This window comes from Lonchura striata, chromosome 1 (genome assembly GCF_046129695.1).
Source record: "Lonchura striata isolate bLonStr1 chromosome 1, bLonStr1.mat, whole genome shotgun sequence".
NCBI lineage: Eukaryota > Metazoa > Chordata > Aves > Passeriformes > Estrildidae > Lonchura > Lonchura striata.
The window spans coordinates 99,763,368-99,907,546 of NC_134603.1; the positions used below are offsets into that span (position 1 = coordinate 99,763,368).

General features: G+C 34.7%; 1 protein-coding gene across 3 annotated transcripts; it reads left to right on the top strand.

Moving 5' to 3' along the window:
* Positions 1–6,630: 6,630 nt before the first annotated feature.
* On the top strand, positions 6,631–102,123 carry CDH9 (cadherin 9). Of its 3 annotated transcripts, XM_021552327.3 has the most exons (12): positions 6,631–6,961; positions 37,096–37,411; positions 56,853–57,147; positions 77,491–77,610; positions 79,754–79,921; positions 83,674–83,861; positions 85,170–85,423; positions 86,627–86,763; positions 88,137–88,258; positions 97,972–98,089; positions 98,176–98,427; positions 101,132–102,123. In XM_021552327.3, exons 2-12 carry the CDS (start codon positions 37,181–37,183, stop codon positions 101,617–101,619), a joined length of 2,373 nt encoding a protein of 790 aa, XP_021408002.1. In that variant the 5' UTR covers positions 6,631–6,961; positions 37,096–37,180; the 3' UTR covers positions 101,620–102,123. The 3 variants fall into 3 exon arrangements, with proteins under 3 accessions (XP_021408002.1, XP_021408003.1, XP_077642263.1); XM_077786137.1 differs by lacking the exon at positions 6,631–6,961 and having other exon boundaries at positions 37,362–37,411; positions 56,721–57,147; XM_021552328.3 differs by lacking the exons at positions 6,631–6,961; positions 56,853–57,147 and having other exon boundaries at positions 37,316–37,411.
* The last annotated feature ends 42,056 nt before the right edge of the window (positions 102,124–144,179 follow it).

A 144,179-nucleotide genomic window follows, 5' to 3' on the forward strand; every position in this document is an offset into this window, starting at 1 on the left:
TACACAGAGGGTGAAGAATTTAATCTAGATAACCTTAAGTAAAAAGAATATATATTTCCCAAACTGGGGAAGTACAATAACATGTGCTGAGAAGATTTAGCATTGTTTTGCAGCCATAAAAAGAGCAATGCAGAAGAAGTCTGGGAATACTCTGAACCAACAGACTAAGATCATAGTTAATAGATCCCAATTTAAAAAGAATGAAAGCCAATTCATTCTGGTTTGGTTTCATCCTTTACCTTCAAGTATCAAGTGCAAAACATCACCTCACAGAGCTTTGTTTCATTTAAAAAAAATGTACTGCTCCTGCTTTTTACTGTGTTTGAAACCAGCTTCTTCTTCAATGTTAGAAGAAAACAACTCTCCTCCCCCTATTTTCAGTAGCTCTTCACAACTGTCAAATGTCACACACTTTGAGCAAAGAACTTAGGCATCAAGCTTATGAAGAAATGACAGTTAAATAGCAGTTTGTCTCGATCAATTTTTGAATGCACATACAAAGCTCCTAAAGACTCTAGCTATGGAATTAAGAGTGGAAATTTCATGTGGAGCTAAAGTGCTTTCTAACTGTTACTGAGCAAGTCACAAATATTGCAGTATTTATTTTCAGAAGTATTCACAGTGACTATGATGAGCAGGTGACATTTACACTGCAGAACACTTTACTTGTGTCTCCTCTGAACCACAAGCATTTCTACTGTTGCCCTGAAACAGTTGGGTAGGTAGCTAATCATTCTGTGTGTGTATCTACACTTGCATGAGGCTGGGAGAAGTTTTGGATCAATGTGTCTGATCCAAGATGCAGGCTTTGCTGTGGCCCATTTGAGACATGCTTCTATAAGAAGAAAGGTAGAGAGGTTTATGTTTGCCCATGTAAATGACACAGTTTCTAAAAGGCTTTGTTTATATGCTTCTTTTCTGTAGAAGGTACCCAAACACTTATAGACTTGGTCTTCTCTTCTGTAAGCAGTGCACAGGGAGGATCTCTCTGTGCTGAAATGTCTGTTCCTTTGTACTGGCCAGGATAATTTCATATTTTTATCAATATTTAGCAGTAATGAGAATTTGTTGTTGTTGTTGTTGAAATTGGATTCAGGTTATCCTAATCAAATTATTGCCTTAACTTTATTTCTTGTATCAAAAAAATATATAACTTCTTTATTTCACTTCTGCAGGTTAAGTAAATTTGTTTCACAAGAACACTTTGAGAAAGTGTGTTGCTGTTGCAAGTGAATGAATAATTACTGTAGAAAGGCCAAGAAATTTTCCATTCAATGTGATTTTTCAAATTTCTTGGAAATAAGTCTTATCCCCATGCATAACAGTTTCCAAATATTCACAGAATAAGACACAAAGGATATCTAGATAAAGTCAATCAAAACAAATTAAATAATTTTGAAAGACTTAATTCCATGCAGGAATCATATGGTCACAGTTTTGTCCCCAAAGCAAGGATAAAGAAAATAAGCAAAAAAGCAACCAAGATTTGTCAATATTTTCTGCAAACTTGTATTTCCAAGAAAAAAAATCTGTATTAAAGGTCATGACCAGGAGTAGTTATCCATGTAAAAAGTCTTTATATAAGACTGAAAAATAATTTTGATTAATAAGTAAGTCAGTTTATAAAAGAATTGTGACCAGAAATTCAGCTTGACACTCATATTTCATGTACCTTGCTTTATTTTCACTTTCTCCTCATGTACCTTCCATCTAATATTTGTCAATTTTAGTTTCTTATACTGCCGTTTACTTTTTGTGCACATAATGAATTGTTCTTCTATGATAATTTTGGTACATTGATAGAGAATCTAAACAGTTCAATTTTTATAGATAGTTAGATTGGGTTTATGTACTTTCAAAATCTTCACCAGCTTTAAACTGATTAAATGCTTGGAAAACATGAAGGCTTTGCTGCTATAAAATCTGGCCTGATGTTTTACAACTTCAGTTCAGCAGAACCTAACCTAGATTTATCTGATTTAAATATTTCAAAACAGCATATCTGCAGACTGGGGGAAAAAAGCAAGACTGATCAATACCATTGATTTATGGATGACAAAAAAAAATGGAACTACTAGGGATTTCTAAGAATTTTTTTTATACATTTAACCCACAAAATCAAGTTAATTATGATATTAGTCTTGAATCTTGACTTACTGAGATAAACAAACTTTCTCATGAAAATAAATGGAGAAGAGGTGCATGTAGGTAAATATGCATCTGCATGGCAAATAAATCCAATCATTTTGTGCCAACTATCTAAACAAATTATTGGGTTTTTAAAAAGCTAGGGGAAAAAGAATCAAATTTGGGGATTTAATTTACCTTAAAATCCTGCAAAGAGAATATACTTATTAGGCTATACAACTGCTTATTGCACATGTTCTTAACTAAAGCTTTTAGTACTCTGTTTCTCAAATCAGAAGCACAAGTAACCCTGGAGATATCTTAGCCTAATCCAATGACCTGTGCGACACTGGATTGTTTTATACATATGTTTTAACTTCTTATTTTTTAAAAACAGCTCAGAGTTTATCAATGTGTAATTGTTCTTACCATGTTTTGGGCTGGCTATGGGTTCCTTCCCACATACATGCCTTCCCTCCTCTCATGTCTTTTTTGGGAACTTGAAGTCATACACAGAAATATAACTCCCCTTTAAATAAGACACCCTGTGTCTTATGGTTGTTCCTTGCATAATTTTATCAAAGAAAGAGTCTCAATTATTGTAAATTGAGAAAATTATTCTCTCTCTTATGTTCTATCCTTTGGCTATTATATACATAGGCTGGGGGAAGCCAAAATCTCATTCTTGTCAGGTCTGATTTAGCAATAGTTGGGAGGAAATTGTAAAAGCAGAAGAATGGTGAGGAGGATGGTAGTTTTGCTCAAGTGACCTTGCAAATGGGAATGCCAAAGCCTAGAGAATAACAGTGTGGGAAACTTCACATATTACGCCTACTGCTGTTTGTCCTCTGTCTGTTTTGAGAAGAATCTCTGTGTGGAGATGATGTAGGAGTTTTGAGAGACTCAAAGGCACTCTCACAGACATTCTTGAGTTCCTGTCTTGAGAGAGAGAAGATTAAAGCTGAGGAGACCTCAGCATGGTGGTAAACCACACATGCACAGGCCCTTGATAAATGTGTGCAAACAGGTTCACTGTTCATTAAGATGAACTGAGCATGATGGTGTCTGCGTTCCCACTTGGATGTCCCCATCCAGGTGATTCAGGATCATCTAGTTACTAAGCAAAGAAATAAATTTACTCTTTGTATTTCAGCTGTCATTCTGGTTGTTCCAGCTGCCTGTCTATGTTGACTCACACAGTAATGTTCCTACAATCTTTTTAAGTCATACACTGGATCGTTTTTTTTAACAAATGGATCATTTAAAGACTTTCATGGAAAAATAGCAGAAAGCTGGGAGAAAATCAGAAAAGGAAGCTAATAGCATTCTTCTGAATTGATTGACTAATTGAAAATAGAGATTTTTTAAGTTTAGCTTTTCAACTAGTGGTAATTATTCAATCCAGTTTCTTTATGTTTCATAGTCTTAAATTCTCTGGTGAAAATTAGCAGAGCTGAAGTTACAAAACTGTTGGTGTTATTCTTATGAATCTCTGGAAGCCTTTATTTGTCTATATGTTTCTTGATTGTTCTATTTTATTCAGCACTGTTCTTTTTTGACATCACATAGTCTCTTATTTGAGAAAGATTAAATACATATCTAAGATTTCTATCAATGGAAAAAACTCATATTGAAGTGGTATAATTAAGAGAAGTTTTTACTGCCAAACTGCAGGCCAGGTTTTCCTTACAGATCCTAGGACATGTGGGAACAGAGATTTGTGAAAACTTGTGTCTGCCTTGGCTTGTCAGAAGTATCAGAAGAGATGAAATAGCAGTCCCACCAGCAGACCTAGACATCATATTCTGACTACATATAGATGGAAAAACTTAGTGATAAAAATAGATCATTACTTTCCCCTTCTGACGTTTTATTTGCATTTAGTTCTTTTTAAACAAGTTAAGTGTAAATATGTCAGGAAAAGAAAAACTTATGGGGAAAAGTGATTGAACTCAGAATGATTTAACATGGCAACCAGCCCAACTCCGTGTGCACTTCTGAGTGATCTTAGCCTCTGTGAAACAAGGAAATGTTTAGAATTTCAATGAAGATTAGGTATGTAATCACTGCTTCCTACTTCCCATGGATGCTAGCAGACAAATCTTTGTGAAGGTAAAGAAGGAAAGACAAATAGGGGTGAAAAGAGACCTGACTCCAAGAGACTTCATAAAATATGAAACTGAAGTACAGCCTGTCTTGCAGTACAAGCATTCCTGCCTTTTCCTTTTGGTGCACTTTCTGCTTTTCCATCTTTTTCCACTGCCCACTCTTTTTCAGAAGGAGAAATTTGTATTCCTCCCCTATATGGAGTAGCCTTCTGCATGTTAGAGCACAGCCTTAGATTTCCACCCATCTCTCCCTATTTGCTGTCACACCTACACTTTTTTTTCCTTTTTGGCCTACTTTTGATACATATTCCACTTGCAGTGTATATTGCAAAACTTTTTATCCCCATCATGCAACACTATTTGCATTAGAAATGCTCCTTTTTTAATGTAAATGTATAGCATATAATTTCAATATTTCCTCCCTATAGTAGTTACTGTGCTGTATACAAAACAATGAGAAAGAGATATGAGAGAGCAGGATTTAGGTTGTCTAATATAAATAAAATTTTGTGTTTTACTACAAACTTGTAGATGACATCAACATCAAATGGAGTAATTTCCATTTATCTGAGAGTTCTATGACTAGTATTGAGCAGAGTTATGCCCACCTTTAAACAGGGGCCAGTTCCCCATATGCCACTGAATAAGCTCAAGAAAATATTATGAAAAGATACTTTGTTCATCTTTGCAGTTTCAGGAATTCCTTCATACCTGGATGGTCTCCTAATATTGATTAGAGTAGCCACAATGTTCCCGAACAGAAGCCAAAAGAGTGAAAAAAGTCAGCACAATGAAAAAAAAGTAGACCCATTACTCATGCCTTTTTATCATCCAGACATCTTCCTATTAAGAAAATAACTTTTAGGATCTGCAAGATTTAAATCTGCACTGGGACCTTAAGACATCAGAAATATATACTTGTCAAGAGCTTTTCTTTTTAGACTCCCATATTTACTGGGGCAAAAATGATGCTAAGTATTTTTTCCCAGTAGTTCCCTTGCTGAAGTGAACCCACTGTGGAATGAAAATACTAATTAGAACTTTGCTTTATGTGTTGTGTTTTACCTGAACTATAGTAATTGATTTTGTTCTGGATCTGGATTTAGCTTTCTGGTATTTCAATATTAGACCCAATTCTGCACTCTGTACCATGTATGCAAATGTTGCTTTCATGGATATGTAGCATTCGGAGAAGACCTAGTTTGTTCAGACCCCAATTTAATTGCCACTTAATTTGATGGAAAAGCTCTGACTGGTGTCTGTGAATTTCATCAATACCTTAATAATTTCAAATGGGACCTAATGGTAAATTAGTTCTCACTAGGTGCAGTGCGCTGTGAATGTGAGTCTGGTGAGCTCATCAATGATAGTACTAAAGCTAAAAAACCCCTCAGATTTCTCACCTGGCTATTTGATGTGAATCTTTTTGTTATAATACAGTTTCAGCACCAGATTAAACCTATATCTTTTTTCACCCCAACTACTGAAAGCACAGCCCTAATAAAATTTCATAACTACAAACTAGACTCACTATTCATCTTTCTAAGAAAGAAAGTATTGGTACTAAATTAATTATGCTACAAGACAACTACACCTTGCAGCATTTCCTGCTATTCTATTGGTGCTCACAATAGCTGTCATCAGGGTTTGTCAGTACAGAAAGTAATGGCGACCATTTTCTAGAAGTTCCATCACAAATGTTTAACTTATGTCATTGACTTAGCACCAGGAATCCAGAAAAAAAGCACAAATAGAAAAAAAAAAATAACTTAGCATAGTCAGTGTTCTTATTTTAGTAAACAATGTTGTGCTTTAATAGAAAATGATAGCTCAAGCAAACCACAATATTCTGCAATATTGAATATCTGGTGTCATAGTAGTGAGCAGTGATTACTTGTACTCAAACAGGCTGCCCCAGAAACCAGGAAATTCATTATTGTTGCTGGCAAAAGTATTTATTTCTGTGAATGACTTGAACATTATTAGTCACAATTCCCAAAACAACCCTTGCAACTTCATATTATGTTCACTTTCAGGTACAGTGACAAGCCCATCATTATCAATAGCTGTAAGTGACACTAGAGCTGTAAACCTATTGAGCACACACACCTTGCTTTCTTTCACCTTAAAATCATTTGTCACCGTAGTAGCATTAGAGGATAATTTTACATTCTCCAGTGTGTATTGCACACCAATGACACTGTGTTGCTAGTATAGATATTTAGAGTAATTTGGTTTTTTCCATATAATTCACATGTTAGGGTATACCTTTACCCCTGCTATTAAAACCGACCAAACTGAGCTGGTAACGTGAGTCTCTGTATTTAAACCTCAGTTAATAAGAGGGTCCTTAACAAAGCCCTCCTCTCTGAACCCTCCCACTGCATTCTGTTGCAAATCACTGTTTGGCTGGCAAAGCCGCCGTGCTGTCCCCCCCCCCCAGCCCCAAACCTTCTCACGCTGAGCACTGCGGCTCTATCAGCAGCAGCATCTCCTTGCAAGGGACGTTTCTTATTAATCAGGGGCGCTGAATGGAAACCAATCAGACTGAGAGTCCCTTTGGCTTCTGCTCGCTGCCTGCCTGACTTAAAAGTGATGCCGGGAGAGAGGGAGCCCTGGTGAGGCTCCAGCGTTCCGCGCTGGAGACGCGGTGCCGCGCAGAAGGCAGGAGGCAGGCGGAGAGGCAGCGCTGCACGGACAGAGCCGGGCTCGCACAGACAGCCTGGGTGAGTACATCAACTTTCTGTAGCATCAAAACTGCCGACAGCACAAGAGCAGACGCTTTCTTTAGGAGTGTCTAAAACGTTGGAGATGCCTTACAGATACTTTTTAGGGAAGGGGGAGTGGAGGGGCAGTGTCAGCAGGATACTTTGGGGATATTTTTCTTACAGGGTTCAAAAAAACCCCAACCCATTAAATTGCTGAAACCCAAACTTCTGATACTGTATATGTGATAAATACTTGTGTGCATTAAAATATTAATAATGCACATGCTCTCTGGCAATACTGTTAGATATTATTCAGTTTTTCCTGCCATATAGGAGTAACAATATAGCCTAACTTTCATGTAGGATGCTTTTTCACCTGTCCAGATAGACGCTACTCCTGTTCTCTTTTTTTTTTTTTTTTTTTCTACATATGTGTTTGTCAATAAATCTAATAAAAACAACTCTGGTTAAGAAGGATGAAAAAATAGGAGGTCTTTACTAAGAATGAAGTACTAATGCTTTTTTGATTTTCTTTACTGAAAGTAGCGAAATTGGTGGTATTTTTTTATATGTGTTACAGGGGGAAGTGCAGCTCTGGGTTCAGAAATATTGAGAGATGAGGGAGATGTCTCTTTGGATATCTGTAGCAGAAAGTCAAAGTCAACAGGCTTAAAGTACAATAATGCTTTCCAGAAGTCCTTCTAAACTACTTTGTCAGCTTAATATATATATTCAGAGAGTCCCACAGAAAGCAAGGCAGAAAGCATAAAAGGTCATACTGACCACTTGACTCTAAAATAACCAGCAGAAAACAATTGCCTGTTTACATGCAAGAAACATGCTGTCACATCCATTCAATTTCACTGTATGAGCTTCAAAGAAAGAATGATGTATATGAATTAGAAGGAAATTGATATCCCTTGCTGTTGTAAGGCAATAAGCATACAGCAGACCTTGTCACAAGACTTAAGTCATAGTTCAGAAAATAGAATAGTATTTTCTTAAAATACTTTCCATTTTCAGTAGAAAAATTTACAACCAATATATGAGTCTTGTTCTGATTAAAGGGATTAAAGTGATAAAACTTAATATTTTACTGAAACCACAGCAGGATTATAGTTCATTGCTCAGTACTACACTAGCTACTCATGCTAAAGATAAAAATGGATAAAAAGGCAAGTGTAATACTTGCACTAGTTTTGGAGATGAGATCAAAAGGTTTGTTTAATAATATTGGTAATAGTGATACGAATTGCTAATGACATATCTTTAAAAATAATTGTCTCCAAGTAATTCTCCATATCCAAAATGATAATTTTATTCCAAAAACTGAGTGAATAAATTAATTATTTGGAAGACTTGTGTTATAATTTGTCTATGACTATTAAGACATTTATTAGTGAATTATGTTAAATGCTAAAAAAGGCATATTGCTATCTATATGTCAATCTGACAGACAAAATATATTGTCCTGTCATTTGTATTTCACTGTGTAATAATGTAAATACAAGAGAAAATTAAATATGTTTACAGCTAGTGTGATTTTGTAATAACACAAATATAAAACATTATACAATCAAAGGTATGTGAAATAAATAATTCTTGGTTTAGGCTTTTCTAAGTTGGTAAACAATTTTAAATGGATAAATGTAACTGTATCAGTACTACTACTACTTGTACCTAAAAGAGTTGCCAAGTCTTTTTAAACTTGATTGAGTGGATTCTAGAATCAAAGTTCTTCATGTGTTTATTGTGTGAACTAAGTAGAATTTTTAATTTCAGACATTTACTTATAGCCATTATTGTAGAATGTTATGCTTTGTGTGTAACTGGTACATCTCACCTAAACACAAAAAGAAGTTTGGTGATGCAATTTGTAGAGAAAATGTGGGGGCAAACATCTTTGACGTATGTTTTGTACAGCTCCATGTTAAAATTGCTTGAAGCTTTCAGAATTTTCATGCTTTTCTGCAGAAGTTACCATTCTGAAAAGGTTGTCTTCCTCTCCAGACAGCAGCCCATGTACAGGGATTTTTGGTCTTCTCTCACCTGGCTGTTGCTCCACAAGGATGCTGATTTCAGCAGCAGTTGCATGGTACGGGCAGAGACTCCCTCTCATCATGAGATCAGCCAATAACGATGATTTCACTCCCTGATCTATCCACCAAACAAAATGTAATAACTGAAATCCACTAGTTTAAATGTCATCACCCACAACGCTGCTGAAAGGACCTTACAACTTAATTCTGACATTCACTTATCTCTGGCATCAGTCCATGGTTTCTGAATCTGCACAACATGGGTTGCAGGGAATCTACTGGCAGAAGCGTTTGAGAAGCAGAGCCAGAAAGTAACAGGACTTAAAATTTTCTCAGAGGATGAGTTTGTTCAGGAGATGTATATGAAAACTGGGGTGTGCAAGCTAGACTACAAGACAATAGTGATATATAAATGTATGTGTTTCTTTCATGCAGTCTGAGCTACTTAACTCCAGAAGGTAACTGGAGCAAAAACCTAGAGAAAAATGCATCTCCCACACATATCAGAATGCCTTCAGAATTTTTTAAGGCTTGCAGCAGGTGTTATATTCAAATGCTATCTGGAGAAGCACTATTTTAACATGAATAGAGATGCACAAGTAAAAGCTGCCTGCATTCTCTATGTGAATAAGAGAGTTTAAGAAAATAATTTATAGGAATAAATCCAAAATTTTGCTAAAGGTGGTAGGAGGAGAGGGAAAATAAAGCAAAAGGAAATGAACAAAATAAATTTTTGCAAAAGCAGTCAGAGTGATTTCGCTTCTTGCCTTTTAAACACATAAGATATTGTAAATGGTAAAAATGAAGCTATGGGAATGGTAAAAAGCAAGTTATTTTCCTGACTTGCAGTGACTGATCCTGATAAAAAATACCCCAGTGGCATTGAGGACTACTTGGTGAGCATGACTGAACAGGAGAGGCATACCTTGATCAAATCATACTGTGTCTGCAGCACAAAATCCTAGCAAAAATGAGACTTGGTTACTTCTGGGAAAACGTTACTAGCTTCATGAAAAGGGAAAAATACTGGATGCACACTGCAGCTCAGAAGAAGGCTCAAAATATTTTAGAAAAAATGATTTTTTAATACAGAGTATGTAATTTTATTATAGTAATGTCAGGAAGTAAAGTATATTGTTTATAATGTCTCTTCTGCAATCTTGGGAAGATTACAAAAGGACACGGGTGTCATTGTTGCCCCAATACGCACACAGTGTATCCCATACACACACAGTGCCACACAGAGACTTGACTTGGTCTCTGTTACAGAGTAGCTCCATGTCAGAGATAAAATGTGGCCTCCACTTTCACAGTAGTCTAATTGCTCTGTATGATTATATCAATGTTAAAAAAAAAAAAAAAAAAATTCTTGAATACTTAAATAACAGCATCAATAGCCACAAATGTTTCTCAGAAAAATGTATTTCTGCAACTACAAAATGGAATGCTTTAAGCGGTGTCCAGTGCATTCCTTTTCTAGTAAAATGCAAACTTCTACAATCAAGTTTCACACCTTTTAGCAGTATGTGTAATAGCAATATCAAGACAGCATCACTTTAGATTATCTTTCCCTATCTCAGAAAAACATAGTTTTCATATTATCTCCTGATAAGGAAATGTCAAGGTTTAGGCAAGCACAAATTTTATAGATGCTAGATGGTCTTCAGGTTGCATTGTCCTCAAAGGCTGTATTTGAGAGAAAGACCACCTTCATGGAAATTCTGATTGTAATGATATGGCAATTTTGGGCCATGCATGTTGGTTCTAAAGGATTCCACTTTCTAAAAAATACTGACATTTTGCCATTGTATATAAGAATGTTGAGAAAGATCTCCTAAAGCATTTGTTACACCCAAGAAGAGATTCTGTGCAATGGAAAAAAATTGTGGATAATGCATTTGTATTTGGGGATGGAAACAGTAGGCCCTCCCATAGTTTTAAACAAATTACACAACAGCTTTCAGAAAGAGAGTATCTGAATTTGCATATTTTAGTAGTTCAATTGAAGTCAATTAATGATGTATATAAGTCTTCTGGCAATATATACAGGCATAATTATATTTAACCATTACTTTCAAAAAAAAAATCTATTATATTGATAATCAGTGGTGCACAACCAATCAGTGGTTGACATTTATACTTCAACATGTTTTAAAAAAAATTCAATAAAACACCAAGTTGTATAAAAAGTGTTCAATAAAGGAAATTTAAAAATATAATGATCTAAAAAAACTCAGCTTAAGATCTTACTAAAATAATTGGATTTTATTTCCTTTGTACTCCATCATTCAATATTTGCTCCTAAGGAGATGAAGAGGCAAAGCAAAAATGGGCTGAGTTGGGCATAAGTGTGAAGTTAATCCCATTACTTCTGTTTTGAAAGAAAAATAGACACAGAACAAGTGAAATTTAGCATTTTAAAATCTAATAGTTATAAGTTCTTTATGATTTGAAGGTTTCAGTAATCTAATCAAATCTGATTTGAACAGATAAAAATAGCCCCAGTTTATGAACAGAACTCTTTTATATCTATACAAATACATACACCTTCATACACGTATACATACATCTAGAGACATAAACCCAAGCATAACTCATGCAAATGCTAGAGAAAAAAACCCACAATATTTGTAGAAAGCAATATATTACAATGGGTTTGCTTAAGTTTATAGTGCTGTATTATGGCTGAATTTTTCTTCTTACTTTGTTGTTTATTACAATACTTTCACATGGTTTGCATTTTTTTTGTCATTATATTCCATACTAGTGGATTTAAATATCAAGCTTTTTAGTGGCATGCTATTGGAAAAATTTTCTTTATTCTTAAGTCAGAAATGCTGGTTACGGGTAATCTCATGGAAATCATTTTGCCTGTGTAGCAAAAGTAAAAAAAAAAATAAGGAAAACATACTTATTTCAAAAGGAAATTCTTGTAGTTGTTTAAACTATTTGTCAGGAGAGCTGTTTGTGCTTGTGCTGCATTCCAGAACCTGTATTCAGACTGGGTAACATTTTGCAATAAGACTGGTCCCACTGAAACCAGTGAAATTACTTTTGTGCATTTCCCTTACCCCAAGTAAAAATGAGTGCTGAATCTGTGTTCTTATAATGATTCTATCTGATAAAAAAAAAAAAAAAAAAATTCTACTTTCCTCAGAGTAAACATAAAAATAAATTACAGAAAATATTTTCCCATTTCCTGGAAGATTTGCAGTAATCCTTACATTTGTTTTCCAGATATAAAAGGTAATTTCATCACTAATTAGAATTCAGACTCATAGGAAAAATGGATTTCAATGTAAAAAAAAAATGTAGTCTCTTTATTCCTTCCTGTTATCTGCAATCCATGGATTTCCTGCACTTGAGCTTGATCTTGCTCTTAATGGTTTCAAATTTGTGTTATATATGACTTCTTTCCTAGTCAAGACAGCTATCTGGTTGGATTTACATCTTTTCTAGAGTAAGATAATAAGTAAAATCCTTTGTGTTTTAAATGAAATTGATTTCTTCCAGTTCCTTCATAGAGATAGAACAAGGCTGAATGTAATTGCTCTTTGGTTAGTGGTAGTAATACTTGTAGTAGCATCAAGGCTGAAAACATATACATTGGCTGAAGTACTGATTTAGTGATATTTTTATTACATTTGTCACAAGCTTCTGGTACTGCCTGCTCTTCCAGTTATTGTCTTCTTCAAAAATCTACTCATGGTATCAAACCATCCCTGCAGTAAGGAAAACAACTTTCAAATAAAAAATGTGTTGTGTTTAATGTACCTATAATCTCTTTTAAAGGCAATTAAAGAAAAGGAACTCTCAAAATGTTCCTCAAGAAGTTTCATAACTGCTCTCAGCTATCACTGGCCAAAAAAATCTACTTGTTGAGAATCTTTCCCTGAAGATTTCATTCAGGAAAGGGAAAAAACCACCATTTAGCTCAAAAAGGGGGAGTGAATTAGGAAGTTGCTAGACTGCACCCCAGACTGAAGTTTTTGCCAAAAAAAAAAAAAATAAAAGATGCTTATCCATACTGAAAGGTTGACTCTGAGATAATGATTTAGGAACATGCCTAGTGTTGCACATTCAAAAACGTAAATGTGAGCAGTGGTAGAATGAAAGATTTAGCGCTTCTGACAATGATACTCTAATAATTTATTTGCCATTTGAATTTATGCTTAGGAAATTCACACTTACATTTCCAAACAAATTTTCCTAACACATCCCTACAACTGAGATCCACATCATTTAGAAAATACAGGATACAGAAAAAAAAATATTGATGCAAAGAATACACTTCTCAAACACACAAAGGCCCTCTATGGTTTTTCTACCTCAAATGTGTTGAGATTATTGTTCATAGCACTCCAAAACCAAAAGCCTACACACTGAATAGTTTTTTAATTACTTTATGTTTGCAAAGCAGTAATATGATTACATAGAGACCTGCACTGTTATATTGAGACGTAGGACCGTGGTTCCCTTGATTACTCAAGAGATATACTATGTAATGTCTAGCAATACTTAAATGCTGATTTCAAAGGAATATACAGCTGAAGATTTGCTAACAATTGCATACAAGAACAAATGGTTCCTGTGTAGTTCATGTACTGGTCTGTGTGCATGTGCTACTGGTGTGTGTATCATACTAGGAATAGAACATATTCATAGTTTGACTGTTGATTAGAACTAAAATTAGTCTTAATGATTAACTAGTACAGGATTCAAGTTCCTGGTCTCATGACTTAAAATTAATCTCAGCTTGTATTTAAAAAGTATTTACTATTTTTTAACTGGCATTATTATATAAACTCAAGATAAAGTGATATTTTTCTGCAAATGAAACAGTATGGGCAGTTTGAAACAGTAGCTTTGTCTTAGGCATCTGACTGAGAACTTTTCTAAGATTTACATGTGGGGGCCTCAAATAATAAAAATGCGGGGCAGAAACATGCATTGAGTAACCTAGGGTAATTGTTAAAAACATGTCTAGAGCTACTAGAAAAAACCTTGCCAACCTGGTTGAAAGCATCTCTAGTTCTCCGGAGAAGGAAGAAAAAGATGGGAGGGAGGAAGGAAGGAAGGAAGCAAGGAAGGAAGGAAGGAAGGAAGGAAGGAAGGAAGGAAGGAAGGAAGGCTTCCTCTCCTAGAAGAATGGATTCAAAAGCTGACACAGCATAAACATTTCTGGATTACTTATTTTGAGATAATTTAAAATGCAATACTGTGGGTAGCTACAATAAAAATAGGACCAAAATGATTGTTGTAGTTTATGTCATTTCTTCACAAATAGTATCAGAATCAATAATTTTTCAGACTGAAAATGAAAACTGAAAAAAATAGATACTTTAGAGGAACATAAATGAGGGGACATTGTGGTAGAATGGAAAAATAAATGAGTCACATTAATTTTCTGCTTTCTTCACCTCTAGTTAATTAGCACTAATTAAACTTCATGCTAGTCAACCTGTGGGTTTAGTAGAAAATTTTAAAAATCATGAAATTCCATTGCCTGTGGTGAAGACTTACATGTATTTGTGTATATATGAATCTATATCTGCATCTGTGTTGCTGTAGTTTTGTCATGAGAGACAGAGGTTAGATTAAAAGATCTAGGGATCTAGATATACTTATAAGTCTCTATATATCTACATATATACTTACAAATGTCTGTGTAAATATAGCTCTAATGTGTAGACTTTTAATTTTTAATTTTTTTTATGCACACAACATGTCTGCTATGAAAGTCATGCATATACTTGCATTGTAAGATTTCCAGAGCTATATTATCTAATTATTAACAGCTAAAGCAATATCCTTATGTGCTGAATTAAGAAGGTCTTTCAGGTCCAGTTTTTACTCTATAATACCACCCCTAGAGTGGTAAATATCAGAAAAACACAGAAAAACATCCACTTTGTCTATACCGTCATTCCAGAATTATAGAATGGTTTGGGTTAGAAAGGAACTTCAAATTTCAACCCTCCTGCCATGGGCAGGGGCACCTTCCTCCAGGTTGCTCAAAGACCAGGCCTTGAACTTTTCTAATGATGGAATATCCACATATTCTCTGGGTAACCTATTCAGTGTCTCGATACCTTTGCTGTAAAATATATTCCTCCTCATGTCCAACCAAATTTTTAATCTCCCAGTACTCTAAAGTCCTAGTCAGCAGAGCTGTTCTCAATATCTGAATCCCACAATCTGCTGAGGATTGCCTCAGTCCAGGTACAGCACCTTGGACTTGGCTTTGTTGAACTTCATGAGATTTGCATAAGCACGTTCCTTAAGTCTTTTAAAGTCCCTCTGGATGGTGTCACTTCACTTGGGTGTATCAACTGCACCACACAGCTTGGTGCCATCTGCAAATGTGCTAAGTGTGCAGTCTTTCTCACTGTCTGTGTAGTTTAAAAAGGCATTAAATACTATTGGCCCCAGTAGAGACCTTTGAGGTACATCGTTTATGGGCTTCCACTTGGACACAGCCATTGACTGTAAATCTTTGAATGAGGACAACCATCCAATTCTTTCTCAGTGTAACAGTCTAACCACCAAACCTGCATGCCTCCAATTGAGAAGCATGACTGTTGTGGGGGATCATATCAAAGGCTTTACAGAAGTCCAGGCACATGATATTGGGAGGTACCTTTTCCACTGATACAATCAAGTCTATCAATGAAGGCCATGAGGTCAGGCAGCGTTTGCCCTTGGTAAAGCCATGCTTGCTGTCCTTGCCTTCCATATGCTTTAATATATTTTGCAGGATGATCTGTTTCATAATCATACCAGGTACAGAGATGAAACTGATGGGCCAGTAGTTCTCAGGATCCTCCAGCAAATCAACCTCAATTTCTTCTTTCAAGATTTCCAAAAAATAATTCGACTTCAACAGATTTGTTTTGAGGCCAGAATTCCATGAAAGAGGAACTTTTGACTAAATCACATTAATAGAATTACATGGCATGACTAAATGGTAACTTTCAGTGACTCACTTTAATACCCATGCACTTTGTATCTCAGAAAAATATTGACAAAATTTGCACCTTCACAAAATTTAAGCAACTATTTTGACATAGAGTTGTAAGCTTCCACTCCTGTTTCTTGCCTCAATGAGCAAATGTTCAGGAAACCTGCAATCTTTTTGCTACAATGGAATTTTTTGAATTCTTCATCCTTACTCTATGGTCATCTAAACAATCAGCCCCAAGGTAAACAATACCTCTGTTAACTTTAATTTTAATGCCCTTCACAATGAAAATAAAAGTTGTCTTCTTATTTCTACTTTGCTTAATTGGTCCTGAAGTTTATTTTTATTGCGATAATTGAAAACTCAAATAATGTGAGCATGCTCCTTTTAAACAGAAATTTACATCCCAGTGACCACTATCAAGTATCTGAAGAAAAGGAAGGACAAGGAAAACATAGACATATTCCTTGGTTTTTTGCAGATAATCTGTAGTGATTAACTCTAAGGCATACTGAAGGAAGCATGAGGTTTCCAGCATTGCCACAGAGCATACAAAATGTCTTTTTCTATTTACAAAAAAGACAATGGAAGATGTTAAGATTTGAAGATAAAGTAGTCATATGACAAAGTCATCACCTCCATCTAAAAGCAATTATTTTCTGAGGTGTGGTTGCCAAACAGCAGCACCAATCCCACTTAGGAAATAAGAATTTTTATTTGCCCTGAAATATAATGGTGTTCATTATATTTCATCCTTGAAGGCAGCATGTTTTGTAACTTTTTTCCTCAAAAAATGGAATAATGTCATATGGTATGTTAGAAAGTTGAGACTAGAAATTAAATTATCTTAATGAATCTTAATACTTCACCAACCATATTCTTTAATGCCAGGAATGGATGTTAAAACTTCTTGGTTATCTCACTGAGAATTTAAAAAGTATTTGTCAATGTTCACTTATTTTACTGTCTACAGTCCTCTGAAATTACATGCAAAGGATATTTCAACACAGTCATTGTACAAAACCTCAATATTTAAAGGCAGAAACATCTATGTGCTCTCTTTAGATTATATGTATGTGTGTATATATATGTATGTACCTATAGGCATAAATAAAGTGTAATTAAGAATTTGAAGTTGTAGCTCTTATTTGTGAGAGTCATGTACATTATAATTTAATTGAGTTCATCTGGTAGTGATCAGGAGTACCACAAGATCCCAGCAGAAATTTAATATGTGTGAAGCCAGTTACAAATATTATTACCTGCCAGAATGGCAGCAGTATCATAACACTTCCAACATTTATCTCTTTTCATACCCTTCCCTAGGGTGTAGCTTTTCAGCCGTCTTGCACAACCAGCAACAGGTCTCTCTGTGTTTCTACTGTTGTTTGAGCTATTGAGTTTTTTGGGGTCAAACGTATTTGTTGATTTGAAGAGGAAATGGTTCAGAGGTATCTGGGTGATCCTCAACCGAAGTGAGGAAATAGAGAGTGGAGCCCTCCTCTAAAGGATGATCTTTCAGCAAAAAAAAAACCCCTATGTTCTGGAGAACAAACTGGTTTATCAGGTACAAGAAAATATGCTTCCCCCTCTTCCAAGTCTCCCTGGCTTGTCCAAAAGAATTAATGCCATCATCCTGTTTGTCTTAACAATTTATTGATATTGAAACAGGGGAAGAAGGGTAAGAGTAGTTACTATAGAAAAGGGTAAGAGTAATTACTGACATCTGTATTCCATCATTAGGAGAGCTCCAGAAAAGGAAGAGGACTGGGCTAAGCATAGGATCCCACCTGGCCTAAGTACATGCATCCATATCACTATGTCCATAGCTTGCCATGGTATTAGAGCAGTCATCAATAAGGCGAGTTATATACTCCTCTATCACATTTATTCCCAATGATAGTGACTATTTGGCAAAAATTATAACTAATAACTACTAGAAATATTGTCAATATTTTTGCATTCCCTCGACATGGAAAATACAGTCAATTATTATTTGTATATTAGACACTGAACCCAGCTCTAGTAGAACAACACAGCATTACCTAGATGTATAGGGATAAACTAATTTAAGTGGTTCTTACCCTGTGAGTCTGCAAACTTCTCAGGAGCCTGTTTCTAAGAGAACTACACAAAAAAAATGTAGTCCAATTATAAACAGCTTGAAATTTGTCATACAGAATTGCACTTTCCTGACAGTAAATATTTATAGTATCTGTAATCTGTAGGAATCAAAAAGGAACAATTTAGAACCATATGTGTCTACTGCATTTTCAACAGATTAGAGGTTTATAAAAAAAGAAATGTGGCCTAAGAAATCTTGTTTTTGTTAGACCATAGACTGCAAAAAAAAAAAAAAAAAAAAAAGGAAGAGATTATAAAAGAACAGGGAGAGGAGAATTTTTTTTATTCATATTTTTGCTGGGATTTTGATATCACTAAGAAATCCAAAGGACAAGAGAATAATGAGGAAAGCACAGACAGTGCACTTTTGAAAACAAGACATTTAAACCCTTCTAATTTTAATATGAAGCTATTAAAAAGTTCCAAACCTTGCATGGATATAATCTTGCATTGTTAAAATTTACATTTTGCCTTTGACTCCACCTTTGATAATAATAACCAAATGATTTTACTTTTGATGTCCTGTTAATTTACAGGTACAATGGAAGAGTGTAAACAATCATAGCTTATTGTTCAGAAAAAATATACACTGGCTTGAACAACACATTTTTTGATTGGGCTCAGCCAAAAATATTGCATTTAAATCCTGAATTAAGAAATACTAGAACATGAGAAAACTATACAAATAATATGAGGACATCACATGCTTTGTCTTTATAACAACATGGTTCTGTCTCATGGATCTGAAAGAATATAGCTGTTTTATTAGAGATCAGACAAATTAGTATTCCAGTGGTGACCCTCAGAAATTGCCAATTACAATTGTCAGTAATTACACCAAAGTATTTCAAAGTGTTCTATGACAGCAATCAAGTATAAGCTTCAGATAAACAACAGAAGTGCACATAGTTCTGATGGAAAGCTCATCATGGTCTTGTTGAATATTCCCATGGACATCAGTAACATTTAGATCCAATCTTGATAAAGGGAGGAAATGTTGTCACAGTCATTAAAAGGCCAAGCAAAGGACTTGAAAGCTGCAAAGAGACAGAAAGGGCAGAAGGCACTGCACAGATGAGCCCCAGCTTATTCAGAGCAGCTGAAGTTCCTGACCTCCACCAAGCTCCAAAACCTGGGCAATAGCAATAGGTGGGAAATGGTCAACGTGGTTGTGCAATCAGGACTAATGTTAAACTATTACAAATTTTCCTTTCCAGTCTCTTCACATCCTTCCCTCTGCATAGGGATTGGTATGTGCACAGAATCTTATGTCATGTTTGTGTGCATAAAATGTGAGTAGATAGATAACATTAAATTACAAAGCCAATTAGAAATATTATGTGAACAGAACTATTTGGATTTTTTTAAATGTATTCTCTTCTGCACAGAAGTCATCGGTATTCAAGCAAACAAGTGGAAAAAATCCATGTTGCTTTCAAGGTAAATGTCAGACAAAACAGTATTGCAAAATGCCAACAGATAGTGATTTCTGATACAGCGGAGGATAAAGTTAGATGGAAATACAGATATTATAAAGAGGCTTCTTTTTGCTTAGGCTGGCAGAGAAAGGGAACATATTTCTTGTTCAGTTACCAAAATGAGACTGAAATACAATTTTAATATAATTTAAATTAGATAAATATATTACAGTAAACATAATGTTTATAGAAGTACTACATTCTTTTATTAAAATAAAATAATAGATTGAAGAAAATTGTTATACATGAGTACTGCAGAACAAGAAAAATAGACAAATTATACACAGGGCTAAAAATCTTTGATTTAAAAATTAAAGCTCAAATGTATACATTAGTAATGTGTTGAAGAAGCCATGACTTTAGAAAGTATTAGAATGTGTATATTTCAAAGAAAATTTCATAAAAAGGTAGAGACAGAGGGAAAGTAGAAAAACCATAGAAATGCAACAGAAACCTAACTTAAGCCATTGTAGATACCAGAATGTTTTTACTGATTTAGACAGCTAGGAAGAAAGTTCTAAAATGTCCTTCAGACACTAAAAGAGAGAAAAATATGAGCAGTATTATGCACGTGTAGGCAGAACAAATGCAGTACATGTAGGTAAGAGAAAGAAAAAAACAAAACACCCCTACAAAGATTAATTGGTTATTGAAATAATGTCCTGTGTAAGTGATGAAGCAAAAAAGAATGGAAATAAAGAGCACCTTACCATGTTTAACCTTTAAATGCATACCAAAATAGAGATCTACTGAAATAAATATGTTAGAAAAATGCAGAATACTTTGGCTTTCAGAAAGAAAATGTAAAATTATAATTTTATACATCATAGAAAAATCACTAGAAATTGGGAATTCCAATTATGAAGTCACTACCTAAATTCTTATTAAGGCCACTTTTTAGTGTAGGTGTAGATAAAACCTGCATTAGAATCAGGTGATAATTAAGTAATCTTAGTTCACTGCATGACAGAGGACCTATATCATTAACACAAGACAATAGATTGAAAGTATTAATGTTATTGACTTGGTTATGGAGTATTCAAAGTAGGTCTGATGATACATAAAAGAACTTCATTGTCATAATCAAAGTAAACATGAACATATATTTAAATGCCAAGAAGGAAAACAAAAAGTGAAAATATGGCTAGAGTAAGAACTTTTAATTACATTCACAATGATCACATCCAAATGAGGAAAGTTTATACATAATATAATTTTCAATGTATTTTTTTTTATAATTTCAAGACATTCAAGTTTAACCTCAAGTTCATAATTTTCTTCATGAAGACTTAATGATTTATTTTATGGTATGAAATTATCTGCTTTACAAGATTACTCACTTTCATTATTGCAGAAGTGGGAGAGGAGTCCAATATGGAAATTAAGATGAAGTATTTAATTTTTGTATTAGATATAACTAAAGAGGTTTGGTTGTTTCATGTTTCATGTCACGATAGAAATGACAAAGCGGAAAGCTGTTTTCATATTATGAGGCAATACAATAAAAGCTCATAAAATATCAATAGTAAAATTGAAAACTTTTACCTAAATTTTAAAATATACCAACTAAAGAATTTTTCTTTCATGGGAAATTTGAAAAAAAATACTGGTAATAAGAGTAAATTATGGTGAATGCCTAATTTTGTTAAATTCTTAACAAATAATAACTTGATGAAGATTAATAACTTCTCATTTTTGTAAGTTTTGAGTTCAAGTATGTTGCTGGAGCAAATTACCTGGAGGCCAAGTCACAAGCTTTTACATCAAGGTGCATCAAAGGCTGGATTGGCTGCTTGTCACAAAAAGATAGGAGATAAGCAAAAAAGGTCTAATGAATTTCAGAGGGGAGAAAAAAAGGCCTAGATGCTTTTTTTAGCTAAGCTATTTTAAGGTGGAATATTTATTCCATCATGCTTTATCCGTTTGTTTTTCTCAAGAAAATCTGCAGTCCTACTTGTCTGCTTTGCAGTGAAGTCTCTTTTAAAGCTTGTCATAACCTCAATAACATAGCAGTTTTCCTAAAACTTGTCTATATATTTTATTGCAGTAGAAATTGTTTGGTGACATCAGATACCACTGTGGTAAATACCAATTTGTGTGAATGATGCTTATTCCCAGACAAATGTCATCTTTAAAGTTTCACAGAAAGTAACAGAGGGTCTTAAAATACATGGAGAAAGTAGTTCTATTACAAATATTTCCAGTAAGAAAACTCTTGAAACAAATGAAACAATAGATCCAGTGTAACAGAGACTTTTGTCAGAACTGCTTACCATCTATAAAACTTAGCTTAATTCATGGACTTTTTTGGATATTTTGCAGCTCTGAAAAAGTCAGACCCACCTTTCTTGAGGTGGGTAACTGGAAAGTGTTTCTAACAGACAGTCATGCTTCATCTAAGAAATAGATGCCATGAATGGTATGTTTAACTTTATACTCTTCTCTGAAGAACACTTCTTCTCTTTTTCTGCGCCTTTGTTGTTCTCAAGTGTTTGTATCTTCTATTCCTTTTTCCTCACCTTCTTGGTGCTTTCCTCATCTTCTCACTTGTTCTTTCCCTTCCCAATGCTTGCCTTCCTCTGTGGGAACTCAAAATGTCTCTCAGACATTTTTAGAGGTTCCAGGCCGTGGTCAGACGCAGTCTGGACCCCAGCAGGCAGCTGGATTTAGCTGTGATTTCGAGTTTGAACCATGGAATGAATTACCAACTTTGAAGGGGGAACAAGCAGTCACAAAGTGCTAGATAGTATAGAATATGCAGTCACAAAGTAGAGGGAAAAATTTTTTGGTAGTGTACAGGGGGGTTGTAGTGCATGTACAGGGGGGTTTTTACTTTGTACATGGGGGTCAGAAGTTCTAAGATGGAGGAAAGTGGGCTGAACCCATCCTTCTTCTTTCTTCTTCCTTACCTCCATGTTCTTGGTGATGTTGGCACTCACAGATTGGTTTAGAATAGAAAAACACTTGGTAACGTAGGTAATAGGTATTGGGGAATAATTGTAAACATGTTATACGTAATATATCTTATAAAAGACAGCAGCAGCCCTGGGCGGGGGGAGAGGAGAAGAAGACACCAGACAGTCAGGGTGTGTGTGTTCCTCTCTGCCTGGGCCGCTGACCAAAGGGCCGCAGCCCGGGAACTTAATCTGTTAGATAACTAGCAATAAAACATCATGAGACCGAACAAGAAGAGGCTGCGGAGCTTTTCTTTGGGAACACGGGTTGGAGGAGAAGCTTTACCACCACACGAGAACCCAAACCAAACCCGGGGTTCTTACATTCCTCTTATTTATTCAGCATTCATCTAACAAAGACAAATCCCAATAAACAAACAAAGAAGAAACTAAAGGACAGAGCGGTTTAAATTGCATAACATATTATTCTACAGAGCTTAAGTGAGGAATAAGAAGAAAGATACTAGAAGAAATCACATTCCATATAAGGGGTAACATATTTTTGCATGTATGCTTTCATCCACAGAATATGTATTTGGACTTGCATCTCTGGAATTTTAACTTGGCATGTCTTTTCTCATTGACCAAATAGGTCTGTAAAATCAGTGTTTACTTTCAGCAAATACATTGCTACAAAATACTGAGATATAGGCACAAAGAGAGCTTCCCCTTTGTAAATCAACAGGAAAACCAAATTTAGACTTTAGTTAAAAAATATTAGAAAGGGATTAAACGACTATCAATACTCCTCTGATGCTGAGAATACCATAAATTCTTCCTCACAAAGGGTTACAAGGCTGTGCTGGAATCCCAATGTGGCACATGAAACTCATGAAAAGAGAATGCCATAAAGAAATTGTGACAGTAAAGCAAATGTTATTGATCACTCTGTGCTTTTCCATTCTGCTCTTTCATATATATTCTTGTACACTGACCTTTCAGATATAAAGGCAATCTAGACCATTTTTTCCAAAATATGGGCAATGCCTTTACAAGTGCTATGTTCCTCTAAGCAAATGCTTAATAAATGCAAGTCTCATCAGTTATTAAAAGTGGTATTTTATGTCAATCTCAGTTTTTATAAAGACATGTAATCAAAGTATATTTAGAAAATATCTTAGGCAATTTCATTTGAGATTTATGTATATATATTCCATTTTAAAATATGTGAATTTCATAAAAAGACACTACACACTTTTCTCAAAATTGGTGAAAGTGAATGTGGGTGAAATCAAGAGCAAGAAAACTTATTCCAACTATTTTTTTTTCACTATAGGATGTTTGCTAAAGCATATTTTTCTTTAGTGTAAACATTTCACTCAGATGACAATGCTATAAAATTATTAGCATGTATTATCTAGTTCTGGGTTACACTTATTAGAAAACAAACAAACAAAAGAGACCTCAGAGCAAGCATCATCTTTAAGAAAAAAGAATAAAAGAATTTATGCAGCTTCACTGTCTCAAAAAGTGCTAAAGTATAGTATAATGTTATGGCTCCCTCTTTTGGATAGCAGATATCTAGTATGCAATAATAAAAAAAAACATCACATCCTTACCACCAAAAAAATCTCCACAGGGTACTATCTTTCCCCAGGATTTGAAATTATTAATGAAATCAATAAAAACGTGCTTTTTTAAGTTAATTGCAAAATGAAAATATAGGTGTCAATTTATAAAATAGGCATGCATTTCCTAGATAGCACTGTAGTTAGAATATTTTTGAAATATGTTAAACATGAGTCTATCAAGTACCTATAAAAACTGGAACATGAAACTTTGATGGATTGCTCCTTATTTTAGCAGTGTTGCTAATACAAAATAGAGAACAGTAAGGAGATGATTGTTGAAAGCACTTAATTGAACTTAGCTTCTGAAAAAGTGACCAGAAAGGAACAAATTTTATTCTTACACTATTATTACTTCATTTGTAACTGTGAGTGAAAAATGAAATTAATGGTCATTTGGGTTCTTCTTTTGGAATTTCCAATTTAAATGCAACCTAGTTAAAAATCCACAGATTTATATGCTTTTGTTTTGGCAAATTTTTGAAGAATTGAAGAATTGAAGAAGAAAAAGAAATGTAACATGTTTAGAGTTTAAAAAAAATCCTGTAAAATAAAATGTTTTTCTTAAGTGTGAAGGGCAAGGAAAGAGTAAAACTGTTGAAATGCATCAGTCAATATAAAATAGTGACTCCTGACAGACGTTAAACTTCTACGGTTTAAGATCTTTTAATAATGTAAGATTAGCAATTGATGTTGACTTTATAAATATAGTTGTATTTAATTATGAATTTGGATTTTGTTTTCCCTAGTATTGGAAGCATACCACTGTTCTCCTACAGTAATATCTAGTCATACTTCCATAATTCCAGGTTCAATTGTCTCATGTATCCCTGTTGCTGTGAGACAAATGGAAATATTTTTTTTTTAATGCCTTTGCAAAATTCAGGAGTACTATTCAATTACTTCAGAAGCATCAGCTATAAGGCAGAGTTTTTGCACTCAAAACCCCTTCCTATTGCTTTCTTATTGCCTTTATAAAAAACATTGATGTTAGCTGGGCACATATAAATGAATAGATTCCCAAATTTTGTTTAGCACTTTCTATTACTTAAAATAGCCATTCCTTAACATTCATTAAGATGCTGAGCCATACAATTATAAAATTAGCTGGATTTATATCAATTAACTTAAAATAATTTTGTCATGATGCTCAATTTGGTTATACCATTGCAATGTGTTTTCTTTTCTCAGCACCAGAACGGCAATAGGACAATTGCATTTGATGTACTGGGTCATTATTATTCATTCTATTGATTAGTAACAGTTACTATAAAATGTTCATTTTATAATCAACACTGCAGTAATGAGATTTAGATGAAGGTATATCCTTCCCATTAAAAACTGCCTGTGGATAGTGCATGCAATGGCAATGTTTCAGAGTTAGGAAAAAAAGGCAATTTAGCAAGCGTTATTGAATACAGAAATTAGGCTGTTTCACCAAGTGATGCTGCATACTCCCAGCCATACCACTAAAATAAGATAGCAAAATTTGGCTGTAATAAAGATCGCAGAATCCAAAAGATAAGAAGAGGAAATAAATTCACTTGTATAAGGCATAAGTTTGTTTCACTTGCAATATCTATTCCTATTTAAATCAAGAAAATATTAAAAGATTAAAAACCAGTCCCTGATACATGCTTATGAATAGATTAACTATGCACCTTTTTTTTTCCTGTTATATGCTTGAGTTAATTTGTTTTCTATGAAGTCACATATTTATGACTTGCCTTAGCTGTATGAAGCCCAAAAAAAGATATGTCTCCTCATATATCTTTTTCCCTTGATTTTTTAGGAATGCAAGAAGGAAGTGAAACAATCAGAGACATTTGAGTTTATGCAAAAAAGTTTTAAAGCCAAATGTCCTTTACCATTTTAGGCAAAGCTAGACCAAAAGTACTAGACCAGAAACCATAAAACAAATGCTTTGCTATATCAATATTTAAAAATCATATTTCTTCTTTTTCTTTACTCTGAAATTGGAATCTTATCTATGGTTTCATGCAGCTATAATTTTTTTTTACTGTCTTTTAACCAAAAGGACAAGGAAAATATAGGAGGCTATTTTGAAATGCTGTCTGAATAGCACTCTGTGTGTTTTGAATTAATCCAAATAAATCACATGAAAACCTAAATGTTCTGGAAATTCATGCTGAGATATAGATTATTAAACTCTCAATTCTGGTTCAGGAATTACTAAAGAAAATATGTCACATGCCATTTTACAGCTGACTTGTATTTTAAGGGAAATAAGCCAGTTATTTCCTTCTCTGGTAGCTATAAACAAAGGAACAAAGTAGCAAAACAGATCCCAAAATAGTTGGTATAAGCAATAACCACTACATTGTCATCAGAGCACAATTAAATTATTAAAGACATATGCAGATGACATATTTTTTCTACCTTTAGATGCAGCTCCAGGTGGGTCTGAAGTATTTTGAAATTTCTGCCATGGGAGCAACAAATAAATATGTTTAGAGGCATATGAAGTCTTCACTAAAGTACAAATTTGAGGAGGGCAAATTCAGGAAATACCACAGGAGATCTCAAAACCTCATGGGAAAACTATAATCAAATTTTCATTATGAATTTGAGCATTAAAACCAAACTCTGAGCTACTGCTCATTGTTCTTGGTGAGCTTCTCTGCAGGACTTTCAAATACCAGAGGGCCACATACAAGCTATTTGCCCTTGGGAGAGAATATAAGTATAAACTCTTTGGGAGCAAATGGCAGAACATGCCTCCACTAAAAAAGCATGTGTACCTAATATAATATACCTAATATCCAGAGCTATGTATCAGTGTGATACCCTTTCTGCCATTTTATCAGGGAATGGGGAAACAATTTAACAAACTGATATGATTAAAAACTTCTTTGAGAAGTTCTATGAAACACTTTACCATCAGTGCTGTGCTTGTGTCTACCCAGTATTCTGAGGTTCATTTGTCACAGTTTTCAGGAAAAAAAGAAAATTAGTTATAAACCCTAAAGGAATAAATGCTACATCAGGTTGTTTATTTGTTTATTTATTTATTTGACCACAGCCTCAGCAGAAGATTTCATTTCAGTACAGTGGATTTCAAGTTGGCAGCCACTTCACATATACTACCAGCAATCCTAAAAATTGTTGAAACTGATGAAATATTCATTATTTTCTCTAACTTTTTACTTGAATTTCCTTGTTACTTGAGTCTTTCAAGGTATCAAAAACAATACTAAGTTTTAAAAATCTGTTCCTGAAACTTGTTCTGGGTAGAACTGAAACTACATCTGCACCCCAAATGAGTGAAACTGTTAACAATACTTATAAAGAACACGATAGTTAGACACATAGGGTACTGCGGAAAGATCAGTGTAGCTCTTCAATAGGAAAGTCCTGCCTCACAGACCTATTCAAGCTCTCCAAGGCGTCATCAAGCATATGAGTATCTTTGATCTCTTTGATATGATAGAGTTCTTCTTCCAGAAGGCTTTTGACAGGATAACCCACCAAATGATTTTAAGCACCCATGAGCTAGAAGTGAAGGTCCCTGCATATATCAGTAATTGATTATATAACAGTCATTTTAATTAAAGTTATTTAAATTCAATTAATAAATAATTAAAAAAATTAAATAATCCATTTGATTGATTAAATGACAGAAACCAGCAGGGAGAAGTAAATAATGAGTTTTGACATTCAAGTGTCTATTTCAGTGTTACACAAGGATCTTTACTAAAGCCAGTACTGCACATACCCATAAAGAAACTGAATGCAGATTTGAATATCAAGGTGAAAAATGTTGCAAGTGACATTCAACATATGCTGGGATAAAGTTAATTTTCTTCACAGTGGCTAGTATGGAGCTGTGTTTTGGATTTGTGGTGGAAACAGTGTTGGCAATGCGGAAACATTTTGATTACTGCTGAACAGGGCTTACACAGGGTTAAGGCCTTTTCTGCTCTTCACAGCACCCCACCAGTGACCAACAGGCTGGAGGTGCACGAGAAGCTGGGAGGAGTCACAGCCAGAACAGTTGACCTCAACTGACCCAAGGATTATTCCAGATCATATGGCATCATGCTCAGGATACAAACCTGGGCAGAGAAAAAGAAAAAAAAAAAAAAGGATTTTCAGCATAAAGTAGTTTGTCTTCCCAAGTTGTCTTCCCAACCATTTAATGTGGTGAGATGGAGATGACTCTCCTGGCGATGGCTGAACACCTGCCTGCCCATGGGAAGCAGTGAATGAAATCCTTATTTTTCTTTGTTTTTGTAGGTAGCTTTTGTTTTACCTAGCAAATTGTGCTTATCTCAACCCATGGGTTTTCTCACTTTTGCCCTTCTGGATCTCTCCCGTTTTACCATATGGTGAGTGAGTGGCTGTGTGAGGCTTAGCTTCCAACTGGGGATAAGCCACCATGATACAGCATAATAACGCCAAGGCGGTATGCAAAGGAATCTTATGACTGTGGTTATACTAACATACTTCAACTCTGAAACTTTGTAAAGTACTTTGTCCATAACTTTTCAATGCAATTACAGACTATAACATTATTTGAGCTTGTGCTGTCTCCCAGCAAACTCCCATCATGAAATCACATAGATGGTATGGACATGGTAGACCTGGCTTGGCCTGAGGCAGGGGAGAGAAGAAGGAAGTTTAGCCTTAGGAATTTGAGCCTTGCTATGCAACCAATCTCTACCTTACAATGGTCTAATAGCTACAGAGTTTGACATACCTACATTTGAAATCTATGCAATACAGTGAGTGGACACCCAAATGATACATAATCATACAAATTCTTATGAAAATACATGAAATCAAGCACAAGGTAAAACCCAGACTATACATTTAAAATAATAAATTCTTACTACTGCCTTTGGGGTATAACACCATAATGTGACAAGAGATAATACAAGAAAACTTTAGCTCAGGGCTGTGCGGTCAATAACAAAGCAAGCTATGCCATATATCATGATGAAATTAAGTAGAGAAGGCAATTAAGCTGCTGTTTATAAATGCATGAAGCAAAAAATTATGATTGCTGATCTCAAGAGGCATACCAAAAACAAAAAACAAAAATAGAAGTGATTCAGAGAAGGGGTACAGGTGCAATCAAAAGTCTGGCACAGCTTCTATACAAGCAATGATTAAGCAGGCAGTCCCAGAGTTTTCCATCTTGGAAAAACGACAGCTGAGGGAGAAATTGATTTAAGTCTGTACATTCATCAGCGGCAAAGAGAGTGGAGAGGGAATAGCAGTTTTCCGTGACTTCCAATGGCTGTACTCATCGTCTAATGAAGATGTCACTCACAATGTTCAAAAACAAACAAAAAAGTGTTTGTTTTTTTCACAGGATTGGTAAATATGAGTTTCCTTGCAGAATACTGTTTCTCTGAGACAATTATATGCTTTCAAGGAAAACTTTGAGAAAGTCATGGCAAAGAGAATATATGGGGGACTACTACCTATATTTGGAGAATAAGAAAACATACAGAAGAAAAATTATTATATGCTTCTCCACACTTAGGTGTTATCATGAGTGTCGGCTTGTTGAAGATATCCTTATTTGTACTGTCAGGTTACTAACAAAATAATAACTACTTTATTACATTTATTTTGAATTTATTCATGTTTCATGTTTTTTTTTTTTTTTAATTAAAATGTCATCTGAGTGAAAGATTATTTTTTTTTTTTTTAGGGGAATGTTTTTAATTTTTAAGAAGAGATTCAGACCTAAAAATAAGAAAAAAAGGGAAAGTGATCAAAATGTATATTTTCTGAGATTTATTTTATTTTTGCAAGTGAGAGAATTACTATTTTTAGGTATTTGTAGGAACTATAGGATAAACCTCAGCTTTCAGACTACCTGAGATAAACCAATAGCAAAAAAGTACATTAAGGTTATGCATTACTTCTGTGTACAAATTCCTATGCTTGCAGGAGTCCTGCTCAGCTTTGAGAATGAGACTTTAGATTTTGTGATCTCATTGGAGACAGCAGAAGGACATAAAGGAGATTGAGCTCTAATAAATGACAGCATTCCACAGCTGCTCAATTCCCCAAGGAAGGAAACAGCAACAATGGGCTACAATTGCATTCTGAATTTGCTAACCACCTTTAATTGGTCAGCAACTCAATTTTTCCAGTCCAGAGAAATGAATTCATAGTCTCTTGCAGGCGGCAATTAAGTCCTTCTCTATAGGAACAAGATTTCTTATGACTCAGATGTACATGAGCAAACAACAACAACAAAAAAATAATGTCAGAGATTGAAGTTTTTAAAAAGACTTTGAGATGCTAGCTTGAAGATATCTTTATTCTGAGAAATTCTGGCTTGTAACAACCTCTTGGGCCATTATACAAGCTCAGGAAGCTTAGCAAGCTCTCATTGTGGTACATGCCATGCTCAGGAGATATGCAAGATAGGAGGCACCAGATGTGGAATCTCAGTACGCTTCGTTAGGGGCTTGATGTGTGATCAGAGCAGAGTGATACATAATGAAGCAGCAAGAAAAGGAAATTTAGAGAAAATCTGTAGTCCAGTTATCAGGAGAACTGGTAAATCCTGTCATTAACAGTGCTGCCATAGATTAATCTCATCTGTTTCACGCAGAGAGAATAATGGAATCAATATGTCTGGAAAATAGGGGCCTATACCTCCAAATATGATTTGGGTTTGTATATGACAGATAGAAAGCTATGATGCTTATGAAAAAAAAAACCAAACAAACAAGAAAACAAGAAAACCCTAACCCCTGAAAACCCCAACCCTCAAAAACCCAGCAAAAATAAATGCCTTAATTTTGACACTTGCAGGGTATCAATGTCAAAATACAGACAACCAGGTTATGAGTGACAAAACTTGAAACAACCTTAAAGGGAAGGAAAAGAAAAAAAATTTATTTGATGATAGCATTTATTTTTCCTCCTGTTTCTAAAGGCTATTCTTTAAAACCATGAATGTGATGAATGTGTTGCATTTGTAAATAAGGTGTGGCATAAAAACTTATAATGCAGCTTCATTATATGATAAGAGTGAAATATGTTCCCTGTGCAGAAAAATCAATACTAAAGATCAAAGGAATATCTTCAAATCCTTGCTTTAAGGGTTTACAAGTGCTATATTTCCCTGTTCCCCTCATGGTGATGAAAAGGAGATCCTGTAAAAATGCTCATTATTGGAGAAAAAACTATTTTTTTTTTTCAAATGAGAAAATGCACATTTCACATGTGTAATCCAGTGGCCTGCTGCCTTGGAAGCAGATATTTTAAAAGTCTCTTTTATTTTCATTTAATACCATTGCTAAGAATTGAGAGACCCTTTTACACGGTGAGCTGGGAGTACTGCAGGCTTCATTCACAAGCTGAAGGAAGTATGGCTGGTCAACAAGCAGTCTAGAAACAGTTTTATCGCTCCTCAGAAGATACATGCTCCAGAGAAGGGCAGATGGTATCTGCACTGCCCTGGGAGAGTTGCTTTAAACCACAGCTTTCCCTCTGCACAGTTCTGCCCATGGGGCTTGTCCAAATATGACTCAACATGTTCTCTTGCCAGATTCACTACCTAGGGGATTTGGGTTGCTCATTATGAGTACTATTGAGAGGGTGACTTAGGCCATCATGAGGTGAATTTGGACCTGTATCTCCAATGTAGATACCCAAGAGTCTGGAAAAACTCTAAAATAAATGCTAACTCTCTCTTGTCACAGCAAGAGAAATATTTTTCCTAATGCACCTACAAACTATAGATTCATTTGCCTAAAGACATTAATTCAACAGGTATTCCAATACAAATTGCTATTAGTTCAAATTCCCTATTATTTTTATTAGTATGACTCCTGGAGACATGTAGCTAAGGGAACCTGCAGTAGTGTCCCAGAAATAAAGAATTGCCTTCAGCTGTTTTCTGGCAAAATTTTCAAATGAGCTTCACTGTATGCAGTGCTGAACAGATAAGCAGTTCAATAGGCAAAAAAAGTTCTGAAAATCTATTCTGAAAGGTTTGCAGTGGGACCTGCTGAGTGGGAAAGTGTTTCTTTAGTGTGGCCCATGTTTCTGTGCCTGAATAGGAACTGAGTACTTGTACTGAAATAATGGGTGTCCATCAATTAAAACCTGTCCCTTAAGCTTTGGGGATCCCTCACAACCTACTTCAGCTCTCCTAGAAATAATTTATTGATTACCTCAAATGTAGACCATATGCACATTGGTTGTTTACTTTTAATCTTTTCATCCTTAGCCCACATCCTATCTTTATCCATGAATAGAAAAGAGCGAAGGAAAAAAAAAGGTTTTTGGGCAGAAGAATGCTAAACAAGAATGCTGTTTTTAGAAAGTCATACATCCAGATTCTTATATTCATGTTTGCAGTATGACTTCACTCAGAGAATATTTGAGTGCTGCATCCAGAGGGAAGCATGTGTATGCATCCTGGGATATCTTTAATTAGTTGGGGAAGTGATAAAAGTGAACCTACAGCAGCACAGATCCAGCCTCCTCCTAAATCTTGGTATTATCGGTGGCAGTGTGCTGTTTATAGCACATCCTTTTGTTGCTGCAGCTTCACCATTCTTAGTGTTCAGTCTAGGTAGATTAAAGTTGCATTCAGATATTTTGTTTTCAAAAAAAGGCTGACAAAGCCAATGAGACTATCTCCATGCATGCAGGCTACACAAGATTTATATTTACTATATCCTGTTAAAATACATATTTAGTTTTATAGACTGTTTGGATCATCCTGAACATTAGTTACGTCTTTCTTATTTAGAGATCAGAGTGCAATATGAAGCACTGCTGCTGCAGTTAACTCTGCTATTTTTAGCTATTTTAGCAGTAGATCTTTTAGAACACAAATTTTGCTTCACTGTTAACAAATGAAACAGACTAATGTGGGATGCATTATCAAGTTGCTGAAGGTTAGCTTTTCTTCGTGTCATGCTTAAGAGTGACTGCTCTGCACTAATTAAAAACATTACCATGGCAATTGCTATAGAAACATTTAAATTGGCATCATCAGTAACAAATCCGTGCTATTGATCCCAGCAAGGCTTATTTCACACTACACCTGAAGAATCTAAATAGAATATTTTGCATTCAAAAGGACTTCAAGAGATAAATTTTTTCCAGTTGTTACTGTGCTCAGGAGAATAATGTTTTTTATATAGAGATTATTCATTTACCTGGAGCTGTTGTAGGATTCTGTACCAAAGTCCTTACTGCAAGGAGAGACTGCAATGGTTCTATTCTACCACTGCATATCCCTCAAACTATACAAATGAAAGAATACTTATTACCTCCACTCAGATCCACTGTTTTGCAAAATGGGAAAGAAAAGCAGGTTCTCAAAAATGCTTGGCATCAACATGTTTAATACATGAATGCCCCATCTTAAGAGAAATTTCCAAGATAACTAGAAAGAAAACCATTTTCTATTATTTGACAAGAACAAGAAGTTGATATTTTGCTGATTAAATGATGGGAGCACAAATGAAGTGAAAATAGATTGCATATAGAATATTAATCTGTTGCTTGGAAAAAAATAAGTTATCCTCTAAAGATCTTTGCTCCTCTTAGAAGAAAAGTCAAATTAGATGTTTATCATAACGTTCATCAGACTCACTGATCCAGATTGATAAGTCTTTCTTTACACCTATAAGGTCCAGTTATCACAAAAATAAAAAGCAGGAAAACATGGGCTGTAGCTTCATTTTTTGTGTTTGTTCTTGCTTCATTCTTCTTGACATTAAGGATGCTATATTTCGACTAGGTAGTAAAGTCCTACTTATCAAGAAAATCAGTAGAGGGCAGCGCTACACAGAAAACCACATGTTTAAAGCAATCTCAGTTTAACTTCTACCCTGGCTGGGACATAATATGGGAAAATAGATTCCTTTGAGAAAAAGACCGCCGTGAAAAATTGGTGTTTGCAGAGAGATAATTTCTTCTAGCAGGGTCTGAACATCTGTGCATGATGCACAGAGCTCCTTTAAAATGGAAAAGTGGTCTTACTTTTCCAAACCACACCAGAAATTTTTGTTTCAGTACTAAACCCAATTTATGAGTCTACAGAGCATAATTCCTGACCTGCTTGAACAACTGACTATGAGACAAGATGCATAAGCCAATGACCACCATGAAGTATTTCTCTGAGTACAAATAAAAGAGTGATATAAACCTCTTGTGCATTTAAATTAGTTGGGCAAATAGTGTTTGGACAGAAGGGAATGAGGGCAATTTCAGGAAATTAAAAATGGGCAGTTTTGAAATAGTAGAAATGAAGCAATTGAAATCTTATTTACATTTTAAATTATCACCAAACTGAACATGCAATCATACATATCTAAAAGGCCAAATGAAATTACATTGATGTCACCTACCCTTCTCAGTTTCAAAAAAAAAAAAAAAAAAGTAGTAAAATCAAAGAAGAATAAATCATTTGAGTGTTAGATTTGTCTATGTTTTGAAATAAGGACATTTTGAAGTGAAAATTTTAACACTTTGGCATTTTTTAATCACTTCTTTTTCACAGAAGTCTTTCAAGAGTTACAGGTTTACGAAGAATATATTTAGTATTTCTTAATAGTTTTATAGATTAAACTATGCTTTAAAACTTCACCAAATATGCATGTTAGTTTTGGGAATTTTTGCTTGGTTTATGTTTTGTTATGTCTTACTGCAGAAAAAATGGTAGGGTACAAGAAATAAGAGAAATAAATCAGTCATGACATTAAATGGATTAAAACACAATCATTATCAGAATAGTTACATTACAACACATAATTAATATCAAGTCAAAAGTAATCAAATACAAAATTTGATTAATATGAACATCTGAATATTATAATTCAGAAAGTACACAAGAGGATTCTTGAACTACAGTCCAATTGCAGCTATGAAAGAGCACTATTTGAGGACACAAGCACAAATATCTCCAGAAGAGAAAAGAGACTTATCTTGATAAAAGTCTCTGGACAAAGATGATTGTCTGACTTCTAAATACAGTATTTCCAAAGGTTCCTGTTGCTGCCTACTTTCATTATGCAATATCTTAAGCAGGATCTAATATAGAAAGCATGAAGAATCCCTTCAATTTGTCTCAGATGATGCAGTGGAAAGGACTTGAAGTACAAACAATGATGTCTTATGCTCTACATTAATAAATACCTCTATTCAGTGATAAAACATGCTTTAGTCTAGTATTATACAAGGAATTCAAATCATCAAACTTAAACATGGATGAAAGATTGGCTGACTTTAGTTGTTTTTTTTTTTTCCTTTTGATCTGTATTCAGTAAATTTCAATCACAAGACATGATCATCATGTACTAAACATGTTCTCCAGTTAATATCAAAATTTGCTGGTATTAAATTAACCACAGGAGATGTGCACTTTGCCCCTCTGCCAGCAGCAGTAATATACTGAGCATTACAACAGAGAAAACCAGAACTGAAAGAAGACACACTCATGAATGTATGCTAAGATCTATGTACCTTCATGATTTTATGCAAATTATTTTGCTTAGTGCTTTGATTCCTCAATTAAAATAAAAAGCAAAAGAAAACAACTTTTCCTTCATGATACACATAATCTTCTGCATAAATATGACACCTATTAAGTTGTTTTCTTTTTGTTTTCTAACATGATCTTAGAAAGTGATAAATATTCCAAGCCTTCACTTATTGCTCAGCTAAAACTCTTTTTGAAGTTTCTAAAATGCTTAGACTTTGATCCTCCTTCAGGATTGCTAGTAAAGACACTGAGTCCATACAGAATATCATCATTTAAAGACAATTTCACACAAGGGCACAATTCCAGTAATTTAATCATTAAGGCCTTTAGAGTACAATTCACTAAATGTTTTCCATTAAATAGTCTTGGTTCTCAACTGACTAATAAATTTCACAAAAAGCATCTTATTTCCAAAATGAACTTTTGTACCGAAAAGACTACATTCCCATCTTCTATAAAAATCCCAAACAAATAAACACCAGAGTGAAAATAGCTGTTGGTAATATCGGGTTGCAGAAGAAAGGGCGATAATTTCTTGTGAGTTTTTTCAATTTCAAAATATCTGATTGTTGTGGCCTCACACTACTATCACTGTTAATGGACTAGGGCTCTCAAAGAAAATGTACTTTTGCTTCTGAATTGTTTTCCTATGATTTCTGTAGTATACAATGACAGCTCAGCTAAAGATATCCTAAAGCAAAAAGAGACTTAATGTGAAAAAGTTCATGAAAAACACTAGGAGATAAGGCACTTCAATTGTACTGCCAGATAAAGAGTATGAGATTGATTTTGTTTGAATAAATATTGCTTATAAACTCCCACACAAAACATCAGAATAATTTTCAGTAAAATACTAATTACCGTAAGGTTCTAGATCATGAAAATTCCCATTCATTCAGACACTATTCACGGAAAAATTAAATATATTCCAAATGAAGAATTCTTTTCCAAATACAGAGCTTTGTTAACCCCAGCAGGATTCCTACGAACCCACAGTTGTCTAACCAGTACTTTTTGTTCTTTTTAAAAGCATCTGTGGAAGGCATCAATAATACTTTACAAATTTCATTTTATGACTTCCTTTCTGCAGAAATAGAAGAAGATTCTCTGGACAACTGGGGGCTAGCAAAGGGGAAGAATGGGATGTATTAAGCACAAAGTAACAGAGAATTCAGATTTGCAGATAGTTCTGTACAGATACTAAGGGAAGATTGCATCAGGCTGAGCTGGAAGAGATTAGGTTGGAAGATTTCTTATTTGAAGTCTTTCCTTGTGTCAGGATGCTGCTGGTAGCTAAAGCTTTCAGAGAAAGTATTTTCCTCAGCTTGTGTTTTAAATTAATGTCTATAGACATTGTGAATGAACTAGTATAAGATGAAAAAAGACATTAAAGTACTTGACTTAAAACTCTCTGAGTAATTTTCAGTTATTTGTCATTCCCATGGGTTATTGTTGTGATCGCTAGACTGTTTTCCTGATTCCTTAGGGAAAAGAGTTATTGCAACTTACACAAACACTTTTCTCTGTCCCCTAGGTTTTTCTTACAAAAGGAATATTACATTTGAAAAATTTGTTCTGGTGAATTATTAGAGGAGTGGAGGCTAACAGCGTCTCTGGAAATGATGAGGACTCACTTCTTTCTGACAGTTTTGCTTTGGAGCTCTGTGCTTTATGTGGTTCATATGATGCCATCCCAAAAAAGGACTAACAAGCACTCACACAGTGAAAGGATAACAGGATTGTCAGAGAATGATGGAAAAACATTGCACCGCACCAAGCGTGGTTGGATGTGGAATCAATTTTTCTTGCTGGAGGAGTACACAGGTCCAGACACTCAATATGTGGGCAAGGTAAGCCTTGTGTTTAAAGGACTCTTTAAAGGTAATGCATCTAACAGTCTTGGTACATTCACTTCTTCTCCACAGCTGTTTTGCTTTTTGTACAGCAGTGGTCCCAATTTCTCGTTATGTCAAAGCACACCACAGACTACCTGAGGTTCCATGATTGTTCAAAGGTGTGAAAGAAATGAAGAAATTCAGTGAAAAAGAAAGGAAACTGTTCAGCCTAAAACGTTCCAATTTCTTATTATATATACCCATGCAACTTTTATCACTTTTTCAACTGTTAAACATAAATATTAGATAAGAGAATATAAAAGTTATTATTTCATTCATCTACCTTGTGGCTTTTACCAGAGTACTGGGCTGTATACTTTCTCAAGTGAAATATACAATTCTGTTAACAATAAAATTACTGTCTCTCTATGAGTAAAAGTAGGGGTGTAGTGTTTGAGGGGAAAAAATTTGGGTTTTGTGATTTCTGAAATAAATTGAAAATTTTACTTAATGAATTGAAGGACTTTACAGTCTTTGAGATCTATCTACGTCAGATGTTGTCAACAATGGCACCTCTGAATTCCAGTTGTCTATAATCCTATCTTTTCTGATAACATGACACTCAAAAATTTGTAGATATTTCAAAGGGCTCTCTGCTGTCTCATCATCCACAGATCTGACTTATGGTCTAGTATAACCAAGTTATCTCTATCAAGATCTGGAATATAAGAGATCTAGAATACACCCAGATTTACAATTAAGGAAATGTTTATCTTAATGGCTTAAATTAATAAATGACCAATTCAGTTTCTGTCATTCCTTCACAATGCTGTCACTAGTTCTTTTTGTCAGGTGACTTTTACTTTCAGGTGCCTAGCTACTTAACTAATTTGGACATTTGTAGATAAAAGCTCCAAAATATTTTTGAACATTAGGTAATACCTCTGGTTGTGGAAGACATGATCATCTGGAAAACATGAAAATCATCTCCCTCTATTAAGAAACAAATGTCAAGGCAGTTCTTGTAACTAAGAACTCGATTCTTACCTTGTTCATATCAACAAGTTTTCCATGAAATAAATTCTGTCCTGAAGTAGCAGAAATGAGACAAATGCAAATAATCCAATTGGTAGATCTGTTTATCAGTAAAATAGAAAGGTTTGTTGTAAGCAAAAAGGTCTTCAATAAAGGATGAACTAATTGCATAGAGATGCTTCTAAAAACAATGTGTTTGCAAGTATTATTTCATATGGAGTAGTATAAAACATACAAAAAGGTGCACAATACTGCAAACTCCATAGCTGTAAATCTACCCAGACTGACAGTAATAGACTGATTTTTTTAGTAGATATCTGTCATAGAGGAGAAGTAAATGTCAAACATTAGAGCTGCTTCCATTTTCAGTTCCACTGAATATAGATGAATGACTTCAAACCACTTTAACAGTCAAATAAATTAAGCTTACATCAAGACCATCACCACCATCCCTGTTTCACAAAAGGAATGCTTACATGTTATATTGCAACAGATGCAAACTCACCAGAGTAAGGTAAGATTGCATCTTACTTGTTCCAAACTAACAAAAACTATTAGACCTTATTACCATAGATTTAAGTCCAGGAAGAAAAAACAAATGGCTGTAGAGCAGATGGATATGAGATGTTTTGCTTCTTTTAACTCAAATTACATGTTGATAATTTTTACACTTCATTGCAAAATACTATAGAAAGACTCCTGAGAGATGTCAGCATCACAGATTCTCTAAACAGGTGAAAATCACCCCAAATATTGTCCTGTGTTCCAAAGAGGATTTGCATTGAACTGATGAACTCCATGTGTTTTCATTGATTTTATAACAGTTTATACCATGAAAAAATGATCCCAATTCTGTGCTCAGTGGTAAAAAACCACAGTAAATCCATTCTGAGTTAGTTCAAATTATCATAGGTACATGTGACATAAAGCACCAAGAGGGAGCTACAACAAGTCAAAGGAGGATTTTTTTTTTTTTAAAGAAAGAAAAAACACCCCAACAATTTCATTGAACAACATTATTCTGAGAAAGGCTTAAATCTCAGGTTTAGTATTCTCCTCTTCAAAGGGATGGTAATTAGAAAACCATCATGTGTGAAGTAAGAGCACTTTCATTCCAACCCATGGGGACTAGTTCATAGCAAGCATTCTTATCTATCTCCTCTTTAATATGGATATGCACAGGAATATGGGTTACTGGGGTAGAATAACAAATGTAGTACTAAAATTTAAATAAAATTAATTAAGAAAATTTATTAGAAAATAAACTTCTAGGGAATCATAGATATAATATTTAAAAAATAGTTTTTTTTATAGTTGGAGTGTTGGCAGCCACCTTTCGGAGATGGGGGATATATGCAGAACAATTGCCTTGTGAATGTGATGGGAGTCAAGTTAAATCCAGACAATTTACTGTATGTCCACCTCAAATCTTTCCTTCCTTCTGCAAACTCAGAGGGTTCATGTCTCAAATGCAGATGAATGCATAAAATACATTGTTTCTAAAACACATAGGGAGATAAACATTACTTTAGAGTTTACATATGAAATATTCAGTCAGACATATGTAAGGTAAACAGTACCAGAGTCCCATTCAAAAAATTGGTCAAGAATGGAAAATAAATTCTAAAATTATAAAAATGGCTATGTTCTTTCCAAATGCCTGTTGCCTAGTGAGATGCCTATCTCAGTCAGATTATTAATGGGAGGGATTTTCATAGGATATAGCAAGAGTAAAACCTGCTTTTGCCTACTAATAATTCAAAGAAAAAGTGGATTACAATATCACATTAATAGTTAAATTTCTGAAATTAATTTATTTTTAAGGGAAGAAAAACAACCTGATAAGTTTTTTTATAAAATAAGAAGGTGTTGAGAAAACAAGCATCTGACTCTATATCATATCTGGGAATCTCCTTTTCTTTTTCAAGGGAGGGGCCATAGGTCCAGCCTCTTAGCTGCTACTAACTTGAAGCCCCTTGCAGAACCTGAGTAATGAAAGTTAAAACACTGACCTTCCATGAGAAAAGTTTACCAAATCTACTCATTTCCTAACAAAATATCCAAAGATATAATTATCTTAAAAAATGGACAAGCAGTTCAGGAAGTATTAAAATGCTGATGAGGATGATGTTTATTAATCACAGAAAAAATTGCACAGAAGGCTCTAACCAAATATCCCTCAAGGAAAAATTATTTTTATTTTACAAAACTAGTATTGATTTTATATGTCTGAATTTCTAAATGACATAACTGTTACCCACTGAATGGACATCAGTTGTGCAAAATGCCAAATACCTTTAACTCCACTCCTTATGAAATAGTCCTAGACAAGGATAAATAGACATGATCAAAATCATGAGCCATTTTGGAAAACATGGACATTTATATTTTGCAGTAGTATATTGAAGAGATTTCAAGAGATGAGATTTTCCCTCCTTTAAGACACTCAATTACATTTTTTACATGAAAGCTCTCCTCTCCCTATTTCAAGCAGACACCTTGCTAATAAATGCTGCTAATCTTGATGGACAGATAATGGATAAAGTACCATGCAATATATGTCAGAACCAATCATAAACATTACAAGCAAACACCTGCTTATCCCAGAATTTTAAAACGAAGAAACAAACAAGAATAAAAACATTTTTTCACACCACCTGCAACTTTTCTTTCTCATGATAAGAGGGGAAAATACAAAATAAAAAAAAAATAAATGTCACTGCTCAAAATGAATATGCTCCTGTTTAACAACTTCCATAAAAACAAATTAACTAGGTTCTGCATTTCATAAGTAGCATTTAAATTGGATGAAAACTGAAGAAATATCTCTCTTCTATCACCAGTTAACCAAGGAATTTGTTTCATGATGTTTTTTGTGTGTCTTAACAAGATGTATAAAGTGAAAAGAAAAAAAGTAAAAAGGTAGTGTTTTAGTTTGTTGGTTTTTTTTTTTTTCTATGGGGGGAGGTGTTTGGTTTGGTTTTGTCTTTGGAAGGTCAGGTTACAACATATTTTTAAATGCAGCCATTTCATTCCTGTAATCTACATTTAAAAATATTCAGATATCTGCAAGTAAGGTTGTCTGCTACAGCAGTCTGTCTTAGAGAAACAAAACCAAAAGAACTTAATTAAACTTAATAAATAGTTATTAACTTAACAATTATTTAACTTAAAAACAATAAAAGAGGTATCACTGAATTGCCAGCCTCACCAGATTTGGTTATTTATAAAATATTTCACTGAAATGCCCCTTTGTACTGAACAGTTTTGAGGGTTTTTTTTTCTTATTATTTAATGGAATTGGATAGTATTTTCTTGAAAATATAGACTGTAAATATATTAATGGCTGAAAATATTGTTTCACATTACTTTCTTCTCTGCCTTTGGTACACCTACCAGTTCAGAGTAGGCTCTCTCTTAATAAGAAAATCAGCAGAGAAGTTGGAAACCAGAAAGCAGTAAAGCACTTTCTTTGTTAGTCTTATCCTCATTCATTCATGTCCTCTGAACTTGTTGCTGAGGCTTTGGCCATACTCAGTCTCTGCTCTGAGCAGCTGGGGAAGAAGCTTATGGCCCACAGGGGTGACCCAAAAAAGCTGGCTTTTTGCAACACTGCAGTGCCCAAACCAGAAGTAACCTTAGTTGCTCCATCCTGAAGCATAATGTTCTCTTCCACAGTAGTTTTTACTAATTACCTAATACTATTTTCTTTGTGTACTGAATTTTTATCTTAATCTTGCATTTGAAGCAAGAGACAGAACTTTCTTTTTCACTTGTGACCTAAATAAATGTATGCAATTTTTCCATAAGGATTTCTTTATAGCATTTGCTATTTTCCCTCTACAGACAGTTTAAGAGTGACCTGTAAGGATGAGAGAATATGTACGTGCACTATCCTTTCAGAGTTTCAAGTGTAACCTCTACTTTGTTATAGCTACATTCCATTTGTTGCCCCTGTAAAACATTTGCAATCAGAACAGCAACTAAATGTGGCTAGAAATAGAATAATTTTTGATATGTTTAAACTTAGCACTATGGTAAATAAAAACAAACAAACAAACAAACAAATCCAACAAAAACACCCACAGAATTATTAAAAATAATATGCTTCTACCATTTAAAGATGTAATTCAACTGGGGGAAGACTTCATAATATTCTTAATATGTTCCATCTAGTATGCACTGTATCCCAAAGCCATCTTATAAATCACAATTTTTGAAGAAGGTGTAATAAAATATTTTCATTAGGATCTTTGTTCCTAAAGTAAAACCAATATTTTCAGATTGAATAAAAGATGAGAAATTAGTAGGGTCTCCTTTTGTCTTTCTCAGATCTCAAATTTTTCCTTGTGTTTGAGCAAATACAAGGAAATAATGATGTATTAAAACTGAAAGGAAAAAAAATAAAGACAGTAAATACCAAAGAAATAAGAAAAACAGTCTGACCAATATTTAAAAAATATGAAAGAGAAAACTTCTTTGATTAGTATATTAATAAATCATCTCCACTTCCACTACATTCTTCAGTTAACACATTTTAAAATAAATATTTGATCTAGTTTCAAGCAGCCATATCCTAGGCAGATGAACCACCAAAATGAAGCTAAAATTGAAACAGACAAACAGAAGGGAAAAAAATTTTAAAAGTGCCACAAGAAGTCCATTTCTTAGACACATTCATAAAATTAATGTAAATTAATTGCAAACACCAAAAGGGAGCCATAGATTTACTTGTTTAAAAATAATTTATTTTCTGGAGGTTTTCAACATAAATCTTGAAAAATTACTGGAAGTAAAATTTATTTTTGTCAAAAAAATAATAAAAAACAAAGTCTTCAATAAATTTTGCTATTTTAAAAGGAAGGTTGGAGGGCCAGGGAAGAAAATGATGAAAGGCAAATATTACGTTTTCCAAACACAACGGGACTCTGTTTTTCTAGAAAGGACAGCAGTATTTCTGACAACCTAAACACATTTTCAATTGAAGTTTCAAAAATAGTGACAATGATCACTAATAGTGATTAGCGATCTAATCACATAATATATAACCCAAGTATAAACAGTTAAAGTAGGAAATATCTCGAATATTACATTGCAAGAATGGGCCTAAGCTAGAATTTTGCTGTCAGATTTGAACATCATATTTCATATAAAATAAAGAATTATTTTTGAAAACAACTGCAATGATCAGAGGCTTCAAAGACATGAATAACAAGAGTGAGTTGGCATTGTTTGGTACAGATAGAGCAGCTGTCATGAGATCTGACAGCTTCTGTTTCTTCAGCTACATAAAAGGCTGTTATAAAAACAATCTGAAGTTCTTGTCATGTTCAGGGTGAGAAGTTGGGTTCATATTCTCATAAAGTTGATTTACAGTTATTATCAGGAAAAAGTTTTTGATGGTAAATATAGTCAATACAGTTAAGTACTAGGTAAAGAACTCTCAGAGAGACAGGATTATATTGATCCTAGAGGTTTTCATGACAAGCCAAAAAAAAACCACATGCCAGAAAGGTGACAATGATCCTACCCAGAGGCTGAAGCCTGTGTTTCTGTTTAGGGTCTTGTCTGTTCTGTTCTCAAGGATTCTGTGTGTGGTTTTCAAGTTCAACTGCTAAATCAGATAAACTTGTTTGGAGTGGAAAAAGTTAAATAAAACAAACAAGAAATCCTGAACCAAAATAAACCCAGAAATATAAGAAATGGGGAAATCCTCAAAGCTTTCACTGCAAATTTCCCCTTTCTCCTTTCCCTTGTTTTTTCAATTTCCTTGTCCTTTCTTCCTTCTCCTCTTTGGGAACAGAACATCCAGACTGCAATGATTTTCAGTTTAAAAAGAATAAAATAGGAAATGCCAAAATATGTACCATTATAGATACTTAATGGATAAAGGGGTGTTTTCAATGTAATTTTTGACAATTTAGCAACACTGAAAAGTTCACCCATAGCAAAAATGCAGGCATCTAAAAAATTACTAAGCTACTTTTAAAGCTAAAGTCAATTCAAGACAATTCGACATAGGCAAAACCAGCAATATTTCTCTAATTCTTTTTCATTTTCCCTCTCTTCCTCCATGCTTCTCTCAGGTGTGGAAAAAGTTATGGTCACCCAATACCCAACCTAGCAGCAATGGCATGGAGTTTACTTTATAGTTCATCCTAATGCTTGCTCTTGGATTAGCCACAGCTACCCTTCCCTGGGGAGTGTGCTCAGAGCACCAAGGGGGTGGGACCAGACAACAGGAATGGGGGGACCTCCCCTGTGGAATTCATTGGAATTAAGCATGTTGACAAATTAATAAAAAAACAAGGCTTGAAGTAAAACCACCTGTTTTAAAGACATGGTGGGCATGGAGAATGGAGTCCTCTTCTGTCTGCAATAGTAAATTCCAGCTGCCAGTTAAAACATAATTTTCAATTTAATAAAAATGTTTTTTCTGAGCTTAAAAGTCTCTTGTTCTTGTCAAGCTCCATATGTGAAAAAGCCTAAGAAGGTCTGTCTTGAAGATCTGTCTGGCTCAGGAACTTGGCACCATAGGTAATTGTTATTCGTAGAATAGATCTATCTTATTAAAACTTCCTTGTCTAGTATTCCTAAACTTTGTAGCATTAAGCCTGAGAAAAAAAGATTTGACCAGGGGCAATCTGCAGACCTATCATTATCTATTATCAGGCAATCATTTATTGTGCATGAAGAGGTGGGAGCCTGATGAAAAATTATTTCATTATATACTTTCCATTATGTTGTTTATTTCTTCCCTTGATTACATTATGGGAATGATTCTGGAGAGAGCAAGTACTCTGACTATATTGTGGTGTTCTGGTATCTGCCAGCCCAGCGATGGAGTGCAAGAGCCATCAGAGCAAAAGAGTATATGACTACCTAAAAAGGTCGATTTGACAGCATCAGAGGATGGTATTGTGCAATGTCTTGTCTCTCAGGGAGAGGGTTATGAATAGTCATCTTGACAACAAATAGCCAAGCTGTCAACAAGCAACTGCCAAGAACAGCAAGTGTTTTCTTCCTATATGTGCCCGATACATCAAATATTGTGTATTGCAGGAATCATCACACATTTCAGTCTTCTGGAAACTGAAAAAAAAATGTTAGTCTAGTCCATGTAATTGACCAATTTAACACTATGCTGGGTATCAATCAAAAGACGAGTTGGTGTACTCTTTTCAGTTTCAGAAATACATAACCATGGTCTCATCATTGCTGTATGTATTGCTGTAGCAGCACAAACACTGGGAAAATTTCTACTCACTCTTACATAAACCTAGAGTCAAGAAACCCTGCTTAAATCCCTCTTTTCTGTTTTTACACAGAATGTAGTACAATTAATAAGAAAGCATAACAACCTCCATGAACATTTCAGATGTCACAAATTCCTCTCTGTCTTTCTTCACATTTAAGACACAAGTATGCCCATTTCAGATGAAAGCCACTATAGCAATTTTTTTCAAATTTTCAAAGCAAGGAAATGACAACCAGTGTGATCACATTAATAGAATCTTTTAACTGAAAATAAAATTTTGTTATGTATTCTCCATTTCTATAGGAGGAAACTAAGGAGAAATGACACCAATTCTCCCTTATTTTAGTTGTAAAACTCTTGCCAGAATCTCAAAGAACTTTTTAGAATGGTTGATTCAGGATATGGGCTAAAAATTCAGAAAGAATTTTTAGCCCATATCCTGCCATAGAAATAATTGGTAATGCTGGAAATAATTATTAATAAAATTTGACTAAATTTTTGTTTTATATAAATTTTACTTTATTTTTTCCATCTGTAAATTGAAATTGCCAACATTTCTGTAATGAAACTTTCCCTCAGAACATGTCTGTGTGTGAGTTGTTCCCACACAAAAAAAAGCTCTGGAATAGAATGACAATAGCCATGAAGTATGGGGCTGCATAGTATATCAGGGTACACTATGAAAATGAGAAAGATACAGAACCAAATATAGGTATTTGGGGAACAGTGCTTCAATGCTTAAATTTGTGATATAATCAATTGCTTTAACTTTTCCTAATGAATAACAATGACCAAGACTAAATGGGATATTGTTGTACTTCTATTCAGGTATTCATAAAATTAATCTACACAACTTAAAATTTGTATTTGTTGTCACCGTCTGTAGCCATTTTTGACCTTTGAACTTCTAGCTGTTACTGCATATTTCTGATTAAGAGCTGAATTTAACTAAATTTCCAAATATTGAGAATAAATTTGGTTATTATAAAAAAGTTCTGGTTTACAACTTCTATGCAGTTAAAGTGGAATTAAACACAAATATATCACACTGATAAAATTTTGCAAGTACTGATATAACCTTTAAAAATGGTTCTCTTCTGATAGTTCAGTCTTACAAGGATTGTGGAAGTAAACATATTTTTCTTTTTAATAAGCATTTCTGATGAATGAATCCTGTCAAATACCAGGAGGTAACAGAGCATTAAATGTTCATATATAACAGGTAGCTAACTGATAAGAACACATTAACAAATGAAAAATAAAATATTAAATGTATTTGCTTTCCCTTTCTCTCTACCATTACATTGCTTGCATTTAAAATTGTGAGATTACAAACCCTGTAAAGAAATAATGTTTTTTTTTTTAAAAAGAGGGGGAAAAGACTGTATGTGCTGTGTAAAACAAGTAAAAGAAATAAACATTTGCCTTTAGTTTTAAACCTATATTAGTCAAAAATAAACAATTGGTGTGGACAATAAAATAAATTTAAAGAAGAATTGTCCTAAAAATTATGAAAATGTATGTGTGTGTGTGTTTGTATCCATGTAAATCACTGGTTTATCTTCAGGATAAAGAAAGGATTTACACTGATATCTTTGATGCGAATAAAAGAGAAAAGGATATATCAAATGTTAAAATCATGACTCTAGGATAATAATTTCCACATCCATAAGTACAATTCAATGAAATTTATCAAAGTATTTTACATTAAATGAACATCACCTATGGTAAGACAGGCACTGACAAAACATTTCTTCTTCTGAGGAGAAAACTGCAACAAATTTTCTGAAACAGTGATTTGAGGTCACAAAACAAGCCAACGACAACATTTTGATGTTGAATGGAATACCGGCTGGGTAGGGACAAATTCACAAGGTTTATCTATTTGAAGAGGTCAAGACAGAAAAGAGGGTACTCATCAAGAGTGAAAACCATTTGAAATAATGCACTTCTGTTCCCTTATTTTAAATAGTACCAAATTCTCAAATTCCATCTTAAAACTTATTTTCAAATTATTAACAAGATCATAGTTAACATTTTACTCCAGTTGAAGTTGTAGGATAATTAGCAGAACAACCAGTTTTATTATGTGTGCTGTGTCCTTCTCCAGAGGAAAGAGAACTTTCTTAGACAAAAATGGATTTCAGAAAAGAATGGAGACAGTCATCATTGAATTCTCCAGTTCTCCCCCCACCAATTTATTTTACAAAGTTATTAGAAAATTAGCATCAGTGCGTTCAGAATTTTATCTCCCTTAACCACATACAAATGCTTTGACAATCCTTGCTGTTGAACTAATAATATACCTATTCCCTTATGCACCTCCTGCTGAGTTGGTTTTTTTTATTAATATTTGCATTAAAAATCTTTTTTTTTTAAATCCCTCTTGAACAACCCCTGCACTGTCAAATGTCTCCTTCTTAATCTCATTTCATCTGACCAGCTTGCAGATTCATCTGTTAAATTAAACATGAAGCAACCCTGTTGGTGAGCAGGGTTTTATGCTTGGTTTGGGCCTTATGCTTTGATTTCTCTAGGCACTATTTCTCTTTCATGGAGCTTTCCTCTGAAGCCCCAGGGAGCCTTGTCCTGTCTCCCCTCTAAGCCACAATCTTCATGTTTGATCACACGAGTATGATCAGCCTGTGGTTTATCCACCTCAGGCACCCTCCAAATGCAGTTACACTCACCAGTTTCTGTTGCACCATGGAAGTCATTAAGGAATGTTGATAACTATTTCAACCACTGGTTTGTCTTTGCCCTCATTATAGTTATGGCTTTCCAATTCTTGAAACAAGATTTTAAAAGACTACATGAGTAAGTAACACAAATTTCAATAAAGACAAGATGAGTGACAAACAAGAAAAAAAAAAAAAAAAATGCTAAACATTTTTTTCCTAACTACTGGTTTTTATGACACTCTTCTTGAAAAAATAGCTTCACTGAAGAAGTTACCTTATCATATTACAGATTCAAGGCTTGGTTCTTATTATGTCCTATCCTGATTAAAACCTTTTTCTTTGATATACCTACCTTTGAGAATCTGGTTCCCAGATTTTACCAGGAGTTGGGCATATGCCTGTCATGGAGGAGACATGGGGTGGAGGAATTGCACTCACACTGATGATGGTATGACATGGATATCTTTACAGAATACTTTCCCTGACTACTCTTCAGCTGGTATTACAATTTACTATTTCAACACAGTCAGCAGAACAGAGAAACAGGATAATATTTAAAATTAACTTCATTCTGTGTTTTTCTTTTTCTTTTTTTTTTTTTTTTTTTTTTTTTTTGCTTGGTCAATATTGTCAATAAATAAGCAGTAACAAAGGACCTTAGTGATAATTTCAGCAATGGCCTTACCTTCTTTCCAGTACAGTTCATTTGAAAATTTGGTTTTGGATAAACATTTAAGATATTTAATGTGCCACCACATAACAATGGAATTCCAAAGTTAGTATTGAGGAATGAATGAGTTTCTTCTTTTGTGGTGTGTACAGTGCCCATAAAATATTTTTTTTACCAGTTTGCAAATCAGGATCTTAGGAAAAATACATCATTTTAAACTTAATCTTTTTGGTAGAGATCATTGTGAATCAATAAGCATGAAACTCAGCATAATAACTTTTCAGGTTTCAAATGCATTAATGTAAGAAACAAGTATGTTTTAAGGAGAGAATATATTTTGAATATTTCTGGAAACTACATATCCAGCAGCTTAAAAAAAGGTCTATAGTCTGTTTGTTTTTTTTTTTTTTTTCACTTGATGCTGAAATCCTAAAAGTCTGTTTACATATTTAAGGCCACAAAGGACTCTGGTCATATTGGCTTATGTCTCAATATCCTAATATTCCATTATACTGTATGACTTCCTAAAAACCATGCAGTCTTGATCAGTGCACAACTGTCTATAAGTGTCTGTATATATATATATATATATATATATATATGTACATGAAATTATGATCAGAAGTGACAAAATACTAAAATATTCCTGTTATTGATATCTTCTTGACATTGTTGTGGATTACCCATTCCTGGAAACACTTAAACACTCAGAATATTCAGTACAGTCCTTGTCCAAATTTCGGGCAATGGATAACCAGGAAAGGTAAAAGACATCAGATTCATAAAAGAAAAGAGAAACAAATCACAAAACCAAATACATGTCTGTTATAATCTAAAAGTTCTAAATTCTGGGGCCAGGGAGGCAGGGACATTGAGATAATCAAAAAGTTCAGTGGTCAGAATGACTACTCTCTCAAACCAGCACCTCCTGTTGCCTCTGAGATAAAGTATTTGGCAAAAAACCCATTGGTCACCCCTATTAGAGTATTCCTTATAAGCTTATTAGTATAGAGCTGAGCTCAGAGCAATTAGTTCTGGAAAGGGTAGGGGATAATCCATCCATATGACAAACTCATGTTGCTTCCAGACCATAACTTTTATTCCTGCCTATCTCTGTGCACATCTTTTGGAAGCAAAGGACATTTTGAATGCTTCTAAAACAGCAGGAAAAGCCATGCACACAGACAGATTTCACTCAGGAGTTTCTGGTGAGAGAAAAATCCATGAGAAAGATATCCTCTGTTATTGTGAAGCCTTTAAAATAATGATGGATTTAACACCTTTTCCAAGGATTGATTAAAGTGACAGTGCTTGGTGTTATGATGTCATAATTTCTGACCTGTGGACACAAGTGATGACTGGAGTCACTTCCCGTAAATCTGTATCTTATGTTATGGAACAGACAAATGACTGTGCATGGCAAACCATAAATACTAGTAAAAATTTGGCTCTTTTCATCAAAAACCTATAACTAAACTGTTGATTTGGAGATTAGAGGGGAAAAAAAAAAAATGTGCTCTGAAATACAGTTCTTTGTGCAGAAGTAAGGATGCAACCACTTTTGCAGGTTTGACTACAACTTATAAAGGGCACAGGAGATATAGAAGAAGGGTAAGGAAGCACATGAGGATACAGCTTTGATTTCCAGGGCTCCTTCCTATGTATGCAGAATAGATATACGGAATTTCCCCATGATGTGTTTGTATTATTTGAACCAAAAGACTACTAAGAATTCGGTTGAACTCTTCTTGAATGGAAACAAGATTTACCCTTAAGTATTTGGTAAAAATCAGAACCTGCAGCTGATGTCAGCAGTGTTTTTCACTATATCATTCTCTGGAGAATTGCTAACAATAGACAGCTGAACACAAGAACCAGATGCTGGAAAGCGGAAGATAAGGAAAGTAAATGTCATTTGCCTTGTTTAATATACAGTCACTTAGGTTACCATCATACACAGAGTCTGGTTGTTTAATTAAGAAGTTTGTGCTGATGTCACAAATTCAAGTCAGGTAAATACATTGCCATTTAGAACATACATATAACTTTTGATTAAAGACATATAAATAGGAAATTAAAGCAATGCATATACTGCTATTTGAATCCACACTGAAGAACTACTGCAGCTATTAAGATGTCTTTAGAGTTTTTAATTACTTAAAACGCTAATGAAAGAGAATATTGGCTGAGCTGTTTTTCATTCTATATCCTAACAGCTATGGATCTCACATAGGTCTGAAATTATACAGTAGGGGCAATAGTTAACATCCTGCCTGTCACTAGCACTCAATACATTGTGTGTGAGATTTTAGGTTTGGCTGAGATGATACCAGCCCTTATTTCTAGCACACCACTTTCATTTTTTGATTAGAATGAAATTATTTTGTTTCAAGTAATACTTATCCTCTTTCGCAAATACTGTCTTCTTTCCCACCTCTGTGTACACAACCTTCTTTAATTGGAGCAAGCTAAGAACAATAATTACAGTCAAACTCCCAGGCTCAAATCAATTTGTGTTTTAATACATACTAGTATAATTTGGAAAACTCAATTTCTTTCTGTTTCACGTTTTCAGAATAAATAGCATCGTATAATCACCATATATGAATACAAATTTGATGTAAATAGACACATGGCTTTGTAGAAGAAACATACACACATTTTCCTCAGCATGTTTCTTCCCTGAGACCAGGAGCTTTAGCTAAAAACTGTGGTTAAAAGATATCCTCTACAAATAGAGAAATTTATTTTTCTCTAGGTACAGAAAGGGTCACTTTGGACACACCTGAATAGCTTATGCTTACACCTCCCTTCCCATTGCTTGCTATAATACTTAGTATTTTAAAATTTAAACAGATATAAGGATATTTAAATGAATCATACTAAATCTGACAGCTAATATAATCTTTCAGGTTGATAGTTCATGCCGTGTAGAGTCTATTATGCTTTCTCTAGACATATCCCAGAGCCAGGAGGTCTGGGAACATTGCAGCCAAACCTCAACACTTACTAGCTATAAAGCTACTAATATGATTCTTCAAGTTTATGAAACATCTGAACAATTCCTCCCCCTTTTATAATATTTCTGACTTTAGAACTCTGCACTTTCTCACTGTCCCATGTGCATCTGTATTCTAACTTTGCTGCTCCATGCAATCCTGATTCATCAACATATCCTTTAAGAGGGTGTTCACTTGGGTTCTGGTAGTAGTGTCACCAATGACAATGTGGAAATTAGCCTGGTCTTCATCTCCCTAAAATATGCAGATATACCAATTTAAGGCCACCAAAGAGTTTGTCTGCCCACAATAACCCCCCAATGTATTTTCTTCACTTTAATAGTAAGGAAAGAAAATTGTTCACTCTTACTAGAAAGCAATTTCAGGCAAATAGACCACAAAACCTCAGGATTCCTCTGCAGGAGACAACTGCATGGGTGGAGGCAGTGGAGGCAAGAGATACAGATCTCTGTCTCTCAGTAATAGACCTTTTTCTGTGCCAAGATACAGAGGTACACTGTAACCCTCCTAATCTATAAGCATTAATAGAGTGCTTACCACAACATAAACATGGGTCTGTCCTCTCCCCTCTCCACAGAGGAGATTATGCCTCTTTTCTGAATTTAGGCAACCATATAAGTATTTTCACTGTATTTATTCATAACCATTACTAGTAACAAGTAGCTCTTACTGCTCTTTTTTCTCCTTTTCTTCTGCAACAATAGTTGTACAGAAGTAAACTGCAAATAAAATGAAATCTAAATTAAGTGTGGCAAATTCTTGCTTCTCAATGCAGAAACTGCATTCATATCATTATATAATTTGTCAACTGTGTCCATTGATTCTCTCCTCTTCCATTGATTATATGTCTGCCTAACTTGAAAAGAATTACTGTCTCTTACAAACAGTTAAGAATGAGATTGGCTGCAGTTTACTGGAAATTTAGTAAATTAAAACAGAATTAATAAGAAACATGGATGTTTAAAGAACTCTTTTCTAAAGTAATATTTGGGTTTTTTTACTCTCTATTTTGTTTGACATTCCATACCAATTCCTGAACTTAACAATTCGATATATATTTTCACTTCAAAGAATACTGCTATCTTGTCTACTGTGCATAAAAGCACTTTTGAGAGAAGTCATGAATTAGCCTCAGCCATACAAAGGATGCCTAGTCAAATGAAATACTGCCTAAAATCAAGAAGTTATGTGCCATAAACACCTTTTTTGATAAATATTGAGTACTACATAAGGATTAATTGTAAACTAGTGGAGCAAGGTACTTGATTTAGGGAAAATAGAATTATGCTACAGAACTCTGAAATAATCTCTGCTTTCTTATGCATTTTTTATTGAAAAAAACAGTGATCCACGTAAAATTTTGTCAAGATTTCTGAGAGTATAAATATTTTGATTATCACATCACATCACATAAATATTCAGTTCACAAAACTGGATAGACAGAATAATTTGAGAATCACACTGTATCTATGTAAAAAAAAAAAAAGAAAAAAGATGGTAAGACTATTTATAAGTATGCCCATATGTATAAGATATACATTGTTAAAAAATATGTGATTGCAATTCCCCTAATCATTACTAATACCTTTGTCTCTGATGATCCACAGGAAAATTTGTGTTGAGAAATTTTTAGCCAGTCACACAGAAGACTACAAAGAGAGAAATGTGTGCAAAGGAATCCAGATACTCAGCAGTGTATCTGGATTATGTTTTCATTACAACATGTTTCAACTGAATTAATGGGGATGACATTTGTTATAAGTGGCCACTATGTACTATATATACATATTAAGAAAGCTAATGTATTATCTGATGTTATTTGGGATTTTGAGGGGGTTTGTTTGGTTTTTTGTTTGTAGGTTTGATTTGGGGGATTGTTGGTCATGGGTTTTTTTTTTCATTTATCAAAGTGTTTCATGGTTCTGACTTGCAGAATGATTAATTTGTGATATGAGAATGGAAATGTTTGAAAAGTTCATGTTCCACCCATGTGAAGTTTTTGCTTTCTAACCTGCCCCAATTCAATTAAAGAAAAGTCATGTAGAATAAATAACAGAAATTATGTTTTGCTTTGTGTGAATGGTGAGCATTCCCACACTTGCTGAGTCTGTAAAACGTAGAGGGAGATGGCAGCAGTCAAGGATTTCTTCAAATCACATGTATTATATTATTTTTCTGATTTGAACATCTGAACATCTTTCATACACCTAAACAGTTTACTAATGAAAAAAAAAAATCCACAAACTACTTTGTATGTAAGTTTATTTACTGTAACTGGAAACAAGAATTAGAGAATTTTTCTGTCCTTGTTCCTTGGTTTTAGTCAATAAAAAGACATTATTATTATAACATACCACATTTTTGCATGTGATTTACTGCAGGCAATTTTCTGTAGACTTTATGTAGAATAATTAACATTTGAAAAGCTGGAATTGTGTTTTATATTATAAATTCAAAATATTTAAGTGGTTCATAGAAGATTACTAATCATCAAAAAATATTACAGATTGGTCAAAATTACATTGCAGTGTCTCTTTACAAATATATGTATATCAGTATACTAATTTTGCATAAATCTTCAGAATCTTATTTGAAGTTACTCTGTCTCAGAAGTTGAAAGCATATTTTTGATTTATATAATTCTAAATAGTAAGAAGATGGCTTGATTGCTCTGTTCTATGCAAGTATTTTATTTGTATAGGATGCCAGATAATATTTTACTTTATTTATTCTTATATACGAAGATGGTCTCTTTTGTTTTTCACAAGCTATGATGTTGCAAAATTGCTTCACAGATAAATGGAGATTCTTCTAATGTGAAGAGCAAAACAAAACATATATAGGAATTAGAGACTGTCACATTTAGGATAAGCGATAGATTGCAAACATAATAATAAATTGTCTATAGATGGTAGAACTCTGCATTGCTAGGAAATCCCATTCTAGTCACAATTTTATCATGCTTGAAAAATCTATTATTTGGTAGAAGCTTGAGACAAATAGGAAGATTAAAATACTTATCAAATTTTGAGTTAACTGACATCTTTGTAGATAATTTGAACAGATGGATAAAATAAAAAAAAACTAATTTTGGAGGGTGTGTATATTGTTAGGAAGATGGGTAAAGAAATAGCAATGGGCAGATATGATTTTTTATTGGAACAATTTGTTAGCATAGAAAAGATCACTGCTCCCACCACTTTCTTATTGTTGTCCCTTTCAAAAGGTTGTAGACCCTGGTTGATGACCAGCAGAGCTGCTCATACGAGCAGTCAAAATGAGGTTGGCAAGCTCGTAATGTTTATGCTTACAGCCTGCTATGCTTCAGCACCTTTTAATGTACAGAACCTGTTTTCAGCAGATGACCATGCAATCCTTAATAATTTTCACAGGTATTTATTACAGATAGACACTGAACACAGTAAGTACTAAAACTTACTATGACATAACCTACTTTGGATTGTTATCTCATCCAGTCTTATCTCTGGAAAACCAAGTAATCAGATAATATTTGGTGACTAGTGTTATGATACAGTGTTAAAAGAGAGGAAAAATTAAAGTGAGTAATTTGGAAAAAATCTATTGCAATAGTACTTCATACGGGTAGAATAATAAAAATGTTCAATGTCTCAGCTATGAAACATGGAGTTAAACACTGACAGGAATACAGAAACAAGGCAAGATGTGGCAAAAATAAATGTATTATTCTAGTGACTCTCTAGATTAATATCATTATTGATACTGAACAATATTTTCCCAGGTTGTTGATATACTATATTTTTCTATTCAGAGAAGTAGAAAACATGCCAATATAAGATTCTCTCTGTACATGCTTGAGAAGCACTCAAGTCACAAATTTGTGGCCAGATGTGACTGTAAGGATTTATATAAGAAAAATTTACTGCAGAAGCTCATTAAAATGAACTACAGGTCCATGTAAATGAAATAAGAGGAATAGACTCCTGAAGAACTGCATTATGTGAGAATTTCTAGTGCCTGAGTCAGCTTCAATGTCTTGTTTTGATTTTAGTTTTACACACTTTTTTATAATGGTGCTGTATGGCAAATTAACCAGTGCCTATAAGTTCACAGGGACAGAGTTTTGAACTCTTACAAAGAGATTGAGTAGGAAAACGATTGTTAAAGCCCTCTGTATGCTTTGAACATTTACCTCCTTGTGTTCTTGAAAATTATTTCTTCTGTGTGGAGAGAACTAGAAAGAAGGAAGTAATCAACAGAGGCAAGATGTTCCTTAAAAAAATAAAATAAGAAAACAGTACAACTAGTAATATAAGTATATAAGTTACTTAAATCAGAACATTTATAGGTGATGTGGGGAAGTTCAGAATCTCTAATCCTTAAAACTCATTTCTTCTATTTTGTTTCAAGGTAACTGATTGCCTTACCAACAACCAGCAAATACAAGGCAAGAGTTATTTTACAAATAGAAATCTGGGAGCTTTACAGTCCCTGTCATCTTCTAAAAGGAGAATTCTGATAGTTTCTGGTCAAGCTGTTCAAAGAAATAATTTTTTTTGTTATAAATTTGTTATTTTAAATAGTATTTGTACAACCTCTACATCCTCCTCTGTCCTTATGGGTTTGTTTGCAGCTATTTTTTGTGTATGACTGAACCTAAAATTTTCAATTTTTCCAACAGACTGACAGAAGATAACCACTACTGACCCCAATTATAGTCAAGATTGTACAGACTTATTCATATATGCTGAATTATTTGATCTGTAATAACAATACATATATTTATAAAATTCTTTTTTCTACCTCTCTGAAGCTACACACTGACCAAGATAAAGGAGATGGAAATTTAAAATACATATTAACGGGAGATGGGGCTGGCAGTCTGTTCATTATAGATGAAAATACAGGAGATATTCATGCTGCAAAGAAATTGGACAGAGAAGAAAAGTCCCTGTATGTGCTACGTGCCAAGGCTATAGACAGAAAAACTGGAAGACAAGTGGAGCCAGAGTCTGAATTTATCATTAAAATCCACGATATCAATGACAATGAACCAAAATTCACCAAGGACATGTACACCGCCAGTATTCCGGAGATGTCTGGAGTTGGTAGGTAGAAACCCCTTATGTAAAATGCAAAAAGATTTGAGCTGATTGGGAACTTATAAGTAATTTATTATTTGAGGCACTTGCCACTAGATGCTCTGAATATTCATGGAACAATTTCTGTTGCCAGCAATGTACCATAAATAATTGGTTTCTGCTTTTATTAATTTGTTTCATCTTTATCCACTTTTTAATCCTTTTTCCATGCTATAAGCTACTCTTTACTCTTTCAAGCCCACTGGAACCATCAAGAAATGCAGCATGTATGGCTGTCTCATCAGTTACTACATGTTTTTGTCACAGCTGATGATAACATTTGCATAAAGAGTATCATCTTTGTAATTTAAGTTCAATTTACCAAAACTTTTTGTACCTTTAGAAAGAAACAGCTTTAAGTATGTAAGTATGTAAATCAATTAATGCATCAAAATGATGAAAAATATGTTTTTACAAATATTTTTTACTTCTTTTTCTTATCAGTATTGATAGTTCTTGTTGTCAGGTTTGTTTGTTTGTTTGTTTGTTTGTTTGTTTGTTTTGTGTCAATATGGACTTTTATATTATATATTTTGAATATTATTATATTTGCCTTTATGGGTAAAAACTTACACCTATTTATAACTGCTAAAATGAAAAGTAAAAATGTGGAGTTACAGTAGATGTGAGAAATACAGCATAACAGGAAAATAATTCTCTGAGTTTTGTTCAAATATAAAAAGTGAAAAATAATATTCACAATTCATCAGAAGTTATCATGATTACCTAAGTACTCCACTTTTTTACTGCAGAGAGAGTTTCTCTCATAAGATACGTAAACATAAAATCCCTAGGCTATGGGAAACAACTAACAGAAACATTCTCAAGAGTTATTTACTTTTCATGATTTACTGCAATGGTTTGCAAAATCAGCCATTGATGATGGCATTGTTAAGAGAAACAATAAAATACACATAAAATAATCTTGTGATTAATATGCATCTTCACAAAATAATTTCCAGAAGCTAATATCTCTGAGAGCACTCTGAGAAGTAGTATAACATAATTAGATTTTATTTTATAAACATGAGAGCATAAATACTATTTTTATTTATTTTATAAAATAAAATAATTTACAATGTTCTTACAAAATATTTTATAATAATAAAATAATATTTTGTAAGGATGAGAAAGGAACAATACACTACAATGTGTAATGTGAGGAGCCCAAGCATGCTTCTTTAAAAGATATATGGAAAATAGGATAATCCTTTTCATTCAAAATTTACTTTGCTGATAATCACAGAAAGAAAAATGTTGGCAGATCACCTGTCTGCCAAATATTTAATTTGAAATATATTTGTAAGGAAGGAACTCTATGGGAATAGATAGGGAAAAAATTATGTTCACCATTATCATTTAGTCCAACTTTACTAGAGTCAATGGAGAGTCAAGCATAAAAAAGATGTGAATATGATCCAGTGCTTCGGCACTGCCTGAGAAATACTAAGTCTATGCAATATTTATATTTGATGAGAAGGATGACATCATGCTGTACTTTAAGCTCGTGGAGTGTCCACCAGCATAAGAGACACAAGAAAAGATGAGTTTTACTTTGAAGTAGAGTTTGTGTATTTTTCCTTAAGAGAAAGGGTATAAACAGTAAAAAATGTCCTTTGGCTTCTAGTATGAAGAAAAAAGAAGGATCTGAGTTGCTCTTTCTTCTGTTTAGTTGACATTTAATTGGCATCTAGGAATATAAAAACCACTGTAATGGGAATTTTTAGCATTTGAATTTGAATGAATAAAAGTAGTTTTGTAATTTTTTTAAGGTGGAATAGAACAAGAACCCAAATCCAGACTAGTCCATTCTAAAAAGAAATATTCTGTATTTCTGAATTTCAGTCATAAGAATGCTTATTCAAGAGTCAGGATGTATATACAGATGTAAATAAGATTATGCACATATATATGCTTCTACTTGGAGTTCCTTTTCTACAACTTTTTTGAAAAAAACCAACTTAAATAGAAGCCCAAAAGTTAAAGGTGTTAAAGCAGCCAAAACCTTTTAGCTGGTTCTCTCCTGTAGAATTTAAAGTGAAATTAAAAGTAAAAGAGAGAGAGAGAGAAAGAGAGAGAGAGAGAGAGAAAGAAAGAAAGAAAGAAAGAAAGAAAGAAAGAAAGAAAGAAAGAAAGAAAGAAAGAAAGAAAGATAAGGAAAGAAATTACAAAATATCATTTCAAAAAAAACCCAGAAGATTCCAGAATAAAAAATTAGGTGCCTTTTAATACTATATTTACCTTTATAACAAATGGATGAAAATAAGACTAATATAATAAAATCAAGAATATGAGGAAGAGAGTGATCATCTTTATTTAGAATAACAGTAATGAAAAAGTCAAAGTATTCCTGCACTTCCTACGTAAACACTTGAGATTATGAGGGATATTTTTGGACATTCTTGTATATCTAATTAATGAAGTATTCTAACTGGAAATCACTATATACACTATATACAATATACACACTATAAAAATAGATATACTCATGAAAAGCAGGTCACAAATCTCCATGAAAATCCCAATTTATTTCAATTTTTTATCTCTTCCCAATTTTTCTGTCTCAAACCACATTTTTTTCTTAACTATTATATTTATTATGTTTGTCAAGTCCAACAAATATGACAGCAGTTTTTTATGAAAGCCCAGGAAAATATCGCTAAGATTGAGAAATTGAAGAGGAATCACCACTAGTGATGTTTCCAGATGTGTGTATATCTGTTATTCAAACTGCAATCACAGTATGTACTTCTCAGGGTGTTACTGTTTCTTGGAATAACTATGTCTAGAGCACACAAGGGAAAATGGTAAGTCAACACCTCTGACAGAACGTGTGATTTTCAGTACCAATAAGCAAACTGCCGTCATGTTTAACTAGTTTGATAGTAAGAAGAGTGAAAGCATAACGTGGGTTTTCAGCACAACCTATTCAAGCCCTGGGGAAATATGAATGCTTATTTGTGCACTTGTTTCTGCAGCCATCAAGTTATATATAAATTAGTTCTGCTATGCCTAAATAGGATCCATTCCAACAGTGTTATGGGTAGACCTAAAATGCTGTGTAGCAAAGTTAGTACTGGGAGTAATCAAGACCACTGAAGTGAGCTGACTGCAGAGTAATTTCAGATAAATTTTATGGAAATAATCATGTTAAACTGATATTGACTTAAAAAACTGAATGAGAAAGTTAGTTTAAAGCATTCTAAAACTCAATAACATGGAATTTCTCATTAAAATCATCTTCTTACTGAAGTGCTAAAGTATAATAACTGCTGTAGCTATATTTTTAAACAATACCAGAGAGGACTGGAAGACTCCTGTCAATTATGTCAGATTTAGTAAATCGATTAAATAAAATATAATTTCAAAAAATGAGAAAAAGAGGCTAGGAAGACCCATAAAGGTTAATCAAAGCATAATGAAAGAAGCAAATTTTAAAAAGAGGTTCAACATTTTTAAACTGATGGAATGCCAAAGTTCTAAGGTATAGTCCATGTCTCAATGAAGAATTGGTGAATTTCAAGCATGACCTAGCCTGAGCTGTCTATCCAAATCTCAAAAAATGTAAGAGAAATTAAATACATATTATGTATCATGAATATTTTTTTTTATTTTCTCTTCATGCAGAATGGAAAATACAGCCTTACTCACACTTAAAATTAATCATTTCATCTTCTAGGCTTACATGAGTATAAAATCAGTCCAAGTATTTTTTCAAGTGAAAAATTCCTAAAAAACCTCAAATAAAATCAAAACTAACACCACACCTCACTGAGTAAAACACTTTTCTCAGGCTACAAGTAAAATTATTAAGAATTTTTGAGAAGGAAAGTTAGCACTGAGATGTCCTGTGTAATTAATCCCTTTTGGCACCCAAGTCAATATTATTACATCCCTCTGTACCTACTTTGCTAATTTTAATGAGTAAGTCTTACCAGTTTTATCTCATTAAGCTTCTTCAGCATGCAGCTGATGAGTATTTCACTACAAATTTTTCATCTTTGCATTGATTCTATTAAGAAAAGGGACAATGTCTTATTTACTTTACCAGTAATTTCTTCAAACTGCTACTTTATAAATTTATAGTTCTAACCAAAACCACCTAACATATTTTAGGATTTCTACACATGACAATTTATACACAGCACAGCATATTTAAAATGGTTAAATTTAGAGCATACAATTTTTCCATTATACCACTTTTATTGAAAATAATAAGAATAAAAGAGTGTTTCTTTAGCTGATCAGTGGGGTTTGGTAGAAGAATGTTAGGTGTAGAGGATTATAGGAAGACTAAACATGTATTAACACCAATTATAAATAAAAGATATCAATAAAATATATATGTAAAAGGCATACACATGAATAAAAAGTGAGATGAGCATGCAGTAAAACACACTGGACAATATGCATTAACATTACTTTTCTTATTACTGTGCTGTTGTCTTTGAGTGCAGTAGTACCTCCTGAAACAGCAATTATACAATGATTCTCTTAGAAGTTCCATTATCATTGTTCAATATTTCTATAGCATCTCCTGGGAATCTATATTCATCACGACTACTACTTCGTTTAAGTAAGACTGCTCTCCATTCTGATATTATTTTTAGTTACACCATGTTTTTAGCACCACAGAATCCCAAGTGCAGTTCTCAAGAATAGTTAGTTATTTTCTATAGGAAGCTCTTACAAGAACAACTAGGCCTTATGGTAAAAAAAATGAAAAAAAAAAAAAAAAGAGGAAAGGAAGAAAATGAACCAAATGCAGTAACCATGATATTTTCTATTTTTGAATTTGCTTATGTCAGTAACCATTAATCCACAGATGTGTAAAAACAACTAAAGAGAAGCAGCTCTTATCTTTCATGTTTCAGCAGGAAATATTTATATTTTCTCTTTTGCATATTTTCCCTGGTTTCTGATGTTTATAAAAATAAGTAATGAATAACTGTTCTGACTTTGACACAACCTTAAAAAACTAGCTTGCTAACTTACAAAACTTCAGAATTCTAATTGTTAATGTGCACTCTATTTTAAAATGAATTATTGAGTTAGCTTTAAGAGAAACATACATTTCAAATAAATATTTCATCCACGACTTCATATTTTACAAGGCAGAATTAGATTTTCTTTTAGTCAAACTAAGCATGATGGCAGAAATTCTGCAACTAGAATACTTTCAATATTTCTTTTTGCATTAGCCACTATAACTAAAGAATTTCAAAATCTTTGTAAATGTTAGAATCTTTGTTAAATACAGATATTTTTCCTAATTTAAATTCTTTATTATTTTGATGCAATAAAATTTGTTATGAAATAAATAAAAATATATAAAGTTCAATGTCTAGTAACATTTTCTTAAGCCAGCATAGTAAAAAGTCAAAACCCTCTTTTTATTAAGTAGTCCAAATCATGAATGTTTCCAGGATATTTTTCAAAGAATTTTTGAGTAATTGGGTTTTTTTCTTTCACTTTTGGGCATGAAGTCTGTTAAGGACATGTATAGTATTTTTAATAGAAAATTATGTAGAAGTATTTATAAGTATTTCACATTTGGCATAAGGCAGAACTCTAAAAGAGTAGTATAAATGGATGCTTTAAAACTTCATATTTCTAATGTTCAAACGAAAAGCACTAGAACATCAAAATAATCTTATTTAAATCATTATTTTTACCTTATTCTATGCATTATCTACACATTTATTTATGTATATAATATGGACAGTATCTTCCTAGCAAAAAGGATGTCTTCAAGGAACTTATTACAGCTCTGGTACTGTAAGCAGGTTATTTTGAATTTGTACAGCTCTACTGATTTCAAGATGGGTGTTACAGAATTGTTAAGATTTCCCTGTATGTTGTTCATTCCAAACCCAATGTGTATAATTTCTGTAAAATTTAAATATCCATTTAAAACTACTATTATTCTTTGTTACAGACTGAAGATAAAAGAAAGATCAGTAATCACATCCAAAACTAATATATATGCATTGTGTATATCATGGAATCATAGAAGAGCTTGGGTTGGAAGGGACCCTAAAGGTATCTAGGTCCCTGCCATGGGCCATGGATCAGGTGGCTCAGCCCTCCATCCAACCCAGCTGTGAATGTTTCCAAGAATGGGGTTACTTCTCTGGTCATCCTGTTTCAGTTCCTCACCATCCTCAAACTAAAGTGTTTCTTCCTAATATGTAATATAAACCTACCCTTTTTCAGTTTAAAATAGTTCCCCCTTGTCCTGTCACTACAGACTCTTGTGAATAGTCTCTCTCCCTATTTCTTATTGGGTGCCTCCAGGTACTGGAAAGCTGCAATCAGGTAGCACTGAAGCCTTCTCTTCTCCAGGGTGAACAATTCCAATTCTTTCATCCTTTCCCCATCGGAAATGCGCTACATCCCTCTAATCTTTTTCATGGCCTACTCTGGACTTGTTCCATCATCTCAATGCTGTTCCTGTTCTGGGGATCCCAGAGATCCCCATGCACCATTCCAGGTGGTCTCTCACCCTGGTGGCCAAGATGGTTTTGATGAAGACCAGAATGTGTTTGGCTTTCTGTGAGTGCGCATTGCTGGGTCATGTCCAATCCCTCATCCACGAGCACCCTCAGATCCTTCTCAGCAGGGTTCCTCAATCCATTCCTGCCTCAGCCTGTGTTGATATGGGGTGTTGCCTTGATACAGGTGCAGCCCCCTTGAACTTAGTCTTGTAAATCCTCATGAGATTCCTGTGGGCAAAATTCTCAGGCTTGTCCAAATCCCTCTGGATGGCATCCTGTCATTTAGAAGTGTCAATCACATTACTCTCTTGGAGTCATCTACAAGTTTGCTGAGGCTATCCTTGAGCCCTTGGTCTATGTAATTAATTAATATATTAAATGACACTGGTCCCAGTGAAAACTCTGGAGGGACACTGCCTGTCACTAATGTTCATTGGAGCACTAAGACATTGACAACTGCACATGGGATGTGACTGCCCAACCAATTCATCATGGACCTAACAGTTCACTTATCAGATCTCTCTCTCTGCAATTTAGAAAGAATAATGTTGTGGGGGACCATGTCAAAGGCTTTATGGAAGCCCAGATAGAAAACACCTGTAACATTTTTGTGAAGATTTCAAATAATTCACAAATTTAAGGTTTACAGAACATTTTAATATTGCAGATAAGATCTCAGACTACAGAAAAGGGAGTATCAAGTATCGTTCTTTTTCTTCTTTCCTCTCTGTTCCCTGCAAAGTGTGATCTCTTATGTTTTTCCTACTGTCTTTTGAACCCAGAAGAAGAAAGTTTAATGAACTAAATCATCATAAAGATGTGTTGCTCAAGATCAATATTCCCTGGTTCAGATAACATGAGGTTAGATGATAGAGCTAGTGTTAGGGAAGTGGCAGGAATATGCCAAATATAGCAGGTAAAAGCAGGCAAGACTCTTTCATCCAGCAGTGTCTAACCTCAGCTAAATAATCACTTGACATATCCACACATATCCATTTTTCTTCAGCTACAAAACTCTTCTAACCTAAACAGGATCCCCTACTTCCTTTCTTATTTTTTCTTTTCTTTTGAGACGTGGACAAGTTTGATTTCTTATTAAGACACCACAAATCTGAGGCAGAACATTGGGAAAACCAGAACCATTGAGTCACCTGCTATAAGTAACAGCTGAGCCTTGGTGCTGCAAGAAATTAGGGTTTTGTATAAGTGTTGTCGGCAAGTAAAAGTAACTAACACTTCCTGTGTTTGCTGTTAGCACAGGAAGGTATGAACAATTTTTCTATTTCTGTCCTGTGAGAACTGAGCCACTGTCCACTCACTGTCAGTCTGTCACCTTTGAGCTCACTTCGACCTCCACCTGCTGACCTTTCACAGTATTCTGGTCTGCAATATTTTTCATAGGAAGAAAGGTGACAGAAGTTCAAATGTAGCAATTAGTAAGCAGGACGGGTGACTTTTATATCACTGTACAGAACTTTAGGATTCATCAACTAATTGGTCTAAATTTTGGAGATGCAGTTTTAAGCTGACTACAAACTCATTTAAACTCAATTTCCTACTACTTCCTAGAATACTAGAACAGCTCTACTCCATAGATATGTCGTAATAAGTTCAGCTGCTGGAGCAATGGACATTGAAATGATAGCCTTGGAATGACAGTCATCTTGCCAAATGGAATGTTCCAACCTGGGTTGTGTTAAATGTTCCTCCCCTATCCATCTCTTTGAAATTACTCATTGCAAAACTGTTTGCCTGGCTACTTTATTGCAACAAATTTATTATTTCCCATTATCTGTGTACATTAAAAGGACAAAAAAAAAAAAAAAAAAAGACAGAAAGCCCCAAAACATCCCCCTCCCCCAAAACAGAGACCTGCACATCTCTAAATTTGTGCTTGAAACTAGCATTAAAAGTCCCTAACTCATACCTACACTAAATACTTTTGATGCATTAATTTTCCTTACTTTTATTTCATTAGATTTTCAGCTAACACCACAATCTGTGAACAAAAGCATAATGGTCCTGGGTTGCTTACATCTGCACTTTTGCTTACACTGCAAGGCAATACAATGGGATATGGTCTGCCTGATTAGACATGCTGTCCCTCTGACTGGACATTAAATTCTTTCATCTTTCATGGCTTCACATCTGAAAACCAAAATTATCACTTACATTCTGAAACAGCATGTTGCTTCAGCCAGTGTGTGAACCTCTTGATACCAACATACACCCCTCTATACATCCTTTGATATAAACATGTTACTATTCACAATCATGTGCAACTTGTTTTCAGAGCCACAGTAAATAGAATTCCTATGCACAATGCCAGTTTATAGGCACCTAATTTATTCCCTTAGGAGCCTTTGAAGCTACCAACCACCAAATAGTTTTCCTTGTTTTAAGACATGCTACAGAATAGGACATGCAGTGAGACCCTTCTCATGTTTATGGGACCATATTGAAGCCTACAGCAAGTGAAGCTGGTACCGAGGACTGGAATAGCTGGAACTAATTAACAGCACCAATATCAGGAACCCCTGCGTCTTTTTCAGAGGGAACATGTCAAATAGAGGCATATGTGTGTTATAGCCTTCATTACAACTAAAATATGCCAGACTTTAAATTAAACAGTTTAATATTGGATAGATTATGCGTTAAAAGTGCTAACATTGGTGTCACTGTTTATTTCAAGTTAATGCACAGTAGTTTTCTGAAACCATGTAATTATGTTCCTTTATGTGCAGTTTTAGATGTCCGAAAAAAACCCTTTTCTTCATTTAAATGTTTTTTAAGAATGGGATTTCTCAAGTGTTTCTTCTGTAGTTGGCTGGGAACACAGATCTAAGTCAGGAATTGCAATTAAATAGATAAAAGGTAAATCTGTTTGAGATTTTTTTATATGTAGGCATAAAAGGGATTTTTCAAATTACACTGAGAAGTATAATTTAAAAAAAAATACTATTATTTGTTACATTAAAGCCCATCTGGGATGTTTACTTAATCTAATCTATTAAATGCAGAATATTTTATGTTTTTTTATTAAAAGAAGACAGCTTTCTGAATGCCTCAATATACACCTTAGTTGCTAATATCATGCAGCTGAGTGTAAATTGAGGATTATCTTTTAAATCACACTAACAACTGCAAGCATCTATTTTGAAACTACAGCATGGAGAGAGGGTTGTTTCCATTGGTTTGGTTTGGTTTGGTTTGTCTATTTTCCCCTACCAGATTTCTTCATAAATTCTAAGAATCTCTAAAATATATAAATAAAACACAAGAGATCATACTGAGTTTAAGATAAAACACTTTTTTTTCCCAAAATAATATAAATTAACTAATCACACGAGAGAACACACATAAAGATGCTTTGACATAATTTTCAGTCTTCAAAAGAGATAGCAGTCCTATTGAACAGACCAATCTCTCATAAAACAAAGGGTTAGATTCCAAAACCTTCATTTGTCCTATATACCTCTTTTTGTGACCTATCTCACTCCACCCTAATCCTCAGTTTTAGTAGGTTTACCAGGAAGTTAAAGCTTTACCTCATGTAAATCTGGTTGGTTAGTACCACTTCAATGAAAAATTATTTAGATGCAGAATTCCAGCAGCCTAAGAGTAGAAAACATAGGAAAAGAACATTACCTGCCCCCAAGAAGTCCAGTAGTCACCTTTATATGTATGATACAATATCAGTCCATAATGGACACAGTATTTTTAAATAAGAAATTTTTTCACTTAAAATGTGCCTATACACATACATTAGATACATATGTTTTTATATATTACTTAAATGTTATTTTTTCTATTAAATCATTAAAATAGGTATGATAATTGATAGCAAGTTTATAGCAACACAGAAGATCAGTTATAGGAAAGGCAGTTACATGTGTGCTTTTCTTAGGTCAATTAATACTTCAACTTGAATTCTGTTATAGAGCAGCGTTTTTATTCTTACCTATCAATTTTCTGTACCATATACAGCCTTCAGAGAGTCAGGAAAATGAAGGTAAGAAAAGTGTTATCCTGGACTCTCTTGTCTGACTTATTCTTATTTGAAAAGTGCTTGATATTATTCCCATTGTTACTCATATTTTATTAAGCATGGGAACAAATAGGTTACAGCATTTCTGATGTATTTTTTTCAATATCTTGCAAAATGTACATCTGCTAGTTTCCATAATGACATAAATCCTGATGCTCACATTTACTTAATTTTGTACTATCTTACTAGATGCCTCAGAACACTTTCCAGAATAGCTTTTTCCTACAACCTCATAGATGTGAACACTATAAAATTAAGATCAAGAATGATTAAGATCTGTACAAGTATCAGGTTTGTTCCTTATGAAAGTTTTTCATATCTTCATATTCAAAATACATCGCTCACACCTAACTGGAGATTAAAAGCAAACAATCCCTGCACTAAACCAGAGCAATACAATCTAACTTAATGTCTCCAAAATATGTACATTGTTAATATCTTGCATTTAGCTGCCAATAAAATCCAAATTCTCATCAACTCTTCCTTCCAGAAAGACAGCTCAATAACAGTTGCTTCATTCTACTCCAACACAAATGATAAATAATATGTGATAAATTAGGCTATTTACACAGTAAAAAAAAATTGAAAGTTTTATTTTTTCATCAAGTCAAAATATGTGACAGTCATGAAAAGAAATTACCGCACCTCTAAAGGATAGCCACCGTTTTAGTACATAGAAATGTTTAGGAGAGAGGAAGGTTAAAAAATGATATTATATTTCATGGTCCAGAAGACTGATACTTACTGACTTCATGACTACAATTTTAAAAGACACCTTGGCTATCAGGAAGGTGTGTCTACCTGAAAGAAATAAACAAACTGTTTAAATGCATATGCCAAATTAATTTTCACTGAGTCTAAATCACCATGGTGTCTAAACATTTTCAAGTTGGCTCAGGCATTTTTAAGATTATTTCCCAAGCAAGTAACTTGTAGTCAACACTTTTAAATTTTTTCAACTAGAAACATGCCCATCTGTTAGATATGTCCAAATGAGATCGTCCCCATAATAATTTACCGTGAGCAGAGTCTTGCACTAAATCACCAATGAACTACCAATTGATTTGCAGACATAGTGAAAATTAAACAATCTTTAGCAGAACACTTTTGCCTTTGACACATTATACTTCAGGCACTTAAACACTTTTGAAGGTAAATGAAGTGCCTAGAGATAATAATATCAAAAACTCTTGGTTGACCCTACTTAATATTCTAGACATATACCTACACCAATACACCTACACATATATATGTACTTACATTTGTATTTAATTATATGTATATGCATGTACACTCTAGAGGTGTTCTGCTTTAATGTAACTTTAAAAAGCAAATAATTTATATAATCCTGGATGTTATTAATTTGCTTTGTTTTTGACTCCATTTCTCCTCAAAATCATAGGTCTTCTTTGTTATTTTAATAGACAATATCTAGAGTATCTAAACCTCACAGAAGCAAGAGATTTTCATGAATCACATATTATAAACTAATGTAAATTTAGGGTTGCCATAATACTTCATTGACTGCATTTTTATGGAATTGCTGCTTTCCACAGCTGTATTAATTTTTAAAGAGACAAACTTTATCACTACCCATAAAGGAGTTCCAACAGATGACAAAAATGATCCCAAGTTACATAAAGATGAGGCCAGCCTATCATTGCAAAAGCTATGTTCTTGCTCACATCATAATAGAGATTCACATGTGGCTTTAAAATGCATCTGTTTGCAGAGCTGGAAAAAGTGCAAACTCTGTAAAGGTACCAATTAATTTATATTATAGACTAATTTTGAAAATGCAAATGAGAGTAAGAGTCTAGTTCTCATTCATATATAGAAATTCAAAATCTCATAAAGAGATACATAAGCTAAACTCAAAAAAGGAGCAAATGAAAAGTGCAGAAAGTTAGCTTGTTCCTTCTCAAAAAAAAACCCAAACAAACAAACAAACAACAAAAAAAAAAGCCATGACTTTTAGTGTTGCATTGCAAAATACAAACAGTACAGTCATGTACATCAGAACTGAAACTTTGAAAACTGTTTGTTTTAAGCTTGTTTTTTTTTTTTTTTAAGTAAGAATTTTAGAGATTGTTTGGAGGACCCCAGCTACTTTTGAGAAAAGGGCAAAGCAGAAAGCATATAAAGCTGTGCTACATGAACGAAGAAAGCTAAGAGTAGTGAAGAAATAACATTTCAATGATTATTCTATGAATTAAAAAAAACACCCTATAAATAAAACTAAAGACTTCTTTGAAACTGTTGGCTAGGAGTAGGGATTTTTAACCAAGAGTTAAGCATGTTGCAGTCTTTATGAACTACTTCTCGTAATAGGATCAACAGGTTAAATTCTTCCTATGTTTAATCATAAAAGCAGTTGAATGCTGTTTCTCTCATTTGGAGTATTCCAGAAATTAAGATGGGGCATAGGGTGAAAATTGCTGATCTCATCTTCAAAGATTAAACAAGTTTGTGGAGCTGCTGTGACTGACCTACCATGGAGGGCAGCTGCCAGTTCATACAGTTGCCTATTTTCACATCCCCTGTGGGCAGAATGAGAGTAAGCAGTGTGATTTATGGCCACATTACAGCATTACTTGTGGCTCCTTCAACATATCAATTTCATTAGCAGCTACTTCTAGTTGGATCAGCCCTCTGTATATACAGCTGCTTCAGACCCAGAAACATACTACCGGTGAATTTCACCATTATTTTGAATTAAAATTTTTAGCATAATTCTGTGATTAAGTATTTTAATTGGAATTTAGTGTATTTTTAACCATAAACTGTGGACACTTATTCTGTCTTAAAAAAAAAAAAAAAAAAAAGATGTTTTCTAATTGGAAAGATGCACAGCAAAATCTTGAGTAAACAAAATCAAGACTTCTAAGCTGCAGGTCATTTATTAAGGATGGAAGATAATTTTTTACTTTACCTCTTTAGCCATCTGAAAATGAAATGTAAAAGCTAATTTACATTAACACTTGAAAGAGACTGACTACTCTTTTGTCTTTTTAATCTCTGCCATGTGATTGCACCAGTATTACTGTTTCAGAAGTGACTTTATGGTGAGAAGGGGGAAAAGGAACTTCACAAAATAATAAACTTGCACAGAGTTGCTCACTCACCAGTCCTTCAAATTATTCCTCATTCTTTTTACTGTTTCCCACTTGTTATAACATCCATAATGCTTTTCAAATTCTCATGCAGGGCATCTGATGCATTTTACAGTTACAATTACTGCCAAAGGAAAATGAAAGTTACTTTATCAAGGTATCAAACAGCGGGAGGGTGAATGCTGGAGACTTTGTTCAGCTTTAGCCATTCTTTTCTACTTCAGTTGCTGACATTATGTTACAATGGTGTATGTATTTTATTCTCTGGCAAATGCAGGCAGAATATAGACAGAACAGTTTAGTCACATTACATCTCTCTGTGTGGTGAGACAATCATGAGCACTTGGTTCCTGCTCTAATGCCAACTCTCATAACACATTCTAAAATGGAGTTTCTTTCTGTCATAAGAAAAGATACAGTGAACAAAACCCCAAACCATTCCAATGCAACACACATAAGAAATTATGAGTGTTGTTTCCTCATTTTGTTTACAAAATATAAAGTTTCTGAAGTAAAGGTGTGAAAAATAGCATCTCATATTTCTGAGATGTGTAGTTTGGTCCATCTGCTTTTACTGCTGTGGACTGAAATGGAGAGGAAAAGGTAGTTCTGAGGGAAAGTAAGGGTACAGTAGGCAGCATAGCTTGATTTTCTTAACTCTCTCACAAATTACTTTTAGTTACATTAGTAGGGTTTGGAGTGACTCTTTACCTACACCACAGTGGTGCAAAATTTGTGATTTCTGGGTTTGAGGTCAGTGTATATCAAAAACAATAGCATTGTAACCATGTACAATAGCTGGGTTCTCAATCAAAAATTTTGTGAGACAAGATACATGAAAATAAGACAACATATTTTCAAATGAAATTACGCTTCACTTCATAACTATGTAATAGATTATTAAATTTTTTTAAACTTGGGAAAATGGAATTCATGAACTATTTATTGCATGTCCTCTTTTATGTCATCTTTTTACCTCCTCTCTTTTGTCTTTTTACAAAATTTATTTTCAATATATGTGACTGAACTACATTTTAAAGTCCTTTCTACTTTTCTATTTTAATGTCATTGCTCTTTTGAGTCTAGTCCTCAGATGGCTTACTTGTTAAAAGTTGGCTTTATTTCTTTATTTCTTGGTCATGCCCATTTACTCCTCTTCTGCCTTGGATCACGTATTTATTTACTGTTAAAACTTTCTCCTTTTCTGATTTATTTGTTCTTTTCCTATGTTCTACAAAATCTTTAGTGCTACCAACCTTCTGGCCCTTTCTACAGAAGAGGAAGACCAGTCTAGTGAAAGCCCCACTAAATTTTGGTCATGTACAAAAGAGTACAGTCTCTTTGCAGTTCACTCTATTTTAACTTTCTAAGTAGATTTGTCTTCCAATGAAAATATAAGAGTTGTATCTCAATCTTATTTAGTCCTGTCTTTTATGTACCAAGTAGTCAGAAGTGATGTCATCCAGCTGATGTGGTAATGAGACATTTGGTGATGAGCCCAATGCTTCCCTAAACTTCTAAGGCTTGGGTAACACCACATAGCTCCATTTCCATCCTGTGTCTGGTTCATTGTCCACTTGTTCTCCAGAGAGAGCAACCTGCTCTCAAAGATAAAAGAGGCTTAAAACCCCCCAAAATTTCTGTATCTCATTAAAAATTTTACTCATATATTCAGTAAGGGCATCTCCACACTACATCTGCATAATCCTTGGAGCAAAATTGTCTGAGCAAACTACATGTCCATTCATCTTCTTTAGGCTTCTAGACATACAAAATTCCCAATTTTGCCTCCAGAGGTTTTCCAGAGCATACCCAATTTTTTTAACTTGTAAAAGTAACCCTCTTCTAAAATCTTCCCTCTACAAATAAACTTGACAAACTGCAGATTGCCATTGTGTTTGAAAACAGGAAACAAGCATAAGAGCTTCTCCTTTAGGGAGATAAAGTCCTTCCTGCCTCTCCACTTACCCCAGCTGGTCTTCTATTTCTGAAAATGAGACAGACTTTCTGCACATAGGCAGACAAAACTCCTCTGTAAAAGTCAGAACTTTTCAATAATGGCCAGTTTTGAAGTAGAAGTAGACCTGAAAAAAAATAGAAATGAATGTGTCTCATAATGTAAAAAAACATCCTCTTTCTGAATTTTCAGACTGTTTTAATTTCAAACAACTTTATATTGGCCAACCAAAGCTTAAGACATCATATTTTTTCTTAAAATCAGAAGTTTGAATTGTTCTGAAATACTAGTTTTATAAAAAATGTCAGAATCAAAATGCATTTTGAACTTACAGATTTCCTTTAAATAAAAAAAGACATGCTTCTGAATGATATTTAAATCACTGTCATTTTTTTATCCAACATTCATGGTAGAATCTTGAAGTACACATTGCTAACAACATAATCTGTTAATTTTCTTCTCCCAAGATAGAGAACAGTTTAAAATGAAGGTTACAGAACAAGTTATCAGTAAAACTAAAATTTTCCAGTAGATGCAGATATATCCTTCTGACCGGCAGAAGCTACTGTAATTCATATCAGATGAAAAAGCCAAGGAGAAACAAGAGTTGCATGCTGAACAGCATGACTTCACATAAAAAGATAGCAAAATATGCTCCTGTCTCATCTAGTGGAAGACCTCTTTTGCACTGCAACAATCCTCCTCAAGCTATTTACTTCAGTTTTGCAATGGACTCTGGTATCATGCTGGGAGACCTAATTATACCAGAGGGACTATTCCAAACACTTAATAGCATAAAGGAACAGAAAGCATTTTAAACATAATTCATAAAAGCATTCTTATTTCAAATGTTGTGGTTTTTGTTTTTTTTTTTAATTTATGGCTCACTTTTTATGAATTCAAGTAATCTGTGTTAATGACCCTCAATTCTGACACTTCCTAGACATGAAGGGATGCTCTTGCTAACTCTAATAGGTTTCCTTTTTCGGTTCTACATTTTTACATGCACTTACATGAATTTTTATGCATACGCAAACACATGCAGAAGCACTCCTTACACAGATTAAGTATAGATTTTTCTTCTCTCAGATTACCTAAAAAGTTTACCTTGTGCATTTTGCTGCCCCTCCCTTAGAACCCCATATATCATACAACATATATGTTATCGAAGTGCTTAAATTTCCATTCTCAAGACAAAAGAAAAAGAAAAAGAAAAAGAAAAAGAAAAAGAAAAAGAAAAAGAAAAAGAAAAAGAAGAAAAAGAAAAAAAGGAAAAGGAAAAGGAAAAGGAAAAGGAAAAGGAAAAGGAAAAGGAAAAGGAAAAGGAAAAGGAAAAGGAAAAGGAAAAGGAAAAGGAAAAGGAAAAGGAAAACAACATACCTCTTGAGAACTCTGAGATTTAATTACCATCCTAAAATGGATTAGACTTGCTAGGTCGGATTGGTTGAAGTAGACTTGACTTTGCAGAAGAGTGATGTCATCACTATTTAGAGTGTTAATGCAGTTATTCTCACATTTTCTGTGTCATCCTTCATGCCAGTTTGCTCTGTGGCACTTTTGATCATGGCTGGCTGCCAGAAGCCCACCCAGCTGCTCTCTTACTCCCCTCCTCAACTAAACTGGGAGAAAAGAAAATGGAAAAGCTTGTGGGTTGAAGTAAAGGGTGAGTGATTACCTATTCAGTACCACAAGGGTGAAAACAGACTTCACTTGAAAAATTAATTTAATTTACTGCACATTGAAAATAGAGTTGGATAGTGAGAAATGAAGGTAAAAACAAAAATAGCTTCCCCCACTCCCAGTTCTTCCCAGATTGTACTTGTTTCCTTCACTCCTGCATTATTCATCCAGACAGCCCATTTGTATTTTTAATCAAGCTGATTTTTTCTGACAAATGTGGAAAAAGGCTGCTTATGAGGTAATCTAGACTATAAAATAAAAAATAAATAAACAGATCAATCTGTGGCTACCATTCAGGTGGGATGAAGATAAGGCCTACTTTTCTTTGATTAAAAAGTTTGTCACTTTACCAATTATTCCATAATTAATATTGAGTTCATTGCCTATATTTCATTGCCTTTATTTCACTGTAATTTCTGACCCAAAAAGCTAAGAGAAGTTTCTTATCTCATGAAAGAAATTTGCAAGAGTATTGTTTATCATTTGTGAGCATCCTTCTTTATGACACAGCAGACAGTTGGCAGAGTTAACTGTCTGCTGACATTAAATTTTTTGAGGCTGTACTCTTGTTGATAATTTTTTCACAGTTGTACTAATAGTTTAACAGAAAGAAGGAGATTTGTAATACTATCTTTTCACAGCATGAAAAGTTTCTGTATGGTTACATCTTCTGTATTCTCCTTAGCAACCATAATTATATGGCACTTGAGCCTAGGAAACAAAGACAGATATTCCAATGAGACAAACACAGAAGTCTCCCAAAGACTGCCCTAAGCCCTGCAATAACTGTCCTAAAAAAGGAAAAGCAAAAACAAACTCAAAACAAATTCAGCATTTTTTCTCTTCACCAAAACAGTACCTTGGGAAAATAAAAAAGAATATCAATATGCTTTTGGTTGCTATAACCATACTCAAACTTCTGTGCCAGTTCTATGACAGAGCCTAGATCAGGAGGCCACAGAAAAAAAAAAAAAAAAACAAACCTTTTCTGATTAAGGTATTTTGGGTTGGGTTTTTTAGGATGGACAGCTACATTACTCTTGATTCTTAAATTCTAGATGCTACAATATCACACAGTGTAAGCATATTATTCTATTGATTATGGTTTTTCGATAAGCTAGTAAGGGACATTGACTCTTATTTCCCTGTTTGTCTTCAAAAAGCAGGGGATATAACTTGCTTCTCTGAAAGCAGATGAGACTAATGGAACTTTATGATTATCAAAGAACTGTCTTGGCTGGATGAGCAGTTCTGCTGGACACTGCTAGTGATTAAAATGTCCTTAAATATTCACTTCTTTGGGATAATCTTTACAGCTCAGCTAGGCACACAGATGACCTCTAGTTGTTTAACCAAGCAAAAAGTAATCCAGATACCTGATGGCAAAAATCGTGTTCAGAGTCTGATGATTTGTGACAGAACATTTTTGCAACATTTTTGTTCTAGTTTGTTGCAGAGAAAGAAGTATTCATACTCTCTTGACATGTTCTTCAGATAACCATAAATATTAGGAAATGTTGTGTAGGTGAAACTATTATTTGTAAAGCTATATTACATACTATGAGAAAAATAGTTGCATCTAACAGGACCTGATAATAATGTACCCTCACAAATCTCTTTTGATTACTCCAGATTTCTACTTTTCCCAATCCCTGGGATATGCTCAAAATCAACAGTACAAATGATTCACTTCAATGTAATTGATCACACGTAAATTAGGGTCTTCTAAACTTACAGTCAAGACAGACATTTGTCTGCAAGGTATCTGAAGGAACTTCAATCTAGAGAGACTTAAGATATAGAAAAAGAGGAATAGAGAATGATATCAATTAAGTCGATAGTGCTTCCTAGAACTTTTCCTTGCAAAGAAAGTGAGATACCAAAAAAAAAAAAAAAAAAAAACAAACCGAAACAAAACAACACCCAAAACACAACAAAAACCCAAAGAAAAATAAAACCAAACACCCCTCACAAAAAACCAAAACAACAAACAAACAAACAATCAAAACAAAACAAAAAAAAACCACCCAAAAATAAAACCTGGCCCCAAAAATAGGTTAAAAGGCTTCTTCTCAGTCAGCCTTCTTACCTTGGCAAGGAGTCAAGCAACTTTACACCTCTAGCTATTGGACTACTTGCATCTATCTAGACATTTGTCAGCTCTAGATTGTATGAGCAAAATGCATTCTGACATCTAAGTGCTAAGAAAAAAAAAAAAGATTGTGAATTGTACCTTTGTGCTTTTATATCTTATAAGAAAGGCTTTACAGAAGCTTTCATTTGCTTCCAACCCATAAACTACACCAAATGTATTGGCTCACAGTACTCATAATCCCATATAACCTATATTTTCTTCTTTATGATCACAGGACAAGGGTAAACTATTGTCACATAAAATAAGTGAATGCCGAAAAAACATCAGTAACATTTCATGTCCTTTATTTGTCAAATAACTTTGACCAAGACAGAAAAAAAACAAATAAAATCCAACAAATAGAATTTCCTATTGCAAAACAAATTTATTTTTAAATTGAACCTCAAAAATCAGTTTAGGAAGAGACAAAGTGTTTTATTGAGTCAGAATTGAGATACTTGACAATTTGTCATCTGAGCAGAAAAATAGTATGGGGAAATTTGCTTTAGGTTTATTTATTAAAGCACAAACTTTAAGTGAACAGTTTCAACTAAGGTTGTGTTATAGCCAGAGAACAATCTTTAAATCTGTTTGATCATCAAAAAACCCTCATTCTGTGTTCATTTCAAAGATGTATCAGTCCCTGTATGTTTATCTTGTTAAACTGAAGTTAAATGAATCTTAAGTGATAATGATTTTAGGTCCAGTCATCAGAAAGACAGGATTTTATTTTACTGTCTCTTGAGTAGGGTAACTCTGGATTGTTCCAGTGGATGTTGTTTGATTTCTTACTGAATTCAATGCTACAACAACTGTATGTGGTTTAAAAGAAGTAGATGCCTTCCTAAAATGTGCTGATTCTTTGCTTTATACCCATTTAGGTACATCTGTTATTCAGGTGACAGCCACAGATGCTGATGATGCCAACTACGGGAACAGTGCCAAAGTGGTGTACAGCATCCTCCAAGGACAGCCATATTTCTCAGTGGATCCAGAAACAGGTTAGCAATCCATTCAGTCTCACTGGAATCAAAATAAAAGTATGGGGTTTTTTCTGTTAAAATAATATTAATGCAGAAAAACTCCTTTTCTTGGTATAACTAAGATTTCCAAAAGATGATTGTTAGCTGTAAAGGCCAAAAGTTAAAAAAATAAAAGGTGTAAAATATTGTAAAGGGTCCAAAGACTCATCAAAATTAGTCACAAGCCTATTTCACACCAGTTTCTGGGAATTTCATCTGTTTACATTTGAAAAACATAAATAGAAGCTGGAGATTTTCATACTATAAGGTTAAAAAAAAATCTCACAGGTAATGAAATATTTCTAAAAGTTTGGAATAGATCCCTGACCATTGATTTTTTAATCAGTCAATATTTAACTCTAGGTTCTTGGTTTTTTTTTGAAGCTGCATTATGATTCCAAGAGTTATGAGAACTGAAGCAAGTATCATTAATGCTTTCAAGCTGAAAAGAATTAATTTAAGCCTTTTCCACTGTTAAGCAAGAATTTGGATAAGAGACAAACACAAATTAAAAAAAAAAAAAAAAAAAAAAAACAAAGCATGAATTTTGGATATCAATGACTCAAAATTAGGGTTCAGAAAAGAAAGATGCCATCAGAAACTCCCCTCTTTTAGATATCTGATCCCAAGGCACCCAAGACTCAGCAGACATCGCATTACCTTTTCTTGCATGTTATCAAAATTATTCTCATTTTGATAGTTGAGAATTTAAATGCAACTCTGTCCAGAATCCCTGAAGTTCCTAATCCATTGAGAGTACTCAGATGATGGCCAACTTTCGGTTAGAACAATTTATTTTTTTTTATAAATACAGCAAAGACATAATATGCAAAGACATAACTTAATTAATCACCAGGCTACAATTTTAAAAGGAAGCATAATGATTTTGCATTGGATAAAAGTGTTTGGATTTCCCTCCTTTTTTCAATTACTCTCTTTTTTTTTCTCTTTTCTTCAGTCCGCTACTCAAACCAGGCATGGGCAGGGAACCAGGACCAGTACCACATGGGCAATAGCTGATGGCAGCAGATGTTTAGGCAGGCAGACAGTAAGAGAAACACCCAGAATCTCATCTTTGGTTCAGGGATTATTTTTTCATTTTAATCCAATTTGCTGTTTTATGTGACATATATTAACAAGCCTAGGTATGATAATCAGAACCTGGTAATCCTGGCTCAGACATAAATGTCATAATCACTAAGCTGCAAAGGTTTTTTCTTTATTTCACTCACTTTCTAGAAGTATACTTTTTCCAGGGTTGCCCTTTTTTGTGTGTAATATCAAAGTGAGCCTGTAATGAAAACCTTCTTCTGAAAAAGAAAAGGCAGGGGTGTGAATCCTCCAAGAAGAAAAGGACACTATGCTTAAAATCTCCCACTTCAGAAGAGAAAGCTCTGCTCACTCCAGTTTTGAAAAGCCACCACTCTTCTAAATAAAAATAAAAATAAAAATCTTTTCTTGGTTTACTAAAAGGAACTTTAATGAAAAGTGGCATACAGCACCACTTTTGGTTTTTTCACTTGAGACCTCTATTTTTTTTGTGTACTGCAAAAGTGTCTGAGACATTCAAATTACAGTTCTAAAATCCTTCAAACTGGACATCCTAAAAAAGGTTTTTCAAAACTAATTTTAGACTCTTGTCCAATTCTTTTATTAGATGTAGCCCCAACTGACTTTCAGTGGACATCACTGAGCATCAAAATCAATGATCTATTACAGACCAGAATAATGAATCCTGGATATGTAAGAGTTCATCCATATGCTCTAATATCAAAATGTCACGAGGGCTGGAGACTATACAATATAGTAAATAATAACTGGATATAGAAACTGAAAAAATTTATTAATACAATGAACATATTGATATTGTTGTCATTAAAAAATCAATCAAATTTATTTAGCAAAACAAAAGCAATGAATAATATGTCTGTTATTTTTTTGTCTTTTTTCTTAAAATCATGTTAAAACATCTATAGATTGAAAGGCTTATTGCAGTATACCGTGTAGTGATTGCTATGGATTATCATTTGCACAATGTATCTGACATGAATCCAAGATCTCTGAGATTATAGTGGATGGTGTTTCACCACTCTGTCTCTCCTTTTTTTTTCACTCCTTCAAGGCATAATCAAGACTGCTTTACCAGACATGAGTAGAGAAAACAGGGAGCAATACCAAGTGGTCATCCAGGCTAAAGATATGGGAGGCCAGATGGGAGGACTATCAGGAACTACCACCGTGAACATCACACTGACTGATGTCAATGACAATCCGCCTCGCTTCCCCCAGAGTATGGAGCCTCTAATAGTTTGGTTTTCCAAAGAACTTCTCAAAAATCAGCTAGTTTGTTTTGGCTGTCTGGAAGTTTTTTTTGTTTTTTTTTTTTTTTTTTTTTTTTTTTTTTTTTTTTATCACTGTTTTTGTAGTACTTACCCACTGCTGTGTCTGTTTATTTTGCAGCATCCCAAGGCAAATGGGAATCTCTACCAATGTTTTTTTAAATATCACATTATTTGTTGGAATGATAAACTTCTCATTCTTACTCTGCTTACAGAAATATAAAGTATAACAATAATTTATGCCAACTGAAGGGACTTTAGAGGAAGTTTACAAAATATAAGGATCTGTTCTTGGAAACACTTTTAGTTCTGTTTGTTGAAGCAAGCAAAGACATTGTAGGTTTTCTAATGTTCTGACTTGCACAGGCAGAGTTGATCAGGTCATTTGTTCTGCTGGCAGTCTAAACATTTGGTTTAGGTACTAGTAATCTGTGTTCAATTCTTGAAGGATTTTGATAATCTGAGCCAGTCTGACACAATAAAGTAAGGTTTTTAAAAATATCTTTGTAGAAGAAAAAAAATAGCAAATAGCAGAAATCTGCACAACACAGAAAGTTTCAGAGTAATACCCTACAGATCTTTTTATCCTAGGCCAGTGTTTAATCCAATCTCACAATGTTACAGTCAGTGTCTTACAACTGTTTGATAGGCTACAGATAGGATAAATTTACATCCTCAGTTCAGTGCCTGCCAGAAAAGTGTCCACATAATAAAATTTGAATTGCTTGTTCACACTGATAGAGACCTGGCTCTCTTTACAGACCCACTAAGGACTGAACAAAGCTGATTTATAAAATGCTCTCCTGGACTTGAAAAGCACTTCAGTACCATAGCAATAAGAACACCCAGAATAGTACAAACTGTTCAACATAGCTCAGATTTTAAAAAAAATTGGAAAATTCTGACAGCATGGAAGAATAGATCTTTGGAATTATAAATTACTGTTTTAATCTCTATCCATGATAAGGCATTGCTTTAAAAGAAGAGAGGGGAGGGGAAGTACTGCAACCCCCATAAAGAAATATAATTTCAATTACTGTTTAGAATTCACTTGAGAATCACCAACTGTTTGGTAAATTCAAACATCAATTTTTAATCGAACTTCCAGTTCGCCTTCCTGAGGGGATACTTTTTAAAAAGGTACAGCATGATGCAGCCTATAATATTTTTGCAAATAGGAATTCTGGAACCTAAACTATAATTTATGGTGGCACATTGCATTGTAATCATCTCTGTTGAATAAAATAAAATAAGATAAAAGAAAGAATGAAGAACATATAGAACAACAAAATAATTTAAGGTTTCCAGTCTCCTTAGTCTGTGTTATTTATGATGCTCTTGTTTCAAAATTAACTGAGAGCTCAAGTCTATGAAAGTTTTCCTGATTATTTCAATAAACTTTGGGATGGGTACTTTTTAGATAAATTTACACAATTTGATGCCTCATTCAGTGTTCTCCCTAGTATCCTACTTTGAGCATCGCTGAGACACATTGTGTGGCCTACAGAAGGCCTGCTGTGGGCTCTTCCGATGCTGCAGTTTCAGTTGTGCTGAAGGTCCTTCCCTCTCATTTACTTTCTCCTCAGCAGGATGGTTTTGTAATACTTTCTAGGAAATCAAAGAAATAGAAATATCAGGCAGATTTGGTTTCTTCTTAGGTAGTTATGAAGAGGGGTACACCTTCAAAAAACCATCTGTTCTGGAAGTTTGCTTTTTATGAAAACATTTCTCTTCCATTTTCTCTTATGTAAAGCAACAATAAGTAAATTTGTTGTCCAAAGTTGAGAGTGAGTAACAGTTGCAAGAAACACCAGTTAATATCAAGGTATTTAAGAGCCAAAAATTAATTTCTTAGAGGGTCTCGAGAAAGTAAAATGGTACTATGAAGCAGTGGTTGTTCAGACTGCATCAAGAAGAAGCATTTTCTGTTTTGTTTTGTTTTGTTTCAAAAAAGTAGTTGTGGAAAATGCGAAGACATAGGCCTAAATGGAATTAAGATGGTACTGTAATGAAAACTTTACACATTTTGAATTCTATTGAACTCTAAACCAAATAACCGTTTCACATGCTGAAATGTGTAGCCTTCACACAGCACCACAAAAACAGGAATTCTTTCAAACCAAAAAGCACTTCAGGGAGGTATTTATCTGGAAGGGCAATAAGTACCATGACTGAATCTGTTCTTATGGTAGGTCTGGATCAGCTGCCAAACCCTAGAATTTGTCAAGTGTTCAAGGCTTGAAACTCATGGTTTAGCTGCCAAGAATCCTACCTTTCATCCCATTTGCAGACTGGTTTGAGGGAGCAATATGCATTTTATTCTGTGTGGATATCAGACAAACAGGCTACTGCTGAGTTTTCTGTTACAACCTTGAATTTGTAACAGCAATCAAAATTTAACATCAGGCATTAGCTTCCAATTTGCTATACATTTATATTAATATAAGGTATTTTCAGGAACCCTCTTTCATACTTAGTCTTTACAAGTGGGGACAAAAACTCATTCTGCAGTCAGAATTTTGATGTATTCCTTGTATTAAATGAATCAGGTCAGGATCCTTTAGGCATCTTAAAAGGGCATGTAAATAGAGGAAATAGAATGGTTGCAACAAAAAGAGCTCCCTGTACTTTACTACAAGTCAATAAAATTTATATGTGTCCCGTCAGACCCTTTGAATAAAGTTTGTACACTTTATTACATGATAATTTTGTCAGATTGTTAAGGTATTTCTCTAATGCTACTAGTTCACTCAGTAAAGTAATATGAATTTACATGAAAAAACAGATCAAAAGAAACATCAGATTCTGACATGCTATGTGCAAAATCAGAATCCATCAGATGTATTTGGATTTTTTATTTTCTTGGAAGTTAATAACAGAAAATACTGAATTAGAATTTTTTTTTTGTCTTGCTAGTGAGGAAACATCTTCTATGTCTGCTTCTTCCTGGTAAAGAAATCCATCGGATTAATAGTATTTTTGCTACAACATGTATTTAAAATTAGAATTTTTTTTAAAATATTGTCAGAAAATATGTGTGAATTCACTTTTCATGCACACAAGAAAGAGTAAAGGGTCTGTGTAATCAGATTTCTTTCTAGAAGACTAATTATAAAAATAGCAATAGCAATTAACATGAACATGTATCCAAATGCCCTTTACCATGACTCTTTAGCATATATTATCAATAACAGATAAATTTATTATTTTCAAACAGAACACTTATTGGAATATTTTTCAAAGGAATTAAAAGAAAAGGCTATTCTATTGTAGTGTCTTTCCAAAATCCTTGCTGATTTCTACAATCTTTGTTTGAGAACAACCTTGAAAGAACAAAATAAAATCCTTTCCTATTTCTAAATATATCTAGGAAGATTTCTAGAGGAAAAAAAAAATATGTGGTGCTAATAATCAGGGTAAGTACTGGTACCTTACTGTTTATCACCTTTGTTCCTTAAAACTGAAGAAAATAAAAAAAACCCACAGTATTATATGGCTTTGAAGAATAGCTTGAATTTTTTGACAGTTTGTCAATCAATTTCAAATCCTGCTTTAAAGTTTAATGTGATGACTAGCTGAATTTTTCTTACAGTGTTTGGAATGTCCAGTTACTTTAAAAAATCTAGGTGAAAATGAAGATAATTTTTATACAGAAACAAAAAATATTTCTCAAAAAAATAAATGCTTGGTTTTGCTCTTCTAGGCTCCTACCAGTTCAGCTCTCCTGAATCCGCACCACCTGGGACTCCTCTTGGCAGAATTAAAGCCAATGACCCCGATGTGGGAGAAAATGCAGAGATTGAGTATAGCATCTCCAATGGGGATGGATCAGACATGTTTGATATCATCACTGACAAGGACACACAGGAAGGGATTATAACTGTCAAAAAGGTTTACTTTTTCTCTCTCTCTTTTATATGTACTTAGCTCTTCAGGTGTTACAGTTATTTTTCTCTTTCCAGGGGAAGGGAGGGTAGATCTCACAAGGGGTCAGGCTGCCAAGGAGCTGCTGTATTAGTTTTGTTCTTCTCTTTCTTCAGCAGGTATCTGTTATTTTCAAGTCTCAAGGGAAATTTACTGGCATGTCACTTCACATAAAGCAATATTTCAGGGGCTGCTGTCTGTTCAATATATAGACTCTCACACACAGTACTTTCAAATTAGGGCTGTGAAAACTTGGAGAGGTTCAGTTCACAGTGGGGTTTATCAGCTGATTGCTGTGCTAAGACTTACAAGAGTGGTAGGCTTACCTGAAGCTTGATGAATTTGCACATCCAGTACTAAACTCTCCCTTTCTAATCTGCTCAACAACCAGTTATCTCCAGTATCTAAAATCTGTCTTGGTTTATGTCCAGTCTTGGTGATACTTCAGTTGTTACATATGATGTTAGTGAAACTCCAAAGAGCAAATACATTCGCAGAAATTTAATTCAAAATACCATGTCTGACAAATTCATTGGTTGCTTTTCAGAATTCAGCCTCTTAAACTCTGAACACTCTTTTTGATTCCAGTATTATTAAATATAAGAGTAACATTAATTGATAACTACCTATAAATAAAATACTGAACTATAAACATGTTTGGAAACAGATATACTTGTTTATATATATGTATGTATGAATGTGTACCTACATATACACATATGGATATGCAGGATGTTAGTGTCACATGGATTGAAAATCAAACTTCACAGATTTTCTTTTTACTGAGGAAAACAGACACCAGGGACAAGGCTGGATTGTTCCTAGTGCCTAACAGGAGAGGATAGATGGTAATGGGTAAAAGAAAGTAAAGAAAAAATAAATAGGATGGACAGCATTTAGAACTAGAATAATTGCTGGTTTTGCTGCCAATGGGATGAGACAAATATGACTTTACACAACTCCTTGTTGTGGACTGAGTAAAACTTCCCTGTTTCTATCTTTTTATTTTTATATAGGTCAAAACCTCCTGTTTTTTTCAGGAACCTGAACAATTAATAGGCAGAGGGATCATAATTGCCTTGCTATCTTATAATAAACTTTAATTTTAATGACTATAATAAAACCTATTATAATCCATCTTCCCCAAGATGGATTGAAATTTTGAGCTTTTGCTCCTGAATATATTTTACCTTTTGATTCAGATTGTAAAAATTACTCACATTTTTTTTGTACGTGATGTAATTTTCTTTATTATTTTTATTATTTGCTCCTCAGCATCTGGATTTTGAAAACAAGGTGTTATATACCCTAAAAGTAGAAGCAAGCAACACTCATCCTGATCCTCGTTTTCTTCAGCTGGGACCATTCAAAGACACAGCTTTTGTCAAAATTTCTGTTGAAGACATTGATGAACCTCCAGTGTTCAGCAGACCCTGGTATTTAATAGAAGTAGATGAAGATGCCAAGGAAGGAAGCATTATTGGGCAGGTTGCAGCCCAAGACCCAGATATAGCAAAGAATGCAATAAAGTAAGCCATTATACAATATAAAATTCTTTAGATGTGGGTCAAGTGTCATGCACAGAGAACAATGAGAGTGCAAGGTAGAAAGAGGCTGTTTGGGTAATTAAGCAATGGGAGCTGTTGGAAAGTGTCTAAGAGAAATATCTGTGTGAGCTTGTGAAGGCAAATACAATTAGCACAACGAGCGGTGCAGAGAATGCTTTTTAAGTAAGAGCAGTCTACAGGCACCAGGTAAAAAGAATGGAGATGTCAGCATTTAATTGCCAGCATGTTCTAGTAGTTTCACCAAGCTGTTCATAAACTTAGTCTTTTATATTATCTAAAACATTCAAAATGGTGTCTTCTGTGCTCCCTGATGCTTGATAACAGTCACACTTCTGTACATAACATCCATGTTCCATAGCTTAACTATTTAATGATCACATTATATTGAATAAGAAATTATTGCAAGAAAGTAATAACAGTTAGAAGTAAGAGTTCAGTGTTGTGAAATTGCTGTAATTGTTACCAATATGCTATTATTATCTGCAGTGACAAACACAGCACCTAAATTTGTCTATTTACCATGCAAGGTAAATTATGAAAATTGATCTCTGCATTACTGAACAAGCCTGCTATGTCCTGCAGCAGTATGTGTTGAGGTAGGAGGTGTGAGAGAAGGAGGAAAATAAAATATTTTTAAGTAAAATATGTATAAAATCTCAATTTAACCTGATAACGACTGCCAACTACTAGGCTGATTAAAAAACAGCTGTAAACCAAGTTTTTCTTTGCTGGGTAAGAACAAAACAAAAGCAAGTATCACAAAACAAGATTTTAAGAAATCTCATCTTAAGAAACAACTAAATGAAAGTTTTTTCTCTCAAATTTTGTGGCCCTTGTGACACTTCAAAAATAGTTTTTTTAAATTGATACTTACTTGTGTCAGCAATGTGTGTCCTTTGGTGACAGAGTTCCTTAAGAAACAATGAATTTGCAAAAAAATCCTATTTAAAAAAGTTAACTTTTAGTTATTATTCCAAAATTCACATTATGAGCTAAAATGTAATTTCAATTACCAATCTAAAAACCACTCACATAATAATTTGCTCTTCATCCTCTTCACTAGAAGAGAATGAAGTAAACTGGAAAACTTTTAGAGGTGGCTGTGAGCTAAACTGCAGACTGCAATGGGAGATTGTGATGCTCAGTTTTACTGTATCTTGACAGATATTCCGTAGATCGACACACTGACCTTGACAGAATATTCAACATCTATTCAGGAAATGGATCCTTATTCCTCTCGAAGCCACTTGACCGAGAAGAAACTCCCTGGCACAACATCACTGTCATAGCAACTGAAATCAGTAAGATGAAGAGAAAATTTATCTCAGAAGACTATTTGAACTGAAAAAATAATTAAATTCTACAGTTTCTATGACTTATCTTTTTTCATTAGCTTTGCCCTTAGCCAGATGTTATTGGTAGACATCTTTAAACATACATATAAAAATCCAATTTATTATTTTAAGATACATTTTGCCCATTTTTTACAAAGATATTTAGGAACTCTCGGGCTCAACAAAACCATACACAATATACATTAGATAAGTTAACTGGTTCCTTGAGAATTTACATCAAATGATATGGTGCAGGTGTAATGCACTGGCTCTATCCCAAACTAAATCTTTGGGAAAATCCTTGGAGGAAAGGGAAAAAAAATGACATACAAATACATTGTCAGAATAAATTCTGTAAGTGGGAAAAAATTATGCTTTACCTCAACGGATTTAACATATCTCAGAAAATGGCTTTGTATGAAGTCAAGGCTAGGGAAATTTTTTGCCCTCCATATCTGAAGCAAACCCTGGGCTTAATCTTTCACCTGGATTCTTTACTATTCTGTTTGATACTTTCAGGCATAGATGAGTCTTGCCTACCTTTTTTCTGAGGCAACAGTCATTAAAGGGGGAAACAGAGTGATTTTAGTGAAAGAATTTTCTGCCTTCCTTTATTCTCCTATAGATTCCCCTGGAGTCAATGAGCTTACGAGTCTGAGAGTTGGATAATGTAGAGAGATGAATCATATCCCAATTTTCAGAAATATTTATATCTTTTATCTTTTATATCTTAAATGCTTTTCATTGTTTGGTCAAACACGTTCTACATTTTCAACATGCATATTGTGAGAATCCTCTCTGGCAATACCTTGAGTTTGGAAGTTTGTGAAGAATGATTGATGATCATATCCTGCATATATCATTATAATATTTTGATTTTTACAGTTAGGGGAGAAAGGAAACTTTGGGTTGGGTTTTGTATGGTTTTGTGTTTGTGTGTACTTTTGGTGGTGGTGTTGTTCACTGACATTCTTACTGCTTTATTGATTTGAAAACGTAAATGTTCTTAACAGCTCAGCCTCATGGAACGACTTTTGCAATTAATTATTTGCTGAACTGATATAAGGAATACACCTACAAAACAACTCGATGACTTGTTTTTAATGCAAATCAATTTAAGCATACTTTATATTAAATATACATATAAATAAAATAATAGAAACATTTGTTTCAATTATAAATAGGAATTTCATGTATATGTAATGTATATAATCAGAAAATGAAATATAATTGTTTTAGTATAATCAAAAAAATTGAATATTTCTAATATCTATTGGAAAAAGTATGGGATTATTTTCATATACATATCTCTTTGTATTGTAATATGATTTTTTTTTCAGATAATCCTAAACAAAGTAGCCAGATACCTGTCTTCATACGGATTTTAGACATAAATGATCATGCACCACAGTTTGCCAACTACTATGAAACATTCGTTTGTGAAAATGCAAAAGCAGGACAGGTAAACCAATACTTATATTACCAAAAAACTTGTAACAAAACTATCCTGCAGTGCCATCATGAAGACTTCAACATATTAGCTTGAACAGAAGTGGACTAACACAGCCTCTTCATTTCCTATCTTCTGCAGAAAATATAAGTGGATTCAAAAAAGGACATAAAACTCAGTCTGGTATTGAGTTGAGTCTGGTCAAAGGTCATGTATATCCCTTTCTAAACTACCTCAGAATTCTGTAAAATTCTAAGAGAAAAGAAAGAAATTGAAGATAAAACAAAGTGATAATTTGGATTTGAGTAAGTAGATAAGCCAACAGAACTCAGAGCCAGCATATTGCAAAAATGTTTTAATATTGCTACCATTACAACATCATCTATTTATGCTAATGCCAGTCAGTCCTTCAGTTTTAAATCTTGGGAAGAAAGATTTTTTTTAAAGTATTTACAAAATAACTGGATTTAGTAGCAGATAGGGTACTTTAAGATTATCTATTCAAAATGGACCTGAGACCATGCATGAGTCTCTTCTCTAGACTGATTCATTTTTGACTGGAAGAAAAAAGATGAGATCATTATTTTCACTAGCACAAATATGAGTGGGTTCTTACTGTAGGAGGGACAGCCAGGCTGAAGCCCTTAAGAACAGCTTAGGTCTATCCTCATGTCTCACTAGCTTTAGGCTGCCATGAACCAGCCAAAACTGTCTGGCTTCCAAGAAAATTTGTGGAAAGGATCAGAATATATAATATTTTGTTTCTCTTTGAAGCACAGCGACTACTCAATAGTCAGACTTCATGAAGATGGGTGACATGGATACGCATCAGGAACCATGCTCATGTTTTACCTGATTTTCTGCCCAGTGTTTATTTAAGTCACAGGGGCTTCACCAAAATTCTCATAGATGGTCCTTAAGATGAGTTTAGCTTTTCATGTATTGCAGAACTCTATGCAGAACAAGAACTTGTGTTCTTGCTCAATTCAGATCCAATTCAAGTGATGTTTTAAGAATTATTTAGCAGGTAGAAGGAAAAAAAAAAAAGGGAGAAAAAGTGGATACAATAGTTTGTTGAGACAATGCATAAGATTCTGTTTATTTTTCATTCATTACACATAATATCAGAATTCAGGCAAAATGGGTTAGGATGGAAGATGATACTTTGATTAAAAAATCACTTCCCTTTGAAGAGGTATTTGACAATTTTTCATTCTTTTTTAAAGGAAGTCTTACTATTTTTCATGTAAATTATATAAATAGATGAATATACACATCAAAGAAAGTGATGAATTAAATTTAAAAAGTGGAAGGAATTATCATACCAGAAAAATGAAAAAAGAATACTTTTCACAGCAACTAAGGTTCTTAATCACATCGTCCTTTTTTAACCAATGACATAAATTGCCACTTAAGAATACAGTTCAAGCCTTACAGAAGGTACAAAAATTCTCCAAGCTTTTGGCTATTAGACCCATAGAGTTTTACTTTATGACTTGTAAGCTGCTTTTTCCATGCTGAATACATTCAGATAATTCTAGTCATTAAGTTCAAACAGCTGCCATAGAATCTAAATTCTGTTCGTGTAACAATGTCTCATTACACAAGACAACATTGAGGTAAATAAATCTTAAAATCTCAGTGTGATGACTGGTTGAAAAGTGAGTCATGTATTTTATTTGCATAACACAAAGAAAGGTTCAAAAGCTTAGAAATAAAGATCTAATGGAAATTAATCTTGTGCAATATTGCCAAGCAGCAAACACAGATTTTGTCATTTATTTGAAGCAGTTCAATCCAGGCATACTGGATGTCAATTTCCTTAATCCAGTTTCCATCTAGTCTAGCATACTTGGTGAAATATCCATGAATGTATGAAATACCATTGATCTTTCTGGTAAATTCTGTGCTTACCTAATAAGAGATATGACAGAGACCCATTATGCATGGGTATGCATGTTGTTTTCCAGATTTCCTACACATCTAATTTACCAATGTAATTTCATTAATTCTTTTCCCTCATTGGAAAAACTCACAAAAATACTAGAAATACAGTGTACACCAAGTGTAGCTACAGAAAAATGAGAGATCCATTTTGGTTGTCTATTTGTTAACATCTGGGGTCTTCAAAAAAGGCACCTGAGTTCATATCTGGATATTTACAAGTAATTGACTTAGTATTTCATAAGAGAGACTACCTTCAATACATGAAAGTACTTTCATTTTGGTACTTAAAATAATAATGAATATAGAAATATTAAATTGAATGATTTAACCAAGAGTGCTGAGTTCCAGACAACCTGTATTGCTCATGTCTAGCAGTCCCTGTATAATATAAGAAGAATAGAAACCTGTGTTCTTTTAGTACCACTTCAACTTATTTTAGAGATTGCCTAAGCCAGCTTTTTTATTACAACCATTATTGCTTCCTGACACATCACAGCACTGCTTCTACATTTGGTACCGCAAAAAAAAAATCAGACTGAGAAAATAAATTTATTTAGCTAAATATTTTTTTTTTTTTTTTAACCAGGACCAGTTACCCTTCACACTGCTCTCTGAGTCTCAGGTGCATCAAGAAGCATAAGAATGATCAAATATGGTTCTCTGCCACCAAGTAACATTACTCATTCTCAACATCAACAGATATTAGAGGCTTCACTCATGGTTTTCAGATAGCCTTAGGAGGGTCAGAGAAAAGAAGATCCTATAGTTTCTCCTATTCATTTGTCTCCTAACAACAATGGTATATCTGGGGAGAAACTATCACAAAAGGTTAATAAAAATCTATATTCATTAGGCTGAAACCCATTTGTCACCATGAATGTCTCATTCCATTGGCTAGTACACAGGCTAAAGAAAAGTAGAAAGCAGCCTTCATCTTGTGCAATTTAGAAACCCCTAATCCTGAAGCCCCAGGGACTGTTGTATGGAAGGCTTTGGTACAAGTTCTCTCATGCCCTTGTCACAGGAATTAATTGGGTCTTTTTAGCTGGATTAGAGGATGAGTACTCTCCATGGAAACCAGGAAGATATACTTGAGAAGGAGACTGAATTAGCTGAACGACTTGTTGGTAAAGATTTAGCTCCATAGTTTATTGTGAAGTTTATTGTTGGCAAAAATTTAGCTAATATCAACACCCATCAAGATAACAACCTAGGTCACTATTTCCCCTTCTCATGCAATATTCTTTCCTGACATTCACAGGCTTTCAGACATCAGAAAGTAGAAAGTTTGTTGCTTCCTTCAGAGACATGGCTGATTTTTCTTTTCATTACTCTCTATACCCTCCCTCTCTTTTTAAAATAGAGCAGAGAGAGATCACTTTTTCTCAAGCGTGCATTTCTAATTATCAGTCATGACTTTATATACATTGTAGCTGCTTCACTAGGTAGATGCCTTTTGGTTTATTTTAGTGAGAGACCCATGTTAACAGACTGTCTTTTTAAGGAAGAATTGAAGTAGAGTTTTCCAACTTTTGATAAGCATTCAGTCCTGCTTGAGACTGCCAAAACATTTGTGGAACAGAGCCAAAATTTGGAAACCAAATTGCTTTGCATTACTAAACGTGCCATTTCGTTAAATGGAAGACATCTAATCAAGCTTTCACATGTGTGATGGAGGCTGTTTTCTGCAGCTAGCACCTTACAGGGGTATAGCCTAGAATTGTGTCTGTACAAGTGTGATCACTCAGGCTGCATAATGACAAGAAGGGCATCCACTGACAGCTGGATTGATTTTGAAGCACTCCCGTGGGCCATATCATCATATCTTTTACATAACCTTCATCTCACATATTTACACTTGCTGTTATTAATACATTCAAGGTTAGTTAGTGATTGACCCTACCAGATCCTACAGGCAGAAAAACGGGTAAGAGAAAGAAAGGATAGGAGATAAAAGCTGTCCTTCCATCATTTCTCTGTAACATTTGCACACATTGTTCTCATGATTGCCATACATAGTTTCTCTCACAGGATTTTTTTCCCCATAGTTTATAGCAGACAAAGTGGTGAAGTCTTTCTAGATTCCTAGAGAAACAGAGCACTAAACAAGTTCAATAACTTACTAGAAGGCCAGTGCTTTGAGATCCAGAATTTGTTCTGTTTTCTTCTATACCACCTCTTAAAAAATGTTAGACAAAAATAAACACTAACATTTCCTCGACATTCCTTCCTCAAGTGATTAGTGATACTTTTAAGTCTATTTCTTGTTGTACAACAGCCAGGTTTAACTAAGAGTGTGATATAACAAAAAATGAAAGCAGCTTCAAGTGGATTAAAGGTCTGCTCTGCTCTTCTGTTACATAGAGAAAAAACAAAAATTCAGCAGCTGTTGTTGTATACCCTAACAATATTTTTCTCCAATGGTCTTTGTGACTGGAAGTGCAATTTTTATGCTATATGAAAATCATATTATATCTAAACTTCAGGAAGGCAATCTCCAACATTGACCATCTTTAAATTTCTGTGAAAGTGACATTATTTTTCACAATTTATAATTAATTTTGAAGAAAGGAATTTTGAAAAAGGAAAAGGCTTAGAAATAATATAACAACCAACAATGCATTACTCCTTTGAAAAGAAGTAGCAGCAGAATTCTTTGCAAATGTTCTATTTGTCTTGGCTTTTTCTTTATTAGTAGAAATGTTTAACCTGAAAATATATTGCATGTGTCCACCCATTGACTTCACCTTGTTCATGTTTCTCCAGGGAACTTTTCGAAGCATGTGGCTGTAGTTTTTAAAAGTACACCCTGAAGCCAAGGTGCAGCAGCCATTTATTTGCATGACATGCCAAGCCAGCACACTCTGAAAAGCCTGTATTAAAAGATGGTGCTGACCTCTGTGCTGATAAAGCTTAACATATACTTTAATGGTCCCTTTATTTCTTTTAAAGGCATCCCCATGGCTGTACCTACAACCAAAGCCTTCTACTTATGCAGCTCTCCATGTATACAAATGCAGCCTCAGGAACGCTAACAGCATGCTCTGAAGTGCAGAGACCCTTCCTATTTCAGAATTCCCCCACATAGCTTCTACTTGCTTGCTGTCTTTAAGACAACTTGAAGAGCAGCCTTTGCCTAAGGATGTATAAGATACATAAAAGGAATCTGTTTCCAGGCATTCCACTCACCCCCAACCACCTTTTCGGACATGAGTACAAATAACTATAAAATAGCCTGAACATAAACTACAATAAGAGTTTTGACTATGGTGTAAGTCCTAAAATCACAGCATCCAGGTTAAAAAAAAAAAAAAATAAACAACATGAAACAGGATTGTAATTGAAGTATTTCATATTTGAAAAAAAAAAAAAAAAACAAGTGGAAAATAGATCCAAACTCTTTAGCAGAATCTCTGTCTTAATCATTAATGAAATAAGTAGAATCATGGAATCATACAATGATTTGGATTGAAAATAACCTTAAAGACAATTGTGTTCCAACCCCCTTGGCCATGGCCTGGAATGTGACCCACTAGACTGGTTGGGTTGCTCAGGGGTCCATCCATCTTGGCTTGGAACACTTCCAGGGATGGATCATTCACAGTGTCTCTGGACAACTTGGTTTAGTGTCTCACTATTCTTTGAGTGAAGAATTCCTTTCTAGGATCTAATCTAAATCTTTCCTCTTTTAGTTAAAAATCATTCTCCTTTGTCCTATCCCCATCTGCCTGTGTAAGAAGGCACTTCTTCCACTCTTTTATAAGCCCTTTTAAAGTCCTGGAGGATGACACTAAGATCTCTCTAGAGTCTTCTCTTCTCCATACTGAACAACCCCAACTCACTCAGCCTGTCTTTATAGGACAGATGCTCCACAACCATCTTTGTTCCCCTACACTGGACTCGCTCTAACAGGCCCAAAACTCTATTATGGTTAGGACTCCAGACCTGAATTCAGTACTCCAGGTGGGATCTCACAAGGGAAGAGAAGAGCAGTAGAATCACTTCCCATGCTGGCCACTACTTTTTTGATGCAGCCCAGGATACAGCTGGCCTTCTAAGCTCTGAGCACACATTTTTGGCTCATGCACTGCTTTTCATCCACCAGAACCCTCAATCTCTTCTCTGCAAGGCTGCTATCAATGACATCTTCTCCCGTTCTGTGCTCTTGTCTAGGATTGGCCTGGCCCAGGTGCAGTACCTAATACTTGGACTTGTTGAAGTTTGTGAGGTTCTCATAGGTCTACTTCTCACAATTTCCCAGGTCTCTCTGGACAGGATTCCCTTCTTTCTGTTGTGTCAACCACACCACTCAGCCTCGCGTCATCTGTAAACTTGCTGAGGGTGCACTTGATCTCACTGCCTATATAATTTATAAAGATACTAAAGAACACCTGTCCCAAGACATCAGTCATTGTCAGAGCACTAGTAAACAGTATGGCTAAAGCTGTTTACTAGTGGGACTGTTACTAAAGCTGTTTACTAAAGCTTGGGACCATCACTGGTCTCAAGTTCATTAAAAAATGTTTCCATTGAGAATAATTCTTCTTGCAACTCATTTAACATTGTCAAACTGCTACAAACACCTTGTCCTGAATGTAAAAAAGAAAATTTTATGTCAATGCTTATGTTTAAATTTTCATTACTTCAAAGAAAAGTGACCCGTAAAAACTTGAACTGACCTATTTAGATCCACTTGAGAGTATGGCACTGTTTTTTTAAAGTACACAGAAATGCTTATGCACATGCATAGCCCTCAAAATAGTGACAATACTTCTGTATTTCCTAAACTGTGCTCATTCATGTGGGAAGTTATGAAAGAAAGAAAATAATGAGAATGGTTTTATTTTCTCTAAGCTTGATATGCTTGAAATATATTTGAGCAAAAGTAATTTTCTTGAAATAACTCCTCAATCATAAATCTACAGCATCAGATATCTTGCTCTCAAGTCCTGATGAAGAGTGATCATAACTCTGTGTCCATAAGTGCATCAAAATGGGTGAATATATTTTTGAAATGAAATCACAAAATGTACACAAAAGAGTACTTACTAACTTTTCTTCATATAAATGAGATACTTAAAAATAGCCAGATCACTTTCATTTCTGTGGTGATTATCACTGACTTCATTGTCTTTTATTTACAGCTGTATACCTGAAAAAAAAAAAAAAAATTAGATAAGATTTCTAATTTCCTTTCACCTGTTCGTCATTTGGAACAATTCACCTGCAATCATGGCTTCTCATTGTTCTTTTAATCTCCCATTTTTTTCTGGTAGGCAAACAGCTGGTTCTCAATTTATGTTGCCAATAGTTAGATCAGGTAATGAGGTTGGGTTTTTTTCTTCTTCAGCCTTAGCCTCAACAATAATTATTTGTTGTAATTAGGTTCCTCTGTGCCTGTTACAATTATGCTTCTCCATGTGATTTGCACATGAAGGGATTCAAATCTTACAAACACCCAATGATTATATCTCAAAAAGTCCCAAGATATTCAACTACATTTTCTGATCGTTATTACAGCAGGATATTTTCTCCTTGATTTTTTCAGCAAGTAATTGTAAACTGCACAAATGTTGTCACTTATTCTAATTCTCTCTTCTCCCTGGTACATTTCTATTTCTTCTGTATTTTCAAATTTGTGCTAATGTGAAAGGAAAATTTTCTCATTTAAATTTGGTGTCTTAGCCCACTCAAAATGTTTTGGGTTTTTTTTATCAATATTTTAAACTGTGGAAAACTAAAATTTAACCCAATTCTGGTTTTGCTTTCTGTACTAACACTCTCAGAGGCAGATTACAGGAAAGACAAAAGCAATTGAACAAGTTATTGACATAAATTGCAATTTAGAAACATTCTAAACAGTATTTCACCATAAACAAGGATTTGACAAATCTTGTGAAACAACTAAAATAACAAAAAAAAAAAATCAAATTAAAAGATCAATGAACATTAAATGCTTTTAAAATGAAGAGATTTTTATATGTAGTTATTACTACATATACATTCTAATTACACAAAGAAAAACTGCATAATCCTGCTTTCAGTATAGTCACATCCTTCTGTGCAAATTACCATCCAATTCCTCAATATACCCAAAAAATAAAAAGAAATTTAAAAAAAATATTTTGTGCTTGTTTTAGAAGGAGCTGTTGGAAAGTGAATGAGCTAAACTCAGACCTCTCAACTGTTTCCGTGTTATGTTTTGGGTTTGTTTTCTTGTTTTGGGGTTTTTAAAATTATAGTTCAATATTATTAATTGTTATCAATTTATCCAAAGTTAACTAGAAAAAATGGGTCAAAATAATATGCATGGTGCAGTACAGCACTAGTGGTAGCAAGCAAAAATGGTAATGGTAACAGCAAAAAACCACTTCAGCATAATGATCAATTCTGTGAGAAATTGCATACCTTCCAAAATTTAACTGTGTCCTCAAATCCCATTAAGGCCAATGTTCAGAGACAGTATATATGAAAAAGGAATTCCTTACTTGATTGGCACTAAGTTTAGAGATCATATTAGTGCTACTTGTTAATTACTGTATTTCTTAAAGAAGTCAAGCTGCACCTTCTCTGGAAATAAGAGAAAAACAAAGTCTTTGATAAGGAGTGTCTTTGATATCTGTGGGATTTCAAGACACCCTGAACACAGGAAACACCTGAAAACTCAAGACAGTCATTAGCTCCCTCTTGGCTTTGAAAGAAAAATGTCTGGCTGCTGAACATATTCTGCCTTTAAGTTCTATAGAAATGCATCTGTACTGAGTTATAGCATCCTCTGTTGAGACTCACTCCTATTTTTACACCTCCAGTTTTGTAACCTTGTGATTGAATGCAAAACTGTCCATGCAAGCCAATGTGGACTATGGTTTATTCTCTGGTGGCACCCACCAGGAAGGGCAAATGACAGAACAGCCACTCACAGAGATTTCTGGAGTTGCTGTGACTCACACAGTGTGGCATGGTGTTAAATGTTGCAAGTCAATTCATAAACCACAGCTGTTCCTAGGTAACTTTTCCTTCCTCAATTCTGCAGCTGTTTCCTTTAGCCTTTCTCTGTCAGTCCACCAGCAAATAGATTTAAAAAATAGTCAAGTTGTTATCATTTATGTGTGTCTACATAAACATGAGTATGCACGTTTGCATGTTTTGATGCAACAGAAAGGCTTAGGCAATCCAGATTTACTGCTGAAGACTCTTTTTTCAGACCACTCTGTTCTGACCCTATTCTGGCACTATTATCACTCCTTCCCAGCTGGGCTTGAGTGCCCTTGTTAGGGCAGCTATTAAGCTCCACAGCCAGAGGTTTCAATTTAGGAAGGAGTAAAGCTTCTCTTTTTATTACCCCAGGAGAATCGAGAATCCTGCCAGTGCAGTACTCCAATTTATCGCCAGGAGCAGATGAGGTGGATTGAGAATTAGACCCACTTAACAACTGGTTTACACAGCACTCTCTGTCATTGCTCCATGAAGCCACAGGAGGTTTATGGCTTATTCAGAAGGGCAAATGTTTCTGTATCACTGCAAGATACTGAGTACAAATCAAAGCACATGGTTGTTCTGCAGTGCGGACTGGACTCTTTTTCATCCTTTGTTATGTGTTTAAACCATAAAATAATTTGTTTACTGTAAGGTCTACTGTATTTATGTGGTAAACATTTGGCTTAGGACATCAGTTTTTGTCTTCAGATAGAGATTCATTGGATTTTTATGGGACATGAAAAGCAGAGAATTGAAACACAAGATTTCTAAAATAGCATGAAATACTCTTTTCTTTATAGCTCATACAGACTGTGAGTGCAATTGACAAAGATCAGCCTCCTCGAGGACACAGATTTTTCTTTGAGTTGGTGCCAGAATTTGCTGTTCATCCAAACTTCTCTGTTGTAGACAACAAAGGTAACTGCTGACCCTAACACCCCCCTCACCAATATAACATAAAACTTAACTCAGAAACATTTATTGGTTCCGTGTTTCCATTCTAGATAACACAGCAGGAATCATGACTAGGAGAAATGGATACAGCCGTAGTAAGACGAGTACCTATCTTCTGCCAATCATAATATTTGACAACGACTACCCAATCCAGAGCAGCACGGGCACGCTGACCATCCGGGTGTGTGCCTGCGACAGCCGGGGGAACATGCAGTCCTGCAGCGCCGAGGCCTTGCTGCTCCCTGCCGGCCTCAGCACCGGGGCACTGGTGGCCATTCTCCTCTGCATCATTATCCTGCTAGGTAGGTACCTGTGATGAGATGTTTACTCAACCAAAGATCTAGCCTCTTCAAGAGTCCTGATATTCTTAAAACCCTTATTCACATGACCCTGCAGAAAAACATCATCACTACTCTTTAGATTATTGTGTAGGAAGAGTGAGACTCTGCTATTTGGATTAAATACAATTGAAAATATAGGGTCAATTTTAGTTACCATGCTCATTTGAGTAATGTTCATACCATAATCAGATCTTCATTTAGATCCAGAACTTTAAAATCATATATCTGAAGCTGTGCTAAGTTTTGTAACAATGTTATGAATTATATTAGCTATTTAATGATGAAAGTGTTGGGTTTTTTCCTGTTTAGAAAATATTTAACTCAAAAGCATAGGATAGAAATACTAAATTTCTTGCAAGTGATAGTGAGAACTGCTGATTAAATAAGTATGAGAACAGAAGTCAGATGAGTGTTTCGAAGGTAGAAACATTAGAAAGATGTGGTTACATATGAAGGAAGTAGAACAAATGTTAGCTCATTATCTGGTGTTAAGAACATAAAAATTTTAACTTGCATGTTTTGCAAGAAAAGTGTCATCACCTTTACTTTGAAGTAAGACTTTGCAGAAAACCTCTTTCCTTTTCCACCTGTCCTAGCAAACATAGCTTGCCAAGGGGTCAGTGGGAAGATACAGGTGTTAGTTCACATAAGGGGATAATTTTTTTTTTCAGCTTTTACTCTGGATTCAAGATAACTATGTGATCCTCCTAATAGTTGCTATAGGTATTAGAAGAAGGGCAATATCTATAAACTATATCTGTACTGGGATTAAGGGAGGGAGAATACTTGAGCTCTAACAAACCGATAAACTACTTAGATTCAGGCATTGCTGATGGCTTGGTTTCAGCATCAGCCCCCTTGGATTCCCCAGGATGTTGCCCAGGCATAGTCAGGGAATCTGCTGATTGTCTGCTGAGAGGAAGAACTTGAAAAGCACCATTATCAGGAGAAAATTAGGGTTCAAGCTCTGCCAGACCTCAAGCTCTGCATCTTTAAAGCCATCCTGGAATCCCCAACAAGAGCAGGAAAAAATTGAGCATGAAACACATGACCTTACTCACTCAGAATGAAGAAGTTGCTCTGATTGGCTGCAATGCTTTAGCACAGATTGAACAAATCTGTACCTAACTTTGAACTTATGGAGGTTAGATGTGCCTTAGCACCACAGGAACAGAATATGAGACTCAGAAGAGGATCAGGGACCACTGCTATGCAGAACAAGTATGACACTTGTGTTTCAGCCCCAGGGTTAGAGGCCCTGCTCTGCTTAGCACTGTTGACATATATGAAGACAACAATACATGTGACTGTGGAGTATCAAAACAGAATTTTTAGTCTACAGCTAGTGTGATACTCAGCATCTTATTTAATTTTTCAACAAGGTATTGTGTTATAATAGTAAACTGGAATCAACATGCCCAATATAGGTGAGACAAATTAAGTACCAGGCTGTGAAAGATAATTCATAATCACCTCTCAGTGATATGCCCTTTTCTCCTACATGGAGTTCTTAACCTTACTAAAGTGTGTAGTTTCTCATCTAGCATTATGAAAAGAAGGGCCTCTGTACAGGTACAAGGAACAAAACCCAAACAATACAGAAAGGAACATATTTTTATTAATTTTATATTCACAACATAATATCATGGCATGTGCAGGATCTCTATTCCCCTCTCCCTTCCTGCAGCATGTCAAATCTCAGCTTTTATTCACCAGTATTCAGGTGATTCAGAGTAAAAACGTAGCTCCTAGGACTCAACTAAGCCATTCCGTACTGTTGTAATTTATGGTTCAGCAATCACTGTTATGTCTCATTGACAGATGGTCTTTCTGGCCTCTCTTATTTACTCCAGCTACTGGAGAGAGAGTCAGATAGTCAGATTTTTACATGCACTTAAGCATTGAATTTGCTACTAAAATCAATAGCATTTAGACACCAGAAAGTATTTACAAAACCCTAACTTCATTTTTTTACCTCCCCTTATAGAGTTTCATTTTTTGTATCAATCCTTACCTCTCCAGAAGAAAGAGTTATTCAACTAGCCCTTCATAAACTGAGGGGCTCACGTTTTTTCAAAAGAAACATTTAGTAACAAAGGCTGGATTTCAACTCTTGCAGTCATTGAAGCAAAAGTAGTTTTGTCAATTATATTGATAGTTTAAGGTCTTCAGGTTTTTATTTTCAGAGGGACCTGTAGATCCCATATTCAGAAGTGAATTAGACACTTGGGAATACCTAAATCACTAGCTTTCAAGACTGTGAATAACTTTTGCCAAGGAGATTCAACTACATTTGATGAAATGACCCTTAGTGACTGCCAGAAAGGTGGTACTTACAAAATTAACATCAAAATCAAAACTTAGTAGAATAATATTGCATGGTATTGTTTACTTTTCACCTTAAGCTTAGTTACAAACTTATTTAAAATATAAAATATTTTGATCATTTCTCCCATAGGTTTAAAAAAAAATAAGTTTTTAATTGCTATAAAATGATTAATACTTTCCCTTATTAACTTGGAGATAGATTTTATCACTACATTTCTACTAAAAATCCTATTCCAGCCTTAAAACTTTTCCAGGTCAAAAAGATGAGGTAAAATTTTGCCTAATTTATTTACTTTTTAATTATAAGTTTCTTCATTCGCTTTTTGTTTCCTTTTAGTATTAGTTGTCTTGTTTACGGCTCTCAAGAGACAGAGGAAGAAAGAACCCTTGATCATCTCAAAAGATGATGTTAGGGACAATATTGTGACCTACAATGATGAAGGAGGTGGGGAAGAAGACACCCAGGCTTTTGACATTGGCACACTGAGAAATCCAGAAGCAAGAGAGGAAAGTAAGATGAGAAGAGATGTTATCCCAGAAACAATATTTCAGATAAGGCGGACTGCACCTCTTTGGGAAAATATCGATGTCCAAGATTTTATTCATAGAAGGTTAAAGGAGAATGATTCAGACCCAGCTGCCCCTCCTTATGATTCATTAGCAACATATGCCTATGAAGGAAATGATTCCATAGCAAATTCACTTAGCTCCCTGGAATCACTCACCACAGAAGGCAACCAAGACTATGATTACCTCAGTGACTGGGGACCTCGGTTTAAAAAACTAGCAGATATGTATGGTGGAGAGGACAGTGATCGAGAATGAGAAAGTAATCTGTGACCTGGTCAGTGTTAGTGGAATTCATGTCTATGTTCTAGATAAATAAAGTGGCCTACTCTCATACTTGGGAATAAAAAACTTACAAAAAATAGGTGTTGTCTTAGTAAGGGTTTGCTTAATCAATAGGTCAACGTGAATGAATATGAATGATTGAGATTTTAAAAATCACTATAACCCACCTTCTCTGCCTAGAAACTTCTGATGAAAGGGTTTTGTAGGGAATGAAAAGATAATAAAAGGCTTTTTGTGCCTTTGTTAATGACATAGAAACTCCATATTTTTAAATTGCTTTGCTTTACCTTTCCTACTATGTTGGATAGTGTGCATCTGCATTGTAACTTAATCTCAAAAATACACGTTAAAAAGATTAATATTACTGCCATATTTATTGAGTTAAAAATGTCTGTGTGTTGATTCATCCTGATATTTTTATATATGTATATTTATATTTTTGTATTTTTATTAAATAAATTAGAATTTATAAAAAGACTACTTACTCATGTACTTTGTCAATCATAAAGAATTATCCAATCTTTCTGAACAAGGAAAATTTTGTATTGTGCAATATTTTATTTTTGGATGCATCTTCTATCAGATTAGTTGTTGCAGTGTACTGTGCAAGAACAATAGGGAGAGAGGGCTTTGTGATGAGAATGCAGTGTAGAAAACAGAAAAAACTATTTTGAAAAAGTGATTATAAATAAATGCACTCTGACTTGCAATGTGTATTGCTACATGGCATAATACAGTTTCATGGTGAAGCTCACACACACATACCTTCTTACATGAACAGATGACCACTGAGAGGACTGAACAGATAGATGACTAGGGATCTAAGGAGCTATTAAACTATTTATTCTCATAGATGTGAAAGCAATTTTTAATATACCTTCAAGGAAATTGAATAATTAAGCTAATATCAATAATGAAAGGAAGGTTATTATATACTAATCTTATTTTGGAGCTTTGAGACAATTAGAAAAATCAGGTATATTACTGATAGTTTATTTTAAATAAAATTGAACCAAGAAATAAAAACAAAGCCTAACTAGTATTTTATTAAATTTATTAATATTCTAGTCCTTCAAAGAAGTGTTTTGCATATTTCCTACAGTCTTAATGACAGTCGTCAAGTATATATTTTTATTTAAAATATATTTGCTGGATATGCTTTTATGCAATGAACTTATTTATTCACAACACAGAATAAAATGAATATAAGTGGATCACATGATCTAACAAAGTTGAAGGGTTTATCCACATTTGTTTAAAAAAAGAAGAATATAAAACCTCAAATTTATGGAAAAGAAGAAACAATATAGGAAGTACATTATCCATAGCATATCCATTTTTAATGGTGACTTTAAGGAAAACCAGCACCTACAGGTGTTTAACAAAAACTACCTACAAAATAATAATGCTTCAAGGTTTTCTCCATATTAAGTAGTCTTTACAGGTCTTTTTATAATGAAACTTAAGGTACACATTGACAATGTTATGTGCACTTATCTCTCACCATAAAAAAATAAAGATACTTCAGCCTCAGAGACCCTTCAGCCAGGCATAAGAGCACACTCATAATTATCTTTCTAGTATGTCGACTTTCAGATTATTTATAGAAAATGATCCTTTATTATTTTTATTTAGTTCTTCTGCTAGTCCCAAGGATGTATCTCAAGTTTCTTAGCACTGAACTCCTTTTTGGGGGGAAGGAATGTCCATGCGATTGTGGTTCCAAACAAGCACTTGAACATCTTGTTCTGAGATGTGCATCAGGTCTGTGACACTATGTTGAAAGCAAAATATTTTAGTGTCACAGAAATGTCAAAATAACCTGCAAATATGTGGCAGCTATTTACGTGGAAGTGATGCAGTAACTTGATGACATAAGAATGCATATTTCTGTTTTGTGTCTTTTGGAGCAGAAAAGAATTATGGAGTGTGTACTCTCAACCTGTTGCTGGGAAAGTGAAAGTTCACAGGAATCCATTAGTCTTTGAATTCAATTTCCATAACTTTAAGACATTGCCTCAAGATGGAATAGCAGAAAAAAGAAAAGGACAATAAAAACCCATGTCCCTGAAGAGAAATGACTGGAGGAGAGGGGAGGAGTGAAACATAAAACCAAAAATGAAAGAAAATATGCAATAAACTTTTCTCACTTATAGAAGTTGTACACCAAACTTCATCTTACACAATAGAGGACATCTTTCAGCAATCTTGTAAATTGTCATCAGAAGTCTGAATATCACACAGTGAAGTAAAATGACAGAGGAGAGGAAAATTAAAATCTATCCTCAAGCAAGAACTGATACAGGCAAGGTATATTCCAGTGGAGTTGGCTAAGTTTTTAAGTTGTTATTACCTGGAGCAGGAGGGGTACTAGGGTGGCTTCAAAGAGGATACTAGCAAAGGCAAGATACGAGGAACAGGGTGTTAGAAATTCTTCTTCCTTCAAGACACAAAAATACCTTTAAAATTATATATTCCACATAGAAACAAGTTCATTTATGTATTTTGGAGTGTTGGTTTTCCTTTTTTTTTTTTTTTTTTTTTTGGGGGGGGGTGTTTTGTTTTGTTTTGTTTTCTTCAGTGCCAGAAAGCAGAAAGAATTATAAAAGAAGTCACCTCAAAGAATGCTGTCAAAGAGACATGTGTTCAGTATCCCCATGTCATGGTACCACTACCACTGTGGTAAATTGGGAAGAGCAGAAAGTCCAGAAAAACAACCAAAAAAGGTACCTTACTCCCCTTCTGTCATTATAGGTTTTTTCATCCCCTGAGTCATAGCTATTAAAGAGAGAGACACAGAGCCTTTGTTTTCAGCAAGAGAATGAGACTTTGCCATGCTTTCCTGTGAGTCCAAAAGCCCTGTAATTCTTTAAGCAATATGTTTTTAATAAATTACCTACATGGATTTACAGATGACAGAAATTCATGTAGTTGACATAGCAAAACTAGTAATTTCACAAAACTATTGGCAGTTTTGACCATTCTTAAAACAAATAAAAGTAGTTGACAAAGTTGATTCTTAAAGACATGGAGGAGGAAAAGAATGTTTTGAGAAACCTCTTAGAATGTAATGGTTATTGCTGGTTTTACAGGTCTACATTTGGAAAACCTGGATGTAGCATTGCAGTCTCTGGGTGGGCAAGGATAGGTTGGATTCAAATCTACACAGGGACCCTCAGCCATTCATCCCTAAATGCAGATGTATCATTGACCAGAGAGCTGGACAGTGCTAAGACCTCAACCAATCACACCTGTGAGTTAAGGAAATTTGAGCTCCTATAAAAGGAGCTGCAGGAATAAACTTGAGGCTGTTTGTCACAAGGAGTGTGTGTCTTCTCGATTTTAGGCATCGACTCTGCATTACACCTGGATGCAGCATGGAAACTCCTACCCTAATGTGATGGAAGGAGCTCACTGACAGAAAATGCCTTGGAGTTGTCCCATACAAAATAGCAAAATAGTACTGATTAAGTTGTTAGCTTCCTTGGCATTTCAAATGAGTGAAATTGATGTGTACAATTTAGAGAAGGTACAACAAAAAAAGACCACTAGAGACCAGGATTCAGCTGGATAGGCAAATAATAGAGGTCTAATAATGGGAACAAGTGCTGATTGACAGTGGGATATGCCATACTGGTTAAGCATCAAAAAGCAAAGAGAGAGGAGAGGTCAGAATTCCTTTCAGTGATGCTTCTGCAGATTTTCCTCCCTCTGTGAGAGGACTGAGGCACTGAAGTGCTGGGCATTTCATATTTATGCACCTCTTCATCCTTTGTGAAGTTAACTGTGCTTGTTGACCAAAGTTACAGATCCATGGAACTGACTAATACATCAGACATCTCTCACTGGGGAGCTCAAGGCCTTGGGACCTTAGAAGATGCTCGAGAGAAAGATGAAAAGTAATTTTTATGGTGCTAATCTCACCAAGGATCTCTTTTCTGCCACTCAGAACCACTCTGTTGTGGTTCACTGAAAAGGAGAAGAAGCAGTTGGGAAACCTTAGAATTTACAAGACTAACTCAATCTCTGGCAGAAAACCTACTTGTGATTGCAAAGGACCAAGATGAATTTAGTAACTCCCAAGGAAATACTGTTAGATTTAGTGATCATTCTGAACAGACTTAAATCTATTTTGAGTCGGTTCTCTCCAGGGTTAAGAACAAATAAGCTTAGAAAAAGGAGTAAAAATGAATACAGAAAAATGTCGAGTGACTGTTCCAAGGGAAAAAAATAAAAACCAAACAAACATAAAGTCATTTCAGCTTGATGGAGGTCTTGTTTTGTAATATCTGTGTATTTTCTATTTCTTGTCACTTAGACTGGCTTTTGTGCTATTCTCATAGACTTGCAATCTTAGTCTGACAAGTATCCTTAGTACAAAATAATGCTGGACATGATCTCTGACAGAAGGTTACATTTTTCGGTGAAATGCCAAAACAGGCTCCTCATTATGCCAGGCTATGTAGCCTAAATGCAACCACCATCATACATAAAATGCCTAAAATTTTTAGTCCTTTCACTAATTAACTGGTTTTAGAACAGAATAGTCACACACAAACAAAGTGTATGAAACTTCCATTATCATATCTCTTATGCATTGATGACAATAGACGTTAAAGCTTTTTGTTCTACCAAAGGTATTTCAACTATTAATAGTCTAATTTACAGTGAAAGTCATATTTTAAAGTCACATTTACACTTCATTTCTTACTTGTGCTAAGCAGACAAACAGTGCACATAAGTGTCTGGGTCATTGCATATTGGAGTATTGTTATATTTTATATTTTATAATTCATTTTGTAGACAAACGAGAAGTTTCAAAACAAAAATAAAAAAACCAGAATGGGGATATCATGTTTTTTGCTTCTGGCATGGAAAGATGAATGGGAAATAGAGGAATTCTGGAAGAATTTTTTCAGGAATAGGCATGGATATTATTTTATAGGCACCTGATTTTTTGTTCTATATGCATGCATGAATGCATATGTATACATATATTAAAAAGAATCCCCACTTTATCATCTAAAAGGTTTGTCAACAGTAATTTAAGGTACCACACCTCATCAAACAGAGATGCCCATCTAAAAGGAAAAAAATCCATAGAAGAACACAAGACACATTCAACTAAGTGAAAACTGGAGGAAATAAAATAATTTGATTTCACAGATTGTTTTATGCTCTTCTAGTATCCTTTTGTTAGAAGGCATATTTTACACTTTGGTTCTGTTTCAGTTCATGAATCAAAATTCAAATGAGGAGAGATCTGGCCTGAACTGTACTTAAAAATCACTTCCAAATTTGGGATTTTTAATCTTCATTAAAATCTCATAGGAACTAAATGCAGAAAAATTGTTGTGAATATCACCTTTCTTGTGCTCCAAAGAAACCATGTTGACATTATTTCTACATGGGTAGTGAGTGCCTTTGCTTGGAATCAACCCACTGGCTGTCACAGGCACCCTGCAGCCCAGGAAATTCAGGAACATGCACTTTTTTCCTTTTACTTTCCAGCCCCCATCATCCCCATTCAAAGCAAAAAACCTTTCTCCCACTCCAGAAAAATTCATTAGAATACTTTTTTAAAAAGTTTCAGATCACCAGTAAGAGCTGAAAAAGTGACAGTGTCTTGTCACAACTCCAATGTCTTTTTCTTGTGTGCTGTTTTAGAAGGAAATACATCTTCATAACAGTCCTGTAACTTAAAATATGAGCACACTCCTGATTTGTTCATTTTATCATGGAATTTGACACAGCTCCTGTCATAACACATATTAGTATACCTTTATCAAGCTTTGAATGAACTTTGTAATTTTAAAAGCATTTGCTTTTAGAGTCAGTGTGGCAAGCATTTCTCCCATCACTTCTCACAGGGGAATGACAGGCTGTACAAAGTATGCCTGCAAAAACACAGATCTTGATTTTAGTGGGAGTAAAATAATAACACTGTTCAATACTTATAGTTCTGTCCTTCATTTTACTTTTGGAGTTATGGGTATACATTTATCCCAGACTAGAAATAGTTTATGATCTGTTTGAGCAGTGCAAGGATATCTTTGGAGGAACACAGAATCTCAAAATCTGTCCAGGATCATTACAGCCTTCTCTTCCCTCTAGAAGCTGGAGGCAGAATGTCCACCCCAGCCACTTAATAATGTAAGAAAATTTTTGGCACATAGTGGTGGAAAAAGGGGTGAAAGAGTTTCATGAGTAAAAACAGTGAGAAGAAATTTAGAGCTGGGATTTTTGTCACTTGGGACTTGCTCTTTCAGCTGTCAAGAAGCAGGCTGCTAGTTGCTAGGGGTGATGATAATAATACTTTTTATATAATGCTTTTATCCCTTGTTTTTAAAGCTTTCTTACAAAGAAGGTCAGTGTCATTATCACTGTTTCACAGGTAGGAAAAGCTCTTTGTGCACCAGTTCCCCCAAAAACACTAAGCAGGACAATACTGAAAACAAGAAAAACCTGTTCTTCTCTCCATACTGCCTTGAGGAGAGCTAACAATTAAGGATGCATTAGTTTATGTACCTTCACTGATAAAAATAATCAGAAATTTTGCTGGTAATTAGATTTCACTGCCCCACAAAATTCCAACATCTTAAAAGAAGAAAACCTTCCATGTGACTGTGAATCAAGGATTATTTCCAAACTGAGTTGCTCTTGGACAAGGATCTCTTTTGTAGACAAATCCAAAATGGTTTCAAGAGGACAAATTCAGTTGCTTTCCTGGTCTTGCCTTGTTCAGGAAAGTGAATTAAAGAGGCTTTTAATTCCAGGTACAACAGAAAAAGAATTGATAGAGAAATGTGCAGTAAACTCTAAAGACTGAAGGAATATGCTCAGATTTGAAAAAAGTAGTAGCTCTATCCTTAATATCTCACTTAAAGCAGATTACAGTGGTGTAGAAGGCATGGACAGAAGAAGAATATCAGGTCATAGTACCCAACACCAGCTGGTCTCCACTCCTTCAGAACTGATTGGCTTTTATTCCTAAGGACTGCTTCCATGTCTTTTCATTTGATTTTTTGATGAGACATTATCTTTTGATTGCTGAAAAAAATTAATTTTTCTCCAGCAATTCCAGAATTGTAATTTAATGACAAATCTTTAGGAACAAGACTGAATAGCACTCAGCAGGGATGCAGAGAGAAAACAAGACATGAAGAGGCTTTTCAACCCCATCCACTGTGTAAATGAAGGGCTTTGTTTCAACTAATGCTCAAATTAGGATACAGAATGGGCACCAGGCAACACAGCAACATCCAATGGGAGCCAGAGTGAGAGCCAAAGAGAGTAAACAGCTTCCCCACCTGCTAACACATATGCTGCCATCTGCAACTTACTGACCAAAGGGGAAGTTTGATCTTTTCCAAAGCAATGCCAGTGTGTTTTCTTCTGTGCCATGGATGAGTGCCTTCAGCCATCCTGCACAAGAGTGCCAGAATATTTGTTGTCACTGATGTTCAGCCAACCCTGCACTATTTTGCAGCCAGCTTTTGCACAGCAATAGCAGTAAGGGCCAGATTTCACCCACTGCATTTTTCTTCCCAAGTCATTGACATGCTGCAGTACTTACTGACACTAAACTCATTGCAAAGTATTATGAACACTGTAATTTTTAGAGGTAAAAAATCCCACATGTTAGAGGTCTTTCTCTTGATTTTATGAAAACCTCTTAAAAATAAAACAAAAATGAGATTTGCGTTGCATCATTGATACAAACACATTTCTACTGGTGATGCAATCTGATTTAATTCATACATTTATACATTTCCAACAGAGTGAAAGCCTGAGGAAAGAGGTAGCATCTTTTATCCAGCTATATTAGAAGCTCTAATAGAGGCAGACATGCTTTTAGACTTATGAACTCCTTTTTCTAAGGGCATATTTCTGCAGTCTTTAGGACATAGTGCACATTTCTTTGTCCATCTTTTTTCCTGGAAATTATTTTTTTACTTTCATACAATAGTCATGCTTGGAGAAGGACTAAGACAAAACAGGACTATTTATATGTGAGCTTTTTACTAATTGTTGTGTATCACAGATTTCAAGTTACAATTTAGGAAACATCAGAATATAACATAAAAGAGAGTCATATATCAGAATTATAGCATGAAAAAGGATAGATGTGTGGGAAGATGAAAGATAATGAAATGTTGGAAGCAAAAATCAAAAACATTTTGGGTGTATTTTAAAAGCAAGAGTCACAGAATGCAGACAGACTGATCAAGGGACCAAGAGTGGACTGTCAGAAATATGGTCAGTGGCAAAGAATAGAAATTGGGTAACCAGAAATCTGTTTATGTGCCTGCATTAGGCTCTTGGTTTTTAGCAGAAAAGGCTAAATTTGTGAATTGGTAGAGTTTATCATTGAATCAAGAGTGATTGCTTTCAAACCTCTTTCAACCATCAATCATTAAAAAAAATATATAATTTGTATTCAAAATATTGATAATTAAAAAACACTTAATTTTTTAAACTAGCTTAGAGTTTTCTTAAGGATTTTTTGTAGTAATTTCAAAATAATTTCAAGTGCAATTTCTCCTAAGAGAGTCTCTTATATTTTGTAACTGTTAGCAGGCAATTTAGTTCTAGCCTAGTAAATAGTTCAACAAAAATGGGGATTCCAAATTTTATTAACTGACAGCATATTCAAGATCATATTTCCTCAGTATGCTAGTAGAGATACTGTTTTCATTCTTAGTCATGCCTCAAATGCAGCACAGAAGAAGAAAGTCAAGCTGTGTTCCTCTCTGCTCGTGCATCACCCATAGTTCTGCAATTAAAACTTCTGGAGTGAAAATTGAAACAGAAGGAAGGAGAAGATTTTGTGGCATAAAAATAATTATAAAAAGATAAAATTTCTTCTGATGTCACATAGGTTAAGAAATAACTTGGCCCATTTGTGAACTATATAATGCTTAAAATAATTTAAATAAATGAAACAAGAAATGTCCTTAAGCCCAAGCAATTTTTTACAGTAGAATTGCACATTTGAAATTTGAGAAGAACAAAGGAAAATAATGTCTAAAGAACAAAGCTGGTCTACAAGATATTTCTCTTAAGAAATACAGGATATTCAATATAGACATATGAATAGGGATATATAGATTATAAGGAAATTCAATATCAAAACACTGATATTTCCTACAATATAGAATTATCTCACCAAGAAAAATGTAGATGCTCACTTCCTCCTCAAAGTTAAAACTTACCATGATAAGACCAAATAGTAATTCAGTAGAGAACCATTGTGTTAGGACATAAGGAATGGAAAGAGAATGGAGTAAAAAAAATATTACCCTTTTGCAGAGTATCATCTGCAACAATAAATAATTGTACATAGATTCCTTTTTTTTTAATTGCATTGTACTGGGGTGCAGACCTGGTCCTGAAGATATTCTCCACTGACAAAGTTTTCTTTGCATCTGAAATATCCCTATTACATTGTCTTTACTGGTCAATTTTTTTTTTTTTTTTTAAAGAAAAGGATCTCCATTTCTGAGCACTGGTACATAAGCATAAAGCCTATGGGGCATGGGAATGTCAGACTTACAACCCTGCTGCGATTTTTATGTGTATATTATCAAAAAGAAATGCCTATGCTAATACAGCAATATGCTTGAATCAGCACAGTATGTGTCATTTGTAGGTTCTCTTGCACTCCAAGGAATATTTAAAAAAAAATAATGTTTCATTTGCTTTAATTTCAGCATTATACAGAAGAAACCACAAGAAAATATTAAATATTTTGATTATGTTTGAAAACATTAAACATGACATTCAATGTATCAGCTGTTAACAGCATACATTTCTTGTGCTGCTTCTCGGGATGTAATCAAAGAAAAACAAATCACCAATATGTCAGATATGGAAATTTAAATCTCAGTAGCATAAACACATTTCATACACCACATTCACATATAAATATTATCATTCCCATGTGGACCTTTCCTTTATTCTTTCCCATTTTTTGTATAATATAGCACTGAAATTATTTGCTGCACTGCCATTACCATACTGAGATATATAGAGAACAAAAGCATGAAATAAAAAAAAGGAAGAGAGTTTTATTTTTTCTGTAGGAAAAGCCCAGCGGGTGCAGGCTTCTGCTGTTTCTATGCCACTTCCTCTGTCACCCAGAAGACTACCAAAAATATCACTCACAGACAAAAGTGCTAACCCTAATAACAAGAAAGGATGGGCTTCTGCATTCAGAGAAATAGACCCTGGACTCGCTGCCCTGAATCACAGTCTGTGCCACTGGGGAGGAGGGTGACAACAGTCAAAATAAAGCAGAATCTGAAAAAACACACTTGGAACATAGATTAATTCTTCATGGAGCTTCCCACACTGAAAGGTGGGGGAAAATGTTCACAATTTTGTTGCTGTTGGCTTATATTGACAGTAAAATATTTGAGGCCAAATCCTTGACTTTGAAACCTATTTCATGGAGGGTGTTGTAACCCACTCTGGAAGGTAAGGGTATATCTGGTTCTTTTTACTTGATCCCTTAGGGCAGATTAGAGTGAAATGACACTGAATGATCAATGTTAATATAGAAAAAAATATATATTTGCTTATTTTAGAAGAATTTGTTTGCAATGCAAAGAGGTACACAGCGAGTTTAGCTATTATTATCTGAATAATAGTTTTTTAGATAGCTAAGTAAAGATCCTACTTAAGAAAATCTATATGGAAGAGACAAATTATAATAGTAGAAAGGTCTGACTACCCATGGATCCAAGAAGAAGAACGGATTGTTGCAATTTGGATGTCTTTTGGTCAAAGTGATGGTTGCAGACTTGATCCTGTCGTGGTTTGACACGGAAAGATAATTTTTTCCGGAAGGAAGAGGTCAATTTAGATATTGACCAATTGAAAGTAGACACACCTCTGAGAACACAGAGGGGTTGAAAGCAGAATTCCCAGGGGAACTCGCTCTTTGGTTCCGGTCAGCGTGCAGTGCAGACCTTCCCCCGCCCAGCCACGAGCTGGGTGGGGGAGGGGAAGCCCCATGGCCTGATGGAGGTAACTCCGAAGGGTGGAGGGACTGGAACTGGGCTGGCCCCTGCAGATGGAAGGGTGGAAGAAATCTGGGATGTCTCCATTTCCCCCCCCCAGAGTTCCTCTCCCGAGAGGGAGAGACAAAGCCGCAAGGAAGGAGGAGCGGGGGGAGCTGCTGCAAGGTGCCCAGTTGCGTGGGAGTTGCTGGATGTCCGGGCATCGAGCCATCCTGGGAGTTCGGACTTTTAACCCTTCCTTGAGAAATGAAAGCTTTGTGAATTTTCCTTTCCCCTCCTCGGTTTGAAAGAGAGGAAGAGGGACACCTTGGACCCTGGGATGGGATGTTGGAAGGAGGAATTCTAGATGGGAGGGGGACAAGGAGTGGCTTTTAGCTGGACTTTTCCGTGTTAGCCACAACCTGAATCAATCTTCTCCTTCAAGAGGGACTGTGTTTTGGGAGGATGCCAGTGAGTCAAGAGACCTGCTTCAGCTGGGAAAAAGACAAAAGTGGAGTGAACAGAGAAAAGGTTGGGGGGTTTGTGGTGGTGCCCCCTTGCCCTGGAAAGGAAAGAGAAGAGAAGAAGATCTCTGTTCTTGAGCCCTCGGCCCCAGGGGAAAATGGGGGGGACTGTGGTCCCAAACAATGAAAAACTGAACTGTTGTTTTCTCCCCTCTTGGCAGGGCATCCTTAAAAGGAAAAATCCTAAAGGCAGTCTGACCATCCATGCATTGGTGGTGAGAGCACTGTGCATGGAAAGGAGAAGGGTCACCATGGCAAACTTTTTCTCCGGGCGGTGCCATGTGTGACATGGAAACACAGGATGTGGAGCTGTGTTTCTTGGGGGGTCTGTGGCACAGGAGAGACTCTGTTCCCTCGATGGACTGAGTATTGATTGTCTGGAGGGTGGAAACCTGATTGGGGTCCAGATTGTGTCTCGCTGTGGTTTGTTGGAGTTCGGTGGTGGGGGGAGGAATGTTTTGCAAGGTTTTCATTTGGATCTTTGTGTGTTTTTTTTTTCCCTTTCTTTAGTTTTCTCTTTTCTTTTGTAGTAGTAGTTTAATAAAGTTTTTTTCCTGTTATTAAGCTTGGGCCTGCTTTGCTCTATTCTAGATTCCATTTCACAGCATTCAAGGTAGGGATCACATTTTCATGGGGGCACTGGCATTGTGCCAGTGTCAAACCATGACAGATCCATAGGGGACAAAAAGCCCTAGAGCAACTATCTGCCATAAGACATCACTGAATAAGAATGTGATTTCTATAAAAACTTGTGTTTAAAGAAAAGAAAGTGCTCAGAAACTTGCCATTGTGAAATCCATCAATTGAACTACTAGATGACATCATGCTCAGCATATGAAGTTGGGTGAAGAAGAAGAGGGAGACACTTGCATTGATAGTGTTTGTCTTCCTAAGCAACTGTCACATATGATGGGACCCTGATCTCCTGGGAATGGCTGAACACCTGCCTGCCCATGGGAAGTAATGAATTAAGTCCTTATTTTGCTTTGCTAGTGTGCACAACTTTTGCTTTCCCTATTAAATTATCTTCCTCTCAACCCATGAGTTTTCTACCATTCCTATTCTCTTCTCCATCCAGAGGGAAAGGTGATGTAGTGACTTGTGTGGGGTCATTTGACAGCTGAGGTTAAACCACAATGCACAAAAAACCCCAATCAAGGCCTCAAGCACCAAATTTGAGCCAAATTGGATGCATTTATTTCAATACATTTCTCTCTTTTAACCCAGTTTCTAGTCAAAACTAGGCAAAAGGAACACACATGACCAATTTAGAATGCGGTTACATCATGGTCAGAAATCATATCTGAAACAGTTCCTCCACAGCCAGTCTTTATGCCTACTTTCCTTCTTTTTGTAGAAGAGAGATGTAAATCTTCTATTCTTTTTATAGAAAAGGGATGTTATTTTATATTTGCTACATAAGTTTTATTTGCCACATCTCTTTTCCACTAGTGGTCAGGACAGATTTTTTTAGCTTCAGTCTCATAGTGGGACTTAGTGATTAGAGAGGGAACCTGATATTAGGAGACATGTATTAACAGAATAAAATAAATATAATATGATATAAATAATAAAATATAAAAACCTAATTGGGATTTTGTTAAATTGTGCTACATAACTTGTTGACTCTTCTCAAAATTAAAAAAAAAAAAAAACAAAAACAAATTATGAAATCTGCTTTTGTTAAGTGAAGCTACACCTAGATTTTTTTGAAAAATATATCTGCATTCTTAGAAAAGAGTAATGTCCATCTTCATATGCATCATGTGGACAACTCCCTTCAAATCTTTATGCAGTATACGTTTTGACAAACTGTTAGAGAAAGTAAAATTTAATTCTCTATTTAGAAGGCTAATATCTCCCAGTTCACCAGGAAAAGACTGTAGATTTGAGGATGCACCAATACAACTCTAAGTTCTTATTGGTTCAGGATTCTTCCAGTGTCCTGGTGATTTTGTAATGCTGATAGGATTTGTTGAGTCAACTACTAAAACTGCTAAGCCTTTGCTATCATAAATGTTACTGCCAGAACATTTATTCTAGAAGGCCATATAACCACTAATTATAACATTTCACAGCAACTCAGTGCACCTACATGAAAAAAAAAGTAAAAAAACAAAGTGTCTTGGTTCACAGTCATTGTATGAATACAGCTATGGTAAAATCATTGGGGTTTTCTCAAGTTTTTGAAAAATTAAATAACCACTTTTTATATAGCCGCTTTACATTATTTGCATATTCTTTTACAAAGATGCCAATTTTTTTGTGATCTCATGTCTTAGTAATAGTTATAATTCAAACAGTTAAACTTGTAACCTGGTACTCCTGTCCTTAAAACATGAAACAAAACACTCAGAATTTATTATGGTAAAACAATAATGGCAACCTGCTAAATGTGGACAAGGAAATAGAGGATGTCTGTATAGCTCGAATGTACAGTGGAAGATCATAAGTCTAACTTTGTTATGTTATAAGCAGATGGTTTTTCAACACAAAGAAGTGGCACAAAAATGGGTTAGATTGGTAGGATAACTAGGATTGCTATGGAAATAATTGAGGAAGATCCGATTATCAGCAATGCCAAATACTGAAATCAGGGTCATTAATCTCTTCAATAGAAGAGAATAAGAGGACATTAACTACTTCAGGGAAAGTGGTTTCTAAGAAAGCCACAGCAGAATGCTTATTGAATTTGGACAAATAATTTGCTCCAGGGTAAGAAAACACATCTAAGAGCTGTGATGAACAACAATACATTTCACACTCCAAAATACCCAGAAGTTCAACGTAAGAGAGTTTCATGGTACTATTACACTCACAAACCACCCTGAGCATCATGACCAAGAGTGAGAGAGGATAAAAAATGTTACTTTACTTTCTTCTTGATCTTTCTTGTCATGTCCAGAATCAAGATTATAAGCAAGACATTGTTAACAGATAAATTAAGAAAAAAGAAAAAAAAAAAAAAGTAAGAGAAAAAGAGGTAAGAAGGAAAGGGACTGGAGAAAAATGGTGCAAGTTCTTTGTATTTTGCCGTGAGATGTAGCTATGGAGGAAAGGTGGGTCAGAAATAAATCAAAGGAAGACAGGGTATTTAAAATGTCTTTTTGAAAGACTTGTAAATTAGATTTTGTAGTTCACAGGATATATCTGTGGGAGATTCTGGTAAAAAAATCTCGCATTACTCTCCAAAGCCAGTTATTTTATGTCAGTATGAAAAACTAAAACTCATAAAAGCCATATACATTAAATATATTAACTGTTTATTACCCATTTGTGAACCACAATGCAAAACATAAGGAAAATAATTGCCACCTGATCTCATACCTACAGTGAAATTACAGAATTTTTATACTTAGTTTAATATTTACTTTTAAAAGGCTGGGAAAGTTTAGAATTGATGTGTCAAAAAATGCCTTTAGTTTCACCCTCAAGCATGTTTTTTCATGCACTAAGCAAGAGGTTAGCACACAGGAAATTCTGGTTTATTGGTAAAGCACCATGGGAATGTTCTCAGATACTGTGAAAACTTCAATTACTTCTTACAGTTGAGGAGTGTAGACTTCATTTACTGACATCAATCACAAAACTAGGAGTTTTTTAACTATCATTAATATTATTATTGCTAAAAGAAAAAAATAGTAAAAAAGATGAAAGAAAACTTGCTACACTTCTGAAACCGTGGATAAAAGACTTACTATGTTGCTGCTTCCACTCTTAAGTAGCACATTAAAACGAACTAACATAAATATACACAGCAAAACAGGATCTAATTTTCTGGGCTAGTTAGTTAAGTGGCAGCAACTTTGCTGATGTTTTGTTCAAACTTTGACCAGTATTGCTAACAGCTGAATAACTAGATAATGACATCAATGTTACACTTTATTTTTAGGTGTTTTTCTTGACTTAAGATGTTCTGTTTTTTTCAAAAAAGAAAAAAAAAAATTAATTAAAAACACTTTTGTTTGAATTTTCAAATTTCTGTTAAGATGTATTTTACTGTTATACTGAATGTCATCAGTAAGTTCAGGTTTCACAAAGCCTGAAACCTTAAAGTTTTTAGAAATAGATCAGTGTCTGGAAACATTTTTGTCATAATAAATACCTAGTTTTGTGCATATTAAATTCTCCTATTCTTTATCTAAAATTACTAATCTGGCAGAAATGTGTTGCTCATGTTTACCAAATTAATTATTTGTTCTAAACAGCAGTCATTAGTACAGTCATATTTCTGATAAAACAGTGTCCTCTTTCCCATTGCATCTAAAACTGGCAAATGTAGAAATCTTTTTTACTTTTAATGAAAGAAATTTAAAATTTATTGTAAAGCTACTCTAAAAAATATAGAAATATCTGTACTAACCTTAAAAAGTGCATACTAAAAATAAATTTTAAAAAATAGCACAAATTATACTGTAGATGCAACTGCAGCTAATACAAATACAGCAGAGATCACTATTGTTTTCTTGGGAACAGCTTCTTCTACCATCTTTAATAAAATGTAGGCAAATCTATTAATGTAAAAAAGAAAACTATTTCAGATTTCTCTATAAAATATGTATTTACTGTGAGGGTGATGAGGCACTGGAACAGGTTACCCAGAGAAGTTGTGGATGCCCCATCCCTGGCAGTGTTCCAGGCCCGGCTGGATGGTGCTTTGAGCAATCTGGCCTAGTGGAAGGCGTTCCTGCCCATGCCAGGGGGATCAGAACAAGATGGTTTTAAGGGTCCTTTCAATCAAAACCATTCTGTGATTGCAGAAATTGCTTATTAGTCTGGAAGAAAGTCAGACTCATGGAGAGCTAGGACATGCTACTAAGAATGCCTGTAGAACTTTTATCCCCTAGTGTATATTCATTACAATACAGTATTTAATTGCTCTTTGTATAGTATTTTCACAAAAGACCTTCTGTACCTTCCCATTTCATATATACCATAACTAGCTCCATAAAATAAGGGCTCTTTCATATTTTATTATACTGTTACTACTTAATATTTGCCACATAAATTATCCACTGCATACTCTGTAGATAAAGCACTGAACATAGAATTTTAAATTTTCTCACTCTTGATTCTCTGAGATGGATCTAGCATATCAGATACTTTTATTCAAGAATTCTTACAGGGTAGATACCAATTTTTTAGGCTACCATTGACAAATTATATACTGTGCATATTATGCACTTCTCTATCTATAGCATACTAATTGCAGTATACCTCAGCTGTAGGAATCATCTTTCCAAGAGGGTTTGCATAAGCACTAAAAAATACAAGAAAAGAAGACACATTACTGTGGAATGCTGCTGTGAATTGATATGATGTGTCAGGGAGTTACTAGATATTCTGTTTTAATCATTCGGGGATATAAAATCAAGAGCCTTGGAAAAAAAAAAAACCCAAAAACTATCCCTAATCCGAGGAATTTTTCTTGACTTACTTGAAACACTATTTGAAAACATAGAAATTGTTCTGAGAGAAGGATCTGAGTTTGTCCTATTTTTTTAAGTGATGGTGTAATAAATAGGCTTGTCAAACTGCACTCCCTTCAAATCACTCTCTCAGGCAACTTAGTTTAGGTTTGGTTTTTGTTGATTTTCTTTTGGCTAGTACTGACGGAGTTTCAAATATACAAATGAAACATTTCCATTCAACTTACTGTGTCCAGCTTCTCTCACGTCCCCTCCCCTCACTTGCAAAATTTTTCTTGGCTATACCAAGAGATAAAAGCTACATATATGACAATTCTCAGCATGTGGAAACATGACCTGACCTTGGAGCCTGGAAATTTCTCTATTAGCTTTTGTTTATATATATATAATGTGTGTGTGTGTGTGTGTGTGTGTGTGTGTGTGTGTGTGTGTGTATATATATATATATATACATATATATATGTATGTATGTAGGTAGGTATGTATGTGTGTATATATATATATGTATATGTATATGTATATATATATGTATGTATATATGTATGTATGTATGCAAATATGGATGCACACACATATATAAAAGATGCCATTACCTACCTCTTAAGAGAGAACTAAGATCTCTGTTCAATTCTGTAAAAAAGCATTTAACAGATGGCTACCTTCCCAGCAGAGGTAGATGAAGCTCAGACCTCCCAAAATATAATTCCTGTAGCTCTGCATCCCAATGCTGTGAAAGGATTCACACTGCATTTGGCAGGTTCAGAGCTAGTTGAAGTATCTACGTGTACACTGCATCCTTAGGAAATACACAAACCTTGTTGGACAGAGGTTTAGAACACAGCTGAAAAGTTTATAGGAATATAAATGTCAGATCCACCCTACTTCCCCTTAACACTCTTCCCCTACTTCCCTTCTACTCCAACGTACTGCCCTACTTCTCCAAAGTGAGCCCTTCCCATGGGCTGCAGTTCTCCACACACTGCTCTAGTGTGAGTTTCTTACAAAAGGTGCAGTCCTGCAGATTAGATTTTTTCAGCATTATGCCTCACGGGGTCACAAGTGTTGCTGGCAAACCTGAACCAGCATGGGCTCCTTTCCTTCCAAAAATCCTGCCTGAAGCCTATTCTAGTCTGGACCTCTCAAGGAATCATAAACCTCCATTGGACATCCACCTACAGTGATGTAGGACACCCCAGAGGCTGTAGGTGGATGTCTGCTCACTTGTGGGTATCCACAGGAGAAAGTCTGCCTCACCATGATGTGCACTGTGGACTGAGCAGGAGAACCTCTGCTCCAGCACCTGGAACAGTTTCTTTCATATATTTTCACTCCTTCCTTCTCTGGCTGAAATCTCTCCTGAGCAGCAATTTCTCCCTTTTCTTAAATCTATTTCTGCAGAGGTGGTACCACCAGCACTAATGGTCTTGGCCATAGCCAGTGGTGTGTCCATCCTGTAGCTGGCTCTATCAGACAGGGGATGGAGCTTCCAGCAGCTTCTTGCAGAAACTGTCCCTGTAGCCCCCGGTGCTACCAAAACCTGCCCATCCAAACCCAATACAAATCAATGGGTGGCATATACACACTAGCTGAAAATGGTAAATTATGACACTGATAAATGTCTTACAATTTTTGTGCCAATGGAGTTAAAATACTTTCTATTACCTTTCTCTCTGCATATGCAGTGAAAGAATATTACAGGAATTTGGCTTGATGAGAAAGGAACAAAAGGCATGAACAAAAGGCAAGGGCTCCTTACTGTTTCTGAATATTAGACCACCTTTCACTGAACTATAATTTGTTATTCTGACTGTTATGTTTGGGAAGGCTGCTAAACCATTGTATCTCAGAGTGAGCTGGTAGAGAAAAAAACAACCAAGGGCCATTTGGTTTGTCTTCTTGCTACAATAGAGTTGTGAACTTTTAGATTTGCAATATGTCAAGAGGCAAAACTTTGAGCAGCTATTCAACATTTAAGAATTATTGTAATGATGTTTAATTCCCTCTTGCATAATTTTGTTACTATGGCAACTGAGAATTCTGATCTGGTGAAGCCAAAACTGCTTTAAAATTTCAAAATATTTCAATAGTATGTTTGCTTTTTGTTTTGTAAAATAATGCCTTTTTGGTTTGCTTTTTAAAAATAAAATAAAATAAGTAAACAAATGAATAAATAAAAGCCACAAAATGCATTTTGTTTTTAAAAAAATGCATAGACTTCACATGTTTCAAAATGCTTAAATAATGAGAGCATAACATTATGTGAACATAATAACAAGCAAATGATAACTTGGGACAGGAAGATCGCAAGAACTTCTGATAAGAGTCTTTGCTGGCAATTAGGACGTGCAGCAAAAAAAAGCATATGCCAATCCAAACACAAGTAAGCAAATCTAGTCTGTCATTTTTGCAAGAGTGTGCAGGCTAAGAAATTAAAGCCACATTTTGACACAGTTATATAATTTTGTTTCTTTTATTCTGCTTATTTGTTTACAAAATTCACTTTTTTGTTGTTTATTTTTTCCCCAGAAATCATCATCCAATAATTTTGTTATGAGGCATCTGATGAGAAGTGAATTGGCCTGCTGCTTATCCTGGGAAGCACTACTTTATTGTCACTGTATGCCCTTCCTCTTCTTCTGTAATGCTATTGCTTAGAGGCTTAAAAATTCATTGTAAATTTTAAAGGCAAAGCTAAGTATTCCCTCAGAATCCCTTGGCTTGGTCTATAACAAGAAATATTCACTTTGAGTATGAGTCTGCATTCCTTGTAAAAGTAACTTGCTTGATGGGTTCAGTGGGAGTCTTACTTGCAGAAAGAGTTCAAGATGGAGCTTATAAATATGATGTGCAGCACTTCTGTATTCCTCACAGGGCAGCCAGAAATATGGAACCGCACATGCACATACCTATTTTCAGAGGCTACTTAATAGAATTACAATGAGTTTTAATAAATCCAGACTATGCCATATACAAAACATGTTAGGATCACTCTCAAGGAAAAATACTGTAGTTTTTGGTAAGATAACATTAAACACAAGGAGAGACTATATGAGAGAGGAAATAAATGGCATCATAAAGCAATGCACCTTTCTTTGAAAACCTCAGTAGATCATGAAAAGCCTCATGGACATTTTAAGTATATAAAGCATCTAAACACTTTTATGAAGTTGCTCATTTCACTGCTCTGATAATATTAAAAACTCAAAATATGGTTCTTACAGGTTAAACAATTTTGATATATGTGAGTTTGGAACAGACAGTGGAAGTAACTGAAATCTGTTCTTTATCTGTTTCTTTATAGTTTCATGTCTATCATGGATAGCTATTCTCTCTCAAACAGCTCAAAAATCTTAGACTCTTGATGGCTCCTCACTGCAAAGCACCAAAGGACCATGTCTCAAAAGCAGCTACCACAGACAAATTAGGGGATCTTTAATACTCAATGCAGTGTATGGTAAGAGCCATTATGTGACTTCAGGTTTAGAAAGTGGTGAAAGGGACACCTCACTGATGGCCTGTATAGGTTTCACAGGAAGACTCCAGACCTCACAAGGCAAAATCCAGTAAGCAAATACAGAAGAGTTTAGAGTGACAACAGGAAAACATAAAGAACCAGAAACTGTTTTTTTAGCAGAACATAGTAGAAATTGGTACCGACTGTGAGTGCTTGTGACAAATTGAATTCTGAATCAACAGAATTCGTTCACTCTCTGAGCAAGATAATCTGGAGACAAAACGACTGTGATCTATACGAGCACAAACCATGAATGGTTTTGGAAAAACCTGTAACAGAAAGGGAAAGAGTACACAGAAATAAGTTATCATGAGGAATTTACTGCTATTTTTTGGGGAAGGTTACTTGCACTCACTTGCTTGAACAATGAATATTAATTATTTATTTATTTTAATTTTTTTATATATTTTTAGTCTCTTTTAACACTTAACAAACAATGTATTATCTCAGTTAAAAACACACAATAACTTCAAATATAACTGTGAGACTATTGCTTTTTTTCATATTGATTGGGGTGCGGGCTTTTGTAGTGAGTTGACCCTGGCTGGATGCCAGGAATCCATCAAAGCCTCTTTATCAGTCCTCTTGACAGCTGGAGGAAGAGAGGAATATAGCAAATGATTCCTGGGTTGAGATAAGGACAGGGAGAGATCACTCACCAAATACCATCATGGATAAAACAGGATCGAATTAGAGAGTAATTTAATTTATTGTTAATGAAATCTAATAAAAATAAGATGTAAAATAATACTTTAAAAATACCTTTTCCACAATCCTCCCTCCTTCCCAGGTCTATCGCCTTTCCCCAGTGGCACAGGGAGACAAGGAATGAGGGTTATGGTCAGTTTGTCATACATCCTTCCACTGCTCAGAGAGAGAAATCTTTCCCCTGCTCCAGAGTGGGGTTCCTCCCATGGGAGAGAGTTCTCCATTAATAAACGTGCGTCCATCCCATGGGCAAAAGTTCTCCACAAACTGCTACAATGTGGGTCGCTTTCCCTGGGTTACAGCCCTTCAGTCACAGCCTGTGACTGAACACAACCTCTTTCATGGGCTCCTCTCTCCATGAGTTTGCAGGTCCCTGCCAGGACCCATGCTCCCGCATGGGCATCCCACACGTTCACAGCATCCTCTCAGGCATGACCTGCTCAAGCATCACTTTCCTTCATGGGCTGTGGGTAGATCTCCGCATCCTTGTGTACCTCCAAGGGCTGCACAGCTGTGTCATCATGGCCTGCACCTTGAGCAGGGGAATCTCAGACCCACCACCAGAAACATCTCCTGCAGTACCTTCTGTACTGACCTTGGTGTGTGCAGAGTGTCCCTCACATAGTCTCACCTCACTCTTCTCTGGATGCAACAGTGACTGCACAATAACTTTTCTTTTTCTTCTTCTTAAATCTGTTATCACAGAGGTGTTACTACCAATTCTATTTGGGCCAGCCTTGACCAGCGGCAAATCTGTCTTTGGCACTGCCATGCATTGGCACTGCCAGGCATGAAGTTTCTGGCACCTACTCACAGATGCCACCCCTGTAAACCCTCTGCTACTAAAATTTGGCCATGCAAACCCAATACATGGCATGTTTGTTTTTTGCTTTTGTGGGTTCTTTGTTTTATATTTTTAAAGAAAACTTCATAAACGTAAAACTCAATCAAAATCTAACCTGACATCACCCCTTAAATTAAGGTAAAGAAAAAGAAGACAGAAAAGGGCAGAGAAAGATGCAAGCTGTATAAATAGCTCCTTAAATATCCTGAAAGACATTGTAATTTCTTAGAAGGGAGTGCACTGAAATCCCAAGTTTGGCAGTACATTCACCATAGTAAAACCAAAGGAACTCTTTGAACTGTCAAGTGCCAGAGTGAAAGCTTATTGCAAATAATCCACAGAATCCATATAAAGGGACCTTTAGAAAATACCTAAATTTCATCTATGGTTTTAGCCTAAAGGCAAAGGGTGTTCTGTTGTTGCTTTTAATGACACACTATATCATATGAAAGTTATAGGTACATATCAACATCTTGCATTGTATAATCCTACCATACTTCACTGAAATGTTAAGCTTTCAGCACTTTCGCCCACAATATGATAATTACAGCCATTCAAGCACTAAAACTGGCACATTTCTTTTCCACAGAATATCATGGGTTGTTCAGACATTTCACACCCCACCTCCTTCTACAGTTTTCTAAGTAGCACTAAGATAGATTTAAAAAGTGAAGATGGCAAACACTGTGTGCCAGAGAAGACTGTGAAAAGCAGACCTTTATCCTCAGTTCTGTTCTTCACCTGAGACACCAAACTCCAGAAATTTGTTCTCCCTTCTCTCTCTCTTCTCCTTCCTCCATCATATGATAATGTAAGAGATTCCTCTTTGATCTTTCCAAACATATTTCAAGCTCTTTTGATGACTGTGCATATGTAGTTTTTATAAATCCTTTAAATTTTTTATAGTTTTAAAGGCTTTCTGAAGTATAAGAAGCTTTTAAAATTTAATGTTCACACACCTCATCTTCTTGTGTCTATGTTTCAGAATGCTGTGAAAAGCATGCTGACTGCCCTTGTTCTTTTTGTTACCCTCCTGGAATTTCATGGCTCCCTGCATGCACAGTAATACAAATTTAGTTAGTAAGGAACACCTTGAATATTTTCTGCTAGGAAATATGCCTCTGTAATAGATAATCACTCTGATTTTAGAAAGCCTCAGAAAAGGGCTGTGCTATTTCTATTTGTATTATAGCAGTTACATGGATTTACCAAAATATGTTTCTCCTTTCTTTAAAAAAAAAAAAAAAAAAATGGTGAGAAACCCCACACCACTATTATAAAAGTATTCATGAGTAGCTGGAATTGAGAAAATTCCTAAAAGTGCTAAAGACTTAGAGAAAAGGCTAGAAAAGAATTATTGCATTAGTTCTGCTATTATTTTAGCTATTAATTTGAGCTTGAATTATATATTTAAGTGGTTTAAGCTATACAAAACAATATATTCACAGAAATCCATAGGGTCACTTAGGTTGGATAAAAACCTTAGTATCACTGAGTCCATGTGATGTCACACTAAAATGAGCCATCTTAAAATGTAAAAGCATCTGTGATGAATTTTAGATGCCATATGCAAGGCAGAACTGAGGTTAGAGAAATAGTAATTGGAATTGTATGTATTTGAGAATTCATGAAGATTTGCCAACAAAAACTTGCTTTGAAATCCTTAAAAAAAATTATCAGAAATGAGTATGAAAAACAATTCTCTGCAGCCTGACATCCACAACCCATGCAAGAGCACAATGAGGATACTCTTTTTCTTTGTCATTAAATGGACAGATGCAAATCAAAGTTACAATGATCACAATAGAGATGATTATTTTATATATTTTTTGACAGACATATTAATGTCTTCTGCAACATCCTTTCATTAAATTGACTGAGATATAAAAAATCACATGTATGCAATTGAAAGAAATTAATTGGTCTTGTAACAAAGTAGAGGACTGAACCAATGAAAGCTTTCATGAATCACATATAATGTTTCTTATATTTCACTGTTTTTATTATGACACAACAGAAAATTCATTAGAAAGCTAGAACCTATGCAAACCAGAAAATAAAAGCTGTTACAGCAGTATGGTGTGTTGATTTCCTATTTCTCCCAAGAATATACTATTAGACTAATTTTGCTATTTTGTAGAATTTGTACTTCAAATGCTTACAAAAACTCAACATGAAGAAAAGTTCCTGAAAAGCATTTTCTCTATGCATAAAATGAAATTTTATAGAGGTAAAGGGATTCAAATAATAAAGTACAGAGAGCATTATGTACTTAAACTCATGAAGAAATTATTCATTTTAAAGAAATAAATAAAAAAATCTGCTTTTATGCATGTAATTTAATATTAAAAACAGCACAGGACAAAGTACTTGGATATTCCTTTCTAGTTGCAAATGGAGCAGCTTTCAAGGGTGAACATAAATAATTAGTAGAGGAGTGACCGGGGTGAGATAGCACTCTATCATTTGCAGCCACCATTATCAGAGAATGCTTCTTCCTCCCAACAGCATTTAAGTCATATACAGGTTATTAAATTCAATGGCATCCCATTATATATTAAGAATAGCACTAGAATGACTTGATGCCAACATTTCTTTTTCCATTATACAATATATGACACTACATCTACACAACAGTTATTTTAGCTATTAAGAGGAATAAATAACCACACTCTAAACAAGAAAGCCAAGTTTGTAAGACTGTGCCAGAATTAATTTTGTAAACTGTCCTCACATTTGCTATCAAAGTCAGGGGTGATCCCTTGTTAACCTAATCATCTGCTGCGATCCTGCTTACAACTTTACTCCTCCTTCTCTCTGTGCTCAGTAAAGGCCCTTTACCAGTGGCTTCTTCCCACTCCTAGACTGCCAGCAGCTTTGAGAAGCTGCACACAAACACGGGGCTGCAGGATTACAGTCCAAATAGTCAAGAGCCATCTTTGCTTTGCCCTGCTTCCTGCTTGCCAATATTACTATTAGTACACATTCCATGATGACTTAGTGTGTAACAGACCAAGTAAATCATGACTTTGCTTCAATACAGCAATTGCTGTGACATTTGTTTCATTTTCTACTACTTAAGAAACCCCCACATTCCTCATTTGTTTGAGAAACTCCTTCATATTGAACTATCAAATCAGAAGGTTCTTGATGCTGTTACCATAAGGCAATGATAATTTACTACAGGGCAACAACAATTTATTTCCACAGGACTTGTCTGAAAGATTTCAAACTGCAATGATTGCTTTTACTTTGCTGTTAGGGATTGCTGTCTATCTTTGTAAGCTGAATCCTGATTTTTTCATCTCTGTACACAGAGATTTGTAATGTGCCTGTTGCTTCATTACCTACAAGTGATACTGACTCGAGAAATAAGGAAAGTGGAGATGGTAGGATTTTCCTTTTCAAGCTTGACAGCATCAGAATTGCAAGTATAAGCTCTGTCTATTGAAAGAGCTCTTTTCTTTTGTGCTGAGAAGCCAGCCAACATTTGTCACTAGAGTAACACAGACATGGGAGCTGCTTCTTTGTTGCTGAACATTCAAAGGTATCTATTTTCTTCTCAATAGGTCCAGCAACTCCCACTAAAAATCAATGAGGTTTAAGCAGAGCCCCAGGATTTCTTTCTAAAACCAGTACCGTTTCCTAACTGGCCAAGAGAAGAGTTGGTTTCTGTTGTGTTGATTGTTTTCAAAAATTCTTAATAAATTGTTTGGTTTGACCTTGATCAAAAATACTGAATTTGCAAATTAATTTGTGTGGATAAATGCACTAAAAAATACAGGAATTAGCAATTTACAGTAGTACTTACAAATTTTCACTTTAATTATGTTTCCATTAAACAGTATTATAAAGACTAATGTATATTAAAAATGGAAATTACTTTAAAAAATAAAATACTTGAAAGAAAAATAAATTTATTTGAATTAGAAACATTTATTCAAAGAACCCTCATGAAGTGAAATGTGACTCAACAATATACCACAAGGACCTATGCAGCATGGATATTACAAGGAATCAGGGACATAAGAAGTATTTTTGTCGTTGATAGAACTCCATATTTTACCTCTTATTAATTCAGATCTTCTTCTTAGATCAGATAATGGCAAATGGGGTGACAGAAATGTAAGTTAATGACTGTTAGTTTCAAATGGGTTTTGTACATATTTTATTTGGTTTATTATTTCTCTAGCCCAATTATTCCATTAACTTTTATTTACCTGTCCTCAATTCCAATGAGAATTGAATATACTTGAGATTATTTATATATCCCTGCCTCACAAGAGATCTAATATAGCAAGGCAGAGAAGAGCTCTCTGTACAGGGAAAAATGAGAAGCCATAGGAAAGAAACAAAAATTAATTCTGAACCTACTGTTGGATAAAATATGAACAATTTCAGGCAATGATTTTTAGAAAATAGAAAAACACAGGAAATACTCTTTTATGGCAAGCAAGGAAATTAGAAAACACAGGAAATGCTCCCTTATGACAAGCAATTTTTTTCATGTGTATATTCTTTAAAGACAATCTTTGACTATTTTGGGAATCATGCAGAACACTCTTCTGATCTGTTCTCAAAGTTCATGCAAATACTTTGCAAGCTTGGGAGAAATGGTTATAAGACTTCAGCTGAATCAGTTGTTAGTAGAAAAAAAAAAATCAGGTTTGTTCAAATCTTATTGGATTCAATGTTTCCAGGAAAATAAACCTCAAACATTTCCAATAAAACCTGTAATGTTTTTTTTTTGTCCAAAAGAACCTTATGATGCATTTTAGCAATAGTTAAGGATGTTTGCACAAGATAACTTGTTAGACTGTACAATAAATGCAATTTTGATAGAAAATGTCATAAATAACAAAATTACATAAAAAAGATGAGGTATTGGGTGTAAGTGGAGTTGTGGACACTCATGCAAAGGTAGCAAAGACTGAGGCTGGGAATGGAAGGGTTTTGGAAGTAAAGACTATAAAAAATAGAACACTAAAGGAAGGAAAAGATCACAAATCTATACCAAAAAAGGATCTAGAGAGTGGAAATGTTTGACAGAAGTGGCAGAGAGTCATTCAACTGCTCAAACATGTTTACCTATATGCATCTTCTTCCTTAGTCTTCCTTTCAATGGCTGTAGCATTAAGTCTTCATCCCCAGAGACAAGGAAGAACATTGCTGCCAGAGATAATTATGACATAGCTTGTTAGAAACAGGACTTGTCTCTGAACATGCTGAAGAAGTTGAACATTTGGAAACAGCTAGTTGACAAAATTAATAGCAGCTCGTCTTCTCCTTACAGGTAGAATTGATTGATAAGTCTGTTTTCAAATCACATCTAAAATCTGGTTGCAATTTAAGAACAGTTCAAAAAATTACTGATAAATGAAATATGAGCAGATAACCTTAGTGCCATAGGAAATACAATTTAAAACCCTTTCAAGAACAAAACAAAACCAGCTACCATACAGAGACCTTAAATTGCACAGTGCAGCTGAAGTGATCACCTTGGCATTCATATGGTATTAACATGTAAAATGCTTCAGAGTTTACAATCAATTCCATCTATGTCATGTTGAGAACTAGGAATAGATACTTTCAAAAGGTACCAGGAGAAGGAAGAAAAGAAAAATACGAAAAAATCTATGGGAAAGTAGTGGAATATCAACAAAATTACATTGGGGAAGACTGGGAGTATGTAATGCTGTATAGCATCTTTACAATTTTTTTTATAATTCCTATATCTTCCTCAAAATTTCTATCTTATGCTTGTGCTGAATGCTCATCTTCAAATAATTATAAGATCTTTATGATACATCTTTCCAACACATCTTTGACAGACAGGCAAACCAAGGCATCATGATTTGAATCTATATAACATTCTTGTGTCTTGCAGACCATAAAGAGAACTAAGTAATTAAATTCCAGTTTTGTGCTGTTACAGGTCGACCATATATGTACTAAATATTTTTAAAAATAAGTAAATAAATAAAAACGTAAGATGCTACATCAATACAACAGAACAAAAAAAAAAAAAAAAAAAAGGAGTCGGACAGAATTAACAAAAGAGTACAGATACATAGACATTTCTATGTATGGAACAGTTTCCAACAGGGCATTATCCCCTTCCAAAATAAGGCACCTGTTTTACCTTCAGCTCTCTGTTTCCTGAGCTTCCCTTTAGCAGTAACTGGAATTATTAGCAGGTCTCTCCACAGCAAAACAAAGACCACTTGAAAAATCCAGTCCAACTCCCTCTTGGTCCGAAGAGACAAAATTCCCAAACAGTCAAAACCAAAAAGAAAAAGCAACCATAAAACTGACTTTCATAATCCACTCAGTGTCCTGCTCCCTAGTATAATTAGTGCATTTCCTTTTGCAGCCAGCAATTTGTGACATACTTACTAACATGGGCTATGTACAAAAGAGTTTTCTGGGAAATCCTGAGCTTATCTTTGGTGTCCTTTCAGGTACAGATATCCAAGTGGGTCTTACCTTGGCAGAATAGAGAGCTGCTCTTGATCAGTTGCTTCAGCGTAACAGAAAAGGTGTCTCACTGAGGCCATGGTGGGAGAACAGAGATCTCAAGTTCTCTTGTGAAAGAGACGCTATATTAACCAAACTAAGCAAGAAAATTTTAAAGTATGGAAAATACTGCTCTTCAAGAAGGAATGTATCTTTTGCATAAATTAAACTAATGCCACTGCTTATCAGAACTGTTCAAAAAGTTAAATTTTCATCTCTCAGAAAGACTAGGCTTTTGTTTTGTTTTTACTTGTCTTGATTCTAAGCATTGCTGCTGAAGAATTTCTCATGGACTAGAAATTTCAAAACATTTAATTTAGAATCATTAAAATATATTGAGTCAGCATTGTCGGAGTGGGATAATAATAGAGTGCAAATAGAATTGATTATTTAAAATTAAGCATTACCACTTGATTGATTCATTACCATTATTGATAGAGGCATTTCCAGAAAAGCCAGCACATGTGTAACTGTTCAAAATCCTGACTATTGCAAAACCTGAGCTTCAATGCCTTCTCAGTGAATCTACATGGTAGTGTAGATCTTGAGGCCACATATTTCCATATTTCCCCTCGGAAACAAAAGGGTAACATCTAATGTGAATTAGATTGTAAGCATAAAGGTACCCAGGGTACACCCTGTGTTTAAAAGGGGATGCTGTTAACTGCCACATAGGTAAGGTTCCAGAATGTATGATCATGTACTCCTATGCAACATTTGTAACACCTTAATGTGATCAATATCAAGCTAGAAATACAGTCTGGCATTCTTCATGTAAAGGCACAATGTCATTTGCTGTGAGAAGTGGAATTTCAATCTTTTGTAAGAGCAATACTCATAGCTGGAGCTGTGTCTTGGGAGTACAATGGGATTTTCCAGCCCAGAGACCAAGAAATAGTCTATTTGTAAGCAAACATTCACTTGTATTCAGTTAATTTTTAACAACTACCTGAAGAAATGTATTCAGCCATCCCTTCTGGAACAGCAATGCTTGAAACAATGAGGATTAGGGCAAAGCAAAAAAGAAATATATGCTGCATTGAAATGACCTTTTCAAACAATGTTTCAGTGCGTAAACAGAACTCATGGTGTAATTCACCTGCAACTAATGACTTTACTGTAAAATTAATGCTACATTTAATCCTAGTTTATAAAATAGCTGCTTTCCTGAGGTACGGCACAGTCTGAACGCAAACATGGGCATGCAGGAATTGCACAGTATGTCTGATGGAAAGAAAGAAAGGACACCATGATTCTGCACAACTGACATAAAAGTTTTGATAGGGATTTGGAAGAAAAAAGAGAACTGAACCTTTCACCCTCAGTCTATGGACAACCTCAATAACTGTTGCCATCGACATTGGCAAGAATACTCAGCTTTCCTCTTAGTTTTAGAAGTGAATCTTCAAGCACATTATTACAGTTCAAATCAATGCTGCACAGCTGGTAATTCTTCATACGACTTAGCTTGAACTGGAGTAAAAAAGAGAGCAGCTCTAACAAGACTGAAAAGGAATTGCAGTTTTTTTTACAGTATCCTTTGAACTGAACACTTTTGCAGCTGCTCCTTGAGGATGAACTGTCAGCTTGTTTCACAAGGTCTGAATACGAATGGGGCGAGCAGAAAGTGGAGTAGCAGATGTGTTGCAGACCGACACACCCCACCCACTGAGAGCTGCAGAGCACCCAACCACGGGAGCAGCTTCAGAGGGGGAACTGGAGGACCATGAAGTGTGACCTCAATTTCCACGAATCAGTGGATACAAACTCAAGCAATTGTCAATGGTGCATAAACTGTGGTTTCAGTTATAGAAGGGCTGCATATATGTCTGACTGAAGTGGATGAACAGGATCAAGAATAAATGAAATGGCTCAATTCTCTGAGCTAAGTGAAAAATATCTTCCAAGAACTACAGATTCCTCCAAGCTATATGAAGGACAATGACTAAATTATTATGACTAAATAAAAGCCCCACAAATTTGATTCTGAAAAATATATTCACAACTTGTTTTTTTTCTCTTCCTTTGTAAACTAAACATGGAAAAAAAAAAAAAAAAAAAAAAAAAGCGCAAACACCAATCCCATGATAGCACAGTTTTAAAGATATTTTGGAGTTAAGGATTTGGGCATCTGGGTTTTTGAGGGAGGGAGTTGTGGAATTTTGATTGTTTGCTTGAGGGTTTTTTTGTTTGTTTGTTTGTTTTTAAGAGGGGATGTTTATCAGATTAAATGGATAGTGAAAATGAATTAAAATTAAAAGGTCAGAGAGAAGAAATTTTATTTTCATACCAAAATTAACTGAATATATTTAGTATATGACTTTGTGCCCATGATATCGAATAACCAGGAGAGAGTGAATCTTTCCACATCCTTTCTGACAATATCTTTATTATGAATGATATTACCACAGATGGTGCTTTTTCTGTTTGTGATCATATTTAGCTAGTAAGCTGATAATGTTAGAATTAAAAGGCAAATGTTTGGCACAGAGTCAAAAAATTAACTCAAATAGAAGTTTCAAGGCATTTGGCACTTGCTAAAGTTTATTGAAAGAAGAAAGATAGAAGTGATGTCTCTTAATAACATAACACAATGACTTTGATTTCCATAACACAATTTTTTATTCTTACTCTGTCTCAGAACACCATCACTATGTTTTTCTCTTCTAAATTTTTGTAGTCTATTTAAATTGTAAGTATGAAAAGTAAATATGCTGCTTCTTTACATCTATCACAAGACTCAAGTGGGGAAAGTAGAAAAGGACTAGGGAGGTGGAGAGTAGGGAGGTAACTCTTCTATGCAGTAACAATTATTTGCAAACAATGTTACACTCAATTGCAGAAAATACCTCTCATTCTTTAACACTGAAGTTCATTGTGTATTGTCACGACAGATTCAATTGTACATTGTATACTTGCTGCATATTTGACTGCAGCTGAGTGCCACATTTGGACCCAATTACAATACTAACAATTCTAATAATTATACTGTAGGTCTTAAAATATTTGGTCTTCTTCTTAAAAACAGCTCACTGAGACAAACTGTTTATGTGAGAGGCTCATTTAAAACCACACCAAGTGCCCAGTCCTTATGTTTTCAGAGAAAAGCTTCAAAACATTTTTAGAATCTATTATAAGACTTGAAAATAAGTAAAAATAGCTATCAAAACCCAATACTAAAAATGTTTTCTCTAAATTTACCTTGATATATTATTATGCCCAGATTACTTTTAAACCACTTGATATGTAGATTATTCTTCAAATTTAGTGCAACAGAAATTTTAAATTTCATTAAAAATTATTAATCCAGCTATTTTATTTTACCTATTTTTTTTTATTTTTTTAGGGACTTTTCCATTTGTCAGATTTCTTTTCTCTCAAATATGCAGAAGTAGTATCAAAGGTGTTTGTGGCAATTTCATTGAAGTGAGGGGCCAGTAAAAGGAAAGAGCCTCAAAAAAGTAATATATCCTCATTTATCAGCCATTTAGTGTGTGGGGGGTGTGGGTGTGGGAATCAATTAAATCACAAGCATTGCTAGTGTTTCACAGATTCAGATATTGTTTTTGATAGAAGGAAATCACCAATAATAATGGAACTTGTAAAAAAGGAGGAAAATGTGCCACTTCAGTTAGCAAAAGGAACCAACTTTTTAAAAGCAGGCAAGAGTTGCATTGTATAAGACTGTACATAGAGTGAACACTGTAATAATTTGAATAATCACCTCCCTTTTATGGGTAGCCAGTACTGTGAAACTGAAACCCTGAAGAAACCAAGGGGAATTAAGATATTTGAAATCTTACATAATCAGAGTCTTAAACTACAGATGATTTTACCAACAGAGGACTGCCAGGGCCTCTAAACATAAAGTGTCAGAGTTCCATTGCTGGGTCAGCTTCCTTGATTCTTTGTCTTGATCAGGATAAAATGCACTATGTCATTTTGAATGACAAGTTTCTTTGCTTCTGGGATTTATTGTGAAAGCAGCATAATGAATTGAACAATTCTGGAGTCAGTTGTAAGCACAAAGGACAGTAATTAGTGCTTACAACTTCTGACTCTAAGAAATTTACATAGTCATTGAGCTGGCATTCAAGATTTCATGGCTGAATCAAACATTTAGAAAGAAGCTGTTTGCATGCAAAGCAAAAATTATATTCCCATATAAAATCTATTTACTTGTAAAATGAAAAAATTATAACATAATTTTTTATAGATTTTCAGATTTTTCATTAGCCATATATAATTGGCTGCTCCCTCCAGGAAAAAGACCCTTCCACAGTTGCAAGCTGCCAGAAAAAGAATAATGCCTTAACACCCCTAGCAAAGCTAGTATGTAAAATATAATATACTGGGTTTTTTTGAAATAAAATAGGTTTTTCTTATTAGATAAACACATTTTTTCTGTTATTACAACATCTATTTAGGATTATCATAATAAGCATGAACTTTAACCCACTTCTTGACACTATTTCTATGGCACCAGATTTTTAGACCAAAATTTTTCAGTATTATTCTCTCATATCAAAATAAATAAAAAAAAAAAGATCACTAAAAAAAAAAAAAGAAATCCACAAGCTTTGCTCAGCTAGCAAAGTGTATTGACTTATGCAAAGCTTCAGACTGGTTACTATTTTCAGAAGATCTATTTGTAAGTGTGACACATTAAGATTTTTTACATAACCAAGAAAAACTTGGCCTTTGGACAACAAGGCTGGAAAAACAATATTTACAAAATACAGAGGAATAAAAGCAGTATGAACTTGATAGAAATAAGAAAAGAGCAGAATTGATAATTCTCTCTGTTTTTCAGTACAGTTGTTTGACAGAAGGGTTCAAGCACTACAGCCCTTGACAACAGCAAGAGAGGAGACAATAGCCATCTTAGAGATAGATGGATTTCAGAACAAAAGGAGAAGAACTAAACATTTCCATGAAAGACATGGTTTTCCTTGGCCTTCTGGCATGTATTCTACTAGAGTAAAAAAAAATTAAGAAGAAATCCAAAAAGCTTTTACAAAAGGGACTCAACATGTTTTTACAAGTGAAAAGCTTGTCAGCAACAACTGAGATATCTTTCACCCAATCCCAAGTACAGCCAACTGCTTATGAAAACTCCTCTTATGCCATCTGCTCTTAACACGTAACCCTCACCTGGTTTAGAGTTACAATGCAGAGGTGTCTGGCTCACTAGATGCAACTGTTTATGCTACTCAGTAAAATGTATCACTTCTCCTAATTCTAGAGCCACTATGATCCTCAAAAATAGATTAAGTAAGAGAAGAATGCTTCAATATAGAAGTATCAAGATGCATTGAAGAAAGAAGCTACATGGAGGAATATAGGGAAGGCTGTGCTCCAGGATGGCTTGGATGGATGGAAACAAAGATCTCTGAAGGCTGCTCTTAGGATATCAGGTTTATTAGGGATGGTGAAAGGTCTTGCTTAGAGCTGCCAGACAGACACAGACGCAGCATGTGGCAAGGCCTGAGGGGATGGGGGAGGGGAGAGGCAAGAGGATGCTCTAGGAGAGGGTGGAAGTTCCAAGAGAGCGGGGATTCCAAGAGAGGGGAAGTTCCAAGATGGGGGGAGATCCAAGAGAGAGGAAGATCCAAGAGGGCGTCCGGTCCCTCGGAGACCCCTTATCAGGAGGCTTCAAGGTGGGCTGGAACAAGACTTGGGCCAATGAGGTCACAGACACTTGATATTTCAGGGGAGGGTTACAGGTGTGGGATGAACCAAATATTTTGGGGGTTGAGATAGAACAGTCCATTTGACTTTTGGACCTATCTGTAGGTAAGGGTATTGTCCAGCCAGTAGGGGGGATTGTTTTCATCCTGGCTGTACTATTGTGAATCTTTAGCCAGGCAATTATATTTATCCATCCTTTCCAACAGAGGAATGCATGAAACCTATTTCATCGATCATTCTTTGATTGTTACCAGTCCTTTCCACCCATTCTCAAGACTTTGAGCCCTCGAGCTCCTTTTGCATTTCTCTCTCCTCAAACTTCCAATTTTAAGGTTCTTTATTTTTTTTTACTTAATATTCATCAAGGCATAATTTCTATTAACTTCATGACAATGTATGAACATATACTTCATCTAAGGCAAGTCCATTATCAGCTTTTTGTCACATTATTAATTCTTAATCATATAAGACAGACTAGGCACCTTGTGAAGATAAATATCTTGTAAAGCAAGTTATACTATGCCCATCTTGCTATATTAGGAAGACATTAATTGAAGTGTGTTATCTATCTTTCCAACCAAGTGTAATTCTGATATAAAATAAATTATGCTGAATAGGATGAACTCTAATGAAGTAAGTTAGGATTATTTTTGTATAGTCAGCTCCTTAAGAAATCAGTTAAAATTTCTCCTAATATAAAAAAACAGTATTCCTATGGGCTTAATGACTTTACTGGCAACCAACATTATGACATTAGAATATCTCAGTACATGTCCCACAGATCATATGGTATTTTTTTATTTCAGATTCATTTAATCTGGTGTCAGCCTTTGGTGGTCCTCCTTTTTTATCAGCCTGTACCCAAGCTTGCACGTTTCTCTCAATATTGCTACCTTTTCCAGAAGGGAAAAACCATACACTTTCATCTCAATTATTTTCAAAATTAAAAATAAAAAAAACCAAGAGTCACAAAAGTTATTTTCCTATTTTTAAAATATATTTCTGAACCATAATTACTATAATTAAATATATAATAATAATAATAATAATAATAATAATAATAACTATAATAATTAAATATCTCACAGATTTTAACACATACGTCTTCACATCACCACTTGAAAGTAAAGCTGTGATATTGCTATTGTTTTACAGCTGGGGAATCAGGGCATTGAAATGCTACATAATTTTGTCATACCTCTGGGTCAAATTAAGATAGTATCAAAGTGATTATAGCCACTGGTAAGCATCTTCCTGGATGTATAGCAAACTGGTCATCCACATTAGAGAGGCAACCAAGTAGGTTGAATCTTAGAGAAAACACCACAACAACAAATGAGAAATTAAACTCCACATGTACAATGTAGCTTTCCAAAGAAGTGTTTTATCCACAAGGGTCTGCAACTTTTGCCAAAGAATCTGTAAACATAAGACATAAACCAAGGAACAAACTTTCGCTTTACCCAACATCTTGTTTCTCTTGTACATCTGCCTTCCTTTTCTTAGTTTTCAATATATAAATGGAACATATGGGGAAGACTGGGAAGCCTGCAGATTTTAAATATGTCAAGACCAAAGGCAGCCAATTCTGTATCTGAGTATCAATCACCAACCCCCACAAATGACACATGAAAAACTCTGTATACATAGGGCCCCAAAAGCTTGCTAAATGACACCAAAAAATATTTTAGGGTTTTTTTTTTTTCTTGTAGTCTGCAAGAAGAAAAAAATAGAGTATAGCATCAGTTAAAGGGGATGCCTGCTGTTCATTAGAGTGCATAATCTGAGATTTGCCTTTCCCTTTCCCTTTCCCTTTCCCTTTCCCTTTCCCTTTCCCTTTCCCTCTTTTCCTTTTCCTCTTTTCCTTTTCCTTTTCCTTTTCCTTTTCCTTTTCCTTTTCCTTTTCCTTTTCCTTTTCCTTTTCCTTTTCCTTTTCCTTTTCTTTTTTCCTCTTTCCCTTTTTTCCTTTTTTCCCTTTTTTCCTTTTTCTATTTTTTTCCCTTTTTTCCTTTTTTTCCTTTTTTCCCTTTTTTCCTTTTTTTCCTTTTCCTTTATTTTATTTCCTTTTTTCTCTTTCTTCTCTGCAATAGATCGTCCACCTGCATGAGGCCAGGAGACACATGATATTGTTGTTGTAATTCTTTTCAAGAATAAGAACAGGAGTGGAAAACCTGGAAAAGAGGTTTTGTCTTGCAGAAAGGTTCCAACACAATAGCTCATTTATCTTCCTAGATAATCTGGGATGATTTCTGTATCCTAACCATGACATTCTGAATGTTAACGTATCCTTTCACTGAATGTCAGTTAGAGTTTAGACTTATATCCACACTTTGCACCTTTGCAACTGCAAAAAACTTCCACAAGTAATCCTTTTGTGTTAAGACACCTACTCAAAGGTATTGCTTTGCTTAGCCCTTCTATCAGTCACTGTGACAGAATGAATGTGTCTGAAGAGTAAAAAAATAAACTCTTTCTCACCCAAAAGATTATTTTGCAAACACTTCAAGAGCTTTCCAAGAAAGAAACATTTCCCACTATAAACAAATCAGTAGAAAATCCAAATTTCTTCTGAAAATAAAAAAATTGACTGGAACTTTTGTGATTATCCAATCTACTTTATATGAATACTTTAATATGTTATAGATCTGAGCCTTAAAGTTTAGGAATGCTTCTAGATTTTGAAAATTATATCAGTGGTATCTACTCTGGAAAATAGCTGATAACTTGATACAACTTTCTGTCCAGCATTACTGATTTTACATAACAAGCAACATAATGACACATAGAAGGATATCTCCAGTCTGATATTGGGGCACTTTGTCCTAAAAAGGGTTAAGATACAGAGTAGATAAAATAGAAAGTTTGAAAGTGAGATGTAGAAAAAAATTATAGTGAGGAACTATGCTGGGATCTGGGCTCCTTGAGAAGAGCCCTCACCCGGCTGGGTCTGTACATAAGCAGAAAAGGCCACAGCTTCTGCCTCCTCCTTGGTAACACCTCAAATGGAACTTGTATGAGCAGTACTTGAAAAGGTTAGCACATGGAATGTTAGCCCTTGTGAAGGACTTCTGAATATTAAGCAAATTTCTTGTGTTTGCTTTCTTTCTTACCTCCCAAGAACCTACAGAGTGCAGAATCACCATCTGCTGCTCCTTTGGGAGGAAGTTTAAAAGTCAACTTCAAACTTCAATGGCAAGCACCTGCTGTGTGTCTGCTCTAAAATACTTATCACATAAAACCAGTTTCAGTGGATTGAGGTTTAAGGTCTAAGCACACTGAGTGGAAACAGATTGCTCACAGCTATGTTTATTTCTGTATAAATGTCTTTTGATTACTTTTGCTTAATACAGACTTAGAGACTGCATTGCTCTTTACGACAGCACTCTGCTCTTTTGTTCTTACTGTATTAGTCCAATTTCTTCTTTGAAGCAATTAAAAGCTTAACCTTTCAATTTGTGCCAAATTAGTAGGAAGATGAATCTTCTTTTACCCATAATTGGGAAGCATCTTCTTCGCTCCTCAATCTAAAAAAGTCCTAAACTCCAACACAGATGTTTCATTATATGACACCTGTGTAATTTTTCCCATGTTGCTATGGGAAACTCAGCTTTTTATACCTTTGAAATAATTAGAACTCAAGCAATAAGTGTTGCTTATCATAATGCCTGTCTAGATAATATTTGTCAAACAATTTAATGAATTATGCTATAATAATCTTCTGCATGAGTTTAAGGTTGCTGGATTTTCTGTTTGTTGAAATGTGACAACCAATTCAGCATGCTAAAACAGACAATCATGACAGTGTGAGATATATATTTGTATGATATATTTACTGGGCTTAAGATTACAAAATGGAAATAAAAGTTTTGTGTATTTTGTAAAAGATTGTAAAGGACAGATTCAAATGGATGATGTTGAGAAAAGAAATCAGTGGCTCAGATTTTCAAAAGATCTACTAGATTTAGTCCATTCCAAAGGTAAGTCAGGGGAATATGTGGTTAGTTTATTTACTTTCTCTTCGAGACCACCACCTATATCAAAAATAAAATCAAGAGCTTCATTGGCATCCAGTCATGAATCTCAGCAGTAAGCTGAGATTTGTCTTCTCATAGATCATCAAGTCCTAATTACACAGTCTTTGAATTTTTGTGGATTTGTTGTCATTAGTGAATATATGTTTCAATAATCATTACTGAACTTTGATCAGCACCCGTTGGGGTTATTTATTAGCACTGATTCTATAAAGATAATCATCATTCTCTTTGGTTGCAAGAACTGTACTTTGTGTCAATGCAGCAATCTACCTCTCCACAAATGAACCCAGCACTGTTAGTGTAGGAACAATATGCTGCCTAAATTAAGTCTCGGGATACCCAGAAGATTTCATCATCTGGATCCCAGTTGGATTCCAAATCCAAGTACCAGTTCAATCACTGGGGTTTTTACAGATTTTTCCTTTGAAGCCAAGGAAGCAGTTTCATTCTGTCTGTACAACAACTCTTCATCAGCAAATGGGAAGAATGACCTTCTAGCTCTTATAAGCACAGCCATAAACTGGTTGATACACAACAAAGATTACAAGACTATTCATGGCATTACTGCTATTATTAGAATAATTGCATTGGAGGACGGTATTAATTAGAATTTCAAGTCAAGAATTTTTCATCAACATTAAATCCATGTTTAAAAAAATAGAAATCTAAACATAGCAGGAATTCTGGCTTTGTTCCCACCTGAAGGAGACATGAATCTAGGCTCTTCTCTTTCATTAGTGCTACTGAAATAACACCAATTTTTATCAGCAGCTCTGACAATATCTCAGAGAAAATCAAAATATCTGTAATTTTGTTTTTGAATTGAGATTGCCTTTTTATGAAAAACTGGTGTTGAAAATGTTTCAAACCTTAAAGGATTTCAAGAGATGACAGCCTCACTTTATTTGCTACTCTAATAATTGATGTACTATTAAGAACTCTAAATGGACTTAAAGGTAATATTGAAGTCCAGTATAGATGACAAACTTGAGTGGAGGAAAAAAACAATAGACAAAAACCTAAATGATCTATAGAAGAGTACAAAATTCAGGAATGTTTATGTAATTTCTTATAGATGTATGTTAATGAGATTGGGAGCATGGGTTGGTATTTTTTTGGATTAAAGAATCACTTTACTTCCTGGAATAGAGACCTACTAGATATTGATTTATGATTGCATATGTTTTTTTTTTTCTTAATTTATGTTTGTGTTTTAATTCATCGATTGTTTTCAAATTAACAAATGTCTGATTATCTTTTGCTCTTATATTGGCTCACTATTGATGAGATTTTAAGTTTTATTCCTGTGGCATTTTTTCAGTGTAGAATTCTCTCTTAAATATATATATATATATATATATATATATGTATATGTATATGTATATATATAGTAGTCCTTATACTGAAGGAATAATTTTAGGGCAAATCCTCAAAAATACTGCGAGCTTAGAGAAGAAACCTGTAAGAGTGAAGTGTTTGTGACTATCATCATTTTTCATTGCAATTAATGCAAAAATGTAAAGAAACCATGGAAACTCTTCAGGCATGTCCTGGCATGACTTTATGATTCTGAATTGTATCTCCATTTGTCTGTTTCACCCAGAAATAAGTTCTGCACCTTTAAAAACAGATCTGATAATGAAGGGAGTGGGAAGCCATGGTGCACAATTTGTGTGTCCAGAAAGTTCATTTTCACTCCCCTGGAATACCTTTTCTCTAGGTGTCTGCAGCACAGACAGCTGGAGAGAGCTCTCTTTTGCTTTTAGTTAGTTTTTTAAGCTAGCTGAGGCACAGAAGTTGCCTGGACTGTGGCTTTTTCTTTTTCTTGGAACTGATCAGTCCGGCTCTGGACTAAAAACTGGGGCCCAGAACACAACATTTCCAGTGCAGAAGGGACTGATAAGAGACTGAATGAGCTGAGCTACACCCCACAAAAATGAATTTGTCATCTTTCTGAATTTGTCATCTCTTCAGAACACCAAGAGGTTTTATTTTTTAATATTATTATTTTTTCCATACTTTTCTTACTAAATAAACAGTTTTTTCCACTTTTCTCAAAGGATGTTTACCTCCCAAACAGGTTGGGGGAGAGGTGTCTTGAATTTGCTTTCTAGAAAAGACCACTTCAAAAGTTTCTTGCCAAAATTTGCCCTAAACCAGGACAAGGCACTACATAGTTGAAACTATGAAGCTTCAAAACCCTGAATAGGCTAAAGCTACCTTTGAAATACTTAACTGGAAATTATATGGTTTTCTACTTGAAAATTTTTACTTCTTTTTGTGAGAAAGAAAAACATAATTAAACAATTAGATTGGGAAATACTACTTAGAAATATCTTGTGATCTCTTGTAGAGGTGAAACTAGTCTCTCCTGACTTCATACTTAATAAAATTGTCCTAATCACATTTTTATTTCCCATAAAGTATCCTGGTCTCATCTTTGAAAACAAATCCCAAAAATCACTGAATATTTTGATTTGGAAGGAACACAGAAGGATAGCTGAGTTCAACTCTTAAGTGAATGGTCCATACAGGGATCAAACCTATGATCATGCCATTATTAGCACCAAGCTCTGAAAAGGAAAACATATTTTCCTCTAAAAAGGAAATCATATATTTTTCACAAATATTTCCCTTGAACAGTCAAAAAGAGAGACTTGAACAAAACATTTCCGGAAAAACCCATGCAGAGGTGTATTTTTTGGAAGTCATTTATCTCATATATCTCTTGTAGATCAAGACTTGATGCTGAATTCCCTTCTTTCAGAACTAGTTGTATATAGGGATTACAATCTAGATGTGAGGAATTAAGATTATTTTTAGGAAAAAATCTATGTTCCAAAATAGGCCTAACTCAACATCTGAATTGTATGTCCTGATTTAGAATGATAAGCATTCTATCAGTTTTGAAGAATTAAAAGGAGAGCCTTTTCTGTTCCAAAATATCCTGCAACATTCTAATGTAAGGCTTTGTTGGATTCAGACAGAGAATGGATTTAAAAGATGTTTTCTACAAGCTGAGTTACCAAAATCTTTGAGTAACATATAAAAGCCAAAAATTGGTCTAGCACAAATGAAGTCTAGACTCCTTATTTGCATCGGCTTTCCTTGTACTGAAAGTGCCTGAAACAAAATGCCTAAGCCTTGTTTCATGTAACATGAAATCTATTGTCTGTGTGAAGCTAATTTATTTATGTATCCATTTCAGCTGGGATACGTCCTTCCTTCCCAGATTCTTCCCCTCAGCCCACAAAGTTACATAAAACTGACATTCATCCCCTAATCCTAGTGAGAGGAACCAGAACAGAGTGAAGTTTTATAGCTGTTCAGAAACTGTCAAAGTGAAATTGTTTTACAGTTTACTGCTGCTTTGTCTCCAAGATTACTTGATTTTGTTCTGTGCTAGCCTATAGCATGTCAAACATGGCTTAACCTCAGCATTTTGTCTGTATCTGCTGTTCCTTCTTTCTCCCTTACTGCTCTGTCATGCAGTGCCAGATTTCTCATACAGTTCAATCTACATGCTATGGACACAATACATTTTATGTTCAGTAGTACACATCAATGCTATGTCAGCTCTAGGATCACACAAGAGAGCATTAGAGCATTATTTTATCTTCACAGGTTTCAGATGGTTGTTTCACAAGAAAAAACATACAAGGAAAATAGTATACTCCTCTAAGGAGAGATTCCAGACCAAAAGGATCTACAACACTGATTTGAGAAAAAATGATAATATGATAATAATGGTTTTGGGTTTTGTTGTTTGTTTTTTTTTTAAAGAAAAAATTATTACAGACCTAATAAGTTCATCCCGTCTGTGTTGTTCTTTCTTCTGTGTCCCTAGTGAATGGAATTTCATGTCCCAGTACTGTCAAAGGTCCTTATGTTCAAGGCTTTTGTTTTTCCTTCATGTTCGTCATCATTTAACATGCTAATTCTATACAACTTTTTAATAAAAGCCTCTGTGCTTCCTAATAAATATAGCTGTTCAATACTGATTGTGCAAGTTCAAAGAAATTAGTTGAATAACTTCACTTCTCCTCTTTTCTTCAAGGAGACGCCTATTAAACTGGCAGTGATAGAATGATGGCACATCACTTGCATATATTTCTTCAGTGAAAAGATCTGGCATACCATTTGGTGAGAAAGTAATTACAATCTGTGTTAACACAATATGCATGGTATGTCACTGATTGAACACTGAGTTATGTTTGGTGTCAGTCATTTCTGGAGTTTTTTTCCTTTTACTGACTGCATATATTATGAA

Excerpts from the sequence above, each read along its gene's own strand:
- CDH9 (XM_021552327.3), top strand. The coding sequence starts at position 37,181 with ATGATGAGGACTCACTTCTTTCTGACAGTTTTGCTTTGGAGCTCTGTG. Across the intron at positions 77,611-79,753 it reads CTCAGTGGATCCAGAAACAG|GCATAATCAAGACTGCTTTA; the intron begins GTTAGCAATCCA and ends CACTCCTTCAAG. Across the intron at positions 79,922-83,673 it reads TCCGCCTCGCTTCCCCCAGA|GCTCCTACCAGTTCAGCTCT; the intron begins GTATGGAGCCTC and ends TTGCTCTTCTAG.